This window comes from Carica papaya, chromosome 7 (genome assembly GCF_054855325.1).
Source record: "Carica papaya isolate Zhongbai chromosome 7, ASM5485532v1, whole genome shotgun sequence".
Classification (NCBI taxonomy): domain Eukaryota; kingdom Viridiplantae; phylum Streptophyta; class Magnoliopsida; order Brassicales; family Caricaceae; genus Carica; species Carica papaya.
The window spans coordinates 6758381-6902559 of NC_142315.1; the positions used below are offsets into that span (position 1 = coordinate 6758381).

Sequence of the window (144179 nt, forward strand, 5' to 3'; positions counted from 1 at the left end):
TATCATCATCATGAAATCATATAGACTTTATAACATAACACTTACCACGCCTTTGCATTTCAATCATTAAACAACATATTTTCCTCATTTACCAGCCTACTAGTATCCATGGGGATCCATAGGGAGTCCCCGCTACCCGTGAACCATTAGCATTACAACCTGATTCCAGGACCGTCCCCATACTCCGTCCAGTATGGGCGCCAAAATCATGAACTCAATACCCTATCCGGTATGAGGGTGAAACGGGCCGTCCCCATACCCCGTCCGGTATGGGCGCCAAAACACATAAGGTCTCCATACCCCGTCCGGTATAAGAGACCACGTTCCCGGTAGGGTTTCCTACGGACCCGGTCCGTCCACCATCTCCTAGGATATCTAGTCAAGCTATCCACATTTTCCACTTGACTTTTTCCTTGATCTCAATCATCCAATCATACACAACACGTAAACCAGTAATTGACACCAAACAAGACAACACAGTATCGGGTTCACCATAATACAAACCATAATAAAAAAAACCATGATTCATGCATACGAGACCATAACATAATTACATCAAACATCATACTGCATTTAATACTGAAAATTAGATCAAACAATAACAGGCCAACACTGTATCAGACTCGGGCTCTATTGGTAACCTTAATCAATTATACATCTATAAAGTCACAAAGTACAGTTTAATTATTTATTTAGCTTTAATACCGTGATAGGAAATAGGGTGAGGGGTCCTTATTTATTTCGGGGTCTGAATTCGACTGTATAGTGCGCCTACAGGGTGTCCCTAATTTTCCTAAATTTTTTCCGAAAAACTGAAACGCACTACCAATACCTGCACGTGTCCCAAAAAAATCTCAAATCCGACCTAGGGCCCATTTCGGCCAATATCAGAATTCCGGCACGGCGGCTCCGCCGTGGTCCGGCGATGGCACCGCCGCTTGCGGCGGCAATTCGCCTCGGGTTGACCGAATTCGGCCACACTTGCATCAGTCCCTGCGATAAAACAACCCTAGGGTCCTCGGTGGGCCAAAAAATCACAAAAAACCGAAACTTACCGGCGGCGGTGCTCTCGGGTGCGACTCCTCCTCCAGCGTGAGTCGCGCTTTGATGTTTGGCTCCGATCAACCTGTAGAGAAAAGAACGGTGATCACAGTGGTATAAAATTTGCATCGAACGGAGACCGGGAAGGGCCTCATCCGAGGTGAAAACAGAGGGGGGCGCGGTGGCGCCGCTGGACTTCGGCTGGATTTTTCGAGCGTTTGGCAGTGGTTTGGCTCTGGTTTGGCCATAAGCGGACTCAGCATCGAAAAATGAGACAAGGGGAGAAAATTTACCTCCATCGGCGGTCGGAAACTTTCCCGGTGCGGCAGCGGGTGGCGGCGGCCGGCTCCTCCGGCGAGGCAATCTGGACCATCGCGATACAATCTGGGGTTATTTATACCCTTTGCCTTTTAATCTCAACCGTCCATCAAGATTAAATCTGGACCATCCGATCACGATTTAATTGGGATTAAATCTAGGCCGTCCATCGCGATACAATCTGGGCCGTCCATCGCGATACAATCTGGGCCGTCCGTACCTGATTGAATCTGGGCTGCCCGTACGCGTGAATCTAGGCCATCCGTGCGCACATTTGATCTGGGCCGTCCGTGCGCGCGGGAACGGATCTGGGTCATCCGATCGCGCGCACGCGGATCGTCCTCGTGGCTCGTTCCCTGGTTAATGTTTCCTTGCCACGCGACGTGTCCTGGTTGGCCGGGGCTGCTGACCGAGCCGCTGATGTGGCTGCGGACGTGGGTGCTGACGTGTCACAACTTTTCTAAATTGCATTTTGACCCCCCGATTTCTATTTGTTTTTTCTAAAACACCCCCATAATCCAAATTTTCACCCATTTTTTCCAAAATTAATTTCAATTAAATCCAAATAATATGTTTATCTAATTTTATCATTATTATTATTTTTATTTTCATTAAATTAAATTAAATAAAAATCTAAAACAAATTCAAATAAATAAAAAATAAAAATAATAAGATAAAATAATAAAAATAAACACTTGGGTGTTACATAAGATAATATAGTTGTATATTTCAACAAATTTTTTATTTTACTCATGCTATATTGTATATAATAATAAATAAAAAATAAAAAAATTAAATATATATATAATATTAAATATAGAAATATATACATAATACATACTTATATATAATTAAATATATTATATACATATATAATTAAAATATTATATAGTGTATAATATATAAGTAAAAACATAAATATATATATATGATAAAATATATATATATATATACACAATAGTTTTAAAAGAAGAAGAAAAATATAAATATATATATATATATACACAATAGTTTTAAAAGAAGAAGAAAAATATAATAAGTGTTAGTATAAGAAATTAAAGAGAATAGTAATATTGTAAATAATAAAAAATATTAAAAATATAAAAAAAAAAATTATCAAATTATCATAAAAAAAATATAACATCATCGTCGAACCATAATCTAAATAAAACTTTAAAAGATCTAAAAACGAAAAAAAACAACAAACTATACAGAAAAACTTCCCATAATAATATCAGTATAATCACGAGGTGGGGGAAAAAGAGAATAAAAGAGGGAAGGGATCTAGCCAAAGAACTTGGTAGCTTCAAATTATTCCTCTAGGTTAGCACGTCCAAGATTAGTGGCGAGAGCTAGTCTCACAGATGATAAGCCCTGAGGAGGCAGATCAGCTTCAATGAAGTCTGGGCGTAATCTTGCCATGGATAACTCTTGTAATTTATTCATCAAAAGATTTGCCTGGGAGACATTTAGCAAAGGACGCTCCTTCCAATTAAGTAAATTCAACTGCCATAGGAACATTCACAACAGATTAAGACAAAAGGCATATACAGATGTTACTACAATAAATGCATATAATATTATAATAATGTTCTAGAAAAATCAGAGGCCCGTGAGCATTGATAATCATCTTCAACTAGAATGTATGGTCAAAGGATAACCATTTTACTTGGTGGCAGAGCAGAAATACGTGGGAAAAAGAGGATGACCTGCACCCACTTCCTGCCAATTGCCAGCAATGGCCTACGCTCAACAGGCTAACTTACTGGAGAAATTTTAAACTCCATCTCTCTAAAAAGATAATCTGAACTTCTTGATAAAAGAGCTCACCGAATCATACAGAAGTCGTGACCAAAAGCGTTGAGGTGTAGAAGGATTTTTCATGAGCTGCAGTTTCATATAAAAGAAGATATATCTTGAATTAAAAACAAGTAAAAATGTATAATAGAATAGTTCGATAGTTTAAATTAAAAGAAGGTCCAAGGAGATAGAATACGACTCAAATATATAGATCTTCTTTATATGACAATAGACTACTATGTCCACCCAATTGTGCAAAGTAATCAAGCTCGTAATAAAGTTACTCCTTTAAAATCTCTAAGCTAAAGTATTTTGAGGTTTGCAGCTACAATAATATAGAATGTGAATTGCTAGTCCATACTGATACAAGTGATTCTACAGCCTGCCGTGCAGCATCTGTAGTTTTTCCATCATGCATATACTGAAGGGACTTCTTGAAATCCCTATACCTGGAGCACAACATAGGTTGGAATAGAGAAATAAAATCAATTAAAAGTTGAAAAAAAATCATTTTCAGTTGATTCACTTTTGATAGACAGAGGAAAAACAGATATACTAGGATTCCTACTTGTGCAAAAACTCAAGTCCTCCAGCGATTTTTGATTCAGAACCTAACAACTCGATTAAGCCTTCCCATTGCTGTGCAAACAAAGTATAGAATATGTTACATGTGAGCAATGTTTTCTCATCATTAATAACATAAAAGTAGATTATAGAATTGGTATATCCCCTTTCAAGGGCTCTGGTCCCTGGGGTATGAGACCCCTACTATGCTCAACCAGCCAAGCAATAACACATTAGTAACGTTAAATCTTTTTGGGGATAGAAAAAGGAGTTAATTTTGAAAAAAATAAATAAATATTATTATGCAAAAGGGAAAAACAAGAATACAAGAAAAGAAGATAAACATCCTCTTAAAACCCCAAAAAGTAATTAGATGAATACTACACCAAATGATAAACAAAAACCAAGAAATAATAGCACCATTGTTCTTTATTAACAAAGATGATTTTGTGATTTAACCTATAAAAAAGTCAAGAAGGTTAATCTATTTAAAAGAAACTGAGGAAAGTAAAGATGCTACAAGATTCTACCTTTACACCGTAACCACAAAATCAATAGACCAACGAAAAGGATCTCTCTCCACAACGAATAGGGAATCCAAGTAATTCGAGAACAGTCCATCAATAAAGAAACATACCACCGTGTCTCAGAGATATTAGAGATATTAGAGGAATCCCAAACATTACAATGAATTAATTAAAAAAGAAAATTACTGTTTTTATTATTAGGAAAAAAGATTACACATTGGTGTTTTGTCAATTCACATACATCGCAGGGTATAGCTTCAACATTGTAATTAGAAAATAAAGAAAGAAACACGACCTTAAGGGGAAAAAAAATGGTATCCTAGACTTTTGTTGTAAAACTATAGCTTATTTAATATGCAGGTAGAAAAAACGGTGTTGGGCACGTTAGGCATATGCAGGAAGTACAGGAAGTATAACCTGTCCCAAGCCTTAACACATCCAATCATCTTTCTTGAGTTCTAGTCCTAAATTTCACAGAGAGAATGAGAAAACATCATTTTACAATTAAAGTTATGAGATAATTTGGTTACTGATATAGGACTGTTGCACAGTTTATGTACATGGAGAGCATCCCTAAGAGTGAGGTAGGAATTAAGGTTTATGGTTTCAATTCCCGCTACAATAATTAGTAAACCATCAGCAAAGGCAATTTTTTTACTGTTAGAACATTGAGCATAAGCGTTAAACAACTTAGAGGAGTTGGTTACGCGGTTGGAAGCTCCTGAATCTATGATCCATGACAAGCTTTTAAACCATTGTAAATATAAACCATATTTAATGTGTAAGAAGACCTATACCTTTAAGCTTTTCAAGTTACTCGGATTTAAATGCGCTTAATTTTTTCATTGAGATCAAAAGTTATTGTAGTTTTCTCCTTTTAGGCTATATGTGCATATCTCTGACTCTTCTTGTGTCTTCAATCCTTGCTAGAGGTGGTCGGCTTTCCATAAAGCTTTTAAAACTTTTCTCTAATGTTGCCTTGGTTTCTTGCAGAAGGTACACCAAAGATTTTCCTCATCCTCCCTACCGTCGCTTCAAGTCTCATTGTGATAGATTCCTTCCCCAGTCGATATAGTTTAGAGCCTTTAGTTACCATTATGGAGCCTTCCATGGTGCAGGATTCAAGCATAACTCCTCTTCTACTTTCCTCCGTGCTAACTAAGGATATCACCTCATTCAAGAATGGAATCTTTTCCTTCGCCAGGATCTAAACTCTCCCCTGATCATATTCTTCCTTTGAATCCTATAACAAACCAGTCCGCTATATCTTTCTCAACAAGTCTTTTTCAAGGTTGTTGTGTCTTTACTACTTTCTATAATGATACTACGATATTGGTCAAGTTCTTGTCATAAGCGTGTATATTCTGACTGTCTTGTTGTCTTATTTAGTTTTTCAAACTTTAACAATAAAGTCATATATCCGAACTGCATCTTTTCTCTTGGAATAATAAGTTTATCGGATTGAAACCAAAATATTCTTTACTGTAGGCATGCACATAATTGTTTTACTAACTTTGGTGCCATAAAGTTCGAGTCAAGCCATAATTCTTGAATCTTTCTCGTCCCAAGCATAAAAAATGGGATCTTCCGACTTTGGTACAGTGGCAATTGTATGGCTTAGCTTTCCTTACTTTTGAGGGAGGTTCAAATCAGTTGTGACCAACTCAAGTAACCATTACAATTAAAGCAATAGGCAAATTGGATTGACTAAAATTTGTCATTGTTCTGTGCTATGTTTCCTATTGGGAAGTTTGTGTCGGTAGACTGGGACATAACTTCCAACATCTTTCAAAGGAATGTTTAAGGTAATTAAGGCCAATTAAAAATATAATTGGCCAGGGATCACCGCTGGACAGCAGTATGCAAAGGAGTGGAGGGGCTGGGCAGCAGGAGTGGTGTGATGCTTCGGCTTGCAGCTGCTGGAGAGGGAGGGTGCATGCTAAGATGTGGTTGAGGCACAGCTGGTGGCTGGCTTGGCCCGACACAAGCTGTAGAGGTGCAGGTTGCTTTGGCTAGCGATTCTGGCGGCTTGTTTGGGCGCAAGCACGTGATACTGGTGCTAGCAGCTGCTCTGGCTACTTCTAGCTATGTGGCTTGGAGGATAGAACTGGCTAGGTGGTAGGAGGCAAGTCAGTGGTTGTCGGCAACTGGAGTGTTGTTGTCGGCTATGAAGGCTAGTCCGCTCTAAGATTTTCTTATTTCAGTAACAAAGATCGAATAGGATCTGTAGAAAAGCTTTAAAGTTTTTTTAACTTAGAGCTCTGATACCATGTTTAGAATGAAGTATGAATTTTATTAAATAATTGGGCCTTATATGAAATGATTTATATGAATAATAATGGGAAACACTCTTAATTACATGGGAAGGATCTATCACAAATATACACTTTACCTTACTTTACAAATACACTTCCCAACAGTTTTAACTCAGTTGAATGCATAATCAAACATAAATGTTTAACTTTAAATAGCATGAGAACCACATGACTATTAAATTATACTTCTCCAGTTAAAGGATCACCAAGAATAACTGCAAGTATCACATGTAAACCAACTCTATTGTGTTTTGGATTTGTATTAAAATTTTCAAATTAAATTATACCTCTCCTATTGAAGGATCACCAAGAGTAACTGCAACTATCATATGTAAATCAACTCTATTGTGTTTTGGATTTATATTAAAATTTTTCAAGTTAAATTCAAATAGATAATCATTATTTCTACAATGATTATTTCATTGTTTCTATGGTGGTGCATAAAAGGAAGGATAAAATAATTGTTCAAGAAATGTCTCCAATACAAAATATTGAGGCAAGGACGGGTAATAACCTCGAACTTTTCATCTGAGAGTGACTTTCCAACAGAATCAAACAACTGCTGTGCAATCCTGTTAAGACGAACTTCGTCCTTTGCTTGCTGAAGCCAAAAAACTCCCAAGCCTTTTCTACCATGCTTCCAGTGGTGTACTCCAGCAATCTAAACATTAGAACTCTAAAAGATTTAATAGAAACCCCCAATCACAAGATAATAATGTCTCACATTTTAATGATGATTGGACTCAAGTCACCATACTTTAGACATCAAATCTATATAATATTAGGCAGCAAATCCATACCTTCATGATATCAGAACTAACACTATCAAGTTCATATAGGCGACAAATCTCTAAATTCTGCATAAAAGAAAAAACATTGTCCAAGCAATAAGTATAAAAGACAGAAAAGCCAGAATAATTTTCTTTAAAAATGCATAAGAATAGAAAAAGGGCACCAAAGATTTGTCCCACTTTAAGTAGCAATTGATTATGTTGAGCAGGCTGCTTGTGCAACAACATCTCCAGCAGACCCATTCCCTGCTTCCTACAGGATGTCAAATAAATGGGAGCAATCTGTAGAGTGTAAAAACAGATAATGAGTAAGAAAAACGGAAAAGACAAATATTATAAATGTTTAAACTACAATCATTACGAAAAAGGCAAATAATAATTTCACCAACATAGCTGGTCGTTTCTAAGTCAAACCTTGTGGTTTTCTTGGGTAGCAATTTACTTCTTTGAAATTTCTTTATTAGTGAGAACATTGTGTTTGTTTTCCGCAACATTCAACTAACTTGATCTTTGCTAGTAAAACTCACTGACACAGTTAACATTCTTTTCCAAACTATATAACTAATAGTATTAGTATGGATGATTAATGGAGAAATGACTTAGCAAAACATAAAAAATTCTAGAAAAATAGTAAAACAAAGACAACGCAATCCACAATCACAATCACAATCATGGGGTTGTTAAACACTCAACTAATGAAAATATAATAGATTTTATGCATAAGTAGTATGTAAAACGATGATGAAGCAATTTATAAAGATGTCCATGTAGCAGAATGAATTCTTAAATAAAGAAAGTGACAAGAAAATAAGATTTCTCTAACTAAATAAAATCATAACAAAAATTACAAGAATTCTGTCATAATATAATAGTTCTAGTAGTTATCCTACTTAAAGTTATGCTAGCTAGTCCAGCATTGTTCTCCCCCTCTTTAAAAGAATTTGATTTTGACCAGCAATCTTAGATAGAGTTATCTAGAGTGCAAATCCATCATAAGGAATTTCTCTTCAACTGCCCGTAAGTACTTGAATTTGGAAAAAACTTCCATCTCATAAGAAATCAATCAAAACCTCTACCTCTTCAAAAAAATTTGACTTTTACCAGGGAACATAGACATTGTCGTCAAGAGATTGCAAATCCCTCATAAGGATTTTCTTTTCAATTGCCCATAAATACCTGAATTTGAACAAAACTTCAATCTAAGAAGAAATCGGTCAAAAACCCCCATCAGCAGAGGTAATACATCCACCAACTAAAATATCTTTAAGTCTTGCTAAGAAAGAACATATTTTACATATTTTTAAAAGAAACTGAATTTCTTATGTATTAAGAACGATGCCAGGAAACCCTTAAGATTTATTACAGAAAGAAGTTTAAAAAAAGAAATATTCACACAAATGGCAGAATAGGAAAAATGATGAACAACTGGGATTAGGGTTGACCAACCCTAACAAGACTCCACAGCCGACGCCTCTGCCTTCCAAATCCATCTCGTAGACGATGCTGATCATCATCATCACGCGATTCCAGCTGTGCAACTCTAGCAAGCTTGATTCCGTCTTGAAAAATGAATTTATTTAATGTATTTAGGCCTATAAAAAGGGCCCCTTCTATCGATTGTAAGCATATTAAAAATAAATAAAAAAAGTCTTCTACTTTCTCCCTTTTTCGTTCTTCATCTTCTCTGTTTTCTTCTTCTTCTCCATTAAACCTTCACAAAATTAGAGCCATGTCCAAGTCTTCTAACAAGATGGTATCGGAGCCATAACCAGCCGAATGGCACCTCGATATCGCCATTTGAACACAATCAAAGGAGAAGGCCCCAATGACAGAACCAGAAAATCTCGAATCACTTACCGTAAAAGAAATCGATTTGAAGCTATCAGCATTCATGGATGAATCACGCAGACAGTTCAATGTGATACTCTAGCTGCTCTAATGCAGAACCCCCGACCAGGCCGAATGAAACTCAGCACGATAGGAAGCCGAGACCCATTCGGGTGGAGGCCTTCTTCCTTTCCCATATGGCGCAAATGTCGGAAAACAAGGGTTCGAAGTCCCTTTTGTTGCCGATCCCGCTGCCTTGATCTGGAACCAACCATACAGCGGACCGGATCACGACGAAGCTCGAATCACTCTGGCCGACCCAACCCAGTCCGAACCGGCCTAGTATGACCCGACCCAGCCCAGCCCAAAACCAGTTCGAACCAACCTACCCAAAAATCACCCATTTGAGCTATTGGACCGCACTGGACCGCCTGCAATCGCACACCAAACTGGTCCGCCTCCCATTTACGCACTCCCTAAGGTAAAAATTCCACTTTTTGAATGAGAAAACCCTCGTGGATGGATCCGGCGTTGTGAAAAGTATTTCATGATTCACCACACTCCCGATGAACAAAAGTGGAGATTGCATCTCTCTATATTTAGGCTAAGTTGCCGATGTATGCTATCGTGGATGGTTAGCGAAGTTTGATATCCTCAATTGGGAACATTTCGTGGAAAACTATGCCGACGATTTGGAGGACCTTCCTGAAAAGATTTCATAGAAACATTCATCAAGTTATACCAAATAGGTACCATTCTCGAATTTGTTAAAAATTTTGAATACTTACGTTCTCTTATGATGCAAATAACTCTACACTTTCAGAGAGATATTTTATATCCACCTCTATCAGTAACTTCAGGCCACAGCTACAACCCATGATAGGATCCTCAAGCTAAAAACACTCAACCAAACATTCGAACAAGCCTTACTGCAAGAACAATCAGTCATAGAGCTCCGATATCTCTATCTTCCTAGTTATGAAACTCCGTCATCAAAAAGAGACCGATATCATGATATATCCTTCAGGGGCACGGGAAAGGGAGCAGATCCTAAAGATCAACAGCCTGTTACAAATGTGGAGATAGGTATTTTTCAGAGCACCGGTGCTCTAACAAAACAGTCATGGCAATGGAGGAGATCATGCCAGAAGAGACTCTAGAGAACAAAACATTTGAGGAAGCTAAAGAGGTTGACGATGACCTTACTAGCACTCTGTCCTTCCAAGCAATAGAAGGGGTCACCATATGGAGCACCCTGAAAATACGAGAAAAATTATCAGGTCATGATATGTTGGTCTTACTGGATAATGGAAGCTCACATTCCTTCCTGAAAGAAAGAGCTTCTAAATGGATCATGGATCAAGAATCAAGTGGTCAACAGTAAACCCCTAACAGTTATGGTCGCTAACAGGCAAAAGATATCTATTCCTTGAATGTCCAGATGTGACGTGGACCATGCAAGGCTACAAGTTCACCTACAATTTCTACATTATCCCATTAAGAGAGTATGACATGATATTATGGGTCGACTGGATGAAGCAATTCGGCCCAATGATGCTTGACTTCCTCCATGCAACTGTACAATTCAATTATGAAAATTTACAAATATCATTACAGGGTTGTGACTTTTGCGAAGCATCCAAGGCAAAACAGTGGGCCAAACATAAGCAAGTGATTGAAGGTGGAACAGTATTTCTAATAATGGAAGTTTCAGAAAAGGTACCTACTTCTGAGATGTCTAACCCAACACTAAAAGCACTACGTATACAATATCAGGATGTCTTTCAAGAACCCTATGGGTTGCCACCGGCCAGAGCCTTCGATCATGTCATCACCTTATCCAAACATGATGCTGCCGTGAATATTCGACCTTACAGGTATTCGTTCCATCAGAAGAATGAAATAGAAAAGCATATACAACAAATGTTGAAGAACTCATTAATACGCCCCAGCCGTAGCCCATTCTCTTCACCGGTACTGCTCGTCAGAAAGAAAGATGGTATGCGGAGGTTTTGCGTGGATTATAGAGAATTAAACTCTCTGACCGTAAAAGATAAGTTTCTCATACCCATCATTGATGAATTATATGGAGCACATATCTTCTCTAAAATTGATCTTAAGGCAAGAAATCATCATATCAGGGATGAGGAAGACATCCACAAGATAGCTTTCAGAACACACCAAGGTCATTATGAATTCAAAGTGATGTCTTTCGGCTTGACCAATGCCTTGCTACTTTCCAAATTCTCATGAATCACATATTCAAGGCTTTTCTCCGAAGGTTTGTATTGGTCTTCTTTGATGACATCTTAGTTTATAGTACTACTGAGCAAGAGCATCTTATCCATCTGAACAAAGCTCTGAAAACACTCCGAGATAATAGGTTGTATGCAAAGCAACCCGAGTGTTATTTCTTTCAAACAGAGGTGGAGTATCTAGGGCATATCATCTCAGACCGAGGGATAGAAACAGATCCACGAAAGATTAAAGCTATGGTCAACTGGCCCAAATCCTCAAACGATTAAGGCTTTTAGAGGGTTTCTGCGCTTAACAGGATACTACCGCAAGTTTATACAAAATTAAAGAATCATAGCCCAACCTCTCACCAATTTGTTAAAAAATGGTGTCTTTGAATGGAATCCAGAAGCAGAGCAAACTTTTCAATCATTAAAGACAGTTATGACTTCCAGCTTGGTCCTACAACTGCCCCAATTCGGAGATCCTTTTACTATTGAGACAGATGCAAGTAACAAGGGAATTGGAGAGGTCCTAATGCAAGAAAATCAACCTATAGCCTTTATAAGCAAGGCCCTCAGTCCCAAAAATCAAACAAAGTCAATCTACAAGAAAGAGCTAATGGTCGTTCTCTATGACGTAGGACAATGGCAGCACTATTTAGATGGAACCTCATTCGTCATCAGAATGGATCAGCGTAGTTTAAAGTACTTGTTAGATCAAAAAGTTTCCTCCATGGTACAACATGAATTACACCACTCGATACAAACAAGGGTCGTCCAACAAGGTAGCAGATGCTCTTTCAAGGAGGGATGCCCCTGACTCTGAAGCAGAAATCTTCTACACCCTCTCTATATCCATGTCTGCTTGGATGGTGGAAATAAGTGACAGTTTCTCCAATGATCCCTTCACCCAACAACTGCTATCAAAACTAATAGTTTCTCCTAACACCATAACGCTTTTTTCCCTACAACAAGGGATATTGAGATACAAAGGGAGGTTGATCATAGGTGACAAAAAGAAACTTCGCGACCAACTGCTTTACCAGTGTCACAATTCAACAATAGGCCTACTCTTGAGTTCGAGCTACTTATGAAAGGGTCAAACAACACTTCTATCGGCCAAATATGAAGAAACAAATTTTACAGTGGATCCAATAATGCGATATCTGTCAACGCTGCAAAATAGAACGAGTTCTCATTCCCGGATTACTGCAATCATTACTTGTTCTACCACACGCCTGGACCCACATATCTATGGACTTCATTGAACAATTGCCCAAATCAGAAGGCAAGGACGTTATATTAGTGGTAATGGACCGTTTCACCAAGTATGGGCATTTCATTCCCTTACGACATCCCTTCACTGCAACCGGAGTAGCCCGAAGTTTCATGGAGATGGTACACAAGCTACACGGGGTTCCACAAGTCATAGTAACTGATCGAGATAAAATATTTACCAGTTTATTCTAAAAGGAACTAATGAATGCAGTAGGGAGAAATTTGCTCTTCAGTACCACATAACACCCCCAGACTAATGGACAAACAGAAAGACTCAATCAGTATCTGGAAATCTACCTATGATGCATGACTAATCAACAACCGAAGACTTAGGCCAAATGGTTAGCTACGACTGAATGGTGGTATAAAACTTTGTACCATTCAAGCTTGAAGATGACACCTTTCCAAGGACTCTACAGATACTCATCTCCGCATTTCTTCAACTCTATAGAATTCGACTCCGCATTATCCTCCATAGAGATGGTCCTAACGGAGCGCGAAGAGGCCAACAAAACCATACGACAACAACTCTTGCAGGCACAAGCCAGAATCAAGCAATATGCGGATAATCATCAAAGTGAGAGAAGTTTTGAAGTAGACGATTGGGATTACTCAAACTGCAGTCTTTTAAACAAGGAACACTCAAGAAGGGACGAGACTCCACCAAGTCTCTCAGAAAATTGAAAATGTAGTATATAAGCTCCTATTACCCCAAGAATCAAGGATTCACCCAGTTTTCCATATGTCCCAACTCAAGAAATACATTCCCGACACACAGGGTATCCAACAAGACTTACCCCCACAAACCACAAAAGACTTCATCAGTTACAATCCCAACATATCTTACAACATAAAACTATATTACGGGGTAGTCAACTTGTAGATCAAGTCCTTATCCATTGGAAATGAGCTCCACCCGAAGAATGTACATGGGAAGATTATGAGTATTTATGACACCAATTCCCGCATCTCAACCTTGAGGACAAGGTTACTGTTCAAGGAGAGGATATTGTCAAAAAAACCCTTAGAGTTTATTATAGAAAGAAGGGAAAAAATGAAATGTTCACACAAAAGGGCATAATCGAAAAAATGATGAACTGGGATTAGGGTTGACCAACCCTAACAAGACTCCACAGCCAACGCCTCTGCCTTCCAAATCCATCCCGTAGACGACGCCAATCATCATCATCACACAATTCCAGCTGTGCAACTCTAGCAAGCTTGATTCTGCATTGAATAATGAATTTATTTAATGTATTTTAGGCCTATAAAAAGTCTCTTCCATCAATTGTAAACATATCAGAAATCAAATAAAAAGTCTTCTACTTTCTCCCTTTTTCGTTCTTCATCTTCTATGTTTTCTTCTACTTTTCCAATAAACCTTCACAAGATCAGTGTCATGTCCAAGGCTTCTAACAAATGAGCACATATATGAATGTATATAGTTTTTACAAAGAGCAAAAATGAAAAACTAATTACAGTTGATCAAACCAAATCAAAACTACATATCATTGGAATTCCCTAGTGAGTATCTGATAATTTTAGAAAAATTAATTTTCTGATATTAAAATAGAAGATTGAGGAATTCTCCAATACTCTCCCTCACGCTGATGAATACCTATTTTTTGTCCTCAAGCTCGAAGATAAATCTTTTGGAACATCGCACCAATGAGTCCTTGTGTTAGCACATCTACAAGTTAACCATCTGTTGAGATGTGTTAAGCACAAATTAGTTCACTGTCCAACCTGCTTTTTATGAAGTTTATCTAATTTAATGTGCTTTGTTCCATTCTATTGCACAAGATGTGAACAATGTTAATGGTAGACTTGTGCAAAATAATTTTATCAGCCCTTACTATATGATCTTTAAATCTTCTAAATTATCTTGAGTCCTCCTAAGAATTCACACACACCTTGTGCCATCACTCTAAACTTCATCTTTGCATTTGATCTGGTAATCACATTCCACTTCTTACTCCTTCACGTGACAAGATTGCCTTCAAAAAAAGTACAATAATCCTAGTAGACTACCTATCAACTAATGAGCCTACATAATCTGCATTATTGTATGTCACAAGGATTAATCCAAAATTCCTTTTAAATAAAATTCCTCTGACAAGATTAGCCTTTCTGTAAATTAATTTCACATGAAAGCCAACCTCTCTCAAGTTATGCTAAAATTGGCTAACCACATGGTATATGCAATATCTGACCATGTATGAACAAGATAGATAAAAAGTCTTCCTACTAATCTTTGTCATGTCTCTCTGTCTACAACTAGATCTTTATTTGCTTGTTCTACTTTGTGATTTTGCTCAACTATTATGGAGAAAGGTTTACAAACTAGCTTTCTTGTCTTCTTTAGGAGATTGGTCACAGATTTCTGCAATTAAAAAAAAAGATGTATATCCTCAAAAAGACTACTACAATTCCTAAGAAGTACTAAAGTCTCCCAAGTTTTTTTTTTAATTTCAAATTCTCTAACTAGGCATCTTCCAAATGTTTTGTTCTCCTTTCCCTTATTTCCTGTCATAGTTATATTACCATCATATACCAAAGAGAATCATGGCTACCCCTCAACCTGAGTGTTTTATAGACGGTGTATGATCTCTATGCCTCTATTTGTACCTGGTGGCAAATATTAATCTGGCAAATCTTTCAAATCAAGCCCTTGGTGATTGCTTTGAACCATACAATGGTTTCTTCAATCTGCACGTTTTATTATCCTTTAGTGTTTCTTTTAAGTCTGAAAAGATATCCATGCATATCTCTTCCTCCGATTGCCATGAAATAAAGCATTTTCTACACTTAATTGCTCAAAATATCAATTAAAGCTAGTTGTTGAAGAGTAAACTCTTACCATATTATTTTTTTCCAGAGGAGGCCTAATCCAACTAAATCCAAATGTATCATACAATAACTTTCACAATTTCTATTTTAAAAAAAAAAATTCACAATTTCCAAGCCAAATCACATTTAGGGAGTAATTGATTATGCGTCTCCCTTAACTATGTCACGTAACACATTTTTCTGGTGAAAGAGCTTGATTATGCGTACAAATTTGTACCAACTTGTTGGCGTTTGACATGTTTAGACTTGCGATCCACGCCAAAACACTTTACAGTTGAAGAAAATTTAGCTATAAAAAACACATTGGTCAAAGGCCCGTGACAGCAATTTGTGTGATTAAAGAAAGAATTACAAGTGTATGCTCCGAAAGGATTTAGAGGCCCCCCTTACTACTGGACTACGGAGAGTAGTGAAAGGTTCTAGCAAACTTGATGGGGTCTGCATCTCATTTGTTTCCCCATAGTTCAAGTGCCTAAAGAAATGAATGTTCCAGGCTACATTACCATCAGAGTGACAAAGAAAGTGAAAAAATAGGAGCATAATGGCTTGAGAATAGATAGTACAAAGGGGGAAAATTGGTTCGCTATTGGACTATCACCTCTATAATGATCCTTCCAAAAGCAGAACACTATAGTCGTCTCCTACTTTGAATGGGTAAGGAAGTAAATAGGTTAAGTAAGCTAGAGATAGCTTTCCATGGACTTTTGCATTAGGTGCAGTTAATAGTCACAACATCCTATTCATTCTTTTAACCACCATGGATACTTTTGATCTCTGTGCTACAATAGCACAGCTATTTAACCAATAAAGACATGTTTTTTGACTTCATATTCCCAATGCCCAAACTACCAAAGGTTCCTCCTCTGATCCCACCCACAAAAACTTCCCTCATAATATCCCCCACTCTCTCAGCTACTCCTGCTGGTACTCTAAACAAAGACAGATAATAAAGTGAAATGCTAAACAAACATGCCTAGATTAAAACAAACCATTCTAACAATCCAATGCCTAGACACTTTCTCAACCACCCCATCCCTGAAAAACATACCTATTAAAAGTATTATTCACTTCCTATATCATATTTCTTTTCAAAACAATAAAAATAAACAGAGCAAATATATTATTGACAATAATGTCAAAAGGACACCAACCTGTATACAAAATATTTACATATCTATCAATAAGTCAATAAGGTTTTCTAAATCCTTCATAGAGAACAAAGCATGACCCAATAACAAAAATCGAAAGGTCCGAAACTATTTATTCCCTAATTAAATTGAAATCATTATCATTATCTACCACTTCATAAGCTCTTACATTTCTCTCCTTCTAAATCGCCCAAAAAATAGTGATCAGAATGAGATCCGCATGTTTCCTCCTCCCACTGAGACTCTTCCACGTCCATAATTCATATCTATCTGATCCTGCCATCACCTTCTTCACTCTTAATAACCCATAGACCACGATATAAAGCTTGTAAACCTCCAAGCACCAAAGAAGTAAATAGTTGCATGTCTCCGCAATCCTTTTACAGAAATACATCCATGCACCAGAACCTTACCCCCTCTCATCCACTTCTCAATAGTCAGAATGCACCTTACCCCCCTCTCTGCTGGCATCCCAAGCAAAAAAAGACACTTTGGTTGGACTTTCACCTTTCAAATTTGTCTAACCGGGATCTGTTGTCATTATCTTCATATTTGTTCAAAAATGTATAGTAGGATTTGACTGAAAAACCTCATTCTTTGCCAAAGACCACACTGGACTATCATTGCTACCATCCGAGGACACAGAAGAAAAGGTGACAAGATTCTCATACTCGTTAATTCCCAATCACTATCTCGTGTCTGGTACTGCACGGTTTCACTTTGCAAGAACTCCGAATCATTCGCTTGAAACTCATCCTTTTCATCATAAATGATCCACTTGCCTGTATCAATAAGCTAGACCCATGCTTCGAGTTGTTTCAGGCCCTAAATAAACTCGAACACTCAAGAAATCCGTTGGACATGCGGATTCACATCTCTTATACCGACGTTGTTAAGAAAAAGATAGTTTTTTCCGGATGAAATGAAAATTGGATTCATATAATAAGAGAAAAGTTTCCCATTACTTAGCCAGAAAAACATGCGGCCATGAATTTAGATAGGGATTCCTGTAGAAGTTCCAACCTTTCTTTAATCTTTGACTGTGAATTAAATGTATAAAGGGATGAAATAAAGACAAAGAATGAGGGATTCAAAGAGGTTTCTCACAGCAGTAATTTGTCACACACTCTCTCCTCCCCCCAAGGTCTTTGAAAATGTCACCAATCAAGATGTCTTTCTATTATGCAATGACAAATATTTGAGAATATTGGTCTCTCAGATGTCCACCTCTCACATTTCATTTCTCAAAAGCATCTATTTCTAGCATATAAAATCCTTTTCTACTTTTTATCTACAAGCACTTCGTTTTAGCGTTTGGCTAGATTATTACCTTTTGACAGCAGAAGAAGAAGCATAAGCCCAACAAATAGACACTAATCTTAAAGAAAAAAAAGCTCAATCAACAATCACACAGATTGACAAAACCCAGAATCACAAGGCTATTAAGCACTCAATGAATGGAAGCATCAACAGATTCTACTAATAGGCTAAAATGTAACAATGAAGCAACTATAAATTCATATGGCCGCTACATGACCTAAAATCTTTAAATAGAAAAATAGTAATAAAATAAGATTAACAACTAACCAAGAAATAAAATATTGACAAAATATAATAACTACTGAAATCCAACTAAAATACAATATTCTCATAGTTATATATATTAGTAAATACTATGCCACAAGGTCCCACATCAAGAAACCTTATGGTAGCAAAATGGTTTAAAAAATCAAAGTTTGACTTAAAAAACGAAAAGAATTGAAACTTCAATTTAGCTACAAATAAATCATCACCCTATTTTAGTTTATTTGAACTCACTTGCCAAGTCAATGCATGAGAAAACAGAACTTGAGCATAGACAAGTCGATGAAGCTCCTCTATGCTGATTCCACCCAAATTATGACGCTCTTCTTGTAGAAGATTTTCAGCTTGATCACTCGCAGCTGTCAATAATTCTATAGCATGGGCAACCATCCTGGTGAGAAGTCAAATAAACAGCAGAAGTGGTTAGACTTTGAAAGATAAGCTGAAGTATGGCCAAAAGTTCACACTTTAAATAAACACAAAAACAGAACTTAGCAGCTCACCAAGAACCAAACTCTTTGGAGCATTCTGCTAGTACAACCTGGACCATTTCACATGACAAGTAGAGGTTAAGAAAAGAGATATCAGAGAAGAACAAGACAGTCAATTGTTAGTTCAAAGTAACTGTGTCTAATCCACATTCCTCACCTCTGTATTTTCTCCAAGAATTCCAATTATAAGCACCATCAGCTTGTGAGGACTGGCTGCTGGCTTCAATTGAATACATTTCTGGGCTAGGCTATACATGCTTTCCAACCCCTGAGGCCCACCCCACCCAACATACACCCCCACCCCACCCCGAAAGGAAAATGCTTTAGATTTTGATTAACATAGAGGAAATTGTAGGGTGCATTAGTCGTGTCCAATTGGTGTTCTCCAGATAGAGTTCAAGAAAAAACAAACATGTAATACCCATTAGCTACTAAAATATAAAAGTAACTCCAGATAACTCCAAATAGAAAACATAAATAGTAATTGCACAGTTTTCAATTGAAAATAGACTGGGAACAATCTCCGTATAATCCATGAGTTTCCAGAAGTGAAAAACACATAGCATTAAACATGTTTCCCAGTTTTCTCTTCTTGAAAAATGATTTTTCCATTGCAACTAAATTTATTGTCAATTATTTTTTCAAGAAACTGGAAAATAGAAAATCTTTTCAAAAAAATAATATAAAAAGAAAAACATCTCCTTGAACTGACCGTGACCTTGATATCAAAAATTAGAGATTTATGATAACATACAAACTTAATGTTTAAAAGTTCACAAGAATAAAAAGGGAAATATTTACCACTGTGAATGGCCTGACATAGAGAAGGTGAGAAACAAACAACTCTATCCAATTATATGTTGAAGTACAAAGACTATTGGAGTTTCCCATCAAGATTTTTAGCAGATTTCTCAAGCCCTCTCGAGTCTGATGATGAGCACATTGTAGCCAAAATCCACTGCACTCCAGCTTAGTTATTTGAGCTCGCCATTTCTCCCATGCCTGGGTGAGGGATCAGTAAAAAGTAAATAGGTATGTAATTAGGCAAGTACAAAATGAAAGGTTACTTAGCGAGTTCTGATACCTTCAGAAAATCAGCCTTGGCTTTAAAACATTGACCAAATTTTCCAGCTTCTAACTCGGGACGCATGCGTGGCATTTTGGAAATCAGGACAGCAACTGCCTCTACTAAACCATTTTCTATCTAATTAATCACAGTTAAAACAGACATGAGAGTAGGTACAGAATGCATTCATGTCTCACTGTAACATCATCAAGTTTTAAACATTTGATGGTAATATTTAATATGATTAGTTATAAACGAAAGCATGTCAAGAAAGCAACTGCCACATGCACGCAATAGCTCTTTATAGATCTCTTAACAACCTCACGAGTTCCAAGCTGATCCAATTGATAAGATCCATGCAAACGCAACATCTTAACCTGTAATTGAAAATAGAAAATATCTTCTTATCATGTTGCTCATCACTGTAAAACATAGAGAACCATTGAATGATCAGAACTAAGAGAGCCACGAAGCTACTCACTGAAATGTCCAGCCAACCAACTGCCAGTGTTGATGATAATACTTCCCAATATTTGCAATTATCCTCAATGACCTGCAGAACAAGCTCTTGAAATATAGTTATTACCACTTCATGCTATAACTCAATGAGCATTCAAAGAACTAAAAGGTTTTAAGATAGTTCATCAAATATATCATTAGCATTAATCACTTGAGCTACTTTTAAGTTAAATGAGCTCATAGCTACCAACCTTTCTATTCAAAATAAATGATTGAGGGAGCAGTAGTCATGGAATCAGACAAAGTTATAGCTTAGAATTCAGTCCCATCAAGTGGCATATCTTTACTAAAGCGTTCTTTTCCTATTATGAAAATATAATGAACATATAGTAACAGTGTACAATTACAGGCTGCCATATATGGTTAGACAAGAGGATACTCCAACTATATCACCATGAATCCAACAAAAAACTTCAGCAAAATGCAGAAAGATCTCACCATCTTAGTAAGAATTAATTAAACACAATGAATCCTCATTTTTTTAATAAAGAGGAATAAAAATGAAATAAAAACAGCATAACATAGTCAAACCTGTAATTTCAGAAGTTCTTTTTGAAAATATACAAGCTCTGAATGGACTGTTGGCTGCAGACTCGAGAAGAGACCATCATGATCCTGTCATGAGATTCGAGTATTAGTAAGATATAAGCAACTTAAGCATACATCTGTCGATCCAGGGGGCAGTACACATGTGCTTCTAAGTATTGTTAGCTGAATGATGATTAGCTGCGTCAATGAAGGTTACAAGTGCATCCAAACTGCATATATGTGTTAAAAATAACATAAAGGAAAAATATTTCACAGATATGGTTTGTAAAAGAGGGACCCATGGACTCAGCAAACAGAATATTAGCAATTAATAAAACTATTGTAACTTTGAATCTAGCTATCTGGAGCCTCTCTCTCTAGCATCTTTTTTTGTTACTAGCTTTGGATCGCCCACGGGGGCCGAAGCAACTACACCTACCTTCCCATCAAGCAAATACCTATTGGTGGAAATCTTTTGATATTGTTTTTAGAAGGCAAAATATGTGATATATTGAGGATACAGAAAACGGTTTCAGAAAACACTTTTCTACCTATTTCTTTGATGAGAAGATCAAATGCCTTTCTAAAACCATATGCAAGTTTTCTGGGTAAGGGGCCATAACACTTGAAGCAGGAAGCAGATAGAAAAGGACCAAGATTTGGTTTTCTTGCTGGGCAGAAGTAGGCACAACAGATTTTTGAAGCTGTGTGAGTGAAACAAAGGAGGCAAAAGGAGAATGCTGTTTACAGACGATTTCAAAGCCAATGGGTGGTGGAGATTTCTCTTAGCGGTCAGTGCGATGAGGACCAATATTCTTTGGCTTTTAGATTCTGTGATTCTTTCTAGAAACACAAACTGCAGAATCTGGTCCTTAGTAGTCTTTCTAGAAGCATTAGGTTTTTGTTTGGACTGCAGTCTTGGCTAGGCTAAATAACTAATGTCGTTCCTCATCATTTGGGGTTCTTGTGATGTGTTGTAAAGACACCGAGACTCATGACTACATATTCTGGTATTGTGATGTGGCTTGGAGAATATGGAAGCATATTCTTGATTTTTTTTTTTCTGAAATTAAGAGTATGAAATATATTAGTATAGGCACCAAAGGGGTGCAACCCACATACAACAATTGGCAACTCAGTCTTCATGGGACAAAAACTTCTAAAAGCCTCCATGACCACTGGTGAATGACCCATCAACCAAAACTTTAGGGTCCTAAATCATCTATTCTTTAGGATATCAAAACCTTTTGTTTATCAACACCATCACAAGTCCTGTTCCTTTCTTTCGAAACCGTCCATGAAATGGTGAGTGGAATCATACCAGCAAATAAACACATGCTTCTCAGATATTCCCACACCCACAACTCTTCTCTGACCGACCCTGTCATTACCCAATTAATCTCTAACGCCCTATATACCAAGATCCACAACTCAAATACTGTGGACACCATAACAACAGATTATTACAGCTCTCTTCCGCCTTCAGACACATAAAACACACATTCACCAACACTGCCCTCACTTTCTTAATTTATCAATGGTAAGAATGCACTCCCTACAAGCCTCCCAAGCAAAAAAAGACACACTGGGAGGGATTTTGACTTTCCATATCTGCTTGTGGGGAAACAACCCAGCATCATCAACTCTCATGACCAGCCAACAGTACCATGATTTTACAGTGAAAGAATCATTCTTGGTAAGCATCCATCACGGCCTGTCATTTTCACCATTAAGTGAAATGAGGGACAAAGTACGCAGCAACTTCTCATATTCTTGATACAATTGGTTTTCCTAGGTTTCCCCTCAGAAAATTGAGTCCTTCCTCTTCCCGATTCTGTTGGGTTCAATCATGAAGAGGAAGGTCAAGTCTCTTCATTGTGAGGCAATCTTTGCGTAAATGTGAGTACTTGGCTAGAGAAGAATGCAAGAATTTTTCAAAATTACAATTCACTTTTTACAATTTTGCGTGATAAAGTTTGCTTTTTGACTTCTCTTTGGACTAAGGCTAAAGGATGTCTTGAGGAATTCCTTTGTCGGTTTTGTATAGAGATAGATTGGCTATTCTTTCCATCGTTTAGCTAGTTCCACTCTTTTTTCTCTCTTTTTGGAGTCTTCTTCTTTTTTTTTTCTTCTGGAGGATCCTAATCCTCCATTTGTATCTCCTTTATCTCAATAAAATTTCTTCTTTTCTCTGTAAAGAAAAAAATGACATTTCAATCTCTGACAAACTCGATTTTCAAAGCATACTTACATCAATTTGTTATTCTCTTTCTTGATAACATTCTCATTTATAGTTGATCTTGGACAGAGATTTACATCACTTAAACGCAGTCTTTAATACCCTCAAGACTAACACCTCCTTTGCCAGAAGTACAACTTCGTTTTCACACCTTAGATCTCATATTTAGGCCATATGCCAAAAGGAAAGGCCCACGAGCACCATTATAACAATAGCATGCTCCAATGGACAGAACCAACCACCGTGGATACATTCAGGAGATTCCCAGGATTCAAGAGCTACTACAGAAACTTTGTGAAAGATTATGGTGTCATTTCAGACCATTAACGACAATGGTGAGAAAAAACTCTTTTCAGTGGACATATGATGCAGAACGTCGTAGTTATGCCTAAACAGATTAGAAATTATAATTCTACTAAATATAATATCAATCTGGAAACAATATAAAAGGCAATTGACCACAATCTTGGAAGAATTGAGACACTTGTGTGATGCACAAGCACCAATTCAGAATCTGCACAAGCCGCAGCTCCTAATAGAAGACTTGTTGAAGATAGTGCAATCAGCATTGCGAAGAAGGTAAAGGTCAAAACTCCTAATTTCCATGGAAGGGACCAATACTTTAATTGGTATTACATGTCAGATGTCAAGGAGTTTGATTTCTAAAAGTTAAATTGGTTAGCTATTAAAAAAGCCATGAACTATTAAGAAACCCATGAACTAAAATCATGGTTATCAATTCTAGGTTGAAGGTACAAGTCAGCCAACTCTTCTCTATGCATTCGTAACCTGAATTCAGCAATAAAGATGCTGCAGAATGGGTTAGCATTAGATTTCCTAAATAGTTTAAAATGTAATTATATTAACTATAAAACTACTATATTATTTAGAAATCGATATTATTGAGAAGTATTATTATAGTTTTATTAGCTTAAGATTTTATTCTTACTAGTATATTTCCTATTTGTATTGAAATTAGTATTCCTAATTATATTAGTTTACTATTTCTTAATTAAATTCAGCTTAGAAAAGGCTACTTGGAGATTATTATAAACAGTTTTGTAATTTCACTTACTAAAACATCCAGTATCCAATTCTATTTTGAAAGTTTTTCAATTTTCTGATAATATGATGCAATCAAACTCTTAATTGTGATGTTTAAGACTTTGATCAAGAGTACTTTAGCTAATCTACCAATTTATTGTCTCTCTATTTTAACCATCATGGCTAGCATTGCCACAAAACTTGAGAAGATTCAATGTAGGTTTCTTTGGGGAGATAAAGAGGGGGATAGAAAATATCATCTTGTCAGATGGGAGGAGGTAAAGAAAAATGTGAGGGAGGGGGGATTGTGTTTAAGATCCATTAAAGAAATGAACAATGCTCTTCATGGGAAGTGGTTGTGAAGGTTTCTCATCGAGAAAGAAAAGTTGTGGAGGAAGGTGGTGGTTGCGAGATGGGGGGATTGGGAGAAAGAGAGGGGTAGGAGGGGGGGATTCAGACCGCATGGTAAGAGTCTTTGGAGAAGAACGAGGGATGGCAGCAAAGAGTTACTGAATTACGTGGGTTGGAAGGTTGGAAATGAGGAAGAAATAAGCTTTCGGCAGGATGAGTGAGTTGGTGACTTCAAGTTAAAAGATCGTTTTCTTAGAAGTTTTGTGATTGCTGGCGGAAAGGAGGTTAAGGTGGAGAAAGCTTTCGGATCTGTGGGAGGTGATAGAAACTGGAGTGTTCAGGTTAAGAGAAATCTGCAAGATTGGGAGATAGAAGATTATAGTAACCTATTGCTCTGTTTGGATAACATAAAGCTGACTGAAAATAAAGATGAGGCTCTGGAAGCTGGGTGTTAACAGGGGCTTCTCAGTTAAGTCATTCTATAACAGATTATGCAAGAAGGAAGGGACACCGACATGAATGCACCTTTCAAGCTAATTTGGAAGACAAAAGTGCCACATAGAGTGGCTTTTTTTGCTTGGGAGACGGCAAAAGACAATATTTTGACTATTGACATGTTAAAGAGAAAAGGAAACACTATAGTGAGTAGATGCTATTTTTGTAAAGCTGAAGAGGAATCGTGTTCTCATTTATTACTGGGCTGTCTAGTAATTTACAGCATTTGGTTTATGGTTTTTGGGTTGCTGGGTTTGAATTGGATCATGGCTGGGAATACTAGCAGGGAACTGTGGGCTTGGACGAGTTATTGTAAAAAAAATGTACTTTTTCCTTATTCTACTCACCATTTTTTGAGCTGTGTGGAAGGAAAGAAATGCAAAGGCTTTTGAGGGTATTGAATCTAATTTTGTAAATATTAGGGATAGATGGTTTTATACTTTTAGATTTATCTTATTAGATCACAACGTTCATGATTGGGAAGACATTGGCTTAGTTATTGACTACTTGACAGATATGTAACTAGTTCGTATACAAGTGCTATCCCATTAATATTTTTATTAATAATCTTTCTCACTTTTATTTTAAAAAAAAAATGTGTAAGAAACCTAAGGTGTAATTTCTAGGGTTTTTATCACCAAATCCCTAATTGGACAAATCAATCTTATTTGTCCTACATCAATTTGGTATTAGAGTTAAAAGAATCCTACACTCATATCTCTAAACCTTGCACCCAAAAAGATCCAACACCATCTAGAAACAAAAAAAAAATTGTTAAGGGAACCCTAAAACGGCTATCAGAATTGTTCACCAGCCACCACCTAGAGGCGGTCGACATTGCCACTAACACCAGCTCTAGAAGCTCCCAATTGGACGACTCCCGGAGCCCCAGTACAAAACTTCACTAGAAACTGCCACACTTGCCGGCACAAGCTCTGACAGTTGTTGCCTCTCATGAAGTCGAACTTCTGCACTGTCGTGTCCTACACTAGCCTCTGATTTGAAACAGCACCTACAATTGAGCCGACTACTAAACAACTATCTCTATCCAGACTAAAAGCCAGCACTTTGACCCCACGCGTGCGCACCCATGAGTGGACCTTTTTGTATTGTACTATGTTTTGACTTTTGAACCGTGTCTGACCAGATTGGTTCCCTTTGATTAACTTATCCCCTCCCAGACCAGTTTTCAACAGTTTAAAAGGAGTATTTTTGTCTACTCTTCTTATTTTGTAGTCTCCTTTGATTTGTGATAGAAAAAGTTCAAAACATGCAGAGTTGTGAAGACAAGAATGAGTAATAATTTAAAGATGATTTTTTAAAAATAATAATAGTATAATATTGATATTAACAGTGGTACCAAGGGGGTACCCCTTGTATATAAGATATTTACATGTTAGTTAATAGATCAATGACTTTTCCAAAATCATTTAGAGATGATATGATTGACAAGTTTTTCTTAATATTTCAAAAAAAAAAGTCTTTCTTGATTGTAATTAAGCACGATTATGCAATCGAAGTATAAAAAAATAAAAAATATTCTCCAATTTTCCAAATCGTAACCCACTATGCAAATAAATATAAGAAACTTTTCATTTATGAAGAATATTGCAGAAGTCTTGTTTCCATATTTACAGTTGAATGATTCAACCTTTGGACACAACTGCACCCACAACCACACAGACTACATTGGATGAATAAATCGAGCATTTAGGTAACTCAACAAAGTCTTATTATGTTTATCATGGTACTTCCAATGATCCAATCCTGTGTCATATAGCTCCTTTGATGTTCACACATACTTTTATTAGGTCAACCTTGGGTTTGTGAAAAGCAAAGCACAATGAGATTACTACACTTATCATTTTATGCATGGCGTAAAAGATATAATTTTAAAGTCTCTGATTATAGAATACAAGAATAAATATGAATATCAAAAAACACTTGTAGTTAGTGGAAAAGATAAAGAAAAAGAGCCCCTCGAAGTTGATAAACGAGAAAAACTGCCAAATCTACCTTAAGACTAAAGGTTACTATGGTAAAATTTAAAGAGGACCCTCTCTGCCATTAGAGCAAATTTTAAAGAGGTAGGGATTTGAAATTCTACAGTGGCTAGGCTCGAGAAGCGTTTAACAGGATGGAAGAGAGCTCTCCTCTCAAAAGGGGGTAGACTCACTGATGTAAACCAAGGAGGCATGGCAACCCGTGAGCAAGGAGGGACCTGCAGGTTCAGGGAATCCCGTGGGACAGAGAATTCCCACAGCGTGAAGGATTCTCACAGCCACTTAGAGAGCTTGAACTCCTGCGGGCTTTAGGAGAGCCTGGACTCCCGTAGGCTTGAGGATGGCTCGGTGATGTGAGCATTGACATGGATCAAATTGGCAAAGAAGATATTTCAATGCCAATTGGGCCCATTACAAGGGAGAGAGCTAAAAGATTACAAATCTTCCAACTTTTTATCTAAGCGTGGATCAATGAGGAAGATCAGTTTGGACCAATTAAAGAAGCATAAGAAAAGATGACAACATGGCCATTAACCCAAAAGTATAATAGTACATTACATTTACCCCAAATGCAAGAGGAAAATAAACAACAAAAGAGAAAAATTTTGCAAGACATGAAAAGGAAAATTCTCATGAAATTTTATTTCCTAATCATGTGAAAAATCTTCATAATTAAAAATCAACAAAAAGGAAAAATTGCTCCTAAATTGCAAACTATCTTGAAAAAGAGAAAAACTCCTTAAATGTCAAATCTCGGGGAAAAGAAAAATATTTTGACAAAATATCTTCCCCTAAATCAGGCATAATTAATTAAAATATTTTCTATTTAAAAATTTTTTCTCATAGAGAAATCATATCTATCCTATTTTAGTTGTAATTTTCTTAACTTTTGCTAGTTTTCCATTCTAATCTAAATTTAATTTCCTATATAATTTCTACCATTAATTAAGAGATTAGTTTTTCCTTTATTATTCGCATGGTCTACACTATAAATAGACATTCAATTTAGAGTTATAATTCAATTCAAAATTTTCAACTTATTAATAAAATTCAGATATTCTTATTTTAAGCTTTCAAGATTGCAAGAATGAGTGAGTGAGTCTTTGACCAACTTGTTATGGTAGGAATTTGGATCACTTATCGAGATAAGTCTCGTGACGTCTTTTCAATTCTAATTCTTTATTTCTTTCCCAATTATCTTAGTTTTCACTCCCCTATTGGATACGGATCAAGTAGGGAGGATTTGTTTAGGATTTTGAATTTCTGATTGCTGATGTATATGCGGAGTTTTGGATTCTATTGTTGATCTCGGGTTCCACATCACTTGGACTCCCACGGACTTTAAGAAAGCTTGAGCTCCCACGAGCTTGAGGTGTACTTAGACTCCTACAAGCTTGAGGAGTCCCACGAAAAGGAGAAAGGCTTCGGTTTGGTGCAAGCCCTTGCCTATTCGGCCTTAAAGGGTTGTGGCATGCTTCACACAAGCGACCATGTGTGAATCCCGTGATTCACATGCTTGGCTGAGAGGTGGAGAGGAAAAAGAGTCTCACCCGCATGGTTAACTCTTTCCCGCGAGGGACTCTTCCTCCCTAATTCTTCTCTCACTCAACTTCGGCAATAAAAGTCCTTTCTAGGATTATGGAGGGTGGCAAGAATAGTGTTGGAGACCGATTATCCTTCTAGAGTTCAAAGAGGAATCATTGTTCAAGAATTAATTAAATAAAGGAGCTGGAATCAACAAGAAAAAAGGAAAGCTCAAAGTCCATCCTTTCTGATTTCACACATGGGAATTATCTAAGGATAGGATTTGTTTTTTACTTCAATTAAAGCACTTTGTAAGGCACCTTCAACTCAACTTCTACAACAACAATTAATTAAATATTAAAAAACAAATTCAAAATAAAGATAACATGGAGAATTCAGCCACAACACTTCTTTGCTTCAAGAGAGAAGAATTTTAGTTCTATTTAATTTATGCAATTTCAATAATTATTTTCAGTGTTTCCTAGATAAAGTTGTATTAAGACTTTCATTAGGATTTTACTTTTGAATTCAATTAAAATTAAATCGGTGAAAGCCTATATAAATGTCTCACCCTTAGCTTATTATTTACAATTTTCAGAATTAATAAAATTTCAAATTTATTACTTTTATCTTTTGCTAATTGTGATTGCTCTTTGGGAGGTTTTTCAACTGTCTCGTTGAGTTAGGAATTGAATCTACTTATTGAGATATTCTCGTGACGTCTTTTCAATTCTATTTCTTATTTCCAGTTACCTTACTTCACCATCGCATTGCTGACTGGGTCAAGTAGGGAAGGTTTATTAGAGATTTAAGTTTTATGCATACTAATGTTATATGTCGGGTTTCGAATTGCATCATTGATTCTGAGTTACGCATACTCACACTTATCAAAAGCACTCTTGAAAATTTGTTTGTGTATTACATGTCTCTATTGCCATTCCAATTAGTTTGGCCAAAAAATTAGAAACTATTAAACGTAGATTTCTTTAGGGGTGACTCGAAGGAAGGAATAAGATACCATTTGGTGGCATGGTATGAGATTGAAAGACCATTTTCACAGGGTGGATTTGGATTCAATCCATGGTGGAGTTGAACATGACTTTATAACGAAAATGGTTATGGAGGTTCATGTTGGAAGAGCGGGCACTATGGAGAAGGGTGATTGAGGCGAAGTTTGGCACTGATGATAGAGGGTGGAGTACCAAGGCGATATCCAGACTACATCGAAAGGGTTTATGGAAGAAAATTGGAATGGATAGGGACAAGCTCTGCATCTACAATATGTAGAAGTTTGGCAAAGGGCCACAGAGTTAGAAAATAGCTTAACCCGTGGATAGAGGGTGGGACCTTAATAGAACAATATTCTCATATCTTTGATATTAAACAACAGAAGGATATCCTTATTTGTGATTCTTTCAGAGATGTTGGGGGGAGGAAGAAAGGAAGTGGCATATTAACGTGATTAGAAATCTCAATGATTGGAAGGTTAACGAGTATGAGAATCTTTTCAACATGCTAAAGTGCACAACTCATTGGAGGGAAGCAATGATTCCCCGGTGTGGAGACTTGCAATCAATGGGATCTTTTTTATTAAATCATTAAATAACTTTTTAACCAAAAAAAAAGTTCTAGTGTCAAATTCTCATCCAAATAGATTAGGAATGCTAGAATCCCGCCAAGAATGTTATTTTTCGCATGGGAAGCTAGGAGGGAACATATTTTAATGATTGACAATTTGATGAGACAAGGCAAAATTATGGTGAATAGATGTTATCTATGTCAAAGCATTACAGAATCTTCTAATCACCTTCTTCTTTGGTTTCTGGTGACTTGAAAGATTTGGATGATGGTTTACAAGTTGTTGAGAATCAATTGGGTGATCGCTAGTTCGATTAAGAGATGAAATATGGGCTTGGAAAGGACTTATAAGTGAAGGAAACATGCGAACATCATTCTTCTTACTATTTTATAGGTGGTTTGAAAAGAAAGAAATAAAAGAGCTTTTGAGATGATAGATGGTGATAATGAGTTTGACATGGTTATGAATGGGTGGTTCCAACTTTGGGTTTTTTGTTGAATCATCCTCTTTATTCCACGGAGAATTTAGGGAATCTTATTGATATTTTAATAGGTATATAAATATTTGTATACAAGTTGGCACCTTCTTAGTATCCGTTATTAATGTTATTTCACATTTTTTATTTCAAAAAAAAATAAAGATACTAAGGTTATTCAAAATCTTTCACTACCTATGGAGACTAATATAGAAGGTCAATACGAGGAACCTAAGCCAATAATTGGACCTAATGATGTTCAAGTCAAGGATAAAGTTGAAACGCAAATTGGTCAATACGTTGATTTTATCCTACAATCAAGACTTTAAACTCTAAAGAATTACGTGCTTTCATCATATTTGCTACTGAAAAAAACAACCAAACACAAAGGTAGCTAAGTTTTCGTGAGAAAGATCGAAGATCAAGGTTTTACATCAATTACCATTTCAAAACTCGTGGACAATTTTCTCCAACAATAAGAGAATGATGAAGAATGGGTTAGCATTAATTTGCAAAATAGTTTAAAAATTATAATTATATTAAATGTAAAATCACTATACTTTTTAGAAGTCTATACTATTGAAGAGTATTATAGTTTTTGTAACTTCAAATTTTATTCTTTTTGGAATATTTCTTATTTGTATTATGATTATTGCTAGTTTTATTAGTTTACTATTTATTAGTTTAATTTTATTTCGAAATACTATTTAGAAATTATTATAAATAACTTAATAATTTTACTTATTCAAGCATTCAGTATTCTATAATATTTTGAGAGTTTCTCAATTTTTTGGTTATGTAATGCAATCAAAATCTTGAGCATGATACTTACAACTTCATAAATGTGATGTATAGATGTGATGTCTAGGGTTTTTATCCCCAAATCCCTAATTGGACAAATTAACATATTTTTCCTACATCAAAAGATTCAAAATTATCTCTCATGGATCCAGAGTACCTAACTCTAAGAGATCGATTCTCTTGGGGTCCTTAATAATGCCAACATTATATTTGGGTAAAGAAGATAGAATATTAAGCAAAATGTTCTGTTTTTAAAATGATAAAAAAACAATATTTTCGTTATTCGGATAAGGATTGGGTAATATTTTGTTTATTTTATTTCATGAAAGAAAGAAAATGATTAGATTATGAGAAAATAGTTAATGATACTGTTTATTATAAATGACAAGTTAGTATATAAAGATAAAATAAACAATTTTTCAAAAAAATTTAAGTCCTTTCCTTTTTCTTTATTTTCTCCTAATTTAGAGAAATTAAAAAAAAAGTTAAAGAGTATAAATTAAAGGGAGGGATCCTCACTGTTCAGTATTTCCTCTAATAATTATTATATTTTTATCCAAGTATATTCCATCCATTCTTTTCTTTTTCCTTCACTTCCCTCAAATTCAAATATAGTGCCTACTTAGATCACAACAGGAGGAAATCTACAACATAAGGAACCTGCTTGATTCAAGATTTCAGTCTTAACAATCAGCAACTGACAGGCTTCCTATATATTCTCAAAAATAAATGAAAGACATCTAGTTAATATATTTTCGAAGTTGGAAGAGCAATACTTACAGCTAGCCAATCAACAAGTCGTTCAGGTAGCCATGTGTGAGACATCTTGTCTGCATAGAAAATTTCCATCAGCTTCCACGCAGCCTTTAAACATGTTGGTTCTTCAACTCTCTAAGATCCAAGAAAGGATTTAAACGGGACAAAGATGACTTAGATGAGAGCGCCTCTTCAATCATAGTAATTGAACTTGTACAATGGAGGGTCAACCAAAGTCAAGAAGGAATATAGGCCTCATATGAAGACTACAAAAGACTTACCTTTAAAACTCTCTTTGGGTCTTCAATTACGGGGCCAGGAAGCACTGTTGGATTACCGAGGAGTGCGTTTATGTCTTTGCTGTACTCTAGAACGTACTCCCACCTAATTACATAAATTTTGACCTTTCAATTAATACAGAATGTTATTTAAACAGAACTTTAAATTTGGATTAACAACTTATATTTGTCTTTCAAATGGAATTAGCTCTTCTTTTTTTTATTGAGATAAAAAGTATAATATAGTTCATTTATTCACAAACACCATGAGGATGACAATCCATATACGAAAGATATTTACATATCAGTTAGAATATCAATAAGATCCAGAAAATCCTCCATTATATAAAAAGGATGACTCATAATAAAAAAACTCAGGGTTTTAAACCATCTATCTCTAAACCTATCGAAATCATCTTCCACCCCCTCAAAAATTCTCTTATTCCTCTCCTTTAATCCATCCAAAAAATAGTAAGAAGAATGAGACTTACATGTTTTTTCAATCCACTAATACCCTTCCAGGTTCAAATCCCTCACCGACCTAGCCATCAAGCAATTGATTCCCAGTAACCCATAAGCCATGATCCACAATTTATACACAAGTGGGAATCAAAGAAAGATATGATTACAAGACTTCGTCTCCCCTTACATAAAAAACATCCATTAACCAATATTTTCTCATTTCTTATCAGTTTGTTAATAGGATACACCAACGACCTGCTTCCCACACAAAAAAAAAACAACTCTAAATAAAGCATTAACCTTTCAGATTTGTCAAAAAGGAAATCTAGCATCTATGACCTCATTTTTAATCAAATAATTATAGAATTACCCGACCAAGAAAGACCCTCTAGCATTAAGTCTCCAAATTGGTTGCTCGATACTCTTGTTGATTGTGTAGTAGAGGGTGTATGGAGAAGAGTCTCATAACCATTAACTTGCTAATCATTCCCCTCTCTTGTTTTGACTCTATACGACCCATGAACAAATAGCATAGATTTGGGAAACTATTCTCTAACTAATACCCCTCTTAACCAAGCATCATGCTAAAAACTAAATTTGTTCCCACTATCAACCCTCCAACTGATACGATCATGGAAATTTATTCCTTTCAATGCATATTTTTTCCACATCTCTTTCTCATGAGCCGAGCTAATATTCTGGTGTACCACCCTCTATCCATGGTTCCAAACTTCGCCTCAATCACCCTCCATTAGGGGATACCGTTTTCGTTCATGAATCTCCAGAGTCACTTCCTTTGTAAGGCCAAATTCACCTCCACAAAAGATCTCAACCCGAAATCTCCCTGGTACATAGACTTTTTAACCTCATCGCATGCCAGCAAATGATACTTTTTCCGATCCAACGAGTCATCATATAGGAATCTACACTGCATTTATTCTAGTTTCTTGTCTACACTCGCAGAGATGTCAAAACGAACATATAATAGATGGGGATATTTGTCATCATTTTTCTAGTATCCCCCTTTACACAAGAAGTTTCTCTTCTATCCAACCGATCTCTCCTCAAACTCGCTACCACAAGATTCCAAGTGGTCAAATCTTTATATTTAACCCCCAATGGTGACCCGAATTATTTAATAAGCAATTCCACACTTTTACACCTCATACCTCTCGCCAACGCAGAAGCGTCCCTCCCATCACCCGATCTCACCAACTCAGACTTGTCTAAATTAATATTGAGTCTAGAAACCCTTGAAAACTCAACAAAATACATTGCATAAGGTCATGATGAAACCATAAGGTCCAAGCCTTTATCTTTCCTACATTGCATGAATCCCTCAAGAATATCCTCCTCAATCAACTCTCTTTCAATCGATTCTCAACTCTGCTCATCCAAAGACATGAAGGTCATACCATCTAACTTGGGCTTCCAATTGAACTTCTCATGATATAACCTACATAAGAATTCTATGAGACTTTGTCTCAGTGCTCATTATCCTTCACTAATCGGCCATCTATCTTGATCTCTTCCACATAATTGATCTTCATGTGGAAATTTGACATGCAGTTGAAGAATTTTGTGTTTCTATCCTCCTCCTTTATCCATCTAGCTCTCGATTTTTATCTCTTCGAGATCTCCTCCATTTATAATCTATTTGTCAATTCAAACTTTATAGATTACTAGTGAGTCAAGTCTTTGGTTGACAAACCACTCTTCCCCTCCATCCTATCAAGGGTCTCTATATCTTATAGTAGAGATTGAGTGATCATACCTTCAACCCTCCCCACTCCTCGCACCACTTCTTAATTTCAGGATTCGCCACCTTCATCTTTTTTTTTTTTTTTAAATATCGCCACACTCATCTTCTGATCCACTTTAACGCTAGTCTTATCATCCACCCTTACCCCTCTCCACCATTCAATGATCTTGTCACATAAAACAATAATTCTTTACCATTTATCCTCGAACCTGGAAGGACAAGGACCATATTTAATTCAATTGGAAGTTAGGTAATGGGAACATGATCAAAGATAGTGTGTTGCAAAAGTTGTTGACACAAATTCGTTAGTTATAATTAGCAAGAAACTAACACCAAGAACCTATCAATTCTAGAACAAATCGAGTTGAGTCTCTGATTGGACTACATCCATTTACCTTCCATTAGGGGTAAATCCAGTAGTTCAAACCTGTGTAAAGTCTCCTTAAATTTGTCAGCGTAAACCTTCTAGAAATGTTCTTTGGATCTCTCTTGTCTACTTAAAACTATGTTAAAATCTTCTCCAACAATTCACAAAAAATCTCATTTCTGCTTGCAGTCATCCAAATCCTTCCACAACAAATCTTTCTCTTTCTTTTCACCTCTGTTGTACATACAAATAAATGCCCACCTCCACTCATGTCTACGATCTTCAAATAGGTACAAAATAGAGCATTCTCCCAACATCATCTCACAATTAAGTACCCCTCGCATTCCTATAACCAAAATCCCTCCAGAATACCCCATAGATGGTATATCTTTCCAACCTATCTCCTTAGTCTTCCAAAGGCCACGTACAATCCTATTTGAAATAGATTCCATTTTAGATTTCAAAAGCTAGATCATATCATGTTTTCATCTATTCATACAATCCCTTATCACATATCTCTTTTGTGATCATCTATTCTCCTAATATTTTAAGAGCTAATCTGACCGAATATAATTTAAGTATTCCCAATCACCCGTTCTCCCTTTTTTCCCCCTTCCGCAAATTGTCATAACTTATGCTTGATTCCAATCCTATCAACTCTCTAGAACACTCCACTCTCCATTTGCTTTTTGCTATGGATTTTATCCTCTCCCCTCTCACTTTCTCCTTCTCTCTTTTTTCTATCTCTTTAAAGAGCATCATAGCATGTTCCTCTTAACCTTCAAAAAGTGACCCCCAAGTATACTACTAATCCGCTTGAAGTTTTGGAGTACCCATCTAGAGTTTTCTTCCTCAATCAAATCCCTCATATTTCCTCTCATCTCCTCCTCCACTGTCACGTCCTCCTCTTGCACCACAGCCCTTTTGTTCTACCCAAACATTTCTACAGCCACATCAAACACCATCAAAACCACCACCAGTGGCCAGGCAGATCCCCCTCCATCCTTCTCGACCACCTCACATTCATTTAAAATGGCTTCAGCTTATATTACCTCCTCCTTACCCGATCCTTCCTCCCACCAAGTTCCGCTAGACTCTCCCTCTCCTCTGTTGACCTCTCCGCCATTGGATCTAAATCCATCATCATAGCCATGCAGTGATTCTCCCGCTCTCCCCCTATTGGCAACACGGGTTTTAACTTCTCATACCGAGCCACAAGTGGACCCGGACCTAGATTTCTAGCCTGTTTTGCTGGCTCGGCCTGCTTGATCCATTTCCCCTTCTTGGCTGTTGTGAATCAACTCTTCATTTTTCTAACTAATTAAGAAATGCACATAAGGTGAATACCACCAACCTCCTTCTCAGCAAGGCTGATTGCTTTGCTAATCTAATGACAACATGCCGGGAGCTAAGGAAGCTGAAATTACTATGTACAGATTTAAACACCGAGTAAGAGAGCCCTATTCAACTAAAACCAATAAAACAAATAGTTTTCAGTTATTAGCCTGTCACTATCCACATTCTAGAAAACGAAATAAACTACAAAAAACAGCAGAAGAAAGGCCAATTTTCTCTTGCTTTCCGCATCTTTCCTTGCTTTCTCGCCAACCAAACAAATTAAATAAATTATTATTTTTAAAAAATCGGAAACAAAAAACAGAAGCCTTAAATTACTGACCAATCAACATGGTAAGGAGAAATGCTCATGGACATATTGGACAGCGACGACACAGAGTTTTTCCTGCTCTGAAGAAGCGCGAAGGGTGAGACTGATCCGTAGGCGATCATACGCCACTTATCGTTGCTGATCTCTCCATCCCCGCTTGCAAGCCTCACCTCCACCACCTTCCCGCCGGTTCTATCATCCCCTTCACTGCCAGAATCGTTTCCTGACTTCGACACCCCGAAAACTGAGACACGGAGGGCGTTGCCGCGGGACCAGGAAATAGAGATGCGAGATATGGGAGAGTTAAGGCCATGCTGGAGAGGGTATACAGTTACAGGTTGGGCCTCCACCGTAAACGGCAGCAACGCGCCTCCGCCGGAGTCCGACGCGACGCCCGGCATTTGTAGCTGGCTCGGAGATGGTTAGGGTTCTTGGGGGTTTTGAAGGAAATGGGCAGACGCGTGAGTACACACTGCAGTCTTGAGTAGCAGAGGAAGTGTTAGAATGAATTTTAAAGCAAAACGAACCGTTTTATTTAATGAATAATATTCATCTTTCCGGGGCAACGTTTCGTCCCGCCAAAATTTGTTTTTCAGTCATGCTGGCTTTTTTAAGGAAATTAGATTTCGGCATGAAAGTTAAAAAAGAAAATTTTGTTTAGACCAAAATACTCTCTTACATATTCAAATAAACTGTTTTATCGATTCCTTTTTTTTTTTTATCCATTGAGACTACTTTTTTAATATGTCTATATATATTTATAATACACACGTGATTGATATAACATAATTCATAAAGAGATTTTAAAAATATGTATTTATTATCAATTTTGTAGGGTTACAAATAATTCTTCTTCAAAATAACAATTATCAATATGACAATCAGACGTAAGAAAATTTGATGCAAAAATTAATTTATTTCTTTTTTATTAAATTATAAAAAATAACAAAAAATTAGAATTACATATCATTTAAAAATAATGCAGTCATAACATGATTGAAATATATCTTTATAAAATTCTTAATTTTCTGATCTATTTCTCTATTATGTATAAGTATTTTAAAACTTTAGCTGATAGAAGATTTATATAAAAGGAAAATTTGTGCTCATTTTATAAATAAGAAAATATGATAAAACACATTAATGATAATTAAATGTGTTGATAACTATTTTTATTATTATATTTTATGAGATATAATAATTTTATAATTTTTTTTTTTAAATTACTATTTCATTAATGTATATTGTTATTTATTATTTAAAATGTCATTTTAGTTGATTTCAACCATTATAAATAGATGAGAAAATAAAATATTAAATTAGTGGATTATATATTTAATTATTATAATTAACATAAAATATAAGACTTAGCCCTAAGTTAAATCCTAAATAAGATGCTTTGTTGAATCACATGGTAGTTTGCAGTATAAATTTAAATAATAAAATTAACTGCATCTAAAACCACAATTTAGTATGTTTAAGTAAATCACAAATTCTTAATTAAATAGCAGCTAATAAATTCTTATAATTTGACTTACACTGTTTCAATTGCATACTTAAAATTTTATACTCAGAGATTTTCACCATATCTAACTGCAGTATAAGTAAACAGATTTACAATTTTTGTTTCTTAATTTGTTACAAAGATAACCTAATTGGAAACTAAATATTTTTCCATGTTTGCCTCCTTTTAAACAACTTCACTTTTCTCTCTTTTTTCTTTTTACTTTTCTATTCTTTTCTGTCTTTAAAGTTTCATTCTTTTTTAATTTGAGACAATTTTTTAAAATTATTTTCAGACCTTTAATTAAATAATATTTATTACTATTTCTATAAAAAAATAATAATAACAATAAATATTTAAGTTAATTTTTATTGGTATTATTCTGCAGTAAAATGCAAGCGTCCATCTGGTTTGATTAATTTCATTCATATCTTTAATGAAAAGATTTTAATTTTCGTTCAAATTTGTGTTGTATTCCTCTCTATATTATATGAAATTAAATATTGAACGAATATATCTTAATTGAATTATAAATCTAACATGGTTGTTCATCAATAGTTTTCACTGCAAATTACACAATACAAATTTTCATTTTCTATAATTCAGTATACATTATTTGCAGGAATCAATTCTGTATTTTCACAAGGCATCCCTGTCTACACACACAACTTATTGCAATCATTCAGACATACAATCTAAAGATCTGTGAATCATTTTTAACCATGCTGCACCAGGTTTCCTGTATATGGCATTCCTGTTGCAGCATTATTTTCCATTAGTTGAAGAAGCAAGGCACTCCTGTACAATCTCCTGGATCCTTTTCTTCATCAGCTTGTCCTTAACACCAGCAATCAAGTTTCTGTAGAACATTTCCAACCTGATAAGCCTACCTCGATCTGCTGATTCTAACATGTTCTCCCACTCTCTTGCAATATCGAAGTTAACTGAGTTATGCAACGAGGCTGGAATGTCTCTCTCATCAAATGGTTTGCCAAAAATTGAACTATGAAGTATGCTGGCATATTTTTCCATTGCAGAAAGTTTGGACTGAAGGAGTTTCATCTCCTCCATGGCCAAAGACAATTTTTTATCTGTTTCTGACACATCTTTGGACTTTTTCTCTGTAATCTTATCTTCCTCGTGGCCTGTCTTTAATTCCTCTTGCTTGAAATCATCTGCTAGTGGAGGCCATAATATAGCAGTGGGAGCATAACAATCAACTGCACGGCCATTTCCAAGGACTCCGCTCCTTCCCCGACCCCAAGACCAAAGCCTGTATCCATCATGTGCAACAACAATAGTATGGGCAGCCCCACAAGCAACCTGAATTGGATCTTGAAATTTGGGTTGATGTAGCCCGCTACATGAAATTAATAGAGGGCGAACAGCATCACCTGCATCAATTCCAGAGAAACTAGCATCTGGACATAGGCCTAGACCCTTCTCCATTCCCCATGACCACACATCTCCAGCTGAGGAAACAACACTCGTATGGAATAGGCCACAATCAATAGAAGTAAGGTAGACATACTGTGGCAGTTCTTTTACGGGTTTAGGAATCAGTGCACTTTCGGTGGTTCCAAGCCCAAGCTGTCCATTATCCCCAAGTCCAAATGTCCAGCACATACTTTCTAATGTGTCGTTAGGTCTCTTTTTGTGTGTAAGCAAGGCAGTATGGAAGGCACCACAAGCAATCTCATAAACTGCCCTGGGGGAGTCTTTGTTAAATGTTTCAACAACTTGAGGGCGCGGTCTGTTCTCTCTGTCCCCCAGACCTAACTGCCCATGATTATTATTTCCCCAAGTGTAGCACACTAGATCCTCACCTTCATATTTTTCTCCAGCACTAACAAGGGCTACAACATGTTCACTTCCGCATGCCACCTTAACAACAGTGTGTCCATGGAAATCCCACACAGGAATTGGAGTGAAAGTGCTTCCAAGGGAAAAACCACCTTCATTGTCACTGCTTTGCTGTGGACAGTTGCCCCACATCCACAAAGCTCCAAGATTATCAATCGCCATAGACATCATACCTCCAGCTTTCACAGAACAAATCTGTGGTCAAAAAGGAGTGAAACAAATTATTGAACAAGGCTTGCACCTTAGCCAGGCACTTCAAAAATGATGGGTACAAGAAAAATCCTCATGAATACCTTTAATGATTCTTTACTTTGCTCTCCTGATTCATTTGTCAGAGAATCAGTACCACCCAACTCAAGGAAATGCTCTACCAAGCAGGGGACCATAGAATTATTTCCACCATTACCGAGTTGGCCATCCATATGACAGTCAAGGACACACAAAATGGAAATAACAGCAAATACAAAGAAGATATCCGATGATTGATGACGCAGTTCACAGATAAATAAATACCTCATAACATGTGAAAATTTAAAACATTAAGAGGTCCAGTGAATGAAGGATACAGATGTTGTAACCCCAGCACCAAACAGATCCATCATCTGCCAATGTAAGAGGAATCAATCACAGGAACACTAACAAACCCACTGGACATGATGGCTCCATTTGGTAAATAAAAATATTTCACAATTTTATTTCCTGAACTCAGAGATAACAACATGTATATCGTGCCTGTATGTATTGTAGTCAAATATAAATAAGCACCTAATTCTATAAATATTCCTAACAAATTTTATTCTCCTGAAACTAATCACATCTTCACATTATTTTTCCAAATATTGTTTTCAATTTCAACTGAAAGGTGTGTGTGTCTGTGTGTGCGCGTGCGTGTGTCTGTGTGTGCGCGTGTAGCAAACGAAGATTAACCAAAAAGAAAATTCCCCAAGAGAGCCTATGTTTTTGTCACATAATGAAAAGAAATCCAGTTGCGCTACCACTATATCTTAAGCTGCTAAACAACCCTATAAACCAACCCAAGTTTTCTCTCTTGCTTACAAACTCTCCGTAACACGAGGTACTAGCCCAAAAATCATGTGTTTGTCACAAACACAAAATGGAAGAACCAGAATCCAGAGCAACTCCAAGAAACAGGATGAATTTCAATTAAAAGAAATGGTGAGTACTTGTAGGAAAATTTCCTATTCTATTTTTGCTAGCTAACTAGCAAGTAAATGGCAAGAGAGCAAATATTATAAGAAGGCTTCGAAGATATCGGAATAAAACAAAACATCTATGCGCACTGTACATGGCGAAAGAACCTGCTAAAGCAACACTATGATAAGCACCAGCGGCAATCCCCACAATGTTGAGCCTCCCTCTTTCAGGTTCACCCGGAAAATCAAACTTGACCTGAACAGGAAAAAGCTCATCAGACTCTTTACCGGTCCCGAGCCGACCAAACATTCCTCTTCCCCACGAGTACAGGACTCCATTCCCTGAATCACCACAAAATAAACCCAGGGTTTACCAAATGGCTCACAAAAATGACAAATCTATCATGTATTGTAACCAAGTCTAAGTTTAGTTTAACACAATATATACATAATGAATATATGACGGAACAAATATGTTGATTACCTGCGAGAGCAAGGGTGTGAGATTCACCGGCGGCGATGTTGACGATTTTGCGGGACGAATTGCCGGAATCTGATAAGGCAATGGAGTCGTCCATTATAAATCCCCAAGTCGAACAGGGGAGAGAAATTTCCAATAATTGCAGTCACTGTAGCAGTCTGCGGAGTACCAGTTCCGTGATATCTATGATGATGATAATGATATCCATGGAGGATAACATTAAATAGGTAAGAAGCTGAAGCTGGTATTTCGCAGGCTCTTTATTATTCTTAATATAATATTTTCATTTATTTAAAAAAAAAAAAATCTACTTACATATATTATTATTGATATATACATTATATATGATATTTTCATTTATTACAAACTGTAATTAATATTATCTTAATTTATAAAGGATAAAAAGCTAAAAGAATGAGATAATAACCCAAATATAATAATCAACTTATATTATTCGTATTCAATAAATAATTTTTTGTCATAATCCAGGTACATAGTTCTGATTTAAAATAGTATATATATGGGTTTGAAAAAAAAAAAAGAGAGAGTAAGAAAAGAAATAGAAGGATTTAAAAAATAAAATGAGAATATAAAAAAAAATATATATAAAATAAATATCTAGAAAAAAGATAACTCTAGGTTTAAAGAATATATTGATAATATATTTAAAATATTTCATTTATTTATTAATTATATATATATAGAAAGAAAAAGTATATTAATAAATAAATAAATATTTTATAAAAATCCAAAAAAATTGTAAATAAAAATTTTAAATTTATTGGTTATCTAAGAATTTGAGAGGACTAAAGACCCATCTGACTTTGATTTCCTGCAGACATTTCTATAGTTATCTTCGTGTACCTCTATAGATCTTATACTTATTTCTTATATTTGTGTTAATTTTTAATGTAAATTTTCAACATAAAATTTTCAAAAATTAAAGAATAAAATTAGAAAAATTATAATTTAATATAATTATATCAATTATATATTTTAACAAATATAAAAAAAGTAACGTGTAACATGTGTTAGGAAATTAGTTACATGAATATACTATATATAACAAAAAAATATTCTACGTACTTTAAAAATTTTTAATTATTTTTAATATTTTTATTTTAAGTTTTATATTTTTTATATTATGATATTCGTAGAATTGTATAAATATGTTTATGGAATATAATTATGTAGCGTCCATAACGTGCCTTGTGGTCAACCATGAACTCACCACTGCGTTCCCCTACACTCCCGCCATTCTTCACGTGTACCCCTTTTTTTGACAACGAATTTTCACATCACAATTAACAATCCCACCCTTTCGCATTCAACATTAATTAATTTATTTTCTCCAACAATGGATCAGCTCTCTGCTTCTTCCTCCAATTCACCCGGCCACCACCGCTCCCACCGCCGCTCATGGCTCGCCCAACCAGTCACCGACCGGATCTTCCGGGCCATGCGCCACCATCTCCGCCTCCTACACCGTTCCGAATCCACCTTCTTCGTACTCGGCGCCACTGGGAACGTCTATATCGTCGGTCTCACCACCACCCCAACCTGCACTTGCCCTGATCGTACCTCCCCTTGTAAACACATCCTCTTCGTTCTAATCCGGGTGCTCGGCGTATCCCCAGATGACAACTGTCTCCGTCGGCGGACTCTCCGGCCCTGCCGGCTGAGTCGTCTGCTGAGTTCTCCTACCTTGCCGGAATCCATGGCGGGGCCAGGTCTACGAGAGAGGTTCCACCAGCTTTTCTTTCAATCAGAGGTTGCGAGCACTTGTTCTCATATGAGCCGGGTTGAGATAGAAGATGGGACTTTGTGCCCTGTTTGCCTCGAAGAGATTGGTGGGGATGGTGGACAGAGTGTGGTGGCTTGCCGGAGTTGCCGGAACTTGATCCATGAAGAGTGCTTAGCTCGGTGGAAGAAGAGCAGAGGGAGGAGGCCGGCGAGTTGCGTCATCTGCCGAGCCAGGTGGAGAGACGATCGGAACCACCAAGACAAGTATCTCAACCTCTCTGCTTATATTAGTCTAGACGATGTGCCCGTGGCTCACCCTTCCCAGGGTCGTCCATGTGGTGGTTGAAGTTCTACATTTATGACTATTTTAATCTGATTGGGTGTATATAATTTTCAATCACTCATATGTAGCTTTAATAAAGCTTTCAGTAATTTAATTTGATTATTAGGACAAACGTACATATATTATTACAGAAGTTATGGATGATTTCACGTTTTATATTTTGGTTGATACTATCTTAATTTTACATAAAAATTTTAAACAAATTATACAAATAGAATGTATTTTCAATCTTAACTTTATTTTTAAATTAATAAAAATTATAATATGAGTTTGTTTAATTAAATAATTGGAACATATTTTTTATATAAAAATTTATAAATTTGAATTGAGTTGAATTCTATATGTGTTACTGTTAGAAAATATTTTTATTATGTTATAATTTGCTCAAAAAATTATATATGAGTAAATAAAGTGATCCAAAACAATTACAATATGTCAACAATAGAAATTAATCTTGAACAAGTACTAATACAATTAGAAATACACTAACAAGAACATTGGTTATTAAAATGATTAAATGTACGAGTAGAATGTCAATTTTACAAATAATTAGCAAATCAATAGTAAAGCCTAGATTGTATTAATTACTAAACTTAATAGTATAAAAAAAATAGAATTTTTTATAAGAAATAAACTAAAATGTTATATGACTAAGAGTGTTGATTTCATTAGATTCAATATTTTATCTAATTAATCCAAACGAATATAATCTTTATTTATTGATCCTAAATTATAGTTACTAATTATCAATCTATTCATCTCATAAGTTTCAAAAAAAGGGTATATTTAACCAAGTTAACAAATATTCTTATTCAATTAGTTTAAATTAAACACCTGTTAAGTTTCGTCTATTATTAATTTTCAATGTTATCGCAGCTTCGGAACTCAATACAATTACTTAATGGTAATTTTTAAATTATGCATTTACTATTAATCATTCTAAATTTAATATTACACACACCAAATAGATTTTATTAAAAGATAAATCTCATAAATATAAGAAATATAAAAAGTTAATAAAATAGATCAGTATCATTAATGATTAATCAAATAGTCATATTAATTGCTATTTTAATCTCGTAGCTAAGGAGTTTATCCGAACATGCTTAAATTAGAAACCCAAGTCATCAACATAACTACATTATCCATAAAAAGAACAACATGCTTCTATTACAATCCAAAACCAAAAACAAAATAGCTAACTGAGTACTGTGAATAAAAATAAAGACATATGTAGAGGAAAGAAAGGCTTTTTTCAAGCTTTAAGCTGTAAAATCCTTCTTTTCCTCCTAGTTACACTTTTCATTTTTATCCTAACCATTAAACCCAACCTTTTTTTTTTTTTTTGTTGTCTTTTCTCTCCTAAAATCTCATTTTCCTAGTGCTGTCTTTTCCTTTATATATGTTCTGCTTTATAGTTCCACATAATCTTAGGAGGTGTTTGCCAAAAATGGGGGTGACTTAAAGCTTTGTAGCATAGAATCTATCCCATGTAGTGGGATTTTTTTTCTTGCTACATTAAGAACTTTTTGTTTCTCCTATGTTTTTCTTTGATTACAATGTAACTAATTTAAATTCTTTAACAAAAATTATAAAATTAAAAATGTCAACAATATGAATTTCAATTACTGAGATAACAATGTGTAAAACAACTTGTAACTCGCTATCATCCAAGATTTCATAATTATGAGGATTTTTTTATACCAATATAAAGAATGTGTTATAATTTCCACCGGAATAGAACTAACTAATAATTGAAAGAAAAGACATTTATTAGAAGATATATAAGGCGCTTTCATTGCCAAGATAAGAGAAATATTCAATAAAGACAGAGACTTGACGATAAAATTGAAAAGCAAAGTACTATAATAGCATGAATGCAACCACGAAATGCTTAAACGTTCGAATTAGTGAACTTGCCATGAATATAGAGAGAAAATCATTTGGGAAATTTCCCCAATAATATGAAAAATTATTCCAGAAAATAATGTAATGCATTTGCTTTGTGAATTGGGAAAGAAGTTGAAGGTCTTAAACTTCGTAAAGCTAAAGAAATGAAGGAAGAAGAACAAAAGGAGAAAACTGAAGGTGACTTTGAAACTAGGCTCTATTCCTCTTTCAGACAATCTGTCAATCATCACTCCTCTATTATCATTTCCTTAATGATTTCAAAAGAAGAAGCAGCAAAACTAATTCTCTAAATTCGTTAAAATGTTTTAAAGAAACTCATGTCAATGGAATTTTGCAGATGCCTCAATTGTAAGTGAAAAAGTTTCTGAATAAAGCCATGTCAACAAAGAGGAGATTGGAAGACTACGAAGCTGTCAAATTGACAGAGGAGTTAGTGCAATCCTTCAAAAACAGCAGCATATTCACAAGAACTAATAATCTTGAAGATCCTTAAATATATAACTATCATTTGTGATCAATACAATTTACTCCATATTCAAACATTTCAAAATTAAGAAGACGACCAACCCACTTAACATCAAAGCAAACCAGAAAATGCAAGGGGCAACACAGAGACGAGCAACATGAAGTACATGATATGGTAATATACATATGTTACACATATATATAAATAGATATATGCATGTGGCGGAGAACTTGATCAAATCATGCATTCACTCTCCACCTCAGTCTCCACATCCTCCGCCGCAACCTCCACATCCTCCACAATCTCCGCAGCCTCCACCACCCCCGCAGCCTCCACAACCGCCACCACTTCTTCCATGTTCTTCATGACCAGCGCCGGTGCCACTATTACTCCCGCCCTTAGTAGCATTAGGAGCTGGTGCTTCTGTTTGAGCTTCACCTCCGGACAAAATAATCATCCCACCATCTCTACTACCACTCTGCTTATTACTGCTTTGTTTAGTCTCGCCAATTTCAAGGTCACGAGTAACATAACTTTGTTTCGACGCCACTGTTCGAGTTGATCTTACTTGACCTTGCTTCCCTATACGGCTGCCTCCTTTGCACTTGCAGAGGCAACATAAGATGAGAATGGCTGCAGCCACAGACCCACATACTATAAGGACAATTGCATATGCTTTCATTGTGTTCATATACTACACATATATATATATATATATGCGTGTGTGTGTGTGTATATATATATACTGTTTCTTGTTGTTGCAATTCAGAGCTGAATTCCCTTAGTGCTGCCCCTTTTCTATTTATATATCCATGTACTTTGATTTCGTGAATTATATATTCTACGAAAAAGAAATTTTTTGTAAGTCCACAGGTTACTTTCCATAGACTTCAGGGAAACGCGAAGGAAATTTTCATGTTTAGTTGACTTTGAATCTGCACAAAGAAAGTTTTCATGTTTAATTGACTTTGAATCTGCACAAGGAATGTTTCCCTTGCATTATTATTATTATTTTTTATGGGATACGATTAAATTTTAAAAAATTAAAAAATATATATATGTATATACATATATATATACATATAAATTTGTAGTATAAATTATCCAATCATTCAAGAAATATAAATATTTATCACTTTCTTACAATTAAACAACATTAAGTGAGAATACGGATTAAGACTGAATTGATTTAAATTTAATATATGTATTTATAAATTTAAAGCATATATTATCCTATAATTCAAGAATTAAAACTCTTTTATTTTTCATATATAATTTACCATTGAACAACATTAAGTAAAAAAATCAGTTCGTCAAGATATAAAAAATATAGTTTAGATTTATATGAATTAAGTTTGGTTTAGAATGAATGAGATTTTTTTTTCTCAAACTATATTTTTTCATTAAAAATATTTAATAAAACTAATAAAAAATAAAATAAACAATAATCATCTCTAAATTTTCAGTTGGGACCAAATTATGACCAAAAATTAGATAACTGTTAATCTAATTTTTTTTACCAAATTAAATAATTAGTATATTATTTAAATTTTTGTAAAAATATTTTCACTCTTAAAGTGGGCATTATGACGGGGCCGGCGCAACGCAGGCTTCATGCTTATTTCGCAAGGAAAAGGACACCGTCTTTTTACTTCCTTCTCCGCTACCCGTGTTATCCCTCGAACCAGTAACCCGAAGGAGTAACAGTTATCCAATCAAGGCTCAAGAGATTGATTTCTATTGTCTACCATTCAATCAATCCCTTGCTGCTATGTGGGGTTCGTCTCGAAATTCTTCTCAACGTCCAGGCAAGGTACGTAATCACCTCTTCTTCCCAATTTATCGTCTTCTTCTTCGTTAATTGATCCCTTGTTTGGTTGCTCAGAAGCCGGTGGAACAGTAAGAAATGGGAAGCAAATCAAAATAACTATTTTGAGGCTCAAAATTCCCATAACTCAAACTAGAATTGTTAGTCTCATTTAAAGCGTACCTTCTTTAATGTGGGATTTTTTCTTGCTAACATTCAATTTAAAATTTTCTAAGGTAAATAATGGTTCTAATACTTTCTTAGCAACCAAACTAGGGTTATGAACGTTAACAAATTCTTTTGTCTTTTTCTCTTCCTCTTTATTATTGTTTGAGGCAGCAGAAGCAAGAAAGAGAAGGCTTTTCGGTGAGTTTTAGGCTAGAGAATTTCATTCCTGGGCTCGTCGTTGGCTTCATTTGTGGCATGTTATTGGATTTATCAAAACCCACAAAAAGTGGAACAAGTAAAAGTAATCTTTCAGCGGGCAAGTCGCAACAGCTGGATTTCTTCTCAAGAAATGGTGTCCAAGAGCTTAAAATGGTTCGTTTTTTTCCTTTTCCCGGTTTAACTTCCTTTATTTATTTATTTTATTTATTTATTTTTTCTTTGGTTCGATGGAGGTTTTATGGCTTGTTTTTGAATTTGTGAATGACCAGAAGGAAGCTAATCTGCATTACCAATGCATGATGATAAATTGTTATAAATTTGTTGCTATTAATTTTTTAAGCTGGAAAATTGTGGCTATTAATGTATAAGAATGGAGAATTTAAAGCAAAAAAAATGTTGGTCCCAGTGGATTCTCTACAATATTATTAATTTGGTGGCAGCTCTTTGATGATTTACAGTTTAGCCAGGTTGTGGCTTCCAAAATGTTTACTACCCTGTGATGACTTCACAAAATCTGTTGCCTTATAGTCTATGTGAATTGAGGAGTGTGAATGAAAAAGGAAACTAAAGCACATAGTCACCTTCTTTTTGCTGTTTGGACAAAAATTAGTACAAATATATGGAGCAAGAGAAAGGAGAAAAGAGAATTTTGAAAAGAGATTGCAAACGATGGTAAATTATTATTGAAATTATAAAGCAAAATAAAAGAAATGATTAATTATAAAAATATTTTTAGTCAATAGAATGACAACTATATAATTAAGGATTAAATGGAAAATTTGTTACTACCATTTTTAACTTTTTTGTTTACTTATTTCATTGACTCTTGAATTAAAATTTTAAGCAGAAGGTATTATTGTAGAGATCAATTAAAATTAGCAATTAAGGAAAGTAAAACACACACTGCATTCATTTTTGCTACAGGAACAAAGGTTTCGTGATAATCTACTTTATAAAGCTCATACCTTTCTACAACCAGCCTGATTTTGTATGGGGGTGGTTTGTGTTCCCAATTCATTCATTTACCATGTTTTACAGTTTATTGAGTTTTTTTTTCCCCTCTAGATAAACTGACAATTTCTCTTTTATTTTTTGGTAGTACATTTGTTTCCTCCCTCATGGCTTGTTCCCAGTCTTTATCCATAAGTGACTTGCATGGTCGCATAAAGTTCAGGGAATGTCTATTGGATTGGGGAGGGGTTGGGGAGGTGAGGGAATGCCTATATTGTGGAGACAATCTGTAAAAGGATACAAAGTGAGAGATTGAGGTGTTCCATCCATTTTCTAATTTCTTTTCTAACAACAATAAGTATGTCAATAGGAGGAAAATCATGAGAAACAGATCCATTATCAACAGTACATAGGGAACAGATGGATGGATTTAGTACTTGGTTTGGGTTCTTGGTCCTGCATGGAGTTGTAAACTGGCACTCTCTTTCTTGAATAGACCTGAAGTGGCACAGTAGGATTTAGACCAGTTTGCTGTTTTTCCAACTCAGTTTCAAAGTAGATATAGGTTCATTTTTGAGATTTGTTTGCTGAAAAATTTAAATGAGCAGATGCTGAATGTATCTAAAATAAATGAGTTGATTTCCAAACTCACCAGCCTCCTATCATTGGGGTTCCGGAGGAGAGGGATATTCCATTGAATCCCACCATTATGCACCTCATAGCACTCCCCCATCTTTTCCTGTTAATACGCTCAAATGGTCTAGCCAGAACCAGAACCTCCTATTCAGCACCTTGAACTTGGAGCAGTGTCATCAGTCTCTACTAATCCAATTCCACGGGCTAGAGCAATTTTTGCCCCTTCTAGAAGACCAATATATCAAACAAATCATAATTTGTGGCGATGAATTTCCTTCATATGGCATTCTTAGAGGATAAAAACCATACTCAAATTTTTAATTAAATTTTAAGATGTTCAATTAATCACGATAAGGCAGGAGCAATATACCTCTCAAAACCTTCCCTTGGTATTTGGAGTGGTGGATGGAGTATGGAGAAGATTCTCCTCTCCCATACTTAGCCCACTGGCATCCTCAGGTCAGGCAGAGACATGGACTTTGTCCTCTGTCAAGATCGGTTGGGAACTGTGCCCCGGGAATTGGCAGGCCTAGAACTAAGACAATGCCTCGGGTTTGGTCAGGCATAGGACCAAGACTGTGGCCTGAGTTGTGCAAGCCTAATGCCAAGTCCATGCCATGGGTCATGTTGAGCCTAGGATTAAGACCGTGCCCTGGATTGTGTCTAGGATTGTGCTCTAGACCTGGCTGAGGCAGTAACCATTTTGTCCTTTATTTCTAAACACCATTTCATTTCAATTCCTTTCTGTTCTTATGTTATATAAACATAACATCTCATGCATATATGGAATCGCATAAAAAGTTGCTGGAGTCTCATTGCAGGTTCTGGTAGTTAGGCAAGACCTGAAGATGAGATCAGGAAAGATTGCATCTCAATGTGCTCGTAAGAATCCTGCAAATTTGTTGAAAGTTTTAGGTTTCATATTTGTTTCAACTAAGTGGTAATCCCAAATCTATCTCCCTGAGTGCCCTACATTTGATTTTTCTTCCTGATTTGAATAAATTTTCGCTTGCAAATTGCAGATGCTGCCACTGGCATGTATGCAGAATTGATGCGGAGGTACTTGTGTCCTAGTAATGTTAACCATTTCTCCTTTGCAATTGGCTTTTTTTTTTTTTTATACATACGATGTATCTTGCTTTTTTCATCAAACCATTGTTAGAGTTGTGTCTAAGATTCCAAATTCTGTGAATCTTTCCCATGGGAATAGAATTGGCTCCTTTTTCATGTTGTTTGAGGCAAACCAAACAGATTGCCACAAACACATCCACACAGAAAACCATGAAAAAATTTAAGCACATGCTAGACATCACTGTCTCTGATAACAGCTAACTGGTTCTGGAATTCTTTTGTAAAGTGCATTTTGACATCAGAAATTCTCTGGTAATTGTTTATTTGCCTTGCTTCTTTTCATGATCAGGGGTTTGGTTCTTTTTTCATCTTTTTCTTTATCTGTAACCTGTCGAAATGGCATCTTACTGATGCAGTTGTAAACAATCTCCCATCGACTTTATTGATATGTTAGTCATCACATGCTTGGAACTGTCTAATAATCCAGAATTGCTACAGCGACCGGTCCCTTCTGAGACAATGGGAACAATGTGGTCAACCCAAAATAGTTGTTACATGTAAAAATCAACAGGAAATGTAAGTTGGTGATTTTCATGGTAAATTCTGATTATTGCTTAAATGGCAGTAGTAGTCTCTTCTGTTTTTGTATTCCCCTTGGGATTGAGCTGTAGCTCTGCCAGGAATAAGTGTAAGGAAGCAGCTGAGAGCATTGGCCTCCCAACTTTTGTTGTTGCTGATGCTGGAAGAACTCAGGTATAGCTTTATCTGATGTAAAAGTTGATTTTTGTTAAATCCCCGTCTTGAATCCAACTGAAAACTATTAACCCTCACCTTGTAAATTCGAGATCAGGATACACACTCTAGAGACTTAAGCTTTAACCCGTCAAGTCCTACAAATATGTGCATCTTCTGTGTCTTCTCATAGTGATTGGTTTGTATACTCGCTTTTGACAAATATTTTTCATGGTATAGATCAAATCTATTTCAAGACCACTTTTCGGCACTGGAAAAGAACATAAGAAAGTTTACCTTATGACCTGCATAGTTTAATTATCCATGTCGATTTCGATACGAAATTTGCATAAGGGAATACGAACCTTCTCGGTTATAGTGGTTTTCTTTTCCTACCTTATTTTTATTGGAAAAACTTTTCCAGGAGGTTACTATTTCCTATCTAGTTTAACATTTTTATTTGTGTTATTTTGTTTTCCAGCTTTCTTGCCATAGGTGTTTCTGTACATGCCCGTGTACAATTCTTGATAATATAATATAGTTACTGTTTCATCTATCTACCACATGGCATCAAAACTAGGTTTCTTCTTAATAACTTTCAGTTCCTCATCTGCTGCTCACATCTTTTCACCACTCTTCATTGTAGTTACGGACAATGTAAAGAAAAAATAAAGGAACTATTCTGTTGTTGACCCTGTCCTCCAGAGTCACTCCTTTTTCTGTTTCCTTCAAGATCTTTGAGACGAAAAATGTTTCTTGTATTTACAAGATTTACAAAGTATCACTGCCAATTTTTTGTTAGTTAAAGAAAAGTCTTGGTTCTTTTTGCTTGGCATTGGACCCTTCTAGTTGTTTTCACTTTTCACATGCTTGTTTTTATATTTGCAATTTATTTTAAACAGGTCTCGGCTGGGTCAAAGACGGTTCTTGCAATTGGACCTGGTAAAGTTGTTATTTTTAATGAATTAACTCTTATAATGCCACTTGGTTCTCTTGCTGGTAAATAGATCATATTGCCACCCTCTTCCCCACACTCACTCCACATTCCTGGCCCCAGTTGGTCACCTTGAACAAAAAAAATAAATAAATAATAAAAAGGGAAAAGAAGGGGCTCCTGTATTACTAAAGTGAAGGTTTATTGCCGGTTTGGAGCAGGAGCAAAAGCAGCAATTGATTCAGTTACAGGAAAGTTGAATCTACTCTGAAATTGTTGAACACATCGAGACCCCATCATTCATTTACTTGGTCGATATTCTCAGACTATTGTTTCAGTCCCATCCTTGCTGCAAAAATTTCTCAGCTAATTTTGTTCAAGGTGGTCTTATGGTGGCCAAGGGAGCAGCAGTTAGTGGTGGTGATAGTTTCTCAGACTCTGTTATGGAAGACATCATTATCCTGTCATGCTGCTGAGAATTTTTGTTGTATCTTCCATTGTTTGGCTTGGCATAGTAACTAACAAAAGAAGAAGCCTCCATGGTAATCTTGGGATATCGGTGTTCATCTATTTGGTGACTGTAACATGTCTTAGATAATTTATGTACCTCAAATTATATTTAAATTTCATCTGATACTTTAATGGAAAAGTATAGAAACCTTTTTTTTTTTTGCCACAATGAAAACAAATTTGGAAGAGCTATTTCCCAATGGTAATTTGACCTATATTAACGGATTTTTTCCGTTACTGTAGGTTAATTTTTTTATCGTGCTTAATTTAAAACTTTTAAGACTAGATGAATGAATTTTAATGCTAATCTTTTTTCTTAATAGAATAATTTACTATTCTAATTTTTATTTTTGTTGAGTATTCGATGTATAATTGTTTTGACGCTCCTACAGAGCAAAACTATTTCCCAATTTACTTGTATTTTTATTTTTTTCTGGTTGAGTGCATTATTCATTTATTTCCTCTTACTTACAAGCATTCAATCCCTAAATTTAGGGATTTCATTAGTTTTCTTATTTGCATATTCATTATCTCTAAAGAGTTGCTCCAAGTGTCGATGATATGGGATTCATTGAGGTTTTATTAAGCAGATTCAACAAGGATAATGGGCTGATGAACCTTATTTTTGGGCACTTTCTAGAACCGATTCGAAGACAACTAGAATATTGTTTGAAAGCTCGACTATTCTACTTTAGAATTAGTCTAAGGACTTTCAGTTTGCTACACCAAAGGATTTTGCATGTTAGACTTTGGTAACCAATGAAGCCAATTGGCTATACAATTCTTTCAGTATGGTAGCTTCAATATGCATCAGTTTTAGTAATGGAAAAGAGTATGTCTTCTCATAGTATTTATTGGCACAATTATTCAAGGCAATTCAAAAGGGGGATGAATTGAGTTTTAAATTTTTTTAATTATTTTTAATTTTAAACTGAGGATTAATAAAAACAAAGTAATAATCAATGCAACGAGATAAGAAATATGTGCTTGATAAAATGAATGAAGTTATGTTTAAAATTTTTGAATTAATTGTCTAGGAAGTAAATTTGAAAGGAATGAATAGTATATACACTTTAATAAATAAATATGCTAGAACAATGAGTTAAAGAGGAAGAGTAGAGAGAGCAAACATGAATTTTATAGACATTCGGCCTTAATTTTGTGACTATATTCCTCAGGTCAGCAATTTAAATATTTTCATTCTTTTTCAATTATCTTCAGCAAATGCTTGTTTCTTAGGTATTAAATTTTATTATCTAAGTGTTTCTTTCAAACGTCAATATTCTATTAGGATTTTTCACACTTCTTCAATATTTAAGTATTTAAAAGATAAAATTTTCAACTATACTATCAGTACAAGTTGATTATAAGATAAAATTCAAGAGATCTTTAAATATTATACAAAAAGAATATATAGTACTTACTAATAAAATAGTCGTTAGAAAATAGAAAGATTGAAAATGTAGGCATTCAATGTGCTCTAATGAACATTTTTCATGTGATGAAAAGAAATGTTTCGAATCAAACCTATATATTGTATCTTCACATCCATTTAAAACCCGAAAATGTGAAAATAGTGTGAAGATGATACATGAAATATTTTGTTTACATCACATATTTGCATATACTTTAAAGCAAATAAATTAGTGTGAAAAAAATAAAACGATAAATTATTTTTGTACCTTAATAAAAAAATTTACACAAAAAAAAATTCTGTGAAGATATTTTTCATATTACAATTTTATATATTTTAAATACAAATTTTAAAAATAATGTAAAACACGCATGTTTTTAAGATGCATTTCAAATCACACATATTTTTTAAAAGCGTGTGACATAGAAAGATCAAATAATTCTTTGCATCGCATTTTTTCTATTTTAAGTTCAATATAAATATAAATATAAATATAAATATATATATCTTTATTGTATGGAATTCATTTTAAAGCATTTTTCTAAACTTTTGTGCTAATAAAGTCAATTCTTGCTATAAAATAAAATCTCCTTTGCTTGAAGAGCTTTTTTTTTTTTTTTTTTTATATCTCCATAGTACTAAAATTAAGAGGTTTATTTATCTCATAGCTCAAATATATTAGAAATAAATGTATACAATTTTAGTTTGTGTTAATTATATACCGGTTAAGAGAGAAATGAAATACGTTTACTACCAAGTAAAGATGGTAAGTATATATTATTGTAATAAAAATAGAGAAATGAAATGAAGAAAAGTTAGAAGCACATGAAAAGGGAGGCAAGTGAGTGTCAGTTTGCTTTGTCGAAAAGAGGCAAGTCATTGTCAGAAACGGAGACATCCAACATGCACGAATCCCCCTCCATGCATGGAACCCCATCTGCCCAATTTCAACTACACCACATTTATGTATTTATACCCATTATCATTCTTCTATTATATTATATTATATTATATATATATTATACAAAAGTTAAAGGCCCCCAGCTTCCCTTGAGTAACGTCGAAGGCACCTTCTCCAACTTCTGAAATTTTACTTCCTAATTATATATATATATATATATATGCATGTACATACCAACTACTTAATTATTGCTTCTTGTCACTAATAAAAAAGTAAAAATATAATTAATCTTGTTGCTGTGAAAATATTGATCTTGTTCTTCTGGTTTATTTTGAAAGAACGGTTCAAAAATATTAATAGTAAAATTTATCATATTAAATATTATTTAATTACAACTAATGAACTAATCCAGTCAATAATATAATTTATAAAATGTGAATAAATAAATTAACACGCAAATAAACTAATTTTTTCTTAATTTGATCAATTTATATATAAATATATATATATATATATATATCTCTCTCTATATTGGCAGGAATCCTTACAGGTGTTTGCTGGAATAAGAATATTGCTCCTACGTACACTCATATGTAGATCAATATATACACATATCATAGATGTACTTGTATGCGCGGATATCAAATATATATATATATATACACATATATGTATATGTATGGTAATTATATTTAAAGATGCACGTGCAGGGTTGCGATTAGCATCATAAACTAAACCCACTGAGTCCATGGATGAGGCATGTGACCACCGCAAACTCTGCTTCCTTTTAACTATATATAATATATTTACATACATATATACGTATGTATGTATATATATATATATACAATTAGTGATATTTTTATTATTTTTTGAAAAATGGGGTTTTGATGTAAAAAATTAATGTTTTTTGTAAAAGAAATTATTAAATACATTAAAAGAAGCAAAGTGTAGAATTAGTGGAATAATTAATTAGCAATGATTGCAGTGAGAACGTAACTAACCATTAAACAACTCGCATATGGATTAGCTTTGCCTTGGATCGTGCACATTCACTCTATATATTACAACACAACGTAATTCTCGTTTTATATATTAATTACAATTACAATTACAATTACCATATCACATTCACACATATATGTATATATCTCTGCGTGTATGCTATTATTAAAGAACGAACATATATATATATATATATCTTCATTCACGTGCCTCGATCTAGAGCCTATATTAATTTGGAACGGTGAAAATTAATTACATTCCAAATTTTATGGAGTTACTTGAATGAATTAAATCCTTCTCTTTCTCAAAATTAAAAATTACTTCACTAATCATAAAAACAAGTATGATGGGACAGGGTGGCTTGTCCTCGTACAATATTTTCATGGGTAAGATTCTAATGCTGGTTTCATATCTTAGCTTTAATTGCCATATCCCTCTTATGGATCATCTCTTTCCCCAATGGATGCTCAGAGATGTCAACAAGACGAAACCACCGGTTTGACCAACTAATTTGATAAAAATGTGGGTCGAATTCATCCATCTCATGTAAGTATATATATATATATATATATGTATGTATGTATGCATGTATGTATGTGCTTCTGTGTAAGTATATACACACACACATCTTTGGACCTTGAAATGTGGCGTTTTGATCAAGATTAATGCAAAGTTCACGTGATCACTCTTTCTTTAAGCTTCTATTCATGCAAATGCAAATCTTTAATAGTGCAAAATCAATTAAAACATATGAACTAATAAATTTCATTAATAGAATTTACTACTTCTAATTTTAAGTTAAAAAATTTACAAAAATAAAACTTAGAATGTGAGAATCATAGAGTAATTTTTTAAAACAGCTTATAATTAATTTTCATTTTGTCTAAATTGCTGATTATTACAAGTCTAGTAAATGTCAAATAACCCATTTCCAAATTCAAGTGCAAGTAAATAAAAATTACCTGAATTACAAAAAAAAAATTGGGTTGGGTTCTTCAACATATTGCCGCCACCTTAGGGACTCAAAAAACAAAACGCATAACAAAATTACCTCTAAACCAAATTGGAATTAAAAAAAAAAAAAAATTCTGGAAATTCACTAAAACTAATGAATTCCCACCAATTAAAACTCAGCTGCAGCTGAGTTACTCTACTCTTGCCTCCACTAGATCAGCTGCCTGAAGTCGGGCCCAATATGTTGGTGAATCAAATAATCATCACCGTTGGATACATCGAACATCATGTTCTGATGATGATGCATGAACTGCTGCTGCTGCTGCTGCTGGGCCCTGAGCAGTTCCTTTTGACGTCGAAGCTCCATCACTTTCCGGTGGGAGTTGGAGTGTTTGGTCAGCACGAAGGTCGGGCTCGCGGCGGGTCGGTATTCCGGTACCAACCGACCCGACTTGTATCGCACCCCACAAGCGTTACAAAGCGTTTTGGGACCCATCGGTCCAGTCCTCCACTGCGGGGTCTTATCGGTGGCGCAATGCAGGCACCTACGTCCGTCGGCGTTTCCCCCGGCGTCAGCATCTCCGGTTTCCTTTTTTCTCGGAGCGGCCCCCTTCACGGTCTTTTTTCCAGTGGTGGGCTGCGTCGGAGGCGGAGGTGGAGGCTGGACGACGATTTCGGGTTCGGAGGAATACGAAGTTGTGGGGCTGAGGACCATGAGTCGGGAAGCCCAGTTGCAGGGGGCGGCTCGGGAGCGCTTGCTTCGGGCCTTGGCCGGAACCGAGACGTCCGGGTGGAACATGGGATTGTTGTTGTGGTTGATGAATGCATTGGAGGTGGTGGTGATGGTCCTGTTGGGTTGGGTTTCGGATGATTCCTCGGGTCGGGTCTTCATTCCGCAAGTCAGCTGGAGCTTTTGCAGGTCGTAGCTTGAGAATGATTCCTCCACGAAATTCGACAGCCATTCTAGCTCAGCTACATCATCGTACTGCCAATAAAGAAAAGCAAAAACAAATTTAATTGTCTTCATCACCAAATTATCTCTCTCTCTCTCTCCCTCTCGCTGTCATTCCTTCAAATATGTCTGTATATTATATACTTAAATTAATTTCTACAAATTTCCATGCATAATTCTTGCTGGGTGTTTATAGGAGCAGAAATTAGAATAACATTAAAATTCGTAAGTCTGTTATTTTCTTTTTTTTGACAGCCAAACACAGGAAATGGAAGTTAGTAATCCACGGAAACAGTAAAAGCAGCGTTGTAAAAAATTCTGTTCATGGAGTGATGCGTTGAATTTTCTGCACGTAATGGGAATTACCGGGACGCAGAGATCAGCAGATAAGTTGGCATCGGTGAAATTCCGGTGGCCGGCGATATCTGCGGAGAAATTTGGTTCAGAGCCGGAAAATGAAGACGAATTGCAGCTATCAACGAGGGTGACAGTGGAATCGGTAGAGCTACCGGGAAGGGAATCAAAGGCTGCATCAATGTTAGCGAAGTCTAAAAGATCCTCAACGATAAAATGATCGGCCCCATTTGGCTGCGAGCAATAGCTTGGCTGAAGAAATTCTGGTGCTTCCATAACTTTTTTACCAAAAAAAATTTCTGGGTTTTGACGTTAAAGAGGAAATTAAATAAAAATTGAGCTGCAAGAAAGAGAAAGAGAAAGAGAAAGAGAAAGAGAAAGGAGTATAGAGTGTGAGAGGGAAGAGAGGGTTTATTTGCGTTTGAAGGGGACAGGCGGACAGCTAAAATGGAAGGATGATTTTGACGAGGAAAATCAAAGGGCTTGTGCAAATAATATTTAAATAATTAAATAAAAATAAACAACTATACAATAAAAATTAAAGCTCCAAATTACTTTTCTACCCTTTTTGGTCTTTTAATGCTGCTTTTTATCACGGCGGTAATTAACTATTGCTTGCAAAGGGTGGAGGGTAAATTAGTAAATTAATATTTTAAATTTTGTTAACTGGATGAACAGGTAATTAAGAAATTAATTAAAATATGATTAGAGGTGATTAATTGTTCAAATTCAACCCCCTTAGGAACCGATCTAGCAGGTTTGTCGCTGAGGCTTATGCATTAGCGTCCAAGTTTACAGCCCGATTCCTGTGCTTTTTTTTAAAAAAATTTAATTTTACATCGGGACTCGCGCTTTTAATTTTAATTTTTAAAAAATAAAATAATTTTTCTGCCCCCTGTTAATCGGCTTATTATATTGAAAGAGCCACTAGTAAGCACGACGGTTACAGCTCAACATGATTAGATCAACGGCTAGGATTGCCCCAACAGTGCACCTGCAGATTCGGTTTTAACCTTTCACCTCACCCTGCCACGTAGGTTCGAGAGCGATTCCATTGGTCGCTGCCTTTATTTATTTCACAATTTATACGCTTCATGTTCTAATTACAAAAGTAAAACAAAATTCACCACAGAGTAAAATTACACCTTCCTTCTTTAATGAACATAAATTACACATTATTTATTAGTCTCTTTTGAGATTTTATTGAAATAATCAAGTATAAAAAAACATAATTTTTCTTCAAAAATTGAATTTATGCATTGCTAATTATAAATTGAACTATTTAATCTAACATTAAGATGTAAGTGTTAAAATAACGCACCGATAACCAAATATAAAATATTGAGTAATATGGGATGATTATACCAAATTTTCCTAAATATCTTCTTTAAATAACGAATTATGTGTTTGTTGTTATTATTTATTATAGTAAATTATTTTTGTATTTAATAAAGTCTATGTAATATTTATATTATATTTTAAATATTTTGATCTTTTACTTTCTAAAAGTTATTTGTAAAATATATACATATGCATATGTTTATTGTCCTTTATTTCACTTTTTAACTTGAATTAAGAAAAAGCCTAAAAAAGAGAGAACAAATGGATCATTGCTTGTGGTGGGGGTTTTCATTATAAGATTTTTTTTTTATAAAAAAAAAAAAAAGCATTGTTCTCTATATACTTACTCTTATTTTTTATCTTTGTTTTCGAAAGATGTTATTATATATATTATTTTTAACTGTACATTGATCAAATTGAAGCATCATATCACTCACTCATTTCCGTATTTACCTGTCTCGTACTAAAAATTAAAATTAATGATGTTTAGTGCCACGTAATGAGAATTTAAAATATTATTATTATTTTTTATTTTAATTGTGGTTCATATAGGTGATAAAATCATTTTATTTCTTATAATAATAGTGAAAATACATATCAGAGAGTCAATTGAGCTGTGGGCAATTGTATATGCATTACTTCCACCGGTGACAGTTCACTTGGGATACACATTTCATAGTAATTATTTGTCTAACTCACTAAATGACCATAATACATCTTTTAAATATAAAAGTGTTACCCTAATATTTAAAACAATAAAAAAAAGTTAATTAGATTTTTCAAAATTCAAATAAAAAGTAAGCATACAAGAACAAATTAGTTAAACAAATAAAAACTAATTCACAACATTTTATTAAAATAAAATATATAAATTTAAGAGAATAGGAAAGAGAGATTGCAAACTAGATTTTTAGGGTTCAATCACCAATTTTGTGTATATATCATCTATTCAAACAATCCACTTGAAATGTTTACTTTTTTCAACAATTATTCACATAACGGTTATTTGACCGAGGTCTCTAATTCATCATAAAATATCTTTACTATGTTTGTTTTTAGAATTTTAATAGCTTTTAATTAATGAACCAAATAAAAATCTCTTAAAATGCATATGATAAGCAAAAACATATTTATGAATTTTAACTCTAGAAGAAAAAATGATTTTTTTTTTCTCTCTCTTTATAAATTTTGTTGAAAAATAAGTAATATCTAAAAACCTAAAAAAATTTAGGAAATAATCCCAATGAATCTTTTCAAAAGTATATATACAAGAAGAATTTTTTTGGGGTATTTCAAATTTTACTTAAGAAAAAAAAAATAAATTTTGCACAAGATTTCTCTCAAATTCTGATATAATCCGGAAATCACAACGGCAACGGGTTCCCAAACCCAAGTACAGCAACCGTCTCCCATGACTCAATCAAGCAATTGAAGAACAATTACCATGATGTCATGATCTCCATCCATCCATAGATAGTTTCCTTTATCCCTAAATTAATTAATGTTCATGCAGGAGCAGTTGTGTATTTACAGTTATAGTGTCTTCTATTTAAGCATGCAAGTATCAAATGGATGTATGTCTTCTGTAATCAATGAAAATTGGGTTCTTTCTCACCCTAAGAGAACTTATCTCGTTTATGTGTTGTTCTGATTGGGACCACATCATTGGTATCAGAGCAGGGAATGGCAACAAACAAATAACAAATTGAAACCTTAGAGGTCAGTGTTGGAGGCCTGCAAGACCGCTTCAGCCATATGGAGAACGGAATGGCGAGCAAACTGTAGGTGATTGAGGACACTCTCCGACGCTTGACCGAATCGCTGAAACTGAACAAGGAAGTATCCATCAACACTTCCACCGGGCGAAGCACTCTGGAATGGCTGAATCGCGAAAGCGGCGCCGAGCGGAATGACGGACCACGACCTGCGTTCGGTGCCCGACTGGTTCGCATCGACTTTCCCACTTACGATGGAATTGATCCTACGGAGTGGCTTAATCGAGTTGATCAATTTTTTGATTTTCAGGAAACACCGGAGGAACATGGGGTGTCGCTGGCGGCTTTTCACATGGAAGGGGAAGCTAATCAGTGGTGGCAGTGGTTGAAGAAAACGCATAAGGAAAAAGCCCGGGAGTTGGGCTGGACCGAATTTGTGGATGAGCTTTGGGCTTGTTTTAGCCGGACGGAATGTGAAGACTTTGATGAAGCCTTATCCAGAGTGGAGCAGACTGGCTCTCTTCGAGAATATCAAAAGGAATTTGAGCGCCTGGGTAACCGGGTTAGGGGCTGGACCCAAAAAGCTTTAGTGGGTACATTCATGGGTGGACTTCAGCCTGACATTGCTGATGGAATCAGGCTGTTTTAGCCCAAAACACTGAAAGATATTATTAACCTGGCTTGGATGAGAGAAGACTAGTTAGACCGACAGAAACAGTCCAACCGAACTGGGCGGTTCACTCCCATAGTGCAATAGAAAACCCAAGTCGTCTCTTCTTCGACTACAGACGCTCCGCCAGCCGCCACCATGAAACGACTCTCTTGGGACGAAATGCAGCGGAGACGCGCACAAGGTATCTGCTTCAATTGTGAGGAGAAATTCGTTCCGCACCACCGATGCCGTCGACCACAACTATTACTGTTAGAGAGCGGAGAAGAGGAAGACGGGTCAACCGCACATGAGGAATCAGGAATCTCTTTACATGCCCTTGAAGGATGGCCGTCCGCTCGAAGTATGAAGATTATCGCCTCCATTCAACAACAGAAAATGGTGGTACTTGTGGACAGTGGGTCGACTCACAATTTCATAAGTGAGCGACTCACGAGCATCATGCGGCCACCTGTGAGTACCGACCGAACCATTTACGGTCCGAGTAGCGAACGGACTATCGATGAAATGCAGTGGCTGGTTCGAACGAGTTCCAGTCGAGATGCTAGGTATCATTTTTCATCTCACTCTATGTGCCCTTCCTTTGATTGGTTTGGACTTGGTTGTAGGAGTTCAATGGCTGTCCGAGTTAGGCACCATAACCTGTGACTGGAGGAAGATGACGATGAGGTTCGTTTGGGATGGCCAAGAACAGAAACTTTGCAGCATGACTCAGCCGACCATCCGACCAGCTTCCAGAAAAGAAGTAGAGAAGCACAACAAAAATATACCTCGTTTGCCCTCTGCACAGTGGCCGCACCAGAACAGCAATCGTCTTCCATCAATTCAGAGATGCAAGTCTTATTGAAAGAATATACTGACTTGTTCCAAGAACCTGAGGGGTTACCACCAACCAAATAAATTGAACACAGAATTATTCTCCGTGAAGGTACAAAACCGATCAACGTCCGTCCATTCCGGTATGCACACTTTCAAAAAACTGAAATTGAAAAGCAAGTTAACAACATGCTTGATTCTGGTTGATCAGACTCAGCACCAGTCGATTTTCCTCTCCAGTGTTGTTAGTGCGAAAAAAGGACGAGACATGACGATTTTGTACAGATCATAGAGCACTCAATTATGCCATTGTGAAAGATCTGTTTCCCTTTCCTACAGTAGATGATATGCTCGATGAGCTTCATGGAGCTAAATTCTTTACCAAGCTCGATTTAACTGTCGGTTATCAACCAAGTCAGAGTTCATCCTTCAGATGTGTATAAAGCAGCTTTCCGGACACACAATGGACACTAAAGAATATATAGTCATGCACATTCGGGTTGTGCAATGCTCCTTCCACCTTCCAAGCCATCATGACTTCCATATTCCGATTCTATTTATGTATGAATTCCATTTTCCGATTCTATTTATGTAAGTTTGTGCTGGTATTTTTTTATGACATTCTAATTTACAGTAGCACTTGGATTTGCATCTTGATCACGTCAAGCAGGCTCTAGACATCTTGAGACAACATTGCTTCTTCATCAAATAGAAGAAATGTTTTTTTGGGCAACAGGAACTTGAGTATTCGGGACATATTATCATTTCACAAGGAGTCAAAGTTGATCAAGCTAAAATCAAGGCAATGGAATCATGGCCCCGACGAACCAACATCTCTGAACTACGGAGTTTTTTGTGACTTACTGGTTATTATAGAAAATTTGTCAAAAATTATGGAATGATAGCTCAGCCATTGACTAACCTCTTAAAGAAAGGTCAATTTGGGTGGAAAGAAGTAGCGGAATATGCCTTTGAACAACTCAAACAGGCTCTTTCAATAACTCCTCCATTGGCATTACCAGACTTCAACATTCCTTCAATAGTTGAAACTGATCCTTTAGGTGACGGTATTGGGGCTGTCTTTTCACAAAACAGGCACCCAATAGCTTATATGTAATTATTCCGAAAATATTTAAAGAAAATAAATGATAGTTAAAGTGCGGAAGCAAAATAAATGTTCAAAATTTGCATTCCTTATACAATAACTTAAAGTACCAATTAGTATTCTGAAATTCACAATTTTGAAAGAAATACAAAGAAATAAGAAAATGAACGAAACTAAAGAAAACTAGCATTCTACTCGCAACCTTTTTGCGGATCAGGCTCTGAATCCTGATCCTCTTGATATGAAATAGTTAAATAAGGGATGAGTTACACTAGTTTAGTAAAAATATAACACTATATCATCTACACAAAAATTAAGGTTGGTAGAAAATTAAAATAATTAATAGAACACTTAATTTAAATTAATACATTTATTAAAAATAAAATAATTTACTATCTATTTATCGCAGCGACATTTATAAAAGCAACTTATAAAGATAATAACATAACTTGATAGAAAATCAAAACAATTAATGGAACACTTAATTTAAATCAATGTATTTATTAAAAATAAAACCATTTATCATCCACTTATCGCAGCGAAATTTATAAAAGCAACCTACAGAGATAATAACATAACACTTATCATGATTTCATATGCAATTGCTAACAGGCACACATTATAAATCCATATTTAATAAATCAAACAACAACCTTTCCTTTTATCGGCCTACTGTTATCCATAGGGGTTCATAAGGATGTCCTTGCTATGCGTGAACCATTTCCTTCAATATTCTCAAATTAAAGGTCGTCCCTATACCCCGTCCGGTATGAGCGCCAAACCACTAAACCTCAATACCCCGTCTCTATACCCCGTTCGGTATGACTATCAATTCTGTCTAAGATTTCAAATGGTCCAATGAATCGGGAATTCAGTTTCTCCCTCTTGCCGAACCTACTGATTAATTTGAAAGAAATAACATTAAGAAACACTCGATCGCCTTTTTTAAATTCCAAATATCTCATCCAGGTGTCCGCATAACTCTTCTACCTGCTCTGAGCCGTCTGAATGTTCTTCATGATCTTAACTATTTTGGATGTAGTCTCCTCTACCAGATCTGGACCGAAGAGCTTTTTATCACCCACTTCCTCCCAACAAATCGGCGATCTGCTTGGGCGCCCATATAACGCCTCGTATGGAGCCATATCAATACTTATTTAGTAGTAGTTGTAGTAGTTGTTGTAAGTAAACTCTATCAGGGGTAAGCTCAGAGCATATCCTCAAGTGTGCGAATTGTCCTTTCTGACTGTTCATCGGTCTGAGGGTGGAATGCAGTACTAAGGGACAGTTTCGTTCCCATGGCTTGCTGAAGGCTCGACCAAAATCGAAAAGTTAACCTGGGGTCCTTCTCGGATACTACTGTCACTAGTGCTCCATGTAATCTGACTACTTCTCGAATATACATTATTGTCAACTTATCTAAGGAATCAGTCATCCTGATGGCCAAGAAGTGGGAAGACTTGGTAATCCAGTCAATAATTACCCAGATGACATCATGTTCTGAGCGTGCCTTAGGTAATCATGTCACGAAGTCCATGACGATGTATTCCCACTTCCACTCCGAGATTGGTAACAGCTGAAGTAGCCCACCTGAGCGTTGATGCTCTGCCTTGACTTGCTGATATACCAAATACTTAGAAACAAAGTCAGCTATACCTCTTTTCATCCCGTTCTACCAAAATCGGGGTCGTATATTTTGGCACATCTTAGTGCTTCCGGGATACATGACAAACTTTGAATTATGGGCCTTTGTAATAATGTCTCTTTTTAACTCACTGTCACCTAGAACACACACTCTGCCCTAGAATCTGAGTAGCCCATCGGTAGAGACTCGGAATTCTGGGTTAACTCTCTGTTCTGCATTTCTCTTGAGGGTCGCTAGGGTGGAGTCGACAGACTAAGCTTCCTTTATTCTCTAGATTAACTCAGGCTGAACAGTCAGGTCGCCCAAAAATGTGACTATCTTCAGGTCCTAAAGCCGTACCTGCTGTGCGACCCCTATCTGCCTGCATTCTAAAACCATTAAATGGGCTAATGTACTTGCATTTTTTCTGCTGAGCACGTCAGCTACTATGTTGCCCTTACCCGGATGATACAAGATGTAATAATCATAGTTTTTAAGAAGTTCTATCCACCTTCTCTGACGCATGTTAAGATCCTTTTGAGTAATTATGTGTTTCAAACTCTTATGATCGGTATATATCTGAAAGGTCTCTCCATATAAATAATAGCGCAAGATCTTCAAAGCGTGTATGATTGCGGCAAACTCTAAGTCATGGGTGAGATGGTTTTTCTCATGACTCTTCAACTGTCTAGACCCATTGGCTATGACATTCTTATGCTGTATTAAAAGACAACCCAAACCTATGTAGGAGACATCACTGTAAACTGTATATCTACCTGATCCACTCGGCAAGGCCAACACAGGTGCAGTAGTCACCCATTTCTTTAGTTCTGAAAAACTTTTTTCACAGTTCTCGTCATACTCAAACTTGACTTTTTTTGTGAGATGGGTCAGAGAAGCAGCTAGACTAGAAAACCTTTCCAAGAACTTGCGGTAATAACTTGTCATCCTCAGAAAACTATAGATCTCCTTAGCCGATGTCAATTTTTCTCAGCCGAGCATTGCTTCTACCTTTTCAGGGTTCACTAACACTTCATCCTTTGATATGATATGTCCTAGGAAGGTAATTTGTTCAAGATAGAATCCACACTTACTTAACTTTGCATACAACTTCTTTTCTCTGAAGACCTGCAAAACTTGAGTCAGATGGTGAGCGTGTTTCTCTCTACTTTTTGAATAAACCAAGATGTCAATTATGAAAAAATTAGCAAACTAGTTCAGGAATTGTCTGAAAATCCTATTCATCAAGTCCATGAAGATGGCTGGAGCGTTGGTTAGTCCAAATGGCATGACCAGGAACTCATAGTATCCGTACCTGGTTTGAAAGGCTATCTTAGGGATGTCTTCTACCCTGATTTTTACCTGATAGTAACCTGAACGCAGGTCTATTTTAGAGAAGACCTAGGCACCCTACAACTAATCAAAGAGGTCGTCAATCCTGAGGAGGGGATACTTGTTCTTGATCGTGATCCTGTTCATACCTCTGTAATCAATACATAGCCTTAATATCCCATCAGTCTTTCTTGCAAATGTGACTCCGGCACCCCAAAGGGACACAGTATGTCGGATGAATCCACTGTTCTGCAGTTCAATGATTTGTTTTCTCAGTTCCTCCATTTCAACACGGCTCATACGGTAAGGAGCAATCGAAATAGGCTGGATGATTGGCTAAAGATCTATAGTAAATTTGACTTTCCTGTCCACTGATAGTTCATGTAGTTTATTTAGAAACACATCTAGAAAGTCTCAGACTAGTAGAATCTCTTAAATACAAATTTCTTCCTTAAGTTTGCCTAGTTAGAGAAAACAACTGGGTTAAAGCACTTAATAACAAGAGAATTTTCCATGAGGAAATAAATAAATGATTTTATTAATTTGTAAATGACTCCTTATTAGAAGGGTTGAATACAACTTTCTTACTAAAACAATCTACAGTGGCGTGATACGCCGCTAGCCAGTTCATTACTAAGATTACATCAAAGTTTCCCGTGTCAATTTCTATTAGGTTTACACTCAATTTCCTATCTGTTATATCTATGATACATGTCCTGTATACAACTTCTTCCAGTAGTGTCCTACTCCCAAGAGTAGACACGAACTACACATAATCAAGTTTTTCAGGCAGTACATTTAATTTTGATGTAAAAATATATGAAACAAATGAATGCGATGCACTAGTATCAATCAAAATATGAGCAAGATAGTTACAGATAGGATACATACCCTGTACCACGTCCGGATTGGCTTCTGCATCTTGCTATGTGAGATTGTAAGCTCTACCCTGAACAGGAGGTTTGACCTGATTCTGGTTCATCGGGCACTCCCTCGCATAATGTTGAACACTACCACAAATACGGCTGGTGTTGTTGAGGCGATAGTAGGGTCGGTCCCCATGATCCTTACCACAATGCTGACAGATCTTGCCACGTCCTGCTGCTGGAATCTGAGGGGGAGCTTGAGTCATCGGCATGGGTCTCTTATTCTATTGAACAGGTGCGATAGGTGCTAATTTACGGTGTGGAACTGAGGGCCTGAGGTTCCGTTCTACTTGAGGGAAGGTGTGAAGGCTCCTCTCTGCTAACTGTGCTTTGGCCAGAACAGCCGAATAAGTGTTGCGCTCGAGCACAAACAATTGCTGTCTAATCTCAAGACGAAGGCCCCACTCGAATCTTCTAGCCTTCCTGCCTTCGTTCATCATGTTCTCAGGAGAATATCGACCCAACTTCAGGAACTTACGAGCATATTCTGATACAGTCATGTCCCCCTGAACCAAGTATGTAAATTCCATCTCCTTCAGATGTCGGAGATGCTCTAAGAGGTACTCTGCATGAAAGGCCGTCAAGAACTATTCCCAAGTGACTGAAAAGGGGAGGGTGGCCTGCTTGAGTTGCCACCAGCAGTCTGTTTCTCCCATTAATATGTAGGTAGCAAGGATGACCTTCTGTTCGGAGATCACCCTGAGGGTCTTGAAGGCATTCTCTATCTCAGATAACTAAAACTCGACATCTCCAAATGAGGATTCCCCTGCAAAAGTAGAAGGATTTAATTTTTTATACCTTTCTATCTAGTTTGAGTCTATCATGAGAGGAGGTGGGTCCAATGGATGACGGACTGGGTTAGGTTGAAAATAGACTGGATGGCCCTGCAGTGGTACTTAATGATACGGTGGAGGCACCGGATTGTACTGTGGTGGTACCGTGTGACGTAGTGACTAGGGCACCGGATCATACTATAGTGGTACTGTGGAGGAGTAGGATCATATCGGGGTGACTCAGGATCTTTCCGCTGCAGGGATGGCTCAACCTGTGGCAACGGGGGAGGGTCAGGTAGCTCCCTCCTTTCCTCACGGGCCTGCTGGGCAGCAATAAGTCTTCCCACCATCTCAAATAACTGGTCGACATTCTCTCTAAGCAAACCCTTCCGAGCTGCTCGGTTTAGTGGGGTCTTCCTCTCCTCATCTATCTGTATCTGCATTTCACAAGGAAAGGTTGAGTGACAATTCATTGTTTTCGGTGTTTCCTAAGGGTTTTGTATAAAGAATGAGTCCGAGGAATGCGGCTCTGATACTAACTGTTACATTCAAAGGAAATAAATGATATTAAAGTGCAAAAGCGAAATAAATGTTCAAGGTTTGCATTCCTTACACAATAACTTAAAGTACCAATTAATATTCCAAAATTCACCATTTTAAAAGAAATACAAAGAAATGAGGAAATGAATAAAAAATAAAGAAAACTAGCATTCTACTCGCAACCCTCTTGCGGATCGGGCTCTAAATCCTGGTCATCTTGATATGAAATGGTTAAATAAGGGGTGAGGTACACTAGCCCAGTAAGAATATCACACTATATCACCGACACAAAAATGAAGGTTGGTAGAAAATCAAAACAATTAATAGAGTACTTAATTTAAACTCATACATTTATTAAAAATAAAACCATTTACCATCCATTTACTATAGCGAGATTTATAAAAGCAACCTATAAAGATAATAACATAGCACTTATCATGATTTCATATGCAATTGGTAACAAGCATACATTATAAATCCATATTCAATAAATCAAACAACAATATTTTCTTTTATCGGTCTACTGGTATCTATGGGGGTTTATAGGGATGTCCATGCTACGCACGAACCATTTTATTCAACATTCTTAAATTAAGGACTGTTCTCATACCCCGTCTGATATGAGCGCCAAACCACTAAACCTCAATATCCCGTCCAGTATGGGGGTGAAACGGGTCGTTCCCATACCCCTTCCGGTATGAGCACCAAATTACCAAGTCTCAATACCCTATACGGTATGAGACAACGTTCATGGTAGGATTCCCGATTGTACCCGGTTCGTCCACCATCTTTCAGGATATCCAGTAAAACTACCGTTTCATCCATTCACTTAATCATACAATTTTTCCGTTTTCCCTTAGTCTCTATTTTCTAAATTAACAATAATCACATAAACAAACAAACATGTATAAGGGAATGCAATTATGTATCAGTTTTTCAATTTAATAGTAGTCACGTAAGGCAACAATACATGCATTCAAATCATAAAATCAACAGAGAATAATTTTCGGTTATGGCTCCATTAGCAACCCGTAATTAATTATAGATATTTTCTAAATTTCACGAAATATTATATTATTTAAAATTAAACTTTATTCCATAACAGAGGATAAGGTGAAAGATTCTTACTGAATTTGGTGCCCGAAAAGTTAAGTTGTTTATTGCGTCTACAGGCGGTTTTCGGGTACCTTAAATTTTTTTTAGAAATCAAAACACGCTATAAGTACCTACAAATGTCTCAAACAAACCCAAAATCAGTCTCAAGGCCCACTTTGGCCAATTTTAGAATTTTCGCACGACGGTGCTGTCACCCGCGGCTGCGGTCCACCTCGGGTCGGCTGTTTTCGGTCGTTTATTCAGCTGATTTCGCATCAATCCCTACGAGAAAATATGTTAAGGAGTCTCAATTGGTCGAAAAAATAAAAAAAAAATCAAAACTCACCGGCGGGGGGCTCTTCGGTGCGACGGCTCCTCTGGCTCACGTTAGGATTGAGTGTTTTGCTCCGGTAAACTTGTAGAGAAGGAAACGGTGATCATAACGGTGAAAAAATTATACAGAACGGAATCAAGAAATGCCTCATCAGAGGCATTTCGAGAAATTCTCTGCGGAGGCACCGCCGAGCTTTGCTCACGTTTTCTGGCCAATCGACCGGTCTTTTGCTCCAATTTAGCCATGGGTATGTTAATTAAATTCTGAGCAAGGGAGAAAATTTTCACCTCTTTTGGCAGTCGGAAAGGGCTCCGGCGCGACGGCAGGTGGCAGTGGTCTCCTTCCTGGCAGTTGGGTCTTCTTCTCTATCGAGGGGGTCTAGCGGCTAGGGTTAGGGTTTGGTGTGGATGAGGGTTATTTATATCCGTTCGCTTTTGGTCTGAGTTTTCCATCGCATTTGATTTGAACTGTCCGATCGCAATTAAATAAGGAGTGAATCTAGACCGTTAATCGCGATCCAATATGGACCGTTCATCGTGATCTAATATGAACCATCCGATCGCGTTTATATCTGACCGTCCAATTGCTTTTGAGGGGGGAGTGAATCTGGGCTGTTCGTGTGTGCAGGAACGGATCTGAGCCGTTCGATCGCGGGCACGCAGATCGCCCGCTTGACCTCCCACGTGGCACCACGTCAGCGCTCGCTGCCATGCGGTGCGTCCTGATTCGTCGGGGCTGCGGACTGGGCATTCTATGAGGCGAAACTTTTTTAAATTATATTTTGACATCGGTTTTCAATTTTTCTTTCAAAAATATCCCAAGAACCTAAATTTTCACTAATTTTTTTCAAAATTATTTTTAATTTAATCTTCCATCAATTTTACTTTATTTTTACTCTAAATTAAAATTAAAAAAATAAAAAATTAAGAAATTATATTTATAATTAAATCCTAAATTACATTTAAAATTAATTTAGGATATTACATTATATGGGTCGTGCTCTGGGAGTTTCTAAACAAGCCTGGTTGACCTACGCCAAAGAGATGTTGGCAATCATTATAGCCATCAAATTATGGAGACTATATCTTTTGGGTCACAAGTTTTATATTTAACCAGATCAAATAAGCTTAAAATATCTACTGTAACAACGAATTTCCACTCCTCAATAGCATAAATGGATTTCCTAATTATTTGGGTATGATTATGAGATTATGTACAAATCAGGGAAAGAAAACTCGGCTGCCGATGCACTTTCTTGGAGGGAAATTAATCCAACCCTCCAAGCCTTTTCCATTCCACGAGCTCAGTTATGGGATGATCTACGCCAAAGTATCGCCACCGATCCTTACATGCAGAAGGTGGATAAATTAGCTATTAAGAATCCGGGTCAACCCTACAACAAAAAGGGAGGTTTGTTCTATTTTAAACAACGAATTGTTATTCCTCTTCAATATAATGTAATGCAGCAACTGCTCCACGAATTTCATAACTCAACCAGTGGGGGACATTCCGACATCCAAGGATCGTTCAAACGACTTACCCAATAGTTTTATTGGCCATGTATGCACAAGTCTATCTACGACTATGTCTCATCTTTTGACACATGTCAGAAGGCAAAATTAGATACACTCACTGCAGCTGGCCTTCTTCAACCATTACCGGTGTCCAATCAAATTTGGGAAGATATCACTATGGATTTCATTGAAGGGCTACCTATATCCCATGGCAAGAGCACTATTTTAATAGTCGTCGACCGCCTCAGCAAATCCGCACACTTTGCAGCAATTAGCCATCCCTTCATTTTGGCGGGACTTTTTCAAACTATCTGGCACCACTCTCAAGATGAGTTCCTCTTACCATCCTCAAATTGACGGTCAATCCGAAGTTATCAATCAAAGTTTAGAATAATACATGCGGTGTCTGTGCCATCAGCAACCACATAGTTGGAGCACCTTACTTCATTGGGCTGAGTACTAGAATAATACTTCCTATCATTCTTCCATCAAAATGACTCCATTCCAGGCTCTGTATGATTGACCACCGCCAACTATTCCTTTTTATCATACTGGCACTTCTCCTATGAATGAAGTTGACATTCAATTAACAAAGCAAGATGAATTACTACAGCACTTAAAATCAAATTTACAAGCCGCTATCAATTGTATGCAACAAGTAGTTAATTCCAAGCGACAAGATAGAGTTCCAATAAGGACATTGGGTGTTTCTTAAATTACAACCATACTAACAACAGAGGGTCTTCAAACATGCCTTTCAAAAGTTGGCTTGCCGCTTCTATGGTCTCTTCCAAGTCATTCAATGCATTGGACCAGTTGCTTACAAGCTGAATTTACCACCAGAATCTTGCATTCACCCGGTCTTTCATGTGTCCATGCGCCTAAAGAAGATAGGAGATATCACTTGTTCCACAGGGACTTTACCACTGACCTCGGACAAAGGGACCCTTATTCTCTAACCAGAATCTGTTCTTGACACTAGATGGGTAAAAAAGGGATCTAAATTTGTGGAAAAAAGTCTCATCAAATGATACTACCTTCTTATTGACGAGACCACGTTGAAATCAACATCTACTCTACAAGACCAGTTTCCTACTCTAAACCTTGAGGACAAGGTTCTCGAAAAAAGGCAGAGTAATGATAAAATATGGAAATCACAACGGCAGTGGGTACCCAAGCCCAAGTACAGCAACTGTCTCCCATGACTCAATCAAACAGTTAAAGAACAGTTACCATGATGCCATGATCTCCATCAATCTGTAGACGGTTTCCTTTATCCCTAAATTAATGTTTATGCCTTGAATAGCAGGAGCAGTTGTGTATTTACAGTTATATTGTCTTCTATTTAAGCATGCAAATATCAAGTGGATGTATGTCTTTGGTAATCAATGAAAATTGGATTCTTTCTTACTCTAAGAGAATTTATCTAGTTTATGTACTATTCTTATTGGGACCACATCAAATTCTTATTAAAAAAAATAAGTAAATGAATAATATTTCAAAACCCAACATTTTTATAAAATTATCTCACAAATTTCTCTTCAAGAGTATATATGTAAAAATACTTTTTTTTTATTATTTCAGATTTAACTTAAAAAAATATAATTTTTTTAAAAATATTTCTGAAAATATTATTAGAAGAAAGTAAATAAACAATATAAATAAACAATATTTAAAAAAGTAAAATTTTTTTAAAAAAACTACCTCAGAAAATCCCTTTAATAAAATGCTCAAACATTTTAAGCATCTCAAGCATCTCTAATAATGTAATAACCCGAGTCTAAGTACCACTAGTTCAACAACATTTTCAGAATTTAATACAAACCTATTACTTTCAAGATTCATATATCTTTTTATACAATCTAATAAATTACATTAAGTAATATATGATAAAATTTATATTTCCATAAATTTTCAAAAATAATAGTATCGCTTTTAGTACTCTAAAGTGACACATAGTAAATTAACATTCAGATCATCATATTTGCAATAATTCTTATGTACCCATAAAATAAACATGTAAAATCTTAGAAGAGGGAAGCAATTAAAAAGACTATCAGGAAATAGAGATTCACAATACTAAAGTTGCTACTTTTATTTAAGTTTTTTTTTTTTTTTTTTTCTTTTCTAAAATATTTAAAAATTCTTAACTCTGTTAATTTTCATCCAAATTATACAATTTTGATGTTTATAAAATATTTATACTATCTAAATTATAGTTGTATAAGTTTTGTGTCCAAAAATTGGTAAGAGAAAGTGAAAACTCCACTAGAGCTCGTGGTTAATATTTTCATAAAATCTTAAATCTTCAAAAACTTGTAACTTATGAAAATTTTATCAAAAATCATGAGATCGATATATTTATTTAAAAATAAAAAAATAAAAAATATATATATATAATCAGAATATCAAGAGGGTACAACCCATGTACAAAAATATTACATATTTATTAGACAATCAATTATATATCCAAAATCATCCACCCTATACAAGTTATACGCTAAGATTATTGATACTAATAAATTGAACAATCTGTCCCTAATCTTCGCGGTGTCATTTTCTTTACCCTCGTACACCCTCCTATTTATTTCCTTCCAAATGATCTAAAATTATGCTAAATGGATGGATTAACTTACTTAGTTTTTTTGTCCTTTTTCCTTATCTCAGCCCAAACCCACAATTCCTCCTTGATCGTACCCGTACACCACCATCAATCTGAAAATCATAGCCCACAGATCCCGGACAGCAGAACTGCGAAGAAGAAGATGGTTGCAGGATTCCTCCTCCTTAACATCTGTTGGCCATCATCATTTCCCTTCTCATCAATTTATGTAACATCTATAGAAAGCTTAAGATGTTTAGATTATAAATAAAGTACTTCATGCGATTCACGTTCTGCTGCGGCCGTTATCCTCGGAAAATTCATTACTTGCTTAGTATTTAATCAAAATTATAAATCTTCATGTTTATGAAAATATTTTGATGGGTGAGTTATAAATAAAAAGTTTGGTGGCCAATAAAATATTTTGATGTGTAAGTTTTAATCAAATATATTCCCACAAGCAGTAACCCCTTCTTCAACAATGATGATAATTTCATTGTTATATTTCTAATTGTTGACGACATGTATCTAATTTGAGAGAGAGAGCAATTTTGTTTGGGTATACACTTATACGGCTAAAATAATAGTTAAATTCTTAAAAAATTAATGAATAAAAAGTACTCCTCAGATTATAATGAAATTTACCTCAATAAACTTGAAATATTACGAAATTAAGGAATACATCGCAGACATCTTTCCTTATCATTAAGGGAGAAAGAAGATAGAATTCATAGAAGTTAAAAAGCAAGCCAAGCATAGAAGTTAAAATGATAAAGCTGAGTACAGGAGCCATCCTTGGTTACAAGTATTATTTGCTGGTTTTTTTTTTTTTTTTTGGTACATAATTATTCAGAGGATTTACAGATAACTCAATCGCTCCTCAACAACCTATTCGTGATTATGAATAAAAGAATGGAAATTATCTGGCTTCTGTCTAACAAAGCTTTTTCTATCTACAACACTTAATTTATCATCTTCAATCAATCGTAAACATATTACAACCTCTCTATTCCCTAAGCATTCTCCACATACTTCTCTTATCTTATTTCAAACTTTCATGGTAATGCGTGTTTTGATCGGTTTTAACTTCAAACCCATGCTTTCTGGTGAGAGAAGCTCTGGGGAAATGCAAGATGGACTCAAAGGACTTCTCGGGCTCACACTAAGAGCTTGTCTGTAAAAGCCATATCCCATAAGAAAGTACTCTAAAGGTATTAACATGGCATGCGGTTGCTCCTCTGTCACTGTCGAGCCACATGCCTGAACCTGTAGGTTCCCAAATCCTCTCTATTACACTTTACCTACTTCAGTACTTACATACATATATATATATATATATATAGTCTCAATGCAAACCCTTTCTCAACAAAAAAAAAAAGTTCTCAAGGCAAACTTAACCCCTTCTCACAACATAGACAGACCCGGATTACGTACCTCAACTAGTGCACTATATCTTCGATCGAATTTGGATGTCATGTGGAGAGCTTCAGAGTGGAACTGGGAGTGCTCCCCCACAAATATTAGCGAGCGACAATGCAGCTTCCTCAATCCATCAGTAAGGTCTGGCCTCCTGCTAACCAGATTAGAATGATAAGCACATGTATAAACCAAAATTCTCAAGAAATTAAGGCAACCATCTTGGGAAACCTTTGAAATAGAGCACAACCACCATAATGCATAGAGACAGCATATGATGAACAATATATAATACCCTCCCTCTCAACCTTTCTCTCGTCGTAATTGGCAAGAACAATGTTTCAAAACAAACGTACCCATTAATTGCTTCAATATACCGCCAAACATTTGCACTCTGTCTTTCACCCAGTAGCTGAAAAAAAAAATACATATATTACACATCAAAGAAAAGCCAAAAACTGAGGAACCAGAACTTATAATGTTTTTTAATCCCATTCAACAGGTTGTGTTGTAAAAATTAAGAGGATGCAAGAAAGAGCCAGAGGACTAACTCGTCGGCATGCCTGAACTATTTCAGATTCTGGTACTTGAGCATTACCATGGACATCCTGCAATAATCACTTTGAGTCTAACTACTCAGTTAATTGAATTCTACCACAGCAGCAACATGTGAAAAAAAACTGAAGCCAAAGATTACCTTGCTGAAGTACCGTTTAAGCAACAACTCCTTCACGACTCCACACATGCCATAGTAATAGAGTAAATGTGATAATACCTGCTAGAGATACAACATGTGTAAACAGAAGACTCTAACCAAAAATAAATGACAAAAGTTCAAAAAGCAGTACCTTATTATACAGCCATTCGGTCCAAGAGGGTGCTTTGCACAAAGGAGAAACAAGTATCAAACCAAGAACCCGCTGCCTATACTTCATCTGGAATTCAAGACAGGCAAGAATCATCAAGCAAACTCTATGTATGCAAAACAGAGTTTAAAGTCCATTGGCATAAAAGAATTTGCAAAATAGTAAAATATAGTTTTCAACTTGATATGATGGAACAAACAACTCACGGCAAATAGCGTGAGGATGTAAGCTCCTCCTGTAACACCCATACACATGACTGCACCTAGTCTGGGCAACAAGGGGAGAAAATGGAAACAAAAGAAACAAAGCATTAGCTTGGATGAAAAAGCTGGCCAACTAAAGTGAAAAAGTGCAATGATGCTTAAAAATCTACAGCAGAAGAAAATTACTGCAAAGAAAATTAACTATAACAATAATTGGAGACAAAAAGCAATAAAGAAAATATTGGAGAATAATTACCCAAAAAAGTTAAGGACCTCAAGGATCTGATCTGCTAAGTTATCAACAGAGAGTAAAGGGTCATTGGGCCTGATGGCAGCAGCTCCCAACTGCAATGGCTCTTGAGGAAAGTGACAGATAAGAAACAATGTGAATTATATCATTCACTAAATTGAGTAACTGGAGCAGAAACACATTAAAACGAGGCAGAAATAACAGATCAAATCAGGCTACCAGGTTACAGACCTCATGCCCTAGGGGACTAATGTGATATATACAGAAGTTCTGGAGAAGCAACGAGCATGCTTCTGGAAGAAAGAATAATCCTTGAAAACAGCAAATATCTGTTCAATCACAAGCAGGGATGAAGGAAATTAGAGTGTTATGGTACTTCAGTGTTAAAAGCATCCTGAAAAGAGGAAATTGCTTTTATTGCAACAATTCCCCCCGCCCCCCGCCCCCGCAAAAAGATAATTATGTCTTTTCCATTTTGCACTCGGTCATGTGCATATCTATGTACGTGTGTTTGTAGAGCTTGACACTTATATAGTCAATGGCAGAGTGATATATAATTATGAGAAGAAAGGTGTTCGAGTTATTTACAGTTTAGAGCTACATCAGGATAGGTGACAAGAGCTGGCTTGTCCTGATCTCCAAACACAGCAACAGACACTGGACCACAGCTAGTTTCTATAAGGTGCTCCTGCATACATATTTAAACTCATTATAAGTGATGAAATGATAAAATGATGCAAGAAAGCAGATTGAGAAAGTAAGGTAAAGAAATTTTTTTATATGGATATAGGTCCTAATTTTGTGCAGGAATGGAGAAATTTAAATTCATTACACAGGTCAAGGCAACTCAAGGACATAACTTCATGAACAACAGACACCCGATTTCAAGTTTCACAAGAAGGACGCTTACAGCAGACCCAAGTCTTAAAACACTATTTAGAGCAAGAAATGAAACATCCTAAAAACTTCAAACATTGGAAAAGACAACAAATACCAAAGTCCAAGAAATAAAATTAATTGACCTTATTTAACCACAGGCCAATGTTCGCCCCATACAAAACATCCGAATCCAAAACAGGTACTAAAAGTACGCAACGAAACATCAAAACCAACAAATGATGAAGGGGAAGGAAACGAAAAAGAGAAAGAAAACAAGCTTAGAAACAACACTAAATGAATAATTAGAAAATGAAACTGAAGCTAAAATGTCATGAAATCTATGATAACCAAACAAATGTAGACCAAACAGCCAGACATGTAACCGGTTCTCGACAAAAAAAGAAAAAAGAAATTGCTTCGCCTTCAAACAAGGAGAATTGATATGATCGTTTCCTTTTTGTTCGTGCATTTTCTCACCAGCCAAACAAATTCATATTTTCAGCTTCGCACTTCCATATTCATTTCATATATGTGTAAACATGCATATGTATACATATACACCCACAACGAAAAGTATGCAAAATGCAGTTTACCTTTCCACCAAGCGTGATTGTGTCCATGTGAATGGAAACTGAACCGCTTGAATCTCCCATTTCCCTCTCTGATTACGTCTGCATTTTAGGAATTGGGGCATGCCATATATACCAAATCTCCCTCCCCCACCCTTTTCAGATTTTTGTCTCTTAAAAAAGAAAAATAGTTGCTATAAATAAATAAAATAAATCGTTTACGCTATTTTTTTATCAATCTTTGTCTCGAGGCTAACTCGCATTGAGTCACCGACGCTCGTTGGGGAAGATTATTAAATATAGGGAGACAGAGATGACGAGGGTCGGTAGTCACAGGTCGTAACTAGAGACTCTGGTTCTATTAACCCTAGTTAAGGGAGGCCGACAGTTTTCCTACATTTACAACTTTGGCCCTTGTTCCTATCTATCAGCAATCTGGTTATAGGTGTTGACTTTTGACTACTCGGTTGTGGGTGGAGCCGGAATTCTTCTGAGAAGATCAAAGAAGATATAGGGGGTAGATTTTCTTTTAAAAAAACAAAGGCAGAATGGAGCTGGGTGGATAGCGAAACTCTTTTTGACACAAGAAATTTCAATGCATTTTTACCCTAATCATCATATATATTAAAAATAACGTGTAAAACATATATACTGAAAAACATACAAGTACAGTGTACATAAATGTAAAAGACTATGAAGTCTTGGAACTGGGAGTATGTCAAAACTAATATATGGATCAAAATTTTCCATGTACTTTTATTAATGAAGTCAATCCTATACGAATAGAAATAGTAGGACAATTTAACTACAATACTTGGTTAAATTTTAATTACAAATGAAAGAGTGCAGGGCAATCATTAGAGATGATTTCTTGTATTAAAATTATGTTACATATTACAATAAGAATCGTTGGAAAAACAGGCCGATGAAAGGGCGGTCGAGAAAAGGACCTGCAAAGTTAGGGCTTTGCTTCAGCTAAATTGCTTGATAAATCAGTTCTACATCAATTAATTGTCGTGATATTTGTGAATTTTTGTTAGTTTTGGATGAATTAGTAGCTTAATTTAATTTAATTGTATTTATGTGGTAAGCTCATATTTGGAATCATGTTTTTAGGTTAATTTAGGCAAGCAGTGGAAGGAGGCAAAACACAAGCTTAATGCTTCGAGATTGAAAGTGTCACCGAGGCATAAAAAAGAAGAAATTTAAAGGTTGTGAACAAAATGTCAGCATTAAGGCGTTGAATGTTAGCACCTAAACAATAATACAAACATGAGAAAATTAGAGTCTTAGTATCTTAGTATTGACTTTTATAACTCGACAAGGTAAATAATCTTATTTAGTTGAATTTTGTCTCCTATGAAGCACTAAAGGAAAACCTTTAAAATCATCTCATAACTTACTTCATAAGGGAAAACAACTCTTTAGAGAGTTGTTTTATAGACACGAGAAAAGTGAGAAACACAAGGAGAAAAATGATTTGAAGTTAGGGAGAAAAAGGAGAAACGAGAAAAAGAGGAGAGGCTTTGAAGCATGGATTTCATCTCTAGACTGAGTGTTTCTGTTTTTGCTTTTATAACCCGACAAGGTAAAGAATCATATTTAGTTGAATTTTACCTCCTCTATAGCCACTCAAGAAAAATCCTTAAAATCATCTTATAACTTACTTTAGAAGTAAAAACTACTCCTTAGAGAGTTGTTTCAGAGACATGAGAAAAGTGAGAAACACAAGGAGAAAAATGATTTGAAGTCAGGGAGAAAAAGGAGAAACAAAGAAAATAGGAGAGGCTTTGAAACATGGATTTCATCCCAATACTAAGTATTTTTTTTTCTTTTTTCTTTTTCCTTAAATATTGCTTATGATGTTAAAACTTGGATTTAAGATGCATGAACCTACTATCAGTAATCAATCTTTTAATTTGTTGAAGATAGATATGAACTCTAGGTATTTTTGAGTTTATGAATTAAATATATGTTTAGCTATGGTTTATGTATGATGAGTATATTCTAATTTGCTTAATGTTTTTTAGTCTTTAAATGTGGATATAAGCATTATAATGTATCAAAAGAAGAAGCATACTCGATGAATCTTTTAAATGCTAAAATTGATAGTGAATGTGATATTATTTAAGTGACTTGTAAGATATACCATGAAAAAAGTATAACTAAACTTAAGAACTATTCTATGAACTTTATATGGTTAGTTTTAACCTATCCGAGATGGAAGTTTAATTGAAAAATAATTCATATGACTTAATATATCTTAATAAGATCTAGTTTAAAATTTACTTAAAAACGAAGTTAAAAAATTACATACATTTAGGATAGTTAGTTCTCTCTAAAAATGACAATTAAATAATGGAAAATCCTATCATCACATCTACTCAATAACTAAACTCATTCATTCATTATTCTTTGTTATTTGAGGAAATATAAAATCAATTCCTTAACATTTAAGTGTCATTAGAATTCATTCTTGCAAGAATTCTCTAGTTGAGGCTAAAAGTTGATGCAACCAAATCTAGCAGCAAGTGCACGTGTCATACAAGTAATAAAGTGAACAAAGTATCTTTCTTATGGCGATTAATTAAACTAATTGCTCTAATATAAGTTTATCTTTATATTAACTAAACTATTAAAATATTAGCCATTCAAATTAATAAAAAAAATAGTTTACTCACTATTGAACCTATAACTAGAGTGTTCTTACAAGAATCAATTCTAATGACAATTAAGTGTTAGGAATCGATTTCACCTCCCCCCCAAATAAGAAAAAATAATAATTAAATGAGTTTAGTTATTTGGTATCATGCAATGGTTGATTTTTCAATTATTTAATTTCCTTTTTCAAATAGAATTAACTATCGTAATTAGATATAATTTGGGGATGTCATTTTCAAGTATATTTCAAATTAGATCCTATTAAAATGAATTAAGTTTTGTGGAATCCTTGTTTGGTTTAACATCCCTCTTAAGTAGAATAAACTAATGACAAGTTTTGTAGGATGTTTCTTAGACCTAGCTTTACCTCCTTCATGGCATATCCTACAAGACACTTCCTATCATTAATCAATTTAAGTATTTAAAAGATTCATTAGTCATGCATCATCTTTTGGTACATCATAATGCATAAATCCATAATCAAATACTAAGAGACATTAAACATAGTAGAATAACTCGTCATATATACTTAGTAACTAAGCTCATTCATTCGTTACTCTTTGTTATCTAGGGGGAGGTAAAATTAATTTTTTAGCACCTAAATATCATTAGAATTTATTCTCATAAGAATATTTCAATTATATGTTTAATAATTAGTGAATTAATCTTATTAGTTTGAATCACTCATCTCGATAGCTCAGTTGATATAAGAATATAATAAGAATAAAGTAATTAGTTTAATCTATCCTCTTAGGAATGATACTATTGTTATTTATTTCATTATTTGTACAAATAATGCCCTTGCTAATGTTATTTAATTGTATCAAGTTTTTGGCACTATTGTTGAGAATTGAAAATATATTTTTATTATAATTACTGTGACTATATTTATTAGATTGAGCATTTTATTTAAATATTTGAATTTTTTAATGAAATTTATCTTTAGTGCGTTGCACGTACTAAAGGGGCAACACCTAAAGCTTTAGATTCAAATACTGAAAATGCAGAATATGCATTGGAAAAAAGGGCATCCATAGACACAAACACAATAGGTTAAAATAGTTATCATAAGAAGCCACAAGATTCAATAGTTGGTATAGTTTAGAGAGTTATCTTAAGAAGCCACAAACATTAATTTGGTTAACTTTTTAGAGATTTGTGACACATTCAAACATAATGAGATATCAAAAATGTAATTTAATTAAGGTTTTCATTTTTTATTATAAGATAAAGACAAAGTTGATTGCTCTCTCCCCATATTCAAGATCTATCACCATTGGAAATAAGATGACGCATAAACTTTTAAGTAAGTAACTAAGACTATAAAATTATATAATAAAATTACAATGTTTGTGTAGCTTAATGACAAGATCCTCTATAAAGCATGGGAACACTTCAAAGATCTATTTAGGAGACATCCTCATCACAAGCTACCAATATGCTTATAAGTACTAATATTTTATAATTATTTGAGTGGTTCTACACGTAATATTTTTTATGCAACTTTAGATGGCAATGACAATGAGGAAGACTTTTAAATAAGTTTTGGGATTATTGGAAAAGATGACAACCAATTCTTATCAATGACCCGTTGAAAGCGCACCCATAAGAAAGCCCATGAGAGTCCACAATTTTGATCTTATTTCTCAATTGGCAACACAACTAGAATAATAAGAAAACAGATAGGTTGCAACTACCTAAGTGATGTGCAATTTTTGTAGAGGAAGTCATTTAAATATGAGTGTGAAATGAGTTATTCCTTCTTTATTGAATTCATTATCTTATCATTCTCATCAAATCTTCAGATAATTGCATTATTTATTTCTTTGACTCGAGAATTATCACCTTTTTTTTTATGTAATATGCTCTTGGTTGAGTCAAATAGAGACTCTAATAAGAGTGATCTTTTCGTGCTGACGATTAATTTTGTCATGTTCCCTTCCCTTTTTGTACTAAAACAAGCAAAAGGACATGAGGCAAAAATAAAAAATAGAGTAAGGCATGATTAATTAATGGAAGTGTTATGCATTCGATTGCATTGCCATTACAAAAATGACAAATTTAATCAAGAGATCATTAACGAGAGTTCCATCACATTTTTTACTTGCATGTTATTTATTTACTTATTTATTTTTTATTTTTTAATGAAATTTCAAAAGAAAATACCTTTGAGTTTCCACATTTTTTCAAATTAATATTTGTTTTAAATTGTAGGATTACAACTTAAAAGCTTTTCGAAATTCGAAATGAAGTTTCAAAAGACCCAAAATATAGTTCTTTGCTTCTTCAATTTTCTCCCAATCTTTAGTATAATTTTCTTTTGGCAAAAAGCTTTTTGAATTCCTTAACATTTTGCACTAAAATTTATCAATTTTATTAATGAATATGCAACCAATTTTAAGGCTTAAAAAATCTCATTTATGCTGCAATATGCGAAAATGATTAAATTTTTTTTTTAAAAAAGACAAAAATAAAATCATCTTTGTAAATTATACATAAAAATAACAATTAAAATAATAGTGTACATAAGTTATTTCTAAGTAGTTACATCTCCACTAGAATCACAAAGTAATCATAGATGAGATGATACGAATGACAGATGAGATGATACGAATGACTAAATTAACTCTGAAGATTATAACTTAATTTTTTTTGAACGAAACAAAAGGGTCGTAATTGATTCTATTAAAAATGAGATTAAATATTAAACATTTTATCCGGAAGTTTAGGGGAGACAGTAAAAAGTAAGAATATATAAAACACTTATTCCGATATAAACAATTATTTTTATTATAATTTATAAGTATATTTTAAAAATTTAACTTCCGTCTAAATGTATAATAGTACTATTCATAAAAATTTATTAATCAATATTTATAACCTTCCTTGAGGATGAAAGCTTATTTGATTATAGTGATGGATGGATAAGATTAGTTTCAAAAAATTTCTACTAAAATAGATTTTGAATCGTTTTATTTTTATCAAGAATGATTACTAAAGATATCAAAATATCATCAAATCACAAAAAAATGATACAATCAAAATTACACTAACCATTTATCTTAAAATGACATTTAGTTTAGCTTTCACTATGTATTATTCATATAACAAAACAATAATTATTCGGTATAAATATAATCACTTTACAATATAAACTTCCATAAAATTATACAAAAAAAAAAATAAAATCAAAGTATTAATAGATTTATACGATCTAACTAATTAAGTATAATTTAGACAGAAATATGAGATAAAATTTGCAACTAAAAAAAACTTACACATTGATTTACCCATTGTATTCTTTTATTTTTTTCATTAAAAATATTTTTAGTTGTATATAATTGTTTTCGTATAATTAATTTTTTTAAATTTACATTACGTACATAAAGTTATACACTGAAAATAGTACAATATTAGAATTTAATTTGTTTTAATTTTAATTTTAATTTTTTTAACATGACATAGTTGTGATTATGTTTTGGGGAATTTGTATAATGTTTGTTGAAGTGGATAAAGATTTGATGAAGATTCGCATAGTAGACGAAATACAAGATAGAGAGGTATAGGAGTCTCCATCGTGAGAAATTAGAGAAAGGGAAGAGGTGATTAGGCCAAAAAAAATAATGGATTACTGATTTTTAACCTAACCAACCACAATGAGAATTAAACAAATGGAAAGTGCATTTAAAATAAAAACAAAACTAAGATCATCGGGCACAAGCTAATGGGGGCTTATCCACAAGTACCTTCTACTTCTATCCAACCAGGGCCTACAACCCAAGCACTTTTTCTGTCTCAGTTCTCACAATCATCTTCTTCGTTTTCCTTTTCATCTTCTTAGGAATCCCTAACAAGTTTTACCTCTTCGCTATCCTCGTGTTTAAACTGGTTCCCTTCGATTTTCTCTTTTCTTTTCTTTCACTTAATCGATTCTTGCCACGAATCCTAGCTGGGTCCACCTGAAAATCTATCAATTCCCCTGATAAATATCTGATTTTCCCATCTGGGTCTGTTCAATTTTTTGGTTTTGATGATGGGTCTCGATGTTTATGGTCCCTGGTTTCTTGTAGATTATTGAAAATGTTGATTTATCGTTGATAAAAGATACCGGTTTGGCTTCGTTATTTTTTGGGGCTTTTACAATTGCGATTATATTACAGAGACTGGTTCCATCTCTGAGGTGTTGTTAAAAAATCCATTGCCAGGTGGAGAAACCCTTTTACGGTGATTGTGGTTATGATTCATGGGATCTTCTGGTGAATTCTTCGTGGAAACAATATTTTTGATTTGGTGTTTGTGTTGAATTTTGCGTGAGAAATAGAAGATGAAGAGAGGGAAAGACGACGAGAAAATTACGGAGCCTTTGTTTCCAAGATTACATGTTAACGATACTGATAAGGGAGGGCCTAGAGCACCGCCGAGGAATAAGATGGCTCTGTACGAGCAGCTTAGTATTCCTTCTCAGAGGTACAGTCCGGGAGTGTTGGCTCTTAATCCAAGTAATACTAACAGCTTGGTTCCTCCAGGATCCTCCACTCAGGTAATTTTTTTTTTACGAAATTTTGATAATCTTCTCCTTTTCAGTGTGCTGCTTATTGTTTATTGGTTTTGTTATTTATTTAAATTTTAGTCATTTGACTTCTCAGATTAGGACATGGAACTCTTGCCTTGGACTATGGTTACTATCGTGATCTAATTCATTTGAGCATATCATCAGTTTTATTTCCGCTGTTAATTATTTTTGGAGGATTAAGGATTGGGTTAGAGAACTGTGGATCTTCTACCGCATGTTATTATCCACGTTAACAATTGGGGTTTGTTAGTCGTTTAACTTCTCAGATTAGCTTAACTCTTGCCTTGAACTGTGATGATTATCTCATATTTTGTTCACTTGAGCATATAGTCTGTCTTGTTTCTGCTATCGATCATTTTTTGGAGGATTAAGGATTGGCTTTGTTAACTATTGATTTCATACTACATGTTATCCTCCATTTTAACAATAGAGGTTTGTTTTGATAAATATATGGGATTTATGACCTATTCAAGATTTCTCTTGAATCTTTTTCACATTAGCATTTTCCATTTGCTTCTTGATCCGCGTGCTGGGCCCTCTGATCTTTCAACTGGAAGCTGCACAAGCCCCAGTCCCCACTTCTAAGTCGTATACATCTTATCTTTGCTTCCATACTATAGTGAAATGTACAGTCACCGGTAAGATACAGAATTTTTTTTTGTTCGAGATCAGAGTCTCGTTTGGACCCCTTTTTTGCTGAATAGTTTCTGTTCTTTGGGTCTTTTGTCATTACTGATGCCTTGTTTTGCCGTTCCTATGGGTGGCATTGTGGAATGAGCTCAACTCAGCCGGGACTGCTCATATGTGGAAGTTTCACTTGTGCTTGAGTAAAGCTAATGCCTTCCACCTAGACTTTGCCATTAAATCCATAGGTTCGTTTGCTGAGCTAAGTTGAATATCACCTATCTAACTGTTGTTATTCACGAAACTTTGAACTATGGTTCAACCCGGGAGTAGTCAACAAACTGTTCAACTAGTTATTGCTACTTGGTAAGATGAGGAGGGTATTTTCTGGGTAGACATTTTCCTGAACCTTACTCAATTTTGTAAATATTGCCTAATGATTGGTTTCTTCCACCTATAGCTGTTTGCCTAGTAGGCAAATTTCCTTTTTCAAGTTGAAGATCTCAACGACTTCCTGTTAAAGTCACATGTATTCTTATCAATTACATTGACATATGAAAGAAGTAAGGATACTGCCTAGATCATAGTTTGGTGTTCACAATTATGTCTCTCTGGGCTCTATGCTCTGAAATTTATGGAAAGGAGACACCAGTCCTTATAGTTTTCAATTTGATTCAGACATCTTATGCACTTTCTCGTGGTTCTCATCTTACTTATTGCGAGTGGCATATCTTATTAATGTTTTGCTAAACGAATAGATTGAACTAAGATTTCATCATTATTTTTCTTGTTATATCAAAGAAATTATAGAGATACCTAGGAATAAGAAAAGGGAAAACTATAAGAAACACACAGAAAAGATTATGAGAAAAATAGCTTACTATTCTCAAACAGACTGTATGGGAAATATTCTTACCCTCTTAACAGTTACTGATGTTGTTTTTTATTAATATCCATAAGGTATCTCCCTAAGTACTGCTTTGGGCCATTAGTTCCCAGGCTATTTAGGCTGTTTTGGTTTAAGGTGTGCTTCTTTCTCCATCCACTGAGGCTCTAGATTGCAGGTTACTTAATACTTGGAGAAACACATCTCCTACTTTTAGTTGTTAAGGTGTCCGTTCTTTTGCAACCACTGAAGCTGTACTTTTACGGTAATTCAGATTATTATTTCACACTCATCAATATCTCTTATATTATTAAGTTTTACTTAGAAGTTTTGAGATATCTTAGGGTCTAGTTTCTTTAAAAGGTTGAGAATAGCTATCGATTGTGTTGGTCAGAAAATGGCTTTTGTACTTTAAAAATATGAAAGGAAAGATGGCCTGGATTCACTTAATCAAGTAAGATTTTCTCAAGCTTTTATGTATTGGTTTAAAGCCATTCACCACTTTCAGTAACTCTGTCCTTGTGAAACGGTTTATGGAGGAAGGTTATGTTGCTACATAGGGCTATTGAGGAAACAGTTGCAAGCAATTTCCTTTGCAAAAAAGTTGATCTTTCCTTCTCTTCCACAGTTTACAACAACCTGGATGTAAGGATCCAATGGGAATGTTGGTCTTCAAACTTAGAATATAAGTGCAATGTAAGAATGTTATTGCCATTCTTGCTGCCATATGGTTATTAAGTTGATATCGAATTGTAGAGAGATCCATTCTTTAGTTGGGGTAGGTTGTGCAACTTCTAAATTGTCAGCTGCAGAAGTGATATTTGAATTTGGTTCACTTACTGACTTTGTTCTCCAATTTAGTTCATCAGTTGACAAGTAAGTTGATTAGAGCTTTTTTTTTTTTTGAAATAAAAGTATGAAGTTGTATTGAAGTAAATGTGCCAAGGGGGCACCGCCCATCTACAAAAAATTTACCGATCGATCAAACAATCGACTATAGAGTCGAGATCATCAAAGTATTCGATGTTATGTCCTAAAATAGTAAACCCAAAATAATGGAACCAGTTGTCAGTGATGATTCTAAAGTCAACTTCTTTTCCTTCGAAAGTACAATTGTTTCTTTCCTTCCAAATAATCCAAAATATAGTGAGAGGGATGAGTCTAAAAGTTTTCTTGTGACAGCTCAATCCTTTCCATGCAAGAAGCTTATCCAAAATTGATTTATGTTTGACTCAGATAGTCCCATGAGGCCAAGAATACTAGACCAGAGTTTGTGAGAGATTCGGACATCTCAGGAAAAGGTGATTACACGTTTCATTGCTGTTTTTGCAGAAAAAGCATCTATTGACAATTGTAGAGCCTTTTTTTATTAAATTATCTAATGAAAGAAGGCGGCCCTTTGCTGCTTCCCATGCAAAAAAGGAAATTCTTGAAGTGATACCCGATTTTCAAATAATATTAATTGAAAATTTTGTCTGTTCTTGTGGAATATTGCCGACCAAAATCTTATACAGGGACTTAACTGATAAATTGACAGATTTGGTGTGTTGTCATATGAGTTTGTCATTACTGTCAATTAGGTGGATATGAGACAGAATTTGGAGCAAATGTTCACATTCCTCAATTTTCCAATATTGCAAGTTTCTAAACACTATCACTTGCCATTGATTCAGTTCGACAATATCTTTTACTAAAATATTTTTGCATCTAGCAATCGCATAAATCATTGAAAATCTTGATTGAAATGCTTATTTTTCATGTTAAATATCTTTTCAGAAATGAATTGATTAGAGCTTTCAGACTAAAGCGAATATGCATAGCTTGTAAGCGAATCTCTAGGCTCCTTGTTCTTCTTTTCCTTTTATATTTTACTTTTTTGGCTGCAAATTAAGAGTTGCAAGTTTGTTCTTGTGCACCATGTTTGTTTATTTATAGTTATATGCTATAATTGGTTCTTTTAGGTATTTGTATGAACACATTCAGCGTCTATTTGACTTTGTGATGAAGGACAAATATTCTTGATTTGTCTACTTAAGGATTTGAGGATCAAAACCTAGATATTACAAAGAGTTTCTTAGACATCTCATCTAAGAAGTTTTTAAATATTACAATTAAGGGGTTTGATTGCGTCATACAATTAGAAAATGAGAAAACTCTCATATATTTTATTGAATTACTGAATTTTCTCGTAAGAAGTGAAATTACAAAGATATTTATAATGCTCATTATGTAATCTTTGTAAAGAGCAATACACTAAGAAATACTAATACTAATAAGATAAAAAATACTTTATCTCAAAAAAAATAAGACCAAAAATAGTACTAATAAATACTAATAAGAATGAAATCTTAAAGTTACTTAAAAAGTATAATAGATTCCTAAATAGTATAGTAATTTTGCATTTAAGAGAATTATTTTTTTAAACTATTTATATATTCTATAGCTACTCCAATCTGCATCATTTTCTGGTGTATGGTAGTAGATAAGCTACAATAACATCTTTATTGTTTTAGTTCAATTACTTTGCGTTTAGCTATATTCTCATGAAACTTATATTTGCAGGGTCATGGCATTGAAAGAAATTTGTTCATCCCAGCTCATGCACCTCCTGCAACACCTACTCGATTGGCTGATGCATTCAATGGTGACCAGCATAATGGGGCAAATGTGAGTGGTCCTACAGGACAACAGGAACAGAGAAATAAGGGCGGAGATGAAGACGACTTTAGGGTGCCAGTATTTGTTCGCTTTGGGATTAATCAACATCATAACACAATTCAAAATAGTGTTGATAGGGAAAAGGTCACTCATGTTAATGTAACTTATCCCGGAAGCTCAATGAAACTCCAAAATTTGAGTCATAAGGAGCCAAAACAAAGTAGCTCTTCAGGTCTTACAAGACAAGAGGTGAGACACCAGGGCAACGAGAAGCAAAAAAATTGTGTTCTGAGGAAGGAGCATTCTGCCAGAGTAAAGATTGATGAACCTGTTAAGGAAATTAGTGGATCTTCAAGGCAACAACTTGGAGATGGTGGCAAATTAAATGACGATGTTGCCCAGTGGCAGCAAGGGGCTAGGACTGGGTTGCAACGAGTTGATAGTGGACCAGTTGATGATGGCGACTCGTTGAGGGATGTTGACAAAGGAATTATGCCACAGCTGAGAAGTAATAGTTGTTCCAGGGATGATCCTAGCAGCAGCCCAGATGAACATGACAATGATAGTGGATGTACCAGAAACAATGCACGTGGGTCTTTCCAGCTGGTAAATGGTGACAAGAGTGATGATGTCTCTGAGACGTCCATGGTGGATTCTATATCAAGCTTGGATATTTCTCCTGATGATGTGGTGGGCATAATAGGTCAAAAACATTTTTGGAAGGCAAGAAGAGCAATTATCAAGTAAGGATGCTTGCTAATTGATAGTTTTCTGAAATCTTTCATTTTTTTAAAAGGTTGAGGATGCATATGATATACTTTGAGGTGCACTCAGTGACAGTATCCACTTAAGCTAATCGTGGCTCTATTCGAGGACTTGGCTACATATGATACGATCTGTTGCATAATGTTATTTCAATTTTTTAACACAATAAAAGCAAAAAAAAAAAAAAAAAAAAAACACATGCATGTAGAACTTCTTGTGTTTCGAAGGTGGGAGGTGAAAGAATGAATTTCGTCAGATACAAATAAATGGGTTTAAAGAACATCTTTATACTTTTTTTTTAAAAAAAAGAATCTCACTTACTTGGTTTTTTATCATTAATCAATTCCATTAGTCTAGTTGGCTAGCTTGTAATCTTGGTTATGTAATCTCTATTTAGAAATTGGATGTTTCTCGGAAAAATGAAGCAACCATTCTGTTTATAGGAGCTATTGTGATCTTTATTAGAGCTACATTTATCTTCTAGTGTCACTAGGCTGAATTTGATTGTTAAATGCTATGTAGAATGCCAAGACTAGCAATTTAGTATTTCTTTTGGATTAAAGAGTGAGGTGATTTATAGTAGGAAGTCCCAGGATTCCTCCCAAAGTAGCATTTTTGTGTTGTTGAACTTCCATCGATAACATATTAAAGCTGGATCATCTTACAGCAGGGGGAGGAACAATACTAGCTGATGTACTTTCCGCAAGTTAACCTCCGAGACAGCTGAACTCCTCATTGTGATTTTCCCATCTGCATTAAGAAAGAATTCCTGTCTTGGTTTGGTATTGCTTTAGTTTGCTTTATGGTCCTGGGATTTATCATTTCTTGGTGGTTGAGGGCTTGGAACACAAAGGGGAAACGAGCAACGGAGGATCCCTGGAGCTATTGTTGAGTTGCTCTAAAAAAGAGAGAAATCGGAGAGTAGTTGATCTTGTAAAGTTATTGGTGAACATGATGATAATAAGGATTTATCTTACATGGTGTATTGATGCTGGGAGTTGGGGATCTTCTTGGATTTCTAGTTTTCTTATCAGCCGCTTATAGATTTCCGCTCTGATTTACAGCTTACATTTTCTCCACACTTTTCAATAACAAATTTTGTAATATCGTGTTCTTCCTATACAGAAAAATGAGTCATAAAGATCTGCCTTTTTTTTTAAGATCTTTTACTTCCATGTTGCTTTTTTAAATTCATTGTCCTTGAGGTACTTTGTGGTGTACATTGAAATTCTTCTTGGTTATGATTTTAGGTACTTGCTTAAAAGTTTCAACATAGTTTTTTCTATCAGCTCTTTCTAGTTTTTGACTTTTTATCTCTCCTTGTGAATTAGCAAATGATATTGCATACTGTTGGTATTGTGTATATAGCGTGCATATTATGTCACTGAAGCTGTTTGTCTTTTAAATGTAACTCTGCTCATGAAATGCTTTAATCTCTTGGATAAAATCTTACTGGTGTACTAGTAGCGAAGTGGTGCATAAATGCCACATGCTAGAGCTAGGAGGGTGTCTTGGCATTGTTAAAAGGTTTGGAAAGGAATTCCATGGAATTCTAAATCTGAGCCAATGGCATAACCTGAACTTCAACCTGTCCTTTTACAACGTTGCAGTCTCTAAGCGGATAATCTAAGGATGTTCTTTGGTTGCTTGATGATCCTCATGCTGCTTTTTATTTCCCCATTCCAGAATATATACATGTTCTTCTCTTGTTTGTCCTAGAGTTTTTAAAGTCTCATCATCTTAATTATCCTTTACAATCTTGTTCTTGATCCAACTCCTGTTACTCTATACAGTCAACAGAGAGTGTTTGCAGTGCAAGTATTTGAGTTGCATAGATTGATTAAGGTAATGTGGCCTCTGATCCCATTTGTTAATCTTCTATTCGTCCCATATAGGGGTGCAGGTCGACTTATGAATGGTGATTTGTTGAAAAGAAAATGGCTTAACGTTTTTGTGTTATTGACAGGTCCAGAAACTTATTGCAGGATCACCACATATTTTGCTGGAGGATAGTGCTTTTCTTGGTGTACCTTCTTTAAAGAGCTCTTCTGCAAAGAAATTTACATCAGAGTATGTTGTAAAGTTGCCGCTGCAGGCTGTCAATTGCAAAGATGATTCTGAGAAGGCAAATGATAAAATGGAATGTTCTGCTGAAAATGCAGTCGTAAAGACATCTCTGCCTTCAGCAAGAAATGGTAGCCAGCCTTCAAATTATAGTAATCAGCAATGTCTGCGCAATCCACTCCCAGCACCTGTGGCACCTGATGCTAAAGTTGGTCCTTGGTCTTATCACCCGTCACCTGGGCATCAATGGCTGGTACCTGTGATGTCCCCTTCTGAAGGACTTGTATACAAGCCATATCCCGGACCAGGATTCGCAGGATCGGTTTGTGGAGGATGTGGACCTTTTGGGCCAACACCCATGACAGGTGCTTTTATGGCTCCAGCTTATGGGGTTCCCGGGCCTCCTCATCAAGGGGTAGCAGTTCTTCCTGGTGCTCCTCCAGTTGGTCACAGTTACTTTCCTTCATACGGCATGCCAATCATGAGTCCGTCCTTTTCAGGTTCAGCTGTGGAGCAAATGAACCCTTTTAGCACACCTGGTGGACATGGTCATATTGCTAACTTATCTGGAGGGGGAGCTAAGCAGAGCTCATGTAACTTATCAACCCAGAAGACTGGAACTATACCACAAGTAGTGAAGCATCAGCCATCTAAAGATACACAGCTACAAGGAAGTACAGCAAGTAGTCCTGGTGAGAGGGTGCAAGATGGTATAGGTAACATTGGTGAAGGAAGGAATGCACTCCCACTTTTTCCTACGGCACCAGATGCAGTCATGCAGCCTATTGATACAGAGCAGCAGACGAGAGTGATCAAGGTTGTGCCTCACAATCCAAGATCAGCGAGTGAATCAGTGGCTCGAATTTTCCAGTCAATACAGGAGGAGAGGAAACACTTATGACTCAATTTAGCTTGCTTGCGGTGCACATGTTGGGAGTTTGTAAATGATGTTGAACTCATCTAGCGAGTATATTACCTCCAAGCTGTTTTTGCTTAACCACGTAACCTAGTAATCTTCTTTTGTTTTTGTTTCTTGTCTAAAAATATGATTCACGTGTAGATATCTCTCATAATATTATCAAGTTGGTGAAATATGAATTACTCGTTTCTTCCATTCTTCTAATGCCTTCTTTTCCTTTAAAATAATTTCTTATTATTAATCTGTCACGAGAAGCACTTGAAGCCAGGGACCTCCAAGAGAAGCACTTGAAGCCTGGGACCTCCAAGAATGGAGAGATTAGGAAGCAACTACTAGGCCTTTAGTTGGACTGTTGTAGGGTTTATGTTTGTGAGGTGCAACGGAAGAGGATGGAAAGGATATGAAGGTGATGGGAGGAAGAGAAGGGTACCTTTGTGTTTCCTTTTGATTGGGTTGTTGAAGAAGTAGGATGAAAAAGATAAAAGAGAAAGAAGGGTATTAGTTGTATAGTTTTACCATTTTGTAGAAATTAAAAAAAAAAAAAAAAGAAGAAAAACCAAGTTTGTTTTTTTTTTTTTGAAGATGGTTTATTGCAATTGTGTAGGTTCATGATGAGTAGTATCATATTTGAGTTCTACTTGTTCCTATAACATATGAATCCAAATCAATGCAGGGTTGGGTTTAGAAACTTATTAATCTTTTTTGCTGGTATCAAATTTGCAAAGTTGGATATTTAGAAATTTTTAATATTTTGTTGTATTTGGCCTAATAAGAAATAATCCTCATTTATAAACTTGATAGACTATCCTAGTTCATCACTTGAAGCTTTAGATTTTTTCTGGCTTTATTGAGCTAGCAAAACTTCATGAACAATTACAGATATTTTGGCGGACAATTAAAATGGTGAATAATATGATCAACAAAGACTCTTTTTAAGTTCAAAAAATTACTGTCTTGTGAGCCATCCATAACACCCATTAAAGGGGATGGGGGGGTCACTAGGATAAGTTTATTAGTTAATAAAGTCAAGGAAAACAAGCCATGAATTCTTCCAAACAAAACTTGTGGATCGACTTCCTTGCATAGCCAATCTAAATCTCCTTATAATGTTTGAAACATGATCTTATAAGAGTTTGAACAAGTCAAACAACCCTTGTAAGGAACATATTTACAGCTCCTAAAAACGTTCAATTAAGATAATGTTTGGTATTGTTATAATATATGCTGAGAGATATAAACAACTTGAGCACAATAAAAAAATAAATATTGTTTTATTTTTTGTTTGACATATTAAAGATGATACGTGAAAATGCTAAAAATAAAAGCACAAATAAAAGACTTTAGTCTTTCTAAGTAAAACAAAAAAAAAAAAAAAAAGTCTTGTCAATATATTTAAAGTTAGTATTATATATCTTAGATCGATATGAAATTTGAGAGATTGAAATTCATATTGTGAACTTTAATTTTATATAAAGAATCAATTCAATCAATAAAAATTGAATTAATAAATTAAAAAGAATTGTTAAATCATCCTCTAAAAAATATTCAAATATTAGAAATATAAAACACTTATTTAAAGAAAATACAAAAATATAATAAAAACTCATGACTACTTGTTTAAAGAAAAAACTGCCAAAGCTTTTCAATTTCTATTAAAAATTCAGAACCAAATAATTCTTCTTATTAAAATCAAACATATATAACAATGTCTTGGAACAACCCTTTAAGCATAAAAAAGTATATATACAAATTGTCTACTTTTGTTATTGTAGCTAATCTAGTGATGTTAAGAGATTTTATCTAATTAATAAATATTGTCTTAAAAATTGGACAGTTTGAGCATTATTGCGTAATTCACTCATAACTCAATTAGTCACAATTTATTGTATTGAGAACTAGATTTTAAAAGCTTTTCATTGACACCAGTATTCGCATGCATGTTTTTACCATATTATACTTATATCAAACTCCTTCAGCTGAAAAATACGAAGTATTCGCATGCATGTTTTTACCATATTATACTTATATCAAACTCCTTCAGCTGAAAAATACTCATCGTTAAGTACGCACTCTCTTTATTTTAATGAAATACAATTTAGTAATAAATGTTAAAAAATCATAAATGTCATATTTTGCTAGAATACCTTGTAAGCATTCTCTCCAATATACTTCAACATTTTGAAGGATCCATCTACTTTAGGATTAAGCTTAGCATATTTTGTAAGAGGAAATCTTCCTTTCTTATCTAGAATATAAATAAAGCTGAAGAGAAAGGGAAGGGGAGTCGGAGTTATAAGAACCAAACTCGTCCTTCAATCATCTATATTTGCTGATAATTTATTATTATTTTGTCTTGACAAGATGAAAAAAAATAAAGTTCATATAGAATGTGTGGGAGTTATGTCGCCATTGTTGTAAATAAAAATTAGATGTATAGAAATCATACATTTTTTATCAATAATATGTGGATGCAAAAAGAGAATATATAATTAATAATAAAATTTAAGATCATGCAAGAAAATTGTAAGTACTCAGAATTGGGGCTGTCAATCAATCAAAATTATAATTTATATTTTAAATAAGTTATGAAGAAAGTTCAAACCATATTCCGAATATAGAAAAACCAACTTAATATTATCATGTACAGATATATCTACTTTAATTAAATCTACTATTATTTTAATTTCAAAAATACTCTATATCTGTATTTATCTTTTTAAAATATATTTGTTTAAAAATTTAAAAAAAAGATAAATTTTTTTAATAATATTAGTAACAAATAAAGAGATGAATTCGAATGACATAGATTATGTCTGTGTAAGAATATGAAGATGTACTTGTTTTAAAGATTTATATATAACTAATTTTTTTTTTTACAAATCATTTTCTATTAGATGGTTATAATCTCTATGTGTATTTGAATCTTGAATTGTATATCTCTTATAATAAAGCAATCAATTAAAGAAATAATTTAAAAAAAATATTTTTTAAATTAAATTTCTTTTGAGAACATTGACATACCAAGAGTGCAAAAACTTTTCTAGTTGAGGCATTTTCTGAGTGAAGGGTATAATGGTAACTGTATGCTACAAATATTTAAATAAATTCTTTTTCAAATTATGTTCGCATGTATTTCTCTATTTAAAAGTTATTTATTTAATATTATAATTGTTGTCTATTACATCCTCTACCTGTTTTTGTTTTTTACCCCATTTCTCCCAAAATAAATTTCTCACGGAGCCCATATTCTTCGACTACTGCTCCACCTTGGTTCTGCAACTGGTAAAACGCTCAGAAGCTTGATTTCGACGCTGATAGTCCAAGAAATCCAAAAATGGTTAACTTCGTGCTCAAGATTGCTGCCGACCTTGAAAATTTGACGAACCTTCAACCTCAGGGTGGCTGTGACGATCCGACCTTCCCTTATTTCTTCAAGGTCTCCTCTGCCTTCTTTGGATTTCATTTTGTTTAGTTAATGCTTTTTTCTCTTCTTCTGTTTAGTTTTCTTTTTTTTTTTTATTTTCAGTCTTCTTTAAATATAGTGGATGATTATTATTATTGTAGTTTCTGTGTGATGGTTTTTATCCTGTTAAATTCATTTCAAATGCAGGACTCAAATCTCCTCGAGTTGCATATCCAGAAATTATTTTAGGGTTTTCTGATTCTGTGTTTGCTTGTTTTAGTAATTTATAGTTTCCTCTTTCTTACTCTGTGTTTGATATTCGAAAATAGATAATCATTATCATTTCTAGCTCTCTGATTCTTTTCATACCTTTCATTTTATCTGAGAATCCTCCATCGTGCTTCTTTTGGTCATCAGTTTTCACCGTCCTATTTTCTCTTCTTAGGTTTGTTTTCGTTTCGTCTCACTTTCTCTTTCTCTCTTTTCCGGTATGTTAGGATTTTGATTTATACCACTATATTAGTTAAATAAAGCTGTTGGTGTCTTCTCTATACTGGTCAAATGAAGGCGATGATAGTTTTTCTTTTTGACAAATCTTTTAAGCTGTGTTAATAGAATATTTGAGCGTATCTCTTAACCTTTTGAATTTCTTGGATTTTTAAAAATAATTTTCTTCAAATGTTAGGATCTGATTTCTCTTCATAGTTAAACAAATGGTTGCATAGTTGTCCATATTTAACTTTATTATTCCACATTCTCGCTTTCATATGTTGCATTTTGTTACTAATATTGTTTTGTTGTATCATTTTCTATATCTGATATCATTTTCTAAATTGAACCCATGAATCTGTCCCATCTTTGTCAATGTACATATCTATTATGCAATTTTAGCTTGTTAATGTGGTAAAGAATCCGATTGTTGATTTTTTCTTTCTGCAATTGATGTTTGTTTTCTTTTTTGGAGTTGCAGTTGAGATGTGGGAGATGCAGGGAGTTGAGCGAGAAGGAAACATGTTTGTGCCTGAATGATACTGTTACTACTTCAGGGTCCAAGGGAACCTTTAATCTTGTTCAGAAGGTAATCATTCTCTTGCTCTTCTTGTGTTCCATATATCTACGTGGATATATATAATTTTTTTCAAGTGTATACAAATATAAAGAGAAACACAAGTGACTAAAATTTTTAGAATACAATTTTTTCTCTTGTTTCCATTTTCGAATTTCTTCCAATTCTGCCAAATGATGGCGCTTTGCTCTGTCAAATAAATTTCTACGGTTTCTAGAATCCAACTGAATAAAGCTAGCAGAAATTCTAATTTTGGTTCGTTTCATTTTTAGATGCTAATTTAAGTCATTTAAATTTATCAAGTAATATTCTATAGATTCCTTGGGACTCAAGTTTTTGTCCAACGGCTTTTAGTTGCATTTATTTTCTCTAATCTAATCAACCTAATTGATGACTTTGGCATGTGAGGTGCAAGGTTTCTTTTATTGCATTTCTTGTAATTTGACAAGGACCTCATGTCATTAGCAACTAAATGTAGCATTTCACAAGATATTAGAAACACAATTTTGGAGTTTTTATTGATATAAAGGTGAAGAAAATGAGTGGAACCATATTTTGTTTGATTCCTTATTATAAAGAATACCATGTCTTTTTAATGTTTATTCCCAGATTGGTCCTTTGTAGTCTACCTGTTAATGGTTGTCTGACTGATTCAGTAACTCATAAAAGGTTTCATAGTAGCTGGGGCAGCTTTAAGCCACTGTAGTTTTTCTTGTAGTCTTTGTCTTCACTGTTGTTGATGGCAGTCATTTAGAGAATGTGAAACTTATGCAGTTAAATAAATTGCAAGGATTGAATTTGTGCATTTTTTGTAACGACCCGTGAACTTGAAAAGAAGTAAATTATAAATTAAGTGCGGAAGCGAAATAATAGCGTTGGAGTTTACATCCCCTGCACAATAATTCAGGATACTCAATAGAAATACGGGAATGACTTTTCTAAAATAACAACTAATAATCAAAGAAATAAATGAAAAATAAACAAATTAAACGTCCTACTCGCAACTCTCTTGTGGATCGGGTTCTGGATCTTGGTTCTTTTGATCTGAAATGGTTAATTGAAATAGTGAGTTACACTAATTCAGTAAGAATATCACGCTACTCACCAACACAAAAATGAAGGTTGGTAGAAATCATAAAAATAACTAATGGAACTCTTAATTTAAGTAAAATTCGTTTATCATAAATAAAATCATTTACTGCATACTTATCGTAACGAGATTTTCAAAACCGACCTATAGAGTCAATAACATAACAATATCATAATTTCATATTCCATTAGTTGGAATAATAATTTTCTCATTTATCAGTCTACTGATATTCATGGGGGTCCATAGAGATGTCCCCACTATGCGTGAATCATTTTTCAACATTTTCAACTAACGGGCCGTCCCCATATCCCGTCCGGTATGAACGCCAAGAAATATCATCTCTCAATACCCCGTCCGATATGAGAGGTGAAACGGGCCGTCTCCATATTCCGTCCGGTATGAACGCTAAATTACCAATTTTCGATACCCCGTTCGGTATGAAGCAACGTTCACGGTAGGGTTCTTTATGTACCCGATTCGTCCACCATTTCTCAGGATACCCAGTAAGACTATCATTCATCCTTCACTTAATCAAACAATCTCTCGTTTACCATTAATTTTCAGTTTCCCAATAACATGCAATACATGCATTAAGGAAACACAATTGAGTTATCATACCAATTCCAGTGTATTATCATGCATTCAAACTGTAAAATCAATCAATCAGTTAAACATGGCAAACAGTAATAAATAATCAGTTATGCCTTCATTAGTAACCTGTAATTAATTATGGATATTTTCTAATTTGTACAAAAGATCACATTATTTGTAATTAAACTTCAATTTCATAATAAAGAATAGGGTAAGAGATTCTTACTCAAATTGATGTCCGAAATGCTAAACTTTTAACTGCGCTTACCGGCAGTCCCCCGGTTCCTTGAATTTTCCTTTGAGGATTAAAATATACTTTAAGTACCTAGAAATATTATCAAAAAATCCAAAATCAGTGTTAGAAACCTTTTTTGATCAATTCCGGAATTTCGGCACGGCGGCGGTTTGCTTTGGGTTAACCGTTTTCGGCCGATTTTGTACCAATCCCTGCGAGAAAACATGTTAAGAGGGCTCGGTTGGCCAAAAAAAATTGAAAAACTGAAGCTTATCGGTGGTGGGGTTTTCCGGTGCAGCAGCCCTACCGGCTCGCCTTTGCAGTTGAGTGTTTTGTTTCAGTCAACCTGTAGAAAAAAAATGGTGATTATAATGGTGGAAAAATTATACGAAACGGAAATCGGGAAGGGTTTTATTAGAGGTGGTTTTTGCTTTTTCCCACGACGGCGCCGCCGGACTTCACCCGCGGTTTCCGGCTCATCTGCCGGTCCTTTTACTCCGATTTGATCATGGGGGTGTTCAAAATTGAATTTCGAGCGAATAAAATTTTTTTTACCTCTTTTGGTGGTTGGAAGTGGCTCCGATGCGGCGGTTGACTCCCTTCCTGGCGACTGCCTCTTTTTCTCCGGCGGGCGGAGGGGGGAGTATGACGGCTAGGGTTAAGGTTTGGTGTGAAAAAAAATATTTATATTCATTTCCTTTTAATTTGGGTCGTTCATCGCATTTAATTTGGACCGTCCATCGCATTTAATTTGGACCGTCCGATCGCGTTTAAATAGGAAGTGAATCTGGACCGTTCATCCCAATTTGATCTGAACCATGCGATCACGTTTAAATAGGAAGTGGATCTGAACTGTTCATCGCGATTTGATCTTAGTCATCCGATCGCGTATAAAGGGGGAACAGATCCGGACTGTTCGTGCGCGCGGGAACAAATCCGGACTGTCCGATTGGGGGCATGCGAATCGCCAGCGTGGTACTGCGTCAGCGTGCCCTTGCTACGCGGCGTGTTCTGGTTCATCGGGGCTGCTGACTGGGCGTCTTATGTAGCACAATTTTCTTAAATTGCGTTTTGACCTCCAATTTTTTATTTTTCTTTCAAACCCCCAAAATTCAAAATTTTACCCATTTTTTCCAAAATTGTTTTCAATTTCATCATTTCATTATTTTTCTTCATTTTTACATTAAATAAAAATTCAAAAATTATATTTATACATTAATTTTAAATATATTAAAATTAATTAAGGGTATTACATTTTTGAACACATTTAAATTGTGTTTCTTATGTTCATTAGCTATTTAAACGGCTTTGGTAGTGAATCATTTCAGTTTTTTTGTTCCTTCTCATCTTTTGAATGGGTTTTCTCTCTTGGGTGCTAATGTGGTTTCTTATCTATTGTATACATGCAGTGCAAATTCTGTCAAAGGGAAGGAGTTATCATGATGATTGCCGGCAAAGGTAAACCACTTACTCAGGAAATGAGTGAAGCTGGGATGGATGCCCCTCTAATGGTGTTTGACTGCCGTGGTTATGAACCTGTTGATTTTGTCTTTGGTGGTAGCTGGAAGGCTGAATCTGTGAGTTCCAACTTTCCTAATTTACCTTTCTGTGGTACAAAATGGAGAAGTAGTAGTTTTCTGGAACTTTTAATATTATTATTTTATCTTTGTACTGCTCAGATTGCATTGCTACCACAAGAATTGCATTCTGTTGTAATTTCAGCATTCTTTTTCTTTTTTTTCTTCTCTTAATTCCAGATTTTGTTGATGTTTTTCTTCGAGAGACGTGCATAGATTTTGATTAAATTGCTTTTCGAAAAAAAAAAAGAATAGTGATTAAATTGATCTTTTTTTTTCTTTGATAGAGAAATCGATCTTTTTTATAATGTGAGCATTGTGCATGAAGGCTACATTATAGTTCAAAATGCCAGTTTTATGGAATAGCAATAGGAATATGACAGAAATGAGGTGAAGATTGGAATAGAGATAATATTTTAATTTCACATTCAATTCCAAAATGATGGATTTATGATTTCTACCTAATCAAGCAGAAACATTCACTTCCAAGTAGATGGATTTAGGATTTCTACCTAATCAAACAGAAACATGAGTAGAATGCTATACCTGTGAACTTTATCGAAGTTGATTTAATTCAATTTTGGATCCTGTAGAAAAATTATGACTCCATCACACATATCAAGTAATTGAGGTCAAGGAATAGAGTAACAATAATATAACAATTGATCTAAATGGCTAGTGTTATTGACTTTTCAGATTTTCCTTCTTTTCTGATTGTCACTGGAGAATGATAAATCTATTGTCTATGTTTTACTTGTACCTTTCATTTGCAGGTAGTGTGTTTTGTGATTGGCAATAGCATAACGAACTTATTCTTGCCAAGATATTAAACTTTTGATGTTTTAGGTTGTATTAATTTCCTTGTTCCATTTTTCAATGTAAGACAAGTCGTGATTCTGTAAATGGAAAGAAATTTTCACGAGCAAGAAGCTTTTTATGTTTATGGAATAAGTAGAATATCTATTATGATTTGATTTCTTTAGAACATTCTTGAAACTTTATATACATATTGGACGCATATGATATGAACATTTCATGGATGGGAATATTTTTAACCTTGACTTTCTTTATTTCTGTACTGTATTTGTTCATTATATTTGCCAACATATTTTCATTTCGTGAGTTGGTTTCCAAAAGAGACATTGGTGATGACACAAACTGTGAATTCTTATGGTGGTCATTTCATGGTAATTAAACTTCTTTGTTGCCTCAAATCTGTGGAGAGCCTTTCTAAGATTGGCCTTCTATTCTGTTCAATTTGGATACTTTATGTCATGACCATCAACAGGGATAGCAAACTAAGACTCTAAAGAAAACCATACAAAAGACTGGAGCTTCAGGATGAAAAGAAAGAAAACATGAAATTTGTTTAGGGTATGCTTTGAATAAATCTAAAAACTTTTTGGAATTCGTTTGTAAATTAACACTTCAAAATTGTTCCTAAAATGATTCAAAATAACCTCATATAGAATAGTAAATGAAACTAGATCAATACATTCTAAATTCCATCAAATTTAGTAGAATTTGAATTATATTGTTTCAATTTCATATGGAATTCTGCATGAGGTTGAATTTTTTATTATCTCAATACAATTGACGCTATGTTCTAACTGAAATAAGTTGGAATACAAATAAATTTCATAATATTTTTGGATTTGTTCCAAGCACAGCCTGGAAAAAGGATTGATGGACATAGCAATTTTTTTTAAACAAAGGGTCTGCAAAATTCTTCTAGACATGTGAATCCACCTTTTTCGGATTCGGAAACATAATGGACAGTGTAATTGGTTCACTTCTACTCATAATCATAAATTTGCTTGTAGTTATCAGTCTTTGATTCTCTCAGAAATGTATCTAACCATCTGTCCAGTTTACCTGAACTTTGCACACACTTTTGATTTTATTTTATTTTTTTTCCGTTTTGTAGACATCTGGGACCAAGTTTGATGACATTGACTTGTCGGGAGAAGACTTTGCAGATTATGATGAGAAAGGAGAGTGCCCAGTGATGATATCAAATCTTCGTTCAACTTTTGAGGTGCTGAGGTAGAGTTCTACTCTACTAAATGTTTTTCCTACTCTGGTAAATAAAAGTCACTGTTGCCTGTGCATGAAGTAGAAATATGTTAGCGGATATATATACCTGGCATCATATGGATTTGTTCATAGATTTACTATTTAAAGTTATCAACCAGACTAATAAAAGGAATCACGTTTTAATGTTTTTCCTGACATGCGCAAGCATTGACTGCTCATTAGATCTGTTTCGGAAGTATGAAAATAGCATTGTATAATTATTCAGAAAAATTAGGTGAAGCTGGTCAAGGTATTTGTTGTTCTGTGTTTGGTTGGAAGTAGTTCTTCTGATTATGCGTGTCTGTGATAGTTGTGTACTTGTTGATCTTATTTGATTCGGAAATGGTTATTATCCACAGATGTCATTACTCCTGCTATTCTTTATTAACAAATGCTTGAGTTCAAACATGACGGTAGCATTTTTTTCCACTAGGGTAAGGGGTGCATTTATCCATACTTTGATGGGAGGATTATAGTGATTTTAAATAATGGTTAACTAGTTGTTATGATACAATTAAATTTTATGATTTTTTTTAAAATTAAAATTCGGCATTGAATTTACAAGTGTTTCAATTTATAATTTTTTTTTTGAAAATATAATTTAACCGAATTACATTAATTAAATGATGCACTTTCAATACTAAAACAAGTATCTATTTGTTCAATATAAGGAAAGAGATAACAAAAACGAGAAGTCATCAATCTTTCCAAAGGGGGCTAAAAATTGAGTATGTCTTCAATAGGTTGATGGTTGTAGTGGAAATTTCAGTTGTTAAAGTGAAAAATTAGATGTTTATTATAAGTTTTCAAAAGATCAGTTCAATTCAGCAGTAGATGATTTTTGGGTCATTTTTATAAAATCAGGATTCTGAAGCTGTTTTAAAGAAACTCTCTCTTCCTTTATGCTCATAAATCTCCTTTTTTTCCCCTAAGTGGTGCTTACAGTAGAACTTATTAAATCATCATAGAACTGTCTTTTAGACCTAAAGATAACTTTTAATTTTCAAAATGTCATCGATGAAATAACATTGGGTTTATAATTTTGGAGTGAGAACGCAACAAAACTGAAAAAATTTCACATTCTAAAACATATGGGTCATCATCTGTGTAAGAGTGATATCCCCAGTAGACTCTCTCTCACAACTACGTGGAGAATTCAGTTATACCAACATTATTATAACATATACTATGTTTCTATTTGTAAAATAATTTATTCATCATATTAAAATAAATATAATCCATATGAATCTTTTCAACCTCTAAGTTTTTGGAGTCTATCACAACATCCAATAATACTTCATATCAATATGTTTATAGCGTAAATGAAAGTTGTAATTTTTGCTACGAGATATAGCACTTTGAGAATCATAGTGCAACACATACCTTTCTTGCTCAAAGCAAAGCTCTCATAGAAATCTCTTTATCCACAAGAGTACTTTGCAAGCTTATGTAATAGCAATGAACATAGTTTTTGCAATAGAAAGTGCAACCACTCTTTCGCAACCTTCATTTTCAAGCCGCAACACTACCAACAAAATTGAACAAATAGCTAGAAACAGACTTCCTAGTATGAGTATCTTCAACCATGTTCTCATCTATATTACAGCTAATAAAGGATCAGAAATAAAAACAAAGATAATTTGGGAATATCTTTCAAATACTGAAGTATCCACTTCATTACATTCCAATACTCTCTTATACGGTTGTTCAAGAATTTGCTCACAACACTCATAGCATATGCTATATTTGGTTGAGTACTTATCCCTGCATACATCAAGCTATCAATTTGAAGCTCTTTCTTCTCTTCATCAGAAGATGGACTATGCTTATAACTCAATCTGAAGTCATGAGTGCTAACCATTTTAAATTTGTCCATATGGAACCTCTCAAAGTACTTTTCAATATATAATTTTTGTGATAGCTGAACTTCTTGGTTTTCTTATTTCTGGGAATGGTCATGCCAAGAATCTTCTTTGTTGGCCCCAAGTCCTTTATCCTAAAATACTTGCTCAGATCATTATTTAACCTGTCAATTTGAGACAAATCATAACCAACAATTAGCATTACCACCAACATGTAATAATAAAATCAAGAAATCATTATCATCAAATCTCTTGATCAAGACAGAATATAAGTAGTCTTTTTATACATGTTTTCCCATAAAGGACTCAAGCTTCTTATACCATTATCAGGGTTGTTGCTTCAAGCCATATCAGTTCTTCAAATTGCTATAAATATATTTTTTCTTCAGGAGCACCGTGAAGGAAAGCTGTCTTTACATCCATTTGTTCAATCTCTAAGTCCATGTTAGCTGACATGCTAAGTACAATTCTGATGGATGGTATCTTCACAACACGAGAAAAGATTTCACTAAAATCAACACATTTTTTCTGATTAAATCCCTTCATAACCAATGTGTCCTTATGCCAGAGTTGTGAATTATTCTCTTTAGTCTTTAAAAAATAGACCCATTTGTTTTTCAAGATCTCTCTACCTTTAAGCAATTTCCCTAACCCATAAGTGTTATTATCAAAAAGAGATTTCATATCTTAAAGCATAGCCTTCAGCCACTCATCTTTCTTCTCATGTTCTATGGCATCATCAGAACATTCAAGTTCTCTGCTTTCACTTAGTAGCACATATAAGGAGAATACGTAATGGAAGGTTGATGAGTTCTAGTTGATCTTCTAACAACAATTTCATTGGGAACTCAAGACATCATGTTCTTGAACAGGTTACTCAACAGGTTCAGTAGCATTATCATCACCAATGGGAGCATTCACATGCTCTTCATCATGTTGTATTTAGGATCAACATCAGGACTCAAATCTCTTTCAGGAGTAATAACTGCAGTAGGTAGCTCAACATCTCTCTAGTTGTTAAGGCCTGGACCTGCACTCAAATCAAACAAAGCATCATCATAAGATAGTATCTTATCTAGAAAATTCTCAATGTCATCAACGTTTGATCCTCAAAGAAGATGTTCTACTCTTAATTAGTTTTATCTTAATTAGATCCCGAAATCTGTAATCCTGATCATCAGGTCCATGGCCCAAAAAAACACGCTATGGTTTTAGTATCAAGCTTAGACCTTTCATCCTTGGTAACGTGTACAAACACCTTAAAACCATACACCTTCAAGTGCTTAGAAAATGTCCCTATTACTCCAAACTGTCTTTGCAACATCCAATCCCAAATGAATAGAAGTGGTAAGATTCAATATATATTCTGCAATACAAAAAGCTTTACCCCAGAAGCATCTAGTAACTTAGCATGGGGTAACATTCACCTTAGTTGTTTTGTTCATCAGTTCTGCTAAACCATTTAATTGCGGAGTCTTCAGTGGAGCCTTCTTATGCCAAATACATTGATTCTCGCAGTAAGCATAAAATGGACCTATATATTCTCTTTCATTATCAATGCAAAGGCACTTCACCTTCTCCCCCGTCTCGCTCTCAAACTCTTGACTGAAATTGCTTAAAAAATTTTAAACCACCATCTTTAGCCTTCAAGTGATAAACTCAAGGCTTCCTGGAAGATCATTGATAAAGGTGACAAAATAGCAAGCACCTCCGAGGTTTCTAGTCTTCATAGGCCCAGATGCATCAAAATGCACCAACTATAAGTAATCAAACTTCCTTTAAGGAGAGTTAGATTTGAAAACATTATTGTTATGTTTACTAGCCAAGGAATGCACACAAGACTTCAAAGATTGAAGTCCACCCTTGGAATATACCTTTTTCTTAGCTAAAGCTTCCAAACTCCTTTGACTCATATGATTGAATCTCTTGTTCATCTCATCACAAATTTAAAATGCTTAATTTAGGGTGTAAACATTATCCAAGTTATTTTACTCAAGCATTTCATTTCTTGTTGGGTTGCACTAATTGTGTACGTATTGTTACAATTCTCAATTTGAATTAAAATTAGCCAAATTTTTTAGAAACTTAATTCATCCCCTCTTGGGTTGCTTACTTATTTGGGCTAACGATGCATTCATTCACTTTGTATTTGTATCCATACCTCCTTAATTTATAAATTCTAGAATTACATGTACATCCTTATATATATATGTGTACATATATATTAAAAAAGTAGGGTTAGAAATCTAGTAATTGACTGTCACTTTCACTCTCATCTTCTCTCCAATCTCTTTTCTTTTCTTTGGCACCATTTACCGTCAATCACTCAGCAAAATTCACCTTATTTGCCATTAGCCACACATGAACAACCATGTAGCCATCTACGCTACATTGTCATCCATCACTGCTTAAATCACCTTATCATTTTTCATATTTTCCAAAGAATATCATCGTTGCATGCCTTCTCTATTTTCCAAATAACATCACTATTGGTGATTGCACATATTTTCCCTATATCACTGAGATAATGCAATCTTTGTTTCCTTATCACCATCGCACAGCCTAATCAGCTTTTAGATTTGGTTATCCCTCTATTCTGGTCCTCTGCTTTTTGGTGTCAACTTGTTGGATTTATAACTTTCTATCCATTTGGTTATAGACTTAGGTGGGTTATGAGGTTTAGAAATAAAATTAGGATGTTGTATCTGAATAGCTTATGGTTTATATGCTTGACTTCGATTTTAAATTCATAGTGGTTTTAGTGTTATCTTAGTATTATTTTTTGTTTTTACTAAATCTTGACAAATGGTTAAATTATCTTTTTTTTTTTTTTTTTGTTAAAACTTGAACAACGAACGAACCCATCCTTACAATTAGCCATAAAGTAGCCAATGGGGATCACAAACCATATTTTGTCAGTTCAAAAATTTATCATGAAGTTATGTTAAAATGCAAAAATGATAAACTAATTGTATAGATTTATTAAAATATGATTTGGTTAAAGAGAATACCCTAAATAACCCCACTTATTTCAAAATCAGCATTCAAATTACTAAATAACAATTAATGAAGTATTCGAAGATTCTAGAAAACATACAACACATCGGTATAAAGTTGAAAAGAGCAAAATTTATTAACATACTATTTTTTCTTTATATTAAAACGTCTCAAAAATTTACCAATAAATATGTATATCACAAACACTTAAAATAACGAAATTTAAGTAACCCATTATTGTAATCTCAATAACTTTAAATCAAAACATGTGGATTTACTTCAAATTATTATAAAGAATCAATGTTTTAAAAGAAAAAATAAGAAAAATTTTATTGTCTAAAAAATTTTTTAGGCATAGAAAGTAAAATATCTCTCCCCATTTCAATTAACATGATTATTGTTAGAATAACACATCTTTATCCACATCATTTTTACCTTCCAAATAATGGTGCTATAATGAAAAAAAAATAATAATAATGTCTTTTCTCTAGAGATAAAATAGTGTATCCACAATTTGTAACATCACTCATTTTAGGATACTTATTTAATAAACTTATATTATTTAGTTTGAAATAAATTTTTTCTTTCAAAAGACTTAAATAGGTGAGTCGTAACAAAATAAAAAAAATTAATTAATTATATTTATCAATTTGTTTGAATTATGCATCCATTTATCATTTTATTTATGGTTATGTAATAATTTATTAAATATTATAATATAAAAATAGCATATAAAATCATAATATGTAACAATGGTAATTTGTTAAATTAGTATATAAATTTTGGTACTTTGTTCTTAATTTTTATAATTTAGTTTATGAAGTTGTTCATTTACAATGGTTATACCATATTTAGATATTCTAAAAAACAACTCAAAATAATAATAATTTCTAGTTAATTAAATTAATGTACTAATAATAAAAAAAGATATTTAACATTTTTATTAATTATTAATTTAATTAATTAGTAAAAGTCATCCTTTAAATCATTTCTTTTATAAAAAAGTTAAACCTAGTATAACTTATTTAAACTTTTTTCTGTTAAAAAATAAAAATAAAACTGAATGCATAAAATAAATAAAAAATATTAAAAACCAAATAATAACGAAAAAAAAACATTAAATATCAAACTGTAACAAACTTCAATTTTGAATAATTATAATAGTCAACTTTTTACTGTAATTATTTTAATATTTATTATTAATTTTATAATATAATTAATTTCAGATTAGAACTAATTAAATACAAGTATCGGACGGACCAATCAATGTGATCTAGTTTTTCTCCCATTAGCGACTTTGAACATTCTCCTCTTCTTTTCTTTGCTAAATTTCGGCAATCGTGTTGAACGGATTCAACGAGAAGATCTCACCTATATTTCACTTTGCGCCATCACAGTCGTGCGGTACGCTGACATCTTTACTTTCTTGACTGACACCTTCTTCTCGCGCGGATCACTTCAATTTGATGCAAACTCTGATACTAACTTTGGATCTGTTATTGTTCGATAATCAAATTTAGCCTCTTATCGTTTCTACTCTTAGATTTGCAATCATATAGTATGTGATGCAGTTTGGGTTTGATTCAATTGGCTAAGCAATAAGGGTTTTTTGGAGCTGAAATAGTTATTGAATTGATAAAGAAGATGCCATTAGAGGAAGGCAAGGATTCTGCTAGGACGAACCAACCTAGGGCTTTACCGCTAAGATTGCTTCAGTTGTTGGGGTTTTTTCTTTCTTTGTGTATCGCTATTTCAGTCATTAGTATATATACGATTAGACGTTTTGGAGTTGAAAGTGTAGTAACCACATTCAAATCCAGTTATGAGCCCTGCTATGAGGAACCTGTTGGTTTGGATCATTGGATAAAACCTCCCTCCAATCTGCTTCATTCCATGACTGATAAAGAGCTTTTTTGGAGGGTGTCTTTCGTGCCTCGAATAAAAGAATATCCTTTCAGGAGAATTCCAAAGATTGCATTTATGTTTTTGTCAAAGGGACCCTTGCCTCTTGCACCTCTTTGGGAGAGATTTTTAAAGGGAAATCAAGGGCTTTATTCCGTCTATATTCACTCCCATCCATCGTTCAGTCCCAACTTTCCCCGTTCATCAGTTTTCCACGCGAGGCAAATCCCCAGTCAGGTATGCCAAAGCCTCTGTATTTCTACATTTTGCCATGCTTGTAACCCTTCTTTGCGTTAGTATTGACTTTTCAATATGTTATTTATGATTCTCCTCTCGTCTAGCTTCGCCTATTGCTATTAAAATATATATATATAGTTTTTTGCTTCATGTATTTTAATTTTCTTTTATTTTTTATCACTGTAATAAAATCTTACCTATAGTTGCCTCGGAACTAATTCTACATACTGTAAATTGAAACATTGATAGATCCATCCTCAATTGAACACTTGTTGGAATTTGACATAAGAAGATGGCAGATAGATATGAAGTGAAGATCATGATTGGAAGATTGGAAATTTCCTTTGAATTTAAAGTGCGAAAATTGCATGTTGCCATGGAGCTGAACTTTTGGAAATTATTTTTCTAATTTGATGAGATAACCTAGCAGAGATCATTGGTGAAGACGCTAATTTGACTGTCAAGTGTTTAACATTTTGGGTTGAAGAGATTGGAACTATATGCATATATCCAGCCAACTCATTGTGTTGGAGATTGCCATGTCATGATGGATTGAGCGGATGAAGTGCTACTTTATAGATTGGTCTGTGCTTGGTTGAAATTGAAAATAATAGCTGTAATTTACCTTGTACGAGTTGAAATTGAATTTCTTTTCAGCAAGGCTGAATATGTTTAACTGCTGTTGGGCATGAAGGTGGAGAAGTTTGATTTAAGTTTGGTCATCACCAAAGGATGAAACCCTTTGCCATTTAACAAGACCTGGAAATTTTGCATGTAATATGTAGGATTGGGAATAATTGTAAGATGGCTTTGGAAAATAAAATTAGCATTTGTGCTTTGGATTAGATTGGCAGCATGTCTATAGAGGTGCAACTGTCTGCTGCCACTGCATGTTGGTTAGGATGCTATGTACAGGATATGGTATGACCCCCTACTAAATGACATGATAGTATAGTCTCTCAGTAAACCAGATTCATACTATTCTTGAACAACTTGGAGCCGGGCTTTCCTTTCGCACTATTACGGATATGAAATGAAAATAATGGAAAAGTTGGATTCAATTGTCAACTGCTCCTATCCTACGAATTCGGGCTTGACAAAGTTCTCATGCTTAGACTGAAAATAAAAACAGTAGGACTACCAGAATTCCCACACACACGTACCACACCACACAAACACACACACACATCCATACCCCCACCCCACCCCTCCAAACCAAAATTTCTAAGTGTGAAGCATGAGTATGACACTTCTAGGCATTATTCATTTCTGTTTCAGGATCAGATTTTAAATAAAATTTCTTTATTATTGTATTCCCCGTCAATGTTAGATTTCCTATTTAACGTTGGAGATATCAGTTTTAAGATTCCAGATCTAGGCACTTCTTTGCAGGAATGAAATTGTGATTATCTTTTTCTGCAGGTATCCGAGTGGGGAAAGATGAGTATGTGTGATGCTGAGAGGAGACTCCTTGCCAATGCATTGCTAGATATATCGAATGAATGGTTCATCCTACTCTCTGAATCTTGCATTCCTTTGTACAATTTCAGTACCATCTATAAACACATAATGAAATCGAAGCATAGTTTCATTGGTGCATTTGATGATCCTGGCCCGTATGGACGAGGACGATACCATGAGAATATGGCACCTGAAGTGGACATTAGCCAATGGCGTAAAGGATCACAATGGTTTGAAATTGACCGAAAGCTTGCAATCAATATAGTGGAAGATAGCAAGTATTACCGGAAATTTGAAGAGTTCTGTAGGCCAGCATGTTATGTGGATGAGCATTATTTCCCTACCATGTTAACCATTCAGGCAGCTGGATCCCTAGCAAATCGAAGCATCACATGGGTGGATTGGTCAAGAGGTGGGGCTCACCCAGCTACATTTGGAAGAGCAGATATCACCGAGGAGTTCTTTGTGAGGATATTTGAAAGTCACAGCTGCAAATACAATAACAAGAACACCTCAATGTGTTACCTTTTCGCCAGAAAATTTGCACCCAGTGCTTTGGAACCTTTACTGCAAGTAGCACCAAAGGTTCTGGGATTTTAAGAGCTGCTACTTCCAGAACCAAAACTCGAATCAATATTTGAAGATGAAAAGAGGCAGGGAGCAACACACTAAACTCATTCTTATCCTAATATACTCTGTTAGAGAAGGCACCCTTCTTCCATGTTATTTGTGAGAAGGTACCCTTCTTTCACGTTATTATTGTGGGCTTTTTTTTTTTTTAACTTGGTCTACATTTTTGATCCTCCCCCGGATCACTTGATATCTATCTGTACAGACTAGAGGGAATTGATGCTTTTGATATTACCCAATCATACTGAGGATACACATTCATGCAGCCCGGGTTGGGTCTAATTGTCCCTCCCTTAAAGTTCATTTTTTCAGACACACTAGTGGGGTGTCTGAATAGGTCTGTTTCTTAAGAAAATTTTGTTTCCTTACAAGTAGATATTGGGATATGAGAGATTATTTTCTACTATGAATATAATGGTGTGTGATTTTCATGTAATAATAATAATAAAATAAAATTTATATATTGTATATAAATTGTTTGAGAAGATTAAAAGAGTAGGAGGATAAAAGTGTTGAGATATATTCATTATTTTCAAAAGTGACATGTACTTAATTATACTAATATGTGATTTTAACTCTTGCATTAAAAAGTGCAGCAGGTTCGTATAGTAAGAGAGAGAAAGAGAGAGAGAGAGAGACTGAGAGAGGAAGAATATCACGGGAAGTAGTTTAGATGAGTAAGAAATAATAAATTTGTTAAAGTGGGAAAATAAAAAAAGTTGCTCAAGAAAATTTTTATCTATCAGGCTTTTCGTTTTCAAGAGTAAAATATGTTTTTGAATATATATATATATATATATATGTATGTATTTAAAAAAGTCTATATTGGAACAATTAATTTGATATTTCAAATGTTGAAGTGTTTTGAAAAATCACTACTGGAAAAAAATTAAAGTTAGAAGGAAACACTTACATGATGAAGTGTTAAAATTCAAAGTGATGACTTGAAATAAAAAGATACATAAAATGGAGTTTAAAAAATTTGATCGAATTTTTGATGTAAACTGAAAATTAAACGTACATAAATCAAGAAATGATATGTATACATCTATTAAATTAATTACCAAGTACTATTGGTATAAAATATAATACTACATTGGCATACGTATTAAAAAATAAAAATAAGTTTTCAATTTATTTAATTTTTACAATTCTCTATTCTCTGAAAATCTAACAAATATATGGAAATTGAAAAACACATCAAATTACGATTAATTCAAACCATGGAGACTAAATTCTAGTTTATCAATTTTTTTTTTTTTAAAAAAAAGAAATCAAAGTCTGTCTCTTCATTTATTGATACTTCAAAAGAGCTAAGTCTATGTATATTATATATAAGATTATAATAATCATTATGGTATATACATAAATCAAGAATAATTTAATTTCTCATAAATATGTCTCTTGATTGAATTACTTTTTAGTGTAATTAATTCTCTAGTGACGAATGTGGTTTAACTTGTGCCACCTTCATCCTTCATATGTATGTATGTATGTGTATATATATATATATGTATAGATTCTTACAAAGTGGCAAACGAGAAGGAAAAAACTAGAGCAAACATTTAAGAAGGCAAAAAGCAAGATCCTAGAGGTGATAAAAATGTTCGTTCATTATCATCTTGTGGGTACCATTATATACACCCTATGCGACTCACTCAACGCCTATATTTACATAGCCTTCAATAAAATTCGTAAAAGATTTTGTCTTGAGATTTTCCCCGTCACTTTTTGGCTTTGCTTGCATCACCCTCTCTGTCTCTCTTAAAAGGAAGCTGCTTAATATACACAGTTGCATTTTTGCCTTTGAAACCTTTAGCTTATAAGATTCTGAGGGGAAAGTCTGATCTTTCTTTACTCATATTACTCTTCTTTCTCGTCATGTTATATTTTTTATGTCCTGAAATATTTAAAGAAAAGAAGAAGCCTCTGAAAAATGGTGCCCAAGAGACCTGCCATGAGCAGGAGTTTCAACAGAGAGAATCCAGATATTTTGATTATGATGATTACGGAGAAACAGATACTGAAATTTTGGGAGGAGAGAGAGAGAAAGAGGGAGGAGGGGGAGGGTGGCAGGAGATGGGCCCTCTAAAGCCTGCAACAGAAATGAGTGGCACTGCACAAAGAGTAATGTCTTTCCTCTCCCTCTCTCTCTCTCTATATCTCTTTCTCTCTCCAATGTCTTTTGTTTTTTACTCTTGTATTGCTTAGCTTCTTTCTATTTCTCTCTCTCTTTCCAGTTGAATTAAATTGAATTGAAGTGAATGGGTCCATGTCCAAGTCCATCCATATAATTCACTTCCGTCCACTTCTGCAAGAGGAGCTCTTTTTTGGCCTCTGTTGACAGACTCTTCCTTTCTTTTAATGGCTTCTCTGAAACGGGTTGCTTTTATTTTTGAAAAAAGAAAAAAAGAAATCCATTAGTGTGTGTGCTTTAAAATCTTGTGGAAAGAAATGATGAATCTTATTGGGGTCTGAGACTGTGAAACTCATCAGTTTCTTGGTTTTTGGTATCCTGGGGAAAATCCCACTTCTCTGTTCATGCAAACATATTAACCCCACTTTTATTTTTCCTGTGGCCGTAGCTTTTCCTTCTTGTTCTTTTTTGTTAAAGAAGAAAGCATGCTGTGTTTTTTAGAGACTAATCGTTGGACTGTTTTGAGAAAGCCGTCAGGTAGCGTAGGAATGCGAGGTTGGTCTTGTTTTCTTTTTCTTGTTTAGCCCTTTTCAGTTAATTTTCATGGTTTCTGTGGTTCCATATTTTATTGTTCTGGATTTCAAATATCATATTAGTGTTCAAGTACTTCAGCTAGCCATATCTAGGAACCTTGAATTCTTGGGGTTAAAATAAGTAATTAATAATTTAGGCAGATTGAAGATTGAGCTGCATATTGTGTTTAATATTTTCCAGGTGATGAGGAGAAGAATGGTGATTTTTTCTATGAAAACTGAAGTCGGCATTGAGCATTAGATGGAGAAAAACATATTGAATGTTAGGGTTGATGGAATGGAATTACAAGGAGATTCAAATCTTTTGCCCACAATTTTTGATTCGCAACAACTTACTTCACTTTCCAATATTCAACAAAATTCTCATCAACTACCACCTTCATTATATACCATCTTAGCTTCTAATCAACTCCTTAGTGATTTCAACACTAAGTTTGCTGCTCCTTCTCCAGCTTTTCAACTTAATCCGGCCATGCCATATCTGTCTCCAACTCCCTTTTCTTCATATACTAATGAACTATCCTTAAGTCTTGCAACATCCCACCCTGCTGTTATCTCAGATCATTCTTCTGCTGCAGCTACTTCTTGGAATTCTTGTAACAGCAATGAGATTTCTGTACCGCAATTCTCACAAGTAATATTGGGATCAACATATCTTCAAGCGATTCAGGAAATACTTGCCCAAATTGCTACATACTCCTTAGAAAACTCACATGAGCCAAGTTGCTTAATTGACCGGATTGGGATTAATCCATTTTCTTCAGAGAGAGGAATGCCTTGGAGGGACATTGAAACAAGGCCAGTTCAAACCAAGAAAACTCAGCTGTTGACTCTACTCCAAGTGGTATGTACTGCTGCTAAATACACGAATATGAGAGCGTACACCTTTTGAGTTTCAGTATTAAAGCTGATCTTAGTTTTAGGTGGTGATGTTTGTTTATCTGTTTATGGGTATGTTTTATCTCAAAAACAAAATCTGTTTACGGGTACGTTGTATAAGATTATTATTGAAGCCTGTTTGGTGGTATATTGTATGGTATATGTATGGGTTAATCTCTACTGATGTTAAATGATTAAATACACCAATATGAGATTCATCAAGGTCAACACTGAATGCACTTTTGGGTTTCAGTATTAAAGTAAATACACGAATGTGAAAGAATACACCTTTTGGGTTTCAGTGTTAAGGTTGATCTTGGTTTTAGTTGTTGAGGTATGTTTTATAACATTATTGGCAAAAGCCTTGTTTGGTGGTATATTGTGTAGTATATGTATGGGTTAATCTCTGCTGCTGCTAAATGATTAAATACATCAATATGAGATTCATCAAGGTCAACATTGAATAAGTTTTTTGGGTTTCAGTATTAAATCTGGGTTAATATGGTTTTGTTTATGGGTATATTGTATGATATATTGGTAAATGACACTTTGGCGGTTTGCTGGAGTAAGGTCGAGGATCAATACAACCAGTGCTTGGGTGAGATCCACACAGTTGTATCTGCATTCCATGCTGCTACAGAGTTGGATCCTCAATTGCATGCACGTTTTGCTCTGCAAACAATCTCTTTGTTGTATAAAAACCTAAGAGACAGGATCATCAGCCAAATTCTTGAACTGGGTAGTGATCCATGGAAGCCAGAGAAAGAAGGAATCTTGGATAATTGTTTCATTCAGGAGCAGCTAAAGAGAAAAAAGCATCATCAATTATGGAGACCTCAGAGAGGGTTGCCAGAAAAATCAGTATCTGTTTTACGGGCATGGATGTTTCACAACTTTCTTCACCCGTAAGTAATTCATCATTCGATCAACATCATTATTTATGCATGGAGTTGTCTTCACCCATTTGAATAATTTCAGATATCCCAAAGATGCGGAGAAGCACCTACTGGCCGTAAAGAGCGGATTGACAAGAAGCCAGGTAAGTTCTAGTCTTGTTTCTCTTCCTGAATTGAGAATATCATCTGCTGAATAAAAAGATTCTATTGATTTTGATTTCGTACTTGTATATACACAGGTATCTAATTGGTTTATAAATGCCCGTGTTCGGCTATGGAAACCGATGATAGAGGAAATGTATGCAGAGATGAACAGAAGAAAGGGTGGGAGAAATGAAGAAGGGGACCATCGGTGAAAAGATTCAATGGTTAAGAAAGCATCTGTTCATCTTTCAATAGGAAAGGTAGACATAGCCAACAAGTGTATATATAAACCTGCATTACTAATTATTTGGAAATCCTAGAAGATGAAGGAATTATTTCGTGACTTACATGAGGATATATTGTTCAACCAAAATCTTTCCTCAATAGGGGTCTCAAACCTTTCCCTATTCTTGTTGGTTATTCCTTCAAGATGGGAATACTGTTTTAGAAAAGTTGGTGCTGCTCGATATATGACATATGATTTTAGTTTTTGTTTTTGAAATTTATATGTATTATTATTATTATTTTTTACAAAATCAAATAGCTTAGATAAGAGTGAAGATTATAATAGCAAGAAAGTCAGAGAATTTGAACGTTCAATTTTAGTATTTTAGAAAATTATTTTGTTGGTAAGATGGACTGCGTTTAATGTAAATAAATTTAGGAAAAACAAAAGAAAACAATTATATCGAAATTTTAATCTATACAAACAATTATTTTCTTTCTATGTACAGGATATGGATAACTTCAATCTCCGGTTGGATGAATTATATTCTGTTTGAATGAATTTTATAGTTGGTAATTAATACACGGTAATGTATGATAATAATAAAGTTATATTATATTTAAAAAAATTGTATATTAATGTATGTTAATAACAGTTTTTTTGTTTAAATTGATATGATGATATGATTATATATTTAGTCAAATTATCGATTTATTCGTATATTATTTTATATAATATTAAATTACAAAATAATATACAAAAAAATATAATAATAAAAAAATTATATAAAAATATAATTAAATTCGTATTTAAATAAATAATTAATAGATATTATCACATTAAATTATTATATTTAATAATATATAATGTAACGTCCCAGATTTAAAAAACACCCATTCAATTTCAAGTTAATAAAATATTTTCATTCGTTTAATTTTATATATTTCTATCTATTTATTTTTCTTTTGTTAACTTATTTTATTGTAGAACGAGTAAATAAATTTAATTCATCATGAAATATAAAAATAATTAAGAGAATTTGTTTTGGACCATTTTGAAAATAATTTAAGAAATATGGACACAACTGTAATATAGAGAGGATCTATTTGAAAAGAAATTAGGAAAACAGAGGTCAACTCGCAAAAAGGGAAAGAACAGGCCACCTCAGCAACATGGCGAACCACAACGCACCGCGTGGTGGCCGTGTTAGCATGCGCTTTCACACGGGAAGCCAGGTTGTGCTAAACGGATAGGATGGCTCGGGGTCGCTCCTGCGTGCACGAACGGTCCTGATTCATGCCCTAAATAGGCTTGATCGAACGACTCCTGTTGTTCCACGCGGACTCGAACGGACACCTAGATCGAACAGAAAAAAGTATTTAAACTTCTTTTTGGCTGACTCTCCAAAACCCTAGTTACCAAATCGATAAGTGAAGGAGAAGTAGGGACGTTGGAGGGAGCTCAGGTGCTAGAGGGATGACGGTGTCATTGTGTCGAAAGTCGAAAATGACGCCAATAAGCTCGATTTTCTCCTATTCTTTCATTTTCAATTTTTTTTAAACACTTTTAATGCGGATTAATCCGAAAAAACACCGCAAACTGAGACAGAGGAGATGCACAAGTCGGGCCCGATTCTGGTAAGCCGTTTGTCCCCCCTCCGTTCCCTTTCCTTCCTTAGACACTAATAGCATGTTATTTTTTTGTTTAGCAAAGGAAAGAGAGGAAAGAAAAGAAATTAAGTGAAATTCGAGAGTAGAGATCATCGCGACCGATGGTTATGAAGAACAACACTGCCACCGTCCAATTTGGGTAAAGATGCCTAAACCCTCCCCTTCGTAACAACTAACCGAAGGCCAAAGAAAAAAATAATAAAAGAAGGTGATATATATAAATAGGTATATGTATAGATATATTTGACTGAACTTGAATCTAATATGTGTCGTGTTGTTTAATTTAATCTTTCAGGTTGCCGATGGAGCTAATAAAACATTGATTACCATTTTAATTTATTCTACCTTTTTCTTAACCTATTTTACATATATTCTTGTGTATATATTACCTTATTTTTATTTGTTTTGTTTTGTTTCATATAATTTTATTTTACTATGATATTCTATATATCCTATTTCATTCGAATCATTCTCACTTTATTACATTCCGCTTTATTTTGTATTACCTGAATATAAGTGAATTTACTTTATATTTTCGTGTTGTATTTTAAGGTATTTATTTTCATTGTATTTGTTTTATCCTATTCAATGATTATTTATCCTTCGATGCATGCACAATTACGGGTTACGTATTCTGGCATTAATTTTATTTATGCATGTGTTGCATCTTAATGGTTAAAAATGAAAGGTTGTATGGGCTTGATTGGGTATATGCATATTGCGGAACATGTTTGTTGATGAAAATAAAATAGGGCATTGAGATGAATACAACTGCCACCAAATATCAGGAGGGGGAGTATATAGGGTGATCCCTATCGTGGATATGATAATCAGTCATACGGGGCTGGGAAGTCTCATACCGGACGAGGTTGAGAGATTATTCATGGCATCCTACCAGACGGAATCTGGGGACGACCAATAAAAGTGGCACCTATATCGAACGGGATATGGAGTAGCCGGTTCAAGTGGCATCCATTACTGGATGATGTGTGGGGATGACTGATATTTGTAAAAGAAATGTAGGTATCCACGTGTAGGAGAAATCCCTGTGAGGCCCATAGATACCAGTAGACGAAAATAATACTAAGAGATGGGGAAGGGAATGGTAAACAATTAATTGTATTTTATTATATTTCTGAATATATCTAAACGTTTGTGAATGAATGTTGTTTAATAAAAAATTAAGTAATAAAATGGTTTCCATAAAAAAAAAAGAAGGGTGCGACCGCACCATTATTGTTTTTAATACAAAATGAATCCTCCATAAGTTGCTTTACAGTTTTCTACAATCTTTTAGTTACTATGTCGGCGGTAAGGTTTTTGGTATTCTTATTGAGCTAGTGTAACTTAACTTTATCTTATTACCATTTCAAATCAAGACAATCATGATTCGAACCCCGAAGTTTGAAGAAATAGCTAGGAGATCATTCGTTTCTATTTCACCATATTTAAATTGAGGTTAATTATCATTATGTAGTAATTTCCTTATTTTAGGTTATGAGACATTTGAATAGACCGCTTTGGAAATTTATTTTTAGTTGAAGTGTAAGGAATATAATAATTAAGATTTTAACTCTTCTACACAGTAATAATTTCAGTATCATTATATATTTACAGTCTTGTTAAATACTCAATTCGTAATATGGGAATTGAGCCTTTACAGCTGGTATCAAAATCGTGTTCCTTGGAACCATTCCTAATAGGGTTGAAATAAATTTAATGCAATTCGAATTTCAACTATTGTCATGTAATGTGTAAAGGCTCGAAACTAAAAGAAAAATATTTATTATCTAAATATGGAAGCGAACAATAAAGTTAGAGTTTACATTCATTACACAGTAAATTTGAATGTCCAATAGGGTTATGAGAATATCTCTTCTACATTAGTTCATTAAAAAAGACAAATGATAATTAAAAACAAACGAATAGATATCCTAGGAGTTAACCTCCATTAGCACTTGAAAGGAGTCCGGGATGTGAACTACTCATAACCCTCTTATTGATCGAGATCTAGATCTTGGTTTTCTTGATATGAAATAGTTAATAAAAGAGTTATCTATATTAGCCCAATAAGAATATTACACTAATCACTGATACGAAATATTGAAAATTGGTAAAAATCACAAAATAACTAATGGAGTCCTTAATATAAGTAAACTCATTTAATATCAAAATGTTATTTCCATACTTACCGTTACGAATTTTTCAAAACTAACTTATAAGACAAATACCCATATAACATTTATAATTTTATGTACAAATAAGTAAAGTCGGTCATTCTCCCTTTTTACCTACTTACTAGGACTCCCTGGGGTCCATAGGGATATCCCTCTACTCATGAATCTAATATCTAAATTTGTTAATTTACTTGGTCGTCCCCATACTCCGTTCAGTAATCGGCGCCAAACACACCATCGCCTCAATACTTCGTCCGGTATGAGGGTGAACCGTATCTATCAAACCCCTCTAATATGGGACTTCTTAGCCCCATTCGACTGAGATAATGTTCACAATAGGGTTCCTTATATACCGGGTCCATCCACCCTTTTCCAAGGTACCCAAGAAGCCTTTCATATATAGATCTCTGTCAACAAGCAATCACCAATCGCCTACTAATATCTCATTTTATATTCACAGATCAATTAAACGACATTTGAGAAAATAGTGCATTTTCATACCTTAACAATTAAGAAACGTAATTAGGATCTTTATTTCAAATCAGTCAATCAGATAAAAATCACGATAAGACAATCAATAACGAGAAAGTAATTAAATATAATAATTTAAATCATAAGGAATAACAATAAGCAATTTAGGTAGTATAGAAAAATAAATAAACACATAGATAAGCTTAGGGCAATCGTACACTGACTAGTTTTTCGGCTCCAATAGTGGCTTGTAATTATTGTTAGAGTTTTTTAAAATTTTATAAAACACAAGATTACCGATTTATTAAACCTTTATTTATCATAACAGGGAGTAAGGTGATGGATTCTTACCCAGATCAGTGTTTCGACATGTTGTGCTACCCACTACACCTCCTTACGGGTCCCCGATTTCCTGAATTTTTCATGCAGAAATCAAACTACTCGTCACGTACTCAAAAATACTTTAAAATTTCAAAATTGGTGTTGAAAATCCTTTCTGGCCAATTTTAGGGTCTGGCACGGCGGTGCCGCTGTGCTCCGGCGCCGGCTTTGTCGCCCAAGGCGGTGGTTTACCTCGGCTTAGCCGATTTTGACATGTTTTGGTTGGTTTTACACTTATTCCTGCAAAAATACATTAGGAAGTTTCAGTTGACTAGAAAAAAAAAAAATCGAACCTAACAGTTTGGGGTGGCGGGGTCACCAGGTGTACCGGCTCCACCAGTTCTCCTTCATTTTCTCCTTCAGCTAATCTGCACAGAAAGGGATAGTGAACACAATGGTCAAAGAATCGTATAAAACGAAAAACGGGAAGGGGGTCATCGGAAGGAGTTTAGGGTTTTGGCTGCGGCAACTCTGCCAGACTTTGCCTGTGGTTTTCAACTCATCCATCATCCCTTTTGCTTTAATATGTTCATAGGGAGACTCAGAATCGAATTCTGAATGGGAATGAGAAACTTTTACCCTTTTTGGTGGTCGGCGGTGACTCCGGTGCAGCAGCATCTGGGGGTCGGTCTTTTTCTCTAGCGTTTGGTTATTTTTCTCCAGTGAGGGCTAGCGGTTATGGTTAGGTTCTCCTACAAATAGGAGTTTAAATACTCATCTCTTCTTTTATATGAGCCTTCTATTTGTGTCGACGTTGAACGACGAGGACCGTTAGATGGTTTTCTGTTTAGGCTGATAGCGTGGGCGAAACTGGGCCATCCATCCCGATCCATCTAGTTCATCCGATCACGTCTAAAGAGGGAACGCATCTGAGCCATTCACGCACGTGGGATGAGATCTGGGTCATCAGATCACTGGGCACGCAGATCACTCTCGTGGCTTCTTGCGTGGTGCCGATGTCAGCAAGATTGCCATGCGACGTGCTTCGATTCGCCGGGACTGCTAACTGGGTCATCTCACGTGGTTGAACTTTTCTTTTATGTATTTTAACCCCTTATTTTTAATTTTTCTATAAAAAAACCTACCGAATTAAAAATTTCACTTCTTTTTCCTTAAAATTGCTTTAAATTTCGTGCATAATTTATTTTTTCTCAAAAATTCAATAAAATTAAACTAAAATAAATAAAAGTAATTATTTAAAAAATTTTATAAAAAAAATTTATTTCAAACCAATTTTCGAACCCGAGTGTTACATAATATAGGTAAGAAAAAATGAGAAGATGAAGACCCCTACTAAATAGAGCAGCCCAGGAGGGATCATTACGAGAGGATGTTAATTAACTCTTTAAATTACTGGAGAGATTGATTTCTGCCTAGCAGGCTAAAGAGAAGAAAATGGAGTTGTCTGATCCCCCTCCAGCCCTACCACAATATGGGCCACCCCCCATATCGATAAGATCCAGTACCCTAACGGTATAACTCAATTTCTCTACAGTACCATCTGACGCCTCTGCAGTACAATACAGTACCTCCATTGTACAATCCAGTGCCTTCACAGGGCCACCCAGTTCCTCCACAACATAATCCAATTCCCCTCCAACAGGACCCAGCTCTGCCTATAATGGACTTGAGTTACATCGAGAGATATAGGAGACTTAACCCATCTAGTTTTGTAATGCATCTACTTTTGAGAAAATTAAGTACTATTTGGCATAAATAAAGAAGACATTCGCGACACTTGGGGTGATTCCCGAAAATAAGGTTGTTTTTGCCATGTATATGCTCGTAGGTGAGGTGGGACATTGGTGGCAACTCAAGCAGGCTACTTTTCCCACTCCAGTCACCTAAGAATAATTTTTGGTAGCCTTCAATGATGAATACCTTTTAAAACATCTCTGACATCTGAAAGAAATAGAGTTTGCACAACTACTTTAGAGAGATTTGTCAATAACAAAGTATATTCAAAAATTCCTTGAGTTAATCTGATACTCCCTTGATAGTATGATAGATGAAAACAGGAAGATAAGAAAATTTGAATGGGGTCTTTGCCTTGAGATCAGACAACAGTTATATGTGTTTGAGCTTAACACATATTTTGTAGTCTTAGCCAAGACACAGTTGATCGAGAGTAATATTTATATTTTTTCCTCAGCGATGGGCAACTCCAGGCCCTCAATCCCACATCGTAGACCAGCACTCATTGCACTGATCTAGCAAAACAAGAGGTTAAGGCCCGCACATCAAGCTCCTTCCCAGGCCCCGATAGGAGGACGTGGTAAAATTTGCCAACACTGTGGCAAAGATCATGGGAACTGACCTTGTTATTGTATCAACAACACCTGTCTCATATACAAGAGTGTCTAACACTACGCGATAGAGTGTGCAAGAAATTTGAATTCGACTAGACCTGCGGTTTAGGGCAGAGTCTACGCACTCATCGAGTAGGATGTTGAAGTCAACCCATATGTGATTTAGGGTACGTATATTATATGTAAACATCTTGCACATGTTTTAATTGACATAAGTGCTTCACATTCTTTTATTGCAGATGATATTACTCAATATTTAAATGTACTATATGAACATCTTGATTCTGTATTATTGGTGTCTACACTTGGGAACGAAACATTACTGAAAAATGTTATGTACAAATCTTACATCATAGAAATAACATATAGGGCACATAGATCTAATAGTACTAAACACATGGAATTTTGATATAATTTTAGGGATGAACTGGTTTTACCACAAGAGACTTGTATTCAACATCCCTAATAAAAAATCTTTTACTAATTAATAAAATCTCAGATATTGTTGGCGTATAATGATAATGTATTAAATATAATCGTATGCAATTGATTTGGCACCGAGTCAGCGTGCCTTGCAACGCGATGCGCTCCGGTTCGTCAGGGCTACTTACTTGGCGGTCTTACGTGGTGCAATCTTTTTTAATTGCGTTTTGACCTACAGTTTCTGATTTTTCTTTCAAAAATACCATCCAAACCCAAATTTTCACTTATTTTTTCTAAAATTATTTTAAATTTATACTCAACCTATTTTTTTTCTTCCTAATTTTAGATTAAATAAAAATTTATAAATTTTAAAATTATATTTTTTTAATTTTAAAATTAATTTCAGACCAAATTCTAGGACCGAGTATTAAAATTTTAAAAAATAAAAAATTGAAAAATGTTTCAAATAATTATAGTGATAAACAAATGAAGATTTTTTAGAGTAAAATAAGAATTAACAAAATTTAATAAGGCCAGAAGTGGAACAAAAATATGTGACCATAAAAAAACCATCGAATCGATAATTTTAAAAATTCGTCTCAAATTTACCTTTTAGATACCATAAAATATCCTCAAATAACTATATAATCAGAAAACAAATATAATTTCATCATCCCAATACCATACCCTATATTAATTGATCACAAAATATTAGCATCCAAATAGAGGGTAAGAGACTATTCTAATATCTCTTGATATTATAACAACAAAATACAATTTTTTTTAAGTTCTATTATATGATTTACAGGATTACATTACATAAAAATTTCTTATTATTTAATAATATCTTAATTAACTAATGTAATATATATTTATCGTGTATATATATATATATATATAGTTCTAAGATGTTTAGTAATAATAAAAAATAAAATTTAACAACTATATAATATTTTAATTACATAGGAAAATATGTGTTTAAATTATGATAATTAATATTTATATTTTTAATATATTTAATTATAAAAAGATTAATAATAAACCGAATAAATTCTTGTTATTCATAATAATTTAATTTATATAATATCATATTTAGTTTTTAATAGGAAAAGCGTCTATTAAAAACTTATTATCAATATGTATATATTGCATATAATATTTTTGTATATTCTAAATTATAATCTATATTATTTTAATTTAAGTAGAATAAAGAATTACACAAATTAAAGATGATAATAAAAATATAAGTAATTTTTATTCATCTATATTATTCATATCCAAAAAATATAGTTTTTATAATTCTTTTTTGAATTTAAAATATATCACAATTTTTTACTGAATTTTCTTAACATAATATGTTTTAAAATTTAAAAAACAAAATTAAATCCATTATAATTTGATATAATTACATATTTCAACAAATAAAAGAAATACCATATTTATATTGCATTTGCATTTAAGAATTTAATTTTGAAGTTATAAAATTGAGGTTCTTGGTCGAAAGGTTGGTGAAGTATAATAGAGGAAGATGGGCAAGCTCACACAGAGAGAACGTGGAGACGAAACGTTGTAGTCTAATGGAGTGGTTGAATCAAATGGTGTCAGAGCCATACTATCTCTGTCATTTCCTGGCTTTCTTCTCTTATTTACCTGTTCGCACCTCTGCTTCTCTTGCCCTATCTCCCCACATCTCCCATCTTCTGGTTTATCGGGTAGGGTACTCTCTCTTTGTGTGTAAGCAATTTATGACAACTGCTGCTTGTTTAGGCTGTTATATAGTGGAAAATTGCTCTTCCATGCAGGAGATTCAAGGGATTTTGGCATTTTTGGTGTTGACGGCGATCAAAGTATGGCTCCTCTCCTTCTGCTTTCTTCAAGATTTTGATTCACTAATTGGTTCCAAATATATCAGCATTCTTTATTTTTCTTTTTGTTTTGTCTCTTTGGCTTCTTTGCAGGTAGTGAAGGAAGAAACATGGGAGGCGTTTATTGCTGATACACTGTTTTTTGCAAAGGTGGTTCTTAATTTTCTACTCTAAAGTCGAATTTTGTTCAAATTTACTATTTTCTCATTGGATCTTAACTATTTGATAATTAGAGCCTACTTCTAATTTGTACATATTTTGATGTATCACTCTCTTCTCTATTTCATTTTTACAGTCATAAATCTATATTTCCATAAGATCTAAGAAAAAAAGAAGAAGAAGAAGAAGAAGAAGAAGAATCTAGCTTGAATTAGAATACTGTTTTCCAAGTTTATTATATTCTCGCTGATTTAAATTTGAACAACCTATTGTTTTTGGCAGAGATTAAGATCGAGTACATTCAGGATAAGTTTTTAAGATTTATGCTTTATTTTTTTTTCATTAAATACCGTATATTTGGTGCTTAGTATCGCTATCTTTTGACTTGATAACCTCTTGTTTCAGATTTTTCTTATTGCCATTTCCTTATTTATCGATTACCACGTGGCTCTCTGGTACTCACTGGTGTTTTTTGGTAGGCATTTGTGGCCTTATTCTCTGCTTTAATATGTTAACTTATTAACCATGAAACTTTATGGCCTTGCTGGGTTTTGGTTTTTTGTTTTTAGTATAAATACCCAGGCTTCAAATATTTTTTAAGTGAAAACCTCATCAAAGTTTTGTGGGGGATAAGCATTTCTTCAATGATTTTTTGAGGGTTGAAGTTGCTTCTATATAATTAGTTTGTTTCATATTGATTTAGTGCTGTTTTAATGCTGATAGTTATAAAAGTAGTTTTGTTCATGCTGTATGTTTTAACTCTATGACCTTCCTTGCAGTGATATATACTTTAACCCAACAACCGGCCTTCAAAGAACTAGGTATGGAAGAAAGATGTTCTTCTCATTTTTACTGAAATCAGATTGAGTTTCTAGGTTTTGCAATTAAATCAGGAGTGTTTATGTAAACTTCTGTCTGATTGAGCCTTTACGTACATCCAATAAATTAACACTGCTACAGGAGGAAAGATATTCTTCTCACTTTTACTAAAATCAGATTCAATTTCTAGGTTTTGCATTACATCAGGAGTGTTTATGTAAATTTCTGTCTGATTGAGCTTTTAGGTACATCCAGTAAGTTAACACCACTACAGTTGGAAGCATTGCTAACTGAAGGGAATGCATCAAGATTTTGGCTGGTTGGTTCTAGTAACATTCTCAGAAATTTTTATGTTCAATTGTTGGTAACATGTTGCCCTTTTTGTCCCCCCAAAATATAATTGTTGGTGAGTAAGGTAAATAACAAAGAAGTCCTATAAAATCTTCAAACAGCATTTAGTGGTGATTTTTTTGTACCAAAGTTACATAAGTGATCCACAGACTTGCAGTTGAATGTCTATTTAAACTTGTGACATTTTCCATTTAGGGTTCTATGCATTGTTGACATGCAGAACTTGCCCCCTGTATTCTAATAAGATTCATGCTTATTGTTTTATTATGGACTAATACATTTTGCAGGTAGAATTTCGTGCGTCTTTTTCATCAACATGTATCCGTGCAAGTCGGTGCTTTCCTGAGCTCTCAATTACGTATGTTGTCTTATCCAAATAATTTCAGCTGGCTTATTGTTAGTTTTTTTTTTTTGCCCTCATTTTTATGCATGAATGTTTTTGTATGTAGGTACTCGAACAAGAATTTATCTTTTGGAATAATTGATCTTGGACTTTTTCCAAATGCTGCAGAAAAATTTGGAATATCGCTTGCTGGTAATTGATTGTTTAGCAACATACTCCCTCCCTTTCTTGTTCTTAGATGGCTATTGATGTTCATGACATACTAAAAGCTTTTTCGTTTCGACAAGTATCAAGCTAATATGAGATCATTATTGGTTCTTCACTTTTGTAAGTGATTCATATAGTGGTCTTCTATTTGTAGGGGACCTTGGCCAACTTCCTACATATATTTTGTTCGAGAATGCCACTGAGGTTACACGGTTTCCTGATTTTTACTTCGAAGCAAAACCTTCTAACACTCCCATAACCAAGGTATTTCGTACAGACTATCTAAATTGATGTGTTGGTTTTTATAGTAGTTAGTTTTCACTCTTTCTTGTTGCAATCATATCTTGTTTGTCTTTTTAACCTTAACTAGCATAGAAAAAAGTTGCAATCATGTACTGGGATTGGTTGAAACTCATTGCTAATACACCAGTAGGGCCTTGGTAGTTTTTAGTTAGAGTTGCGAGATTTTTCATTAAGTATTATTACTTTACTGTAATATAAGAAGATTAATTATGCATAGAAAAAGTAAAGAAATTATGTGAAAGAAAGCAAGATATTGAGTGTTAGTAAGTTAGAAGCACGTGAGATAAGATAGAGGTTGAGTATAAAATAAGTTAGATGACGCACGTTAGAATAACGTGCAGTAGAGACAGGCTGTTGTCAGGAAAAAAAAAAGACACTTGTTATTTGGTACCAAAACCTTATTGAGAGAAAAATGAGTTACCATCTCTGTAGTCTTTCTTTGGGCATGTCCACGAATTCTAGTATCCTGTCCTCTAGGGACCTCTCTGCCAGTGGTCCAATAATTGCTTGACCTTTCATGCGCCGTAGTCACCCAACGAGTAAAGCCCATGGGCGACCTGCTCTCTTTTATGGTAATCGATTCAAGCTCTATTTTGATTGGCTTGAGGTGTTCTGTCAACTTGTTTGGGATGTTCTTCATTGGATTTTATATTGATTTCTTGGTAGGAAACTGTATGCTGCCTATCTCTACTGGTTTCTGGTACTTTTGTGTACACTTCTTTTGATTGGCCTAGCTTTTTAATTTTTTGGATATTAGTGAGAATGGCTTCAAATAGTAATATAGATTTTAACATGATTTTGTCTAAGCAAGCTCTGGGTGTTCTGTAATTACTATGCAACATTGAAATGGAACTAATTACATGCAATGGGATTAGTGAAGACATAAGACACTGGATAGGATAAACATTCTCATTTTATTAATTCAGCCTGAATGACAGTAAGTCCAAATTAGATTTTTGACAAGAAGAAGATGATCAAATTGTGAGTCTCGTGTGGAATTCTGCGGAATCTCATGTTGTGGACCTGTGTTCTCACTTTGATTCATGCTAGGAAATATGGGATTACGTCAAGCTCTTATATGCCAGCAATATAACTTCTAAGTATGATTTGTCTACTGAAATGCTTATGACTCCGCAATGTGAGAAAACTATTACTAAATATCTTTTTGGGCTAAAACAAGTTTAGGAAGAACTGAATTTGATTTAACCTGTTAGCACCTAATGTGAATGCAAATGCAAAAGCAACGAGAGCATTTGGTGACTTTGCATTTCTTTGCCGGATTAAAGCCAGAATTTGAGACTGTGAACTCACAGGTTTTAGGGCTTGCCACTTCCTTCTTTTTCAGAAGTCTGTGAATGACTTTTGCAGTCTTGCTCTAGGGGTACCTTCACCCTGGGTACTAGTAGTGCCAATTCTCTTTGATTATTAGATAGCCGGGGCCCAAGGAGGACATGGTCGTGGTGGCTTTTATGAGAGTAGTTGTGGTGGCTGTTTTGGGGTCATCATGATGGCCCTCTTGAAATGGAAGTGGTATATTGAGTGAGGGAGGGAAAGATGGTGATGCAGAATCCGGGATCAAGAGCGCAATTCAAACTCCGCATAGACTTCAGCGAGCAGAAATTCAAAATTCTAAGTAACTCTTCCCACTTGACCTGCACTCAACAGGCGAATAAAAATTAAGGTAATTGGGATAATTATTTGAATTGATTAAACGCCACAAGGTGGAACCTTGATAACTAAAATCAATTCAAAAAAATTAATAAAACGCCATAAGAATTTACCTTGATAAGTTGAATCAATTCTCAATCAATAAGAAGGTTGATAAAAACCTAACAAGTTGAAATCTAAAACTTCATAATTTTGTTATTTTCAAACTTGAATGAATACAACTGTGAATTGATGACTTATTTATAGTTTAGTCTATGTGAATAATAAGAAAAATAATACCCCAAATTAATTGTAAAATTTTATAAGAAAATAAATGTAAAATAGAATAGAAAACGTGCAAAAATTAAAAGGATTGCTTTTTAAAATATGATAAATATGATCACTTCAGAAACCTTTTTAAATGGAGAATATCTTAATTAATTATAGAGATATCTTCCTTTAAAGATTAGAGATTTAGTTTTCTCTTTTCTTAAAAGATTGATTGATTTAGGAAGATCTTATAATTTAAAAAAGATTTCTTGAAGATCTCTTAATTTAATAAAGATATCTTAATTTAATGAACATTTTTTAATTTGTTAGAAAAGCAAAACCATTCATGATCTTGTGATAAATGTTTAAAATCTTTCTATGATCTCTTCTAATTTTCCCCATATGTGAATATACCCTTTTAGGAAGATATAATCTTGGTTTGGAAACTTGAAAATATATAATTTTGATTCTCTCTTGATGAAGTTTCAAAATTCCTTGATTTTGGTTTCCTTTTTGCCATTTGAGAAAGATATGAAGAGGAAACTGAAACTTTTCTTCTTGAGAGAAAAATATCTCGAGCGGGAAAAAGTCTCTCATGAGTGGGAAAAGATTTTCTATGGGCTTTTAACTTCGTTAGGGGCCGCTTCTTTTCTTGATTTGGTTGGTTGCTTGAATAGTTTAAGCCGTATGGGCTCATATCAAATGGTCATACACTTTGGGAGTTGGTTGGTAAACCACTTCAAATGATTAAAAATGTGACTGAACTGCTGGGCTGACTTCAATAGTGAATGAAGCTGATGCTACGATAGTCTATAAGCATGAGTACTCCAAACTCTTACGTATCAGGAGTCACAACAAACTTCCACATCTGTTGCCTCCCTTGCTCAATTAGGTAAATATACTGCTTGCCTCTCTTCTATTCATACATCTTGGGTCAAGATTCAGTTGCCACAAAGTATATTTACATAAATCCAGTTATTTTGCTCATATTCTTTCATTTCTGCAGCTCCACTTTTTTCAGCAAATTGTACTGGAAGTCCTATTTGTGGTGTAGAATGTGTTTGCCCCACATCATCTCTTACCATACCTTCCGGTTGTTATATTCCCAATTCTCTGTTTAATCTTGTGTCTGTTAGTCAGTGAACAAATTACCCTCTATACTCAGGGATTTGAAGACGTGGCAAAGGAGTGGTGAAGGACATGAATTTAGGGGCTTGTGGTATCCCGAATCTTCTCTTAACATGTCCTGTTCTGCAGTAATCATTCTTCATGTTCGCAGTCGTCTGGTCATTCCTCTCTAGAGAAATTAAGAATGATCTCGTTTGGTCATTCCTCTCTAGAGAAATTAAGGAAGCTACTTCCTACTTTAGTGCATGTATATAATCTCAATCATGAGTTTTGTTAAATGGAGAAACATCACCTTCTTTCTTTTTGTTTCTTGGTCAATAAAAGACTTGATGAAACATGGGTATGACACAAAAATTTGGGCATTTCAACTTGAAAACTTTGAATTTCTATAATGGTTTAGTTAGATATGTCAGAAATTCATGTTAGCAGAGATTATATGTAGATTCCGCTTGGAGAGTCACATAGACAAGCTTTTCCTATCAATAAAGCCTGGAGAGCAAAGGAGAAACTTCAGTTGGTTCATACAGATATGTATATGCAGAGAAATGAGGATTGAGTCTTTCACCAAATATTTTATAGGTTGATTTTCTATACCCAGTAACTTTCGCTGGATTGATTACCAATACTTCCTAGCAAATCCTACCAATTTTGTTTCGGTAAACCTTAATCATTCTAGGTCAGACATATCACACCACTTAAAATAATCTTCTAAGGCATCTAACCAATCCAAGAAAATAGTAGGATCCAAGGTACCATCATAAGAACTAGGAAGGAACATCAACATTGATCATTTTGATAACTTATACCTAGCATTTTTAGTTGGGACTCTATCATGAATAGGTTGCCCATGAGGACTTTTGTGGTCATATTCAAATTAGTGATTGTCAAAAGGATTTCTACCTTGGGGGATCTAATTAGGATGCCTAGGTAAATTACCATGACTAGTTCATAAGGGAAACCATTCTTTTGAGGTGCAGGAGTAGGAAAAATGCCTTGTGCAGACTCAATGAAATTTTGAGGCTTACCAGGCAGCCTTGTGGAGCAGTGGTTGTATTCTTCAGGTCATCTTTCGAAGTGTTTAAGAGTTTGAGCCATCTTTAGCTGCAACTTAGTTATTCTAGAATCTAGGTAATTTGGGGAAGTTGAAGAGGCAGTATAGTCTAGGTCCATTAGGGAGTAAGTAATGGATAAATCAAGAATCTAAGTGGAAAATTAGAACCTTAATAACTTCAAAAATTCTAGATTCTGCAACAGGGATTGGCTCGGAATTCAGCATGTGTTGGCTGGGACAGCTCAGCTAAGTTCTGGTGCTTTTGGCTTGGTTCATAGTTGTTTCACTTGCAAGGATTGGCATTGCAGCTCACATGGCTTTTAGGTGGCTGTTAAAAGCTGAGATTCTGTGGAGGTAGATCGGCATTTTTTTTTTCTTTGGCTATAAAGTCAAAAAATTCCTGGCAATTTCGTAACTTCTAGCAACTTTATGGCTAGAAGGTTCTTGCACAGCAGGACAAGGCTGTCTGGCAACACCAGACAGAGGCTTTGTCAGAATTCCGGTTGGAAGCCTCTGTTCCTATTTATGTGATGGTGGAGGCGCAATGGTGAAGAGAGTGAGTAGAGGAAGTGATGCTGGGGTCTAGACTTTCTGCATTTTGGTGGTATGAGCATTTTTTTTTTAAATAGAGTTTGGCAGCAGGTGATGATAGGATTTTTGCTCTGATATCAATTGACATATGATAAGTAATAGCAGACCATAATTATTCTACAAAGTAGAGAAATAGAACAAAAATATGAGGAAGAGCATAGAGTAGATAGATAGAGGGAAATGAGGGATAAAGGTGAAAACTCTAAAGGGCAAATAGAAGAATATTTGACAGGCATGAAGAATAAAAGAATATTTGACAGGCATGAAGAATAAGGGAGACAAAAACATAATAGATAGAACACGAATTAAATTTACTTAAAAGTTATCAATTCCAAGTTTCCATAAATTTTGTGGATTAGAACTCTTTATATAGGTTCTAATCTTAACAGAAAAGGAAAACAATTAATAGGAAAATAAACCCGAAGTTTCTGAATTTGTTAAATAACTCCAATCTCTGACAAGGTCTTATTTCTTATTAGGAAAGTAAAAGCTTCTGTGTTAACTAGACTCGGTCCAGATGGCATAGTTTACAAACACAAGGCTAGACTTGTTCGAAGAGCTACGCTCTTGTAGCCCTATAGCCAGACATGAAAAAATCAAGCTACAAATTTCACTTCCTGCTTAGATGGGTTGGTAATCTACAACATGGATGTGGAACTTTAGATAACAGTTGGAATACCATTCTCACTAAATTACTTCAGTTAAATATGGAAATTTCATGGTAAGGATTGCAACTGCCAGATCTAATGCTCTGCGGGTTTCTAATGCTATGTAACTTTATGTTCAAGTTGTCACTTAATTTGAAATGCCCTTTATAAAGTTCACATGTTCTGATCAGTCTATAAGTTCAACGACTCACCTCGGTCTTAAATATTTTTGTTTAACGTGGTATGAACATCTTAGGAATCTTTGTGATCTCTTTTGTTGCAGAGGCTTCTTTCTCGGCATTTTGAGCTTGATTGGCATCTTCTTGAATATGTAAATGGCAAGTAGGTGAGATTCATATACTATTTCAGCAACTCAGTTTTCTTGCTTTGAATGGTTGGATCATTTGGAGAATGTTTGCAGTTAATTTTAAACAGACATCTTACGATGGGAATCAACCTCACCAAATTACAACTTGGTTATTGAGGTAACTACGAAGTGAAAATGATGCTTCAGAGAAAGTTTCTGATGACTTTATGCAGTCCCTTTTTTGAAAAAAAGGAAAAAGAAAGAAAAACTGATTGATGCATGTTGTTATAGGATCTGTGATCAAACCTGAATGCCTGAGTAATTATACATTATCAACCCAAAAAGCATATTTTTGTGTGTCAAATGAGAAGTCAGTGTAAAAGCTAGTCTTACGTATTATTTAATTGAGAATATGAATCAACTATGATCAGGTAGCAAAATTGTCTATGGAATGAAATGGATGTAAGATTTTTGCGAGGTTATTTGAGGTGTATGGGGATAAATATGCCACAGGCCAGTAAATGTAGGACACAGCTTAAAAGAAATTAAACAGGAATACTCAAATAGAGATGTGGCAACTTTGATGATCAACTCAGATAAATTTTAAGTAATGTTTGAATAGCAAATTAGAATTGTAAATTACTGAACATATTAACTGTACTGCATATTGGAATTTGTTTTCTTCAAAACTTCCTTTCCTGAATTCTCAGCGGTTAATTTTTGTAACATTAAGCAGATGATTTTTTAGAGTTGAAGATTTCGTATTACAAAATGGGATCTTTAATTTCATATATATATATATTTTTTCACATTAGTGTTTGACTTTTTATGTTCATTGATCCGCGACTATTAACATATTATGCTTTATTTTCTTCTTCTGGACTTTTTTCTCTTTTGGTTTTTATCTATTGACTTAGTTGTAGTCAGTTGATAATTAGTTTGCTACTTGTTAAGTGATTATGTTGAGAGTGATTAATTAACAGGTTGTATAGGCAATTCACATTTGAAGATTTTATGTCAAATGATTATAGAAGCTATTATATTATCTTAATAATGTTGATTATCTTATAATCTACCTTTAAAATTAATACATAAATAGAGGGATTTTTTTAGTTCGGTCTTAATCTGATTGAAGCCAATTTCATATGTCACTTGCACAAAAACTAATTTATCATTAATGAAGCAGGGTTGACTAAATTATTAGGTCAAGATTTAGGTGAATTATTCGTAACGACACATCTGGGTCTTCCTCTTCTTTTCGACTACACCTGTTGAAAAATAAATATGGCACTGCAATTTAAATTACAACTCTCATAAAGAAGCCTCAGCCAACAGTTAGAGGGGGTGGCGTAATTGAAGTAAGCTAAAAAAAAATTAGAAAGTGTCATGCGTGAGGGAATATAATCTAATTACAATGTTAATCCAATCACATAATGAGGAATCAACTGTTCCACTATTAGATCATAAACATGTGCCAACAATATTTTATGAAGATAATGATGCATGCGTGCATGACTTAATTGAGAGGAGACGTATCAAAAGAGAAAGAATAAAACATATTTCACCCCAAAAAGAAAAAAAAAAAAAAAAAAAAAAAAACATGTTACTCTTACAAGAAAGTTTGTATATTTAGATATAAAAAAAAGTTAGGAATATAAAATGTATGATCCTGAGAAATAAAGAATATTATTACACGCGTACGATTTTTAGTGGTCCCTCCCCTCCATGCCGCCACGAGTTGTATGTTTGATGCGAAACACCATAGCATTTCCCTTTTCTACCCTCTCTTCTAAAAATAATAAAATATTATTTTCTAATTAAATTTACATTTATTAATGAAAAAATTCTAATTTAAATCTATTTAAAATAAATATAAATCTTCGTGTTAAGCAAAAAATTAAAACGTTTGGAAAGCGCGTGGCGAAGTGAAAGGGTTTGTTTAAACATTGTGCACCTGGGTGGAGCAGGTTTGAAGCTGTCACGCGTGGAGGGATCGCTGGGGCCCAATCGTGTGGACACTTGTCAATTTGGTCTGCTGGCGACAGGCAGACGATACAAATATCAATTGCGACACGTGGTAAAATACTATAGGTGACTTGGAAAATAATAATTTTAGTTCCCTACTTTTTCACAGCCGTTGACATTTTTTCTAAAAGTAATTACTTGACTTTTAATTAATAAGATTATTAAGTAAATAATTAATTCTCAAGTAATTATTTATTTTAGGTTTGTTTGTCTTCAAAGTAATTAGAGAACTCATGCTTCAAAACCCACGAAGATTTTCTTTGAAAATTTTATTTAAGAATGCTATTGGTACTATCTTCTATATAACTTAAGAAGTGATTTAACATAATAATAATAAAAATAAAAATAAAAATAAAATTTTAATATTATATGTGATTAGTCGTATATTTACTTAATAACTCAGTATAAATCATACTAGTTTTAAAGGTAAATTTTTTTTTTGAATATTAAAAATATCAAAAAATGAGATTTCAGAATTTTTAATTAAAATAATATATGCTAATCAAAAAAATAATATTAAAAAAATAATTTTTATAGTTAACTGTCATTTTAAAATTAAATTATTAGTATTTTAAATTATTACATATAACTTTTTGCATATTTTTAATAAAATTATGCAATTTTTTTTTATGTTAAATGAATTTAAATTATCTCTAATAACTCTTTGAATCTTTCTACATATAATTGCATGTCTTTAATAGATTATAAGTGATGAATACATATAGCAAAAACGTAAGATTTAAAAGAAAAATATTCTTCATTCTCTTGACCTTACATTGACTCCCCAAATGAGCTTTTCATTGTAAATTTATCTTTTGAGAGAAAACTATAGCTTTTCATCTTTTTTTATTGTAATATTAGAGATGAATATATATAGTTTTAAACAATAGATAAGTTTGTTGTATATTAGGCTAAACTAAATGGAAGCATTCAATTTTTTTTTTGGTTATATATCAAGATAATATAAATGAATTTTTAATTTGATTTAGATGATTTACTTTTTATTATCAGATAAAAAAAGTTTACAAAAATTAATTAAAAAAAACCATTAAAACTAAAATATTATTGTATATATAAGTTTTAGAACCCACAAGTAATTTACATAAAGTTGTCATAAATTTCATGATTATATTATGTCATTAATATTATATATTATTTAATTAGTTGTATTATCACGAGTTATGTTGTAGCACCCGGAAAGGAGGAGAAAAAAAAAAAAAAAAAAAAAAAAAGAAAAGGGGGGGCCACGTCAGCAGCCACGTCAGCAGTCTCGGCCAACCAGGGCCTGCCACGTGGCAAGATCGCGTCACTCCGAAAGGAGCCACGTTGGCGATCCGCGTGGGTGCGATCCGACGGCCCAGATCAATCACGCGATCGGACGGCCCAGATTCAAACGCACGGACGGCCCAGATTAAAACGAAATGAACGGCTGTGATCAAAAGGCAAGGGGTTATAAATAGAACCTCCACACCAGACCAAAAACCCTAGCCGCCAGCCGCTCGCCGGAGAAGACGAACCAGAGGCCGACCGCCGCCACCCGCCGCCACTCGCCGCCGCACCGGGGAAATTTCCGACCGCCGATTGAGGTAAATTTCATACCCCCGACTCGTTTTTCCCCGCTGATTCCTCCTATGGCCAAATCGAGGCCGAAATCCTGGCCAAACGGCCGGAATACGCGGCCGAAGCCCAGCGGCGCCGCCGCGCCCCCTCTCGGTTTTTGCCTCCGACGAGGCCCTTCCCGGCCTCCGTTCGATGCAATTTTTATATCACCGTGATCACCATTCTTTTCTCTACAGGTTGACCGGAGCCGAATCACCAAAACACGAACCTCGCCGGAGAGCCGCTGCACCCGAGAGCGCCGCCGCCGGTAAGCTCCGTTTTTCCGTGATTTTTGGCCCCCCGAGGGCCCTAGGGTTGTTTTCTGACAAGGACCAATGCGAGTGTGGCCGAATTCGGCCGAAAACGGCCGAAAACAGTCAACCCGAGGCGACTCGCCGCCGCCAGCGGCGGCGCCGTCGCCGGAGCACGGCGGAGCCGCCGTGCCGGAGTTGCGATTTGGTCCGAAAGGGGCCCTGGGCCTAATTTGGATTTTTTTGGAACACGTGCAGGTACTGTTAGTGTGTTTCAGTTCCCCGGGAAAAATTCAGGGAAAATTAGGGACGGCCTGCAGGCGCACTGTGAATCGTATTCGGATCTCGAAAACAAGTAAGGACCCCTCACCCTATTTCCTATCACGGTATTAAAGTTCAAAATGATAAAACGGTATTTCTTGAATTAACGCATGTGTGAAATTGCTTAAGGTTGCTAATGGAGCCTGAGTCTAGTGTGATTGATGATGTACTGTTATTTGGCCTGTTTACAGCTTTAAATGCAAAGTGAGGTTTGATGTGTTCATTTTACAGATTTGTGTGCATGTACTACGTTTTTATTAATTATGGGTTGAATGACTGAAAAACTGATATTGTATGTTGTCTGTTGGTATGAATTACGATTTGCTTGTTTAAATGTGAATTGATGATGTTGATTGAGGAAAAGGAAAATGAAAGATTGTATAGACTGATAATTGTATTATGGGGGTCAGCCTGACTAGATATCCTGGGAGATGGTGGACGGACCGGGTCCGTAGGGAACCCTACCGGGATTGTGGTCTCACATGCCGGACGGGGTATGGAGATCTTATGGTTTTGGCGCCCATACCGGACGGGGTATGGGGACGGCCCGTTTCACCCTCATACCGGACGGGGTATTGAGGTTTATGGTTTTGGCGCCCATACCGGACGGGGTATGGGGACGGCCCGTTTCACCCTCATACCGGACGGGGTATTGAGGTTCATGGTTTTGGCGCCCATACCGGACGGGGTATGGGGACGGCCCTGGAAACTGATTATGAATGTTAAAGGTTAACGGGTAGCGGAACCCCTATGGACCCCCACGGATACTAGTAGGCTGGTAAATGAGAAAAAGGATATGTTGTACAATGATTGAATTACAAGAGGCGTGATAAGTGTTATGTTTTACAGCTTAGATTATTCAATGATTATGATGATGTTATTGTTTTTCTCATATTGTTTTCATAAATTCCACCAAGGTAAGTGGATGGTAAAGGTTTTCATGTTAATAAACGAGTTTATTGTAAATTATGCTCCATTGGTCTTTTTGTGTTTTTCTACCCACCTTTACCTCCGTGACGGTGAGATATCGTGATGTTCTTACTGGGCTAGTGTAGCTCACTCCTTATTTAACCATTTCAGATCAGGAAGACATGGTTCCCGAGCCCGTTCCGCAGGAGGACGACGAAGGGGATACCTAGAGACTCTGTAGTCATACTCATAGTTTTATTTTCGAGTTTCTCTCTTAGTTAGTTTAATCTTTTATATTTTAAGTACGTTTCTGGTTTTTCGTGTAAGGGATGTTAACTGAAATTTTGATCTCGCTTCCGCATTTGATATATTTAAATACTCATTTCATTTTAATATTTACGGGGCCGTTACAGTTGGTATTAGAGCCGCATTTCCTCGGACCCATCCCTTACACTATAGTCCTTTAAAGAAATACTCACCGATTGGTCGTTACTCGATCATTCCTTGTGAAAACGAGTAAACGGGAATGAGGAGAGGAAGGCCCCCACTAAACCAAGCGGCCCAAGATAATTCGCTTCGAGAGGATTTGGACAGATTATATGAGATGGTGGAAGCTCTCGTAGCTGCCCAGCGAAGGCAAGAGGAGAGAAGGGAGTTACCCGGACCTCCTCCGCTAGCGCAGGTTGAGCCCCCGTTACAGCAGGCTGATCCCGAGCCACCCCGGCAGGAGCCTGTTCCTCCACAGTACCACCCGGCACCACAGCCGCGGTACGACCCGGTACCACAGCCACAGTACCAACAGGTACCGCCACAGCACATTCCAGTGCCCCCACCCCATCAGCAGGCGCCACCACAGGGTCCCCCAGTTCACCCTCAGCCGGCCCCAGTCCCTCTACCTCGAGACCCCACTCCCTCCTTGACCGACCCTGCTACCGCCTCAACAACACCTGTCGCATATGCGGCAGTGCCTAGCACTATGCAAGGGAGTGCCCTAGGAACCAGAATCAAGGGAGGCCTCCAATCCAGGGCAGAGTTTACAACCTTACCCAGAAGGATGCCGATGCAGACCCGGACGTGGTACATGGTAAACCCAAGAAGGAAGTTTGTATCCAAGAGATTCCAGTAGTCCGAGACTTTCCAGACATATTTCCGGATGAACTGCCCGGTCTACCAGGGGACAGAGAGGTCGAGTTCACCATAGACTTACAGCCAGGAACCCAACCCATCTCGGTAGCTCCTTACCGAATGAGCCGCATCGAAATGGAAGAGCTAAGGAAACAAATCACTGAGCTACAAAACAGTGGCTTCATTAGACACAGCATTTCCCCATGGGGTGCCGGGGTTACTTTTGCAAGGAAAGGAGATGGAACGTTGAGGCTGTGTATTGATTATAGAAGGATAAACAAGGTAACAATTAAAAACAAGTATCCTCTCCCCCGGATTGATGACCTTTTCGATCAGTTGCAGGGTGCACAGGTCTTTTCTAAAATAGATCTACGATCAGGTTACCATCAGGTAAAAGTGAGAGCAGAAGACATCCCCAAGACGGCATTCCGAACCAGGTACGGACACTATGAGTTCCTGGTTATGCCGTTTGGGCTAACCAACGCCCCGGCCATCTTTATGGATCTAATGAACAGAATCTTCAGAGAGTTTCTGGATAAATTTGTCATCGTGTTCATCGATGATATCTTAGTCTACTCAAAAAGTAGAGAAGAACATGCTCATCATCTTGCCCAAGTCCTCCAGGTACTCAGGGAAAAGAAGTTGTATGCAAAGTTGAGCAAGTGTGGATTTTGGCTCGAGCAAACCGCCTTCCTAGGACATGTTATATCAAAGGAAGGGGTGTCGGTGAACCCCGAAAAGGTTGAAGCGGTACTTGGTTGGAAAAGGCTGACAACAGTTAAGGAAATTCGCAGTTTCCTAGGGATGGCGGGTTATTACCGCCGGTTTGTCGAAGGGTTCTCCAGTCTAGCGGCCCCCCTAACCCGACTCACAAAGAAGAATGCAAAGTTTGATTGGAATGAGAACTGCGAAAGGAGTTTTTCAGAATTGAAGAAGCGACTGACTACTGCACCCGTGCTGGCTCTACCGAGCGGATCAGGAGGGTATACAGTTTATAGTGATGCCTCCTATCTGGGCCTGGGTTGTGTCCTGATGCAGCATGGAAAGGTTATAGCATATGGGTCTAGACAGCTAAAGAATCATGAGAAGAACTATCCTACCCATGACTTGGAGCTTGCCGCAATCATACACGCCTTGAAAATCTGGCGCCATTATTTGTATGGAGAGACCTTTCAGATCTACACCGATCATAAGAGTTTGAAGCACATCTTCACTCAGAAGGATCTCAACATGCGTCAGAGAAGGTGGATGGAACTCCTCAAGGTCTATGATTGTGACATCCTATACCATCCAGGTAAGGGCAACGTAGTAGCCGATGCCCTCAGTAGGAAGAGTGCAGGCACCCTAGCCCATCTGATGGTTTCGGAATGCAGGTCCATTGGGGCTACGCAGCAGGTTCGACTGCAAGATCTGAAGAGGGCCACATGTTTGAGCCACCTAGCAGTCCAACCCGAGTTAATCCAAAGAATAAAGGAAGCCCAGTCAGTCGACCCCGCCCTAGTAAACCGCAAGAAGGATGCAGAACAAGGAGTGAACTCAGACTTTCAGATCTCCGCCGACGGATTGATTCGTTTCAAGGACAGAATGTGTGTCCCAGACGACAATGAATTAAAAAGAGACATCATGACAGAGTCCCATAGTTCAAGGTTCGCCATGCATCCAGGAAGTATAAAAATGTACCAAACTATGCGACCCCGATTCTGGTGGAATGGGATGAAGAGAGATATAGCCGACTTTGTATCTAAGTGCTTGGTATGTCAGCAGGTCAAAGCAGAACATCAACGCCCAGGGGGGTTGCTTCAGCCTTTACCGATTCCAGAATGGAAGTGGGAACACATCACCATGGACTTCGTATCGGGACTACCCAAGGCACGATCGGGACACGATGCCATATGGGTAATTGTTGATCGACTCACTAAGTCTTCCCACTTCCTGGCCATCAGAATGACTGATTCATTGGACAAGTTGGCAAGAATGTATGTCTGGGAAATAGTCAGACTGCATGGGGTCCCAGTAACAGTGGTGTCCGACAGGGATCCCAGATTCACTTCTCGGTTCTGGAATAGTTTCCAGCAAGCTATGGGAACAAAGCTGTCCCTTAGTACTGCCTTCCACCCCCAAACCGATGGACAATCAGAGAGGACAATCCGTACGCTGGAGGATATGCTCTGAGCTTGTGTCCTTGACTCCGGAGGCCATTGGGACGACCATCTACCCCTGATAGAGTTTGCCTACAACAACAGTTACCAAGCAAGCATCGGCATGGCCCCATACGAGGCGCTATACGGTCGTCCGTGCAGGTCACCGATTTGTTGGGAGGAAGTGGGCGATAGAAGATTGTTTGGCCCG

At 35.1% G+C, this 144179-nt stretch overlaps 12 protein-coding genes and 2 long non-coding RNA genes across 23 annotated transcripts; 8 read left to right on the forward strand and 6 right to left on the reverse strand.

Moving 5' to 3' along the window:
- Window positions 1-2432: 2432 nt before the first annotated feature.
- Window positions 2433-37195, reverse strand: LOC110807826 (nuclear pore complex Nup85-like protein). 2 transcript variants are annotated; one of them, XM_088208270.1, is made up of 18 exons: window positions 36699-37195; window positions 32433-32535; window positions 32176-32286; window positions 20888-20971; window positions 20319-20390; window positions 20158-20214; window positions 19856-19975; window positions 19573-19773; window positions 18929-19039; window positions 18784-18821; window positions 18515-18671; window positions 7537-7638; window positions 7366-7422; window positions 7080-7226; window positions 3728-3798; window positions 3521-3608; window positions 3190-3246; window positions 2433-2865 (listed from the first exon to the last, which is right to left on the reverse strand). In XM_088208270.1, the coding sequence occupies exons 1-18, from the start codon at window positions 37085-37087 to the stop codon at window positions 2671-2673; spliced, it is 2160 nt and encodes a 719-aa protein (XP_088064396.1). In that variant the 5' UTR covers window positions 37088-37195; the 3' UTR covers window positions 2433-2670. The 2 variants fall into 2 exon arrangements, with proteins under 2 accessions (XP_088064396.1, XP_088064397.1); XM_088208271.1 differs by lacking the exons at window positions 3521-3608; window positions 3728-3798.
- A 1566-nt stretch (window positions 37196-38761) lies between these two features.
- On the reverse strand, window positions 38762-41928 carry LOC110812444 (Regulator of chromosome condensation (RCC1) family protein). Of its 2 annotated transcripts, XM_022039227.2 has the most exons (5): window positions 41692-41928; window positions 41373-41549; window positions 40620-40655; window positions 40347-40471; window positions 38762-40248 (listed from the first exon to the last, which is right to left on the reverse strand). In XM_022039227.2, the coding sequence occupies exons 1-5, from the start codon at window positions 41783-41785 to the stop codon at window positions 38956-38958; spliced, it is 1725 nt and encodes a 574-aa protein (XP_021894919.2). In that variant the 5' UTR covers window positions 41786-41928; the 3' UTR covers window positions 38762-38955. The 2 variants fall into 2 exon arrangements, with proteins under 2 accessions (XP_021894919.2, XP_021894920.2); XM_022039228.2 differs by lacking the exon at window positions 41692-41928 and having other exon boundaries at window positions 41360-41446.
- Window positions 41929-42850: 922 nt separating this feature from the next.
- Window positions 42851-43873, forward strand: LOC110812454 (SWIM zinc finger family protein / mitogen-activated protein kinase kinase kinase (MAPKKK)-like protein). The gene has a single exon (XM_022039236.2). It carries the CDS (start codon window positions 43046-43048, stop codon window positions 43775-43777), a length of 732 nt encoding a protein of 243 aa, XP_021894928.1. The 5' UTR covers window positions 42851-43045; the 3' UTR covers window positions 43778-43873.
- Window positions 43874-46114: 2241 nt separating this feature from the next.
- On the reverse strand, window positions 46115-46927 carry LOC110812412 (uncharacterized). Its single transcript, XM_022039186.2, has one exon. It carries the CDS (start codon window positions 46840-46842, stop codon window positions 46411-46413), a length of 432 nt encoding a protein of 143 aa, XP_021894878.2. The 5' UTR covers window positions 46843-46927; the 3' UTR covers window positions 46115-46410.
- Window positions 46928-47735: 808 nt separating this feature from the next.
- Window positions 47736-53338, forward strand: LOC110812433 (Peptidyl-tRNA hydrolase II (PTH2) family protein). Of its 5 annotated transcripts, none has more exons than XM_022039214.2 (8): window positions 47737-47964; window positions 48298-48498; window positions 50754-50814; window positions 50955-50991; window positions 51502-51579; window positions 51684-51756; window positions 52638-52677; window positions 52891-53338. In XM_022039214.2, the coding sequence occupies exons 1-8, from the start codon at window positions 47923-47925 to the stop codon at window positions 52938-52940; spliced, it is 582 nt and encodes a 193-aa protein (XP_021894906.1). In that variant the 5' UTR covers window positions 47737-47922; the 3' UTR covers window positions 52941-53338. The 5 variants fall into 5 exon arrangements, 4 of the variants coding, with proteins under 4 accessions (XP_021894906.1, XP_021894903.1, XP_021894905.1 ...); XM_022039215.2 differs by having other exon boundaries at window positions 47739-47964; window positions 48301-48498; XR_015813421.1 differs by having other exon boundaries at window positions 47736-47964; window positions 51420-51756; window positions 52891-53027.
- A 4089-nt stretch (window positions 53339-57427) lies between these two features.
- On the reverse strand, window positions 57428-59215 carry GATA9 (GATA transcription factor 9). The gene is made up of 2 exons (XM_022039238.2): window positions 58772-59215; window positions 57428-58438 (listed from the first exon to the last, which is right to left on the reverse strand). Exons 1-2 carry the CDS (start codon window positions 59033-59035, stop codon window positions 57665-57667), a joined length of 1038 nt encoding a protein of 345 aa, XP_021894930.1. The 5' UTR covers window positions 59036-59215; the 3' UTR covers window positions 57428-57664.
- A 15757-nt stretch (window positions 59216-74972) lies between these two features.
- On the reverse strand, window positions 74973-79617 carry LOC110812413 (protein NDL2-like). 2 transcript variants are annotated; one of them, XM_088207810.1, is made up of 11 exons: window positions 79354-79617; window positions 78470-78569; window positions 78113-78210; window positions 77888-77976; window positions 77635-77695; window positions 77411-77497; window positions 77260-77337; window positions 77114-77170; window positions 76919-76974; window positions 76581-76716; window positions 74973-75338 (listed from the first exon to the last, which is right to left on the reverse strand). In XM_088207810.1, the coding sequence occupies exons 1-11, from the start codon at window positions 79411-79413 to the stop codon at window positions 75267-75269; spliced, it is 894 nt and encodes a 297-aa protein (XP_088063936.1). In that variant the 5' UTR covers window positions 79414-79617; the 3' UTR covers window positions 74973-75266. The 2 variants fall into 2 exon arrangements, with proteins under 2 accessions (XP_088063936.1, XP_088063935.1); XM_088207809.1 differs by lacking the exon at window positions 74973-75338 and adding an exon at window positions 75852-76412 and having other exon boundaries at window positions 79354-79610.
- A 6132-nt stretch (window positions 79618-85749) lies between these two features.
- Window positions 85750-94674, forward strand: LOC110812405 (protein EARLY FLOWERING 3). The gene is given in 5 exon segments (XM_022039177.2): window positions 85750-86530; window positions 90636-91474; window positions 93290-93341; window positions 93463-94455; window positions 94457-94674. Coding segments are annotated over 5 exon segments (2115 nt in total). The 5' UTR covers window positions 85750-86314; the 3' UTR covers window positions 94472-94674.
- Window positions 94675-97679: 3005 nt separating this feature from the next.
- On the forward strand, window positions 97680-104885 carry LOC110812414 (uncharacterized). The gene is made up of 4 exons (XM_088207149.1): window positions 97680-97915; window positions 98853-98960; window positions 102274-102441; window positions 104369-104885. Exons 1-4 carry the CDS (start codon window positions 97814-97816, stop codon window positions 104489-104491), a joined length of 501 nt encoding a protein of 166 aa, XP_088063275.1. The 5' UTR covers window positions 97680-97813; the 3' UTR covers window positions 104492-104885.
- Window positions 104886-111020: 6135 nt separating this feature from the next.
- Window positions 111021-114037, forward strand: LOC110812431 (Core-2/I-branching beta-1,6-N-acetylglucosaminyltransferase family protein). The gene is made up of 2 exons (XM_022039209.2): window positions 111021-111515; window positions 112938-114037. Exons 1-2 carry the CDS (start codon window positions 111021-111023, stop codon window positions 113574-113576), a joined length of 1134 nt encoding a protein of 377 aa, XP_021894901.2. The 3' UTR covers window positions 113577-114037.
- Window positions 112550-113401, reverse strand: LOC148252919 (uncharacterized). The gene is made up of 2 exons (XR_015813205.1): window positions 113262-113401; window positions 112550-113166 (listed from the first exon to the last, which is right to left on the reverse strand). It is a non-coding gene; the product is annotated as an uncharacterized LOC148252919 (long non-coding RNA).
- A 1311-nt stretch (window positions 114038-115348) lies between the features above and the next one.
- Window positions 115349-118757, forward strand: ATH1 (homeobox protein ATH1). 2 transcript variants are annotated; one of them, XM_022039174.2, is made up of 5 exons: window positions 115349-115733; window positions 116518-117180; window positions 117786-118120; window positions 118194-118254; window positions 118351-118757. In XM_022039174.2, the coding sequence occupies exons 2-5, from the start codon at window positions 116578-116580 to the stop codon at window positions 118465-118467; spliced, it is 1116 nt and encodes a 371-aa protein (XP_021894866.1). In that variant the 5' UTR covers window positions 115349-115733; window positions 116518-116577; the 3' UTR covers window positions 118468-118757. The 2 variants fall into 2 exon arrangements, with proteins under 2 accessions (XP_021894866.1, XP_021894865.1); XM_022039173.2 differs by lacking the exon at window positions 115349-115733 and adding an exon at window positions 115809-116298.
- A 960-nt stretch (window positions 118758-119717) lies between these two features.
- On the forward strand, window positions 119718-120681 carry LOC110812451 (uncharacterized). Its single transcript, XR_002539279.2, has 2 exons — window positions 119718-120359; window positions 120447-120681. It is a non-coding gene; the product is annotated as an uncharacterized LOC110812451 (long non-coding RNA).
- A 6711-nt stretch (window positions 120682-127392) lies between these two features.
- LOC110812415 (Thioredoxin superfamily protein) lies at window positions 127393-136082 on the forward strand. 2 transcript variants are annotated; one of them, XM_088207577.1, is made up of 11 exons: window positions 127393-127624; window positions 127715-127759; window positions 127871-127927; window positions 128342-128411; window positions 128716-128757; window positions 129001-129074; window positions 129394-129464; window positions 129556-129641; window positions 129811-129920; window positions 135577-135635; window positions 135715-135964. In XM_088207577.1, the coding sequence occupies exons 1-11, from the start codon at window positions 127490-127492 to the stop codon at window positions 135716-135718; spliced, it is 753 nt and encodes a 250-aa protein (XP_088063703.1). In that variant the 5' UTR covers window positions 127393-127489; the 3' UTR covers window positions 135719-135964. The 2 variants fall into 2 exon arrangements, with proteins under 2 accessions (XP_088063703.1, XP_088063702.1); XM_088207576.1 differs by having other exon boundaries at window positions 127394-127624; window positions 135577-135639; window positions 135715-136082.
- The last annotated feature ends 8097 nt before the right edge of the window (window positions 136083-144179 follow it).

Bases quoted from the DNA above. Each gene is read 5' to 3' on its own strand.
- LOC110812433 (XM_022039211.2), top strand. From the start codon at position 47,923: ATGTGGGGTTCGTCTCGAAATTCTTCTCAACGTCCAGGCAAG. The intron at 47,965-48,297 runs GTACGTAATCAC...TGTTTGAGGCAG, and splicing joins CTTCTCAACGTCCAGGCAAG to CAGAAGCAAGAAAGAGAAGG. The intron at 48,499-50,753 runs GTTCGTTTTTTT...GTCTCATTGCAG, and splicing joins GTGTCCAAGAGCTTAAAATG to GTTCTGGTAGTTAGGCAAGA.
- LOC110812412 (XM_022039186.2), bottom strand. From the start codon at position 46,842: ATGAACACAATGAAAGCATATGCAATTGTCCTTATAGTATGTGGGTCT.
- ATH1 (XM_022039174.2), top strand. From the start codon at position 116,578: ATGGAGAAAAACATATTGAATGTTAGGGTTGATGGAATGGAATTACAA. The intron at 118,121-118,193 runs GTAAGTAATTCA...GAATAATTTCAG, and splicing joins TTTCACAACTTTCTTCACCC to ATATCCCAAAGATGCGGAGA. The intron at 118,255-118,350 runs GTAAGTTCTAGT...GTATATACACAG, and splicing joins GCGGATTGACAAGAAGCCAG to GTATCTAATTGGTTTATAAA.
- LOC110812414 (XM_088207149.1), top strand. From the start codon at position 97,814: ATGGTTAACTTCGTGCTCAAGATTGCTGCCGACCTTGAAAATTTGACG. The intron at 97,916-98,852 runs GTCTCCTCTGCC...TTGGAGTTGCAG, and splicing joins CCTTCCCTTATTTCTTCAAG to TTGAGATGTGGGAGATGCAG. The intron at 102,442-104,368 runs GTGAGTTCCAAC...TCCGTTTTGTAG, and splicing joins GTAGCTGGAAGGCTGAATCT to ACATCTGGGACCAAGTTTGA.
- LOC110812431 (XM_022039209.2), top strand. From the start codon at position 111,021: ATGCCATTAGAGGAAGGCAAGGATTCTGCTAGGACGAACCAACCTAGG. The intron at 111,516-112,937 runs GTATGCCAAAGC...CTTTTTCTGCAG, and splicing joins CGAGGCAAATCCCCAGTCAG to GTATCCGAGTGGGGAAAGAT.
- LOC110812413 (XM_088207809.1), bottom strand. From the start codon at position 79,413: ATGGGAGATTCAAGCGGTTCAGTTTCCATTCACATGGACACAATCACG. The intron at 77,498-77,634 runs GTGAGTTGTTTG...CTTGAATTCCAG, and splicing joins ACATCCTCACGCTATTTGCC to ATGAAGTATAGGCAGCGGGT. The intron at 76,413-76,580 runs GTACGTAATCCG...GGGAACCTACAG, and splicing joins GATATAGTGCACTAGTTGAG to GTTCAGGCATGTGGCTCGAC.
- LOC110812415 (XM_088207577.1), top strand. From the start codon at position 127,490: ATGGAGTGGTTGAATCAAATGGTGTCAGAGCCATACTATCTCTGTCAT. The intron at 129,075-129,393 runs GTTGGTTCTAGT...TACATTTTGCAG, and splicing joins ATGCATCAAGATTTTGGCTG to GTAGAATTTCGTGCGTCTTT. The intron at 129,921-135,576 runs GTATTTCGTACA...CTTTTGTTGCAG, and splicing joins CTAACACTCCCATAACCAAG to AGGCTTCTTTCTCGGCATTT.
- GATA9 (XM_022039238.2), bottom strand. From the start codon at position 59,035: ATGGAAGCACCAGAATTTCTTCAGCCAAGCTATTGCTCGCAGCCAAAT. The intron at 58,439-58,771 runs GTAATTCCCATT...CTTTATTGGCAG, and splicing joins CTGCTGATCTCTGCGTCCCG to TACGATGATGTAGCTGAGCT.
- LOC110812454 (XM_022039236.2), top strand. From the start codon at position 43,046: ATGGATCAGCTCTCTGCTTCTTCCTCCAATTCACCCGGCCACCACCGC.
- LOC110807826 (XM_088208270.1), bottom strand. From the start codon at position 37,087: ATGCCGGGCGTCGCGTCGGACTCCGGCGGAGGCGCGTTGCTGCCGTTT. The intron at 20,215-20,318 runs GTGAGTAGCTTC...TTTCAATTACAG, and splicing joins TTGGTTGGCTGGACATTTCA to GTTAAGATGTTGCGTTTGCA. The intron at 7,423-7,536 runs GTGGGACAAATC...TCTTTTATGCAG, and splicing joins ATAATCAATTGCTACTTAAA to AATTTAGAGATTTGTCGCCT.
- LOC110812444 (XM_022039227.2), bottom strand. From the start codon at position 41,785: ATGGACGACTCCATTGCCTTATCAGATTCCGGCAATTCGTCCCGCAAA. The intron at 40,472-40,619 runs GTATCCTTCATT...ACTGTCATATGG, and splicing joins GTGCTGGGGTTACAACATCT to ATGGCCAACTCGGTAATGGT. The intron at 40,249-40,346 runs GTATTCATGAGG...TTTTGACCACAG, and splicing joins AAAGTAAAGAATCATTAAAG to ATTTGTTCTGTGAAAGCTGG.